Source organism: Impatiens glandulifera, chromosome 7 (genome assembly GCF_907164915.1).
Source record: "Impatiens glandulifera chromosome 7, dImpGla2.1, whole genome shotgun sequence".
Lineage (NCBI taxonomy): Eukaryota > Viridiplantae > Streptophyta > Magnoliopsida > Ericales > Balsaminaceae > Impatiens > Impatiens glandulifera.
Window position 1 is genome coordinate 45,599,467 of NC_061868.1, and position 118,486 is coordinate 45,717,952.

General features: G+C 30.6%; 16 protein-coding genes across 26 annotated transcripts; 7 read left to right on the top strand and 9 right to left on the bottom strand.

The window, feature by feature from the left end:
- Nucleotides 1–1,769: 1,769 nt before the first annotated feature.
- Nucleotides 1,770–7,176, bottom strand: LOC124910047 (UPF0496 protein At1g20180-like; the record flags this gene model as incomplete). Its single annotated transcript, XM_047450672.1, has 2 exons — nt 1,770–2,787; nt 7,136–7,176. Coding segments are annotated over 2 exons (1,059 nt in total), but the record flags the coding sequence as incomplete, so codon positions are not given.
- Nucleotides 7,177–15,054: 7,878 nt separating this feature from the next.
- Nucleotides 15,055–20,195, top strand: LOC124910341 (G-box-binding factor 4-like). Its single transcript, XM_047450975.1, has 4 exons — nt 15,055–16,030; nt 16,121–16,192; nt 18,512–18,541; nt 19,767–20,195. Exons 1-4 carry the CDS (start codon nt 15,320–15,322, stop codon nt 19,845–19,847), a joined length of 894 nt encoding a protein of 297 aa, XP_047306931.1. The 5' UTR covers nt 15,055–15,319; the 3' UTR covers nt 19,848–20,195.
- A 2,368-nt stretch (nt 20,196–22,563) lies between these two features.
- On the top strand, nt 22,564–23,341 carry LOC124910621 (putative uncharacterized protein DDB_G0290521). Its single transcript, XM_047451292.1, has 2 exons — nt 22,564–23,055; nt 23,126–23,341. The coding sequence occupies exons 1-2, from the start codon at nt 22,657–22,659 to the stop codon at nt 23,180–23,182; spliced, it is 456 nt and encodes a 151-aa protein (XP_047307248.1). The 5' UTR covers nt 22,564–22,656; the 3' UTR covers nt 23,183–23,341.
- Nucleotides 23,342–25,105: 1,764 nt separating this feature from the next.
- LOC124910696 lies at nt 25,106–26,015 on the bottom strand. Its single transcript, XM_047451374.1, has 2 exons — nt 25,835–26,015; nt 25,106–25,762 (listed from the first exon to the last, which is right to left on the bottom strand). The coding sequence occupies exons 1-2, from the start codon at nt 25,986–25,988 to the stop codon at nt 25,131–25,133; spliced, it is 786 nt and encodes a 261-aa protein (XP_047307330.1). The 5' UTR covers nt 25,989–26,015; the 3' UTR covers nt 25,106–25,130.
- Nucleotides 26,016–27,564: 1,549 nt separating this feature from the next.
- On the bottom strand, nt 27,565–29,103 carry LOC124945529 (protein ROH1). The gene has a single exon (XM_047485984.1). The coding sequence runs from the start codon at nt 28,913–28,915 to the stop codon at nt 27,755–27,757; it is 1,161 nt and encodes a 386-aa protein (XP_047341940.1). The 5' UTR covers nt 28,916–29,103; the 3' UTR covers nt 27,565–27,754.
- A 3,961-nt stretch (nt 29,104–33,064) lies between these two features.
- LOC124945494 lies at nt 33,065–37,988 on the bottom strand. Of its 2 annotated transcripts, XM_047485939.1 has the most exons (14): nt 37,796–37,988; nt 37,598–37,663; nt 37,438–37,503; nt 37,272–37,347; nt 36,916–36,993; nt 36,475–36,572; nt 35,899–35,972; nt 35,164–35,251; nt 34,900–35,054; nt 34,747–34,789; nt 34,533–34,598; nt 34,263–34,340; nt 34,084–34,179; nt 33,065–33,254 (listed from the first exon to the last, which is right to left on the bottom strand). In XM_047485939.1, exons 1-13 carry the CDS (start codon nt 37,892–37,894, stop codon nt 34,090–34,092), a joined length of 1,077 nt encoding a protein of 358 aa, XP_047341895.1. In that variant the 5' UTR covers nt 37,895–37,988; the 3' UTR covers nt 33,065–33,254; nt 34,084–34,089. The 2 variants fall into 2 exon arrangements, with proteins under 2 accessions (XP_047341895.1, XP_047341894.1); XM_047485938.1 differs by lacking the exon at nt 33,065–33,254 and having other exon boundaries at nt 33,842–34,179.
- Nucleotides 37,989–38,738: 750 nt separating this feature from the next.
- LOC124945307 (tubby-like F-box protein 8) lies at nt 38,739–41,320 on the bottom strand. Of its 4 annotated transcripts, XM_047485717.1 has the most exons (7): nt 41,210–41,296; nt 41,087–41,113; nt 40,944–40,983; nt 40,316–40,792; nt 40,142–40,229; nt 39,914–40,046; nt 38,739–39,609 (listed from the first exon to the last, which is right to left on the bottom strand). In XM_047485717.1, the coding sequence occupies exons 4-7, from the start codon at nt 40,670–40,672 to the stop codon at nt 38,883–38,885; spliced, it is 1,305 nt and encodes a 434-aa protein (XP_047341673.1). In that variant the 5' UTR covers nt 40,673–40,792; nt 40,944–40,983; nt 41,087–41,113; nt 41,210–41,296; the 3' UTR covers nt 38,739–38,882. The 4 variants fall into 4 exon arrangements, with proteins under 4 accessions (XP_047341673.1, XP_047341671.1, XP_047341672.1 ...); XM_047485715.1 differs by having other exon boundaries at nt 40,944–41,113; nt 41,210–41,320; XM_047485716.1 differs by lacking the exon at nt 41,087–41,113 and having other exon boundaries at nt 41,210–41,309.
- Nucleotides 41,321–48,747: 7,427 nt separating this feature from the next.
- LOC124910569 lies at nt 48,748–50,664 on the top strand. Of its 2 annotated transcripts, none has more exons than XM_047451238.1 (2): nt 48,748–48,901; nt 49,087–50,664. In XM_047451238.1, the coding sequence occupies exon 2, from the start codon at nt 49,271–49,273 to the stop codon at nt 50,537–50,539; it is 1,269 nt and encodes a 422-aa protein (XP_047307194.1). In that variant the 5' UTR covers nt 48,748–48,901; nt 49,087–49,270; the 3' UTR covers nt 50,540–50,664. The 2 variants fall into 2 exon arrangements, with proteins under 2 accessions (XP_047307194.1, XP_047307195.1); XM_047451239.1 differs by having other exon boundaries at nt 48,752–48,901; nt 49,091–50,664.
- Nucleotides 50,665–59,713: 9,049 nt separating this feature from the next.
- Nucleotides 59,714–62,266, top strand: LOC124945900 (trihelix transcription factor DF1). Its single transcript, XM_047486422.1, has 2 exons — nt 59,714–60,065; nt 60,406–62,266. The coding sequence occupies exons 1-2, from the start codon at nt 59,797–59,799 to the stop codon at nt 61,919–61,921; spliced, it is 1,785 nt and encodes a 594-aa protein (XP_047342378.1). The 5' UTR covers nt 59,714–59,796; the 3' UTR covers nt 61,922–62,266.
- A 3,008-nt stretch (nt 62,267–65,274) lies between these two features.
- On the top strand, nt 65,275–66,487 carry LOC124946094 (sm-like protein LSM3B). Its single transcript, XM_047486658.1, has 3 exons — nt 65,275–65,488; nt 65,624–65,719; nt 66,171–66,487. Exons 1-3 carry the CDS (start codon nt 65,372–65,374, stop codon nt 66,249–66,251), a joined length of 294 nt encoding a protein of 97 aa, XP_047342614.1. The 5' UTR covers nt 65,275–65,371; the 3' UTR covers nt 66,252–66,487.
- Nucleotides 66,488–67,158: 671 nt separating this feature from the next.
- On the bottom strand, nt 67,159–82,327 carry LOC124910414 (exocyst complex component SEC5A). 2 transcript variants are annotated; one of them, XM_047451051.1, is made up of 21 exons: nt 81,744–82,327; nt 80,124–80,272; nt 79,548–79,633; nt 78,795–78,989; nt 78,500–78,627; nt 78,254–78,412; nt 75,744–75,848; nt 75,020–75,094; nt 74,622–74,759; nt 74,348–74,530; nt 72,000–72,140; nt 70,976–71,102; nt 70,690–70,900; nt 69,794–69,909; nt 69,491–69,719; nt 68,546–68,633; nt 68,292–68,369; nt 68,139–68,195; nt 67,922–68,071; nt 67,626–67,844; nt 67,159–67,544 (listed from the first exon to the last, which is right to left on the bottom strand). In XM_047451051.1, exons 1-21 carry the CDS (start codon nt 82,170–82,172, stop codon nt 67,326–67,328), a joined length of 3,282 nt encoding a protein of 1,093 aa, XP_047307007.1. In that variant the 5' UTR covers nt 82,173–82,327; the 3' UTR covers nt 67,159–67,325. The 2 variants fall into 2 exon arrangements, with proteins under 2 accessions (XP_047307007.1, XP_047307006.1); XM_047451050.1 differs by having other exon boundaries at nt 68,546–68,639.
- A 423-nt stretch (nt 82,328–82,750) lies between these two features.
- Nucleotides 82,751–85,388, bottom strand: LOC124944732 (fructose-1,6-bisphosphatase, cytosolic). The gene is made up of 13 exons (XM_047485071.1): nt 85,137–85,388; nt 84,863–85,041; nt 84,635–84,682; nt 84,462–84,536; nt 84,335–84,396; nt 84,175–84,241; nt 83,975–84,088; nt 83,722–83,808; nt 83,572–83,642; nt 83,435–83,500; nt 83,249–83,335; nt 83,097–83,172; nt 82,751–83,009 (listed from the first exon to the last, which is right to left on the bottom strand). The coding sequence occupies exons 2-13, from the start codon at nt 85,019–85,021 to the stop codon at nt 82,896–82,898; spliced, it is 1,026 nt and encodes a 341-aa protein (XP_047341027.1). The 5' UTR covers nt 85,022–85,041; nt 85,137–85,388; the 3' UTR covers nt 82,751–82,895.
- A 1,140-nt stretch (nt 85,389–86,528) lies between these two features.
- Nucleotides 86,529–87,171, bottom strand: LOC124945967 (histone H3.2). Its single transcript, XM_047486511.1, has one exon. It carries the CDS (start codon nt 87,116–87,118, stop codon nt 86,708–86,710), a length of 411 nt encoding a protein of 136 aa, XP_047342467.1. The 5' UTR covers nt 87,119–87,171; the 3' UTR covers nt 86,529–86,707.
- Nucleotides 87,172–92,683: 5,512 nt separating this feature from the next.
- On the top strand, nt 92,684–96,367 carry LOC124946073 (transcription factor VIP1). The gene is made up of 4 exons (XM_047486633.1): nt 92,684–93,300; nt 93,906–94,038; nt 95,468–95,552; nt 95,731–96,367. The coding sequence occupies exons 1-4, from the start codon at nt 92,747–92,749 to the stop codon at nt 96,015–96,017; spliced, it is 1,059 nt and encodes a 352-aa protein (XP_047342589.1). The 5' UTR covers nt 92,684–92,746; the 3' UTR covers nt 96,018–96,367.
- Nucleotides 96,368–97,780: 1,413 nt separating this feature from the next.
- On the top strand, nt 97,781–104,289 carry LOC124945227 (SKP1-interacting partner 15). Of its 2 annotated transcripts, none has more exons than XM_047485620.1 (2): nt 97,781–98,970; nt 103,920–104,289. In XM_047485620.1, the coding sequence occupies exon 1, from the start codon at nt 97,854–97,856 to the stop codon at nt 98,952–98,954; it is 1,101 nt and encodes a 366-aa protein (XP_047341576.1). In that variant the 5' UTR covers nt 97,781–97,853; the 3' UTR covers nt 98,955–98,970; nt 103,920–104,289. The 2 variants fall into 2 exon arrangements, with proteins under 2 accessions (XP_047341576.1, XP_047341577.1); XM_047485621.1 differs by having other exon boundaries at nt 103,923–104,289.
- A 3,134-nt stretch (nt 104,290–107,423) lies between these two features.
- On the bottom strand, nt 107,424–109,483 carry LOC124945722 (extensin-2-like). Of its 4 annotated transcripts, none has more exons than XM_047486207.1 (3): nt 108,846–109,483; nt 107,769–108,758; nt 107,424–107,687 (listed from the first exon to the last, which is right to left on the bottom strand). In XM_047486207.1, exons 1-2 carry the CDS (start codon nt 109,428–109,430, stop codon nt 107,805–107,807), a joined length of 1,539 nt encoding a protein of 512 aa, XP_047342163.1. In that variant the 5' UTR covers nt 109,431–109,483; the 3' UTR covers nt 107,424–107,687; nt 107,769–107,804. The 4 variants fall into 4 exon arrangements, with proteins under 4 accessions (XP_047342163.1, XP_047342164.1, XP_047342162.1 ...); XM_047486208.1 differs by having other exon boundaries at nt 107,769–108,539; nt 108,792–109,483; XM_047486206.1 differs by having other exon boundaries at nt 108,792–109,483.
- Nucleotides 109,484–118,486: the final 9,003 nt, after the last annotated feature.

Consider the following 118,486-nt stretch of genomic DNA (forward strand, 5'->3'; position numbering starts at 1 on the left):
TGAGTTGTCATCCCTCTACTGGATTTGAAAATGTAATAGAAAAGAAAATTTTAAAATTTTAATCTAATAGATGAATGACACCTTATTTCCTACATATTCCTGTCAAAATTTTCATGTTCTTTATCATTTTCCTTTAAATAATTTAAATTTAACTCAACTTTAGATTGTTTGATTTTTGGGTTTTTATAAAAAAAAAATTATTATTTTATTAATTTAATTATTCTTTTTATTTATTTAAATATTAAAATTATATTTTATTAAATAAAAAAAATAGAGAAAAAAAAATAATATATTATTTTGGTATATTAACCTCACAAAATTGGGTTTATTTTAATTTTCATCAAATAGTTTTTTTTTCTAATAAAACCCAAAAAAAACTTCATCAAACAAACTCTTAGTTAAGTTCTTCTATCATTAGATTACATTTTTTTAATTAAGTAAATCTTTCTCAATGATTTCTAAATAATTTATTATTTATTATTATGATTACTTTTTTAAAGTAAATTTTAAATATATTTGTATTAGTTAGTAATGATTTTTACTAACGAATAAAATTTATTCGTAACGTCCAAACTATCTTTTACATATCAAATAGAAATATCAAATAGAACCGATTAATAATAAATAGTAACGGATGATTTGAGATTTTCTAAGTCAACGTTAATATAGTTAATTATGCATTTTTTAAAATTAAATTCGATCAGACCAAACCATTTAGTCATAATTTGATGTGTATTTACTTTTGAACTTTATTTAAAAAGTAAAATAAAATTAAGAAGAATTTTGTTTCTTTGTAAATTTATAGACAACAAAATATATTTTCATTCAATTTAAGTTTCCTGAGTAGAAATCGATTATAAAACATTTGATCATGAAATATGAAAAAAAAAATTAAAAAACTTGAAATATGTATTTACAGTAAAACCTCAATAAATTAATACTCGATAAATTAATAATCTCGATTAATTAATAAATTTTTGTAATCCTAACTCGGGACCATTAAGATTTCGCTAAAATTACAAGATAATATATTTTTATTAATGCATACAAGTCTCATATAATATATAAATTAATAATTCCATATTACATCAAAATTATAAATATTTATTTTAAGATGTACTTTTATAATAAAACTATAATGTAATTTGCTTCCTTTTTTAAATTGAAGTCATTATATTACTGTATACAACACTATGGATATTATTATATTTTTGGTTTCTACTAATACAATATTATATACAGTAGTACAACTATATACAAGTACATTAATGTGTTTATTTAATTTATATTCATGAACTTAGTTTAAATTCATGAATAAATTATGTTTAGTAATATTCATGAATGTATTTAATTTATTTAAATTCATGCATCTATAATTTAATTACATTCAGGAAATTATTAATTTATCGATTAATTAATAAATTATTAATTTATCGATTAATTAATAATTTTTTTAATTCCAAAAGTGTAAATTTATCGAGATTTTACGGTAGAAAATTAAAGAGAAAAAAAAGAAATAGTAATATTTACAAATATTTACATGGTGAATATATATAATATTTACAATATTTACATGCTGAATATAGAATCCTTGAATAATAGACAACTTTACATAATCCCTATCACCTAGTTGATCTTCAATTGGTGCTGGAAGTTCTTCATTATCTTCAGTTTTTATTTTAAACTTAAATACATAAAAACAAATTATTCATAATTATTCTTGTATGTACATATATACATATGAAGTTCAATTTGAAGTACCCTTATTTTTATACACAAGCTGGTGCAAGTTCCTTCAAGAGCAAAGCCCTAGCCTTGTTTATGGTCACAAGGCACAAATAAACATGTTCCTCAAGCTCCTCCACTTGTTCTTTAAACCCAACATTACCTCTTTTAAGCTCTTTCAACACTTGAAAGGAGTATTTCCCACCATCCTTCCTCTCCAAGCACGTTTTAACCATTGTTCTATTGTGCTCGATCTCATCGTTTATCCTGCCAATGAGTCGACCCATGGTGTCGAAATCTCGATTGAAGATATATGACCCTCTAGTCGCAGCGTCTAGCTGGTTAGCGGTTTTCTTGAGAAACCCTAATCTAAATGATCGTGGCCATGTCATTTTCTTCCTCAAAGGTTTCATGGGTAGGCATAACACGACGGGACCAATAACCAATGCAATAGCTGCTGTATGTGTCGCTAAAATCAAGGTTGCCACGGTTAACAAGCCACATGCAACCGGTAAGATAATCCCATAAGCCTTCTTGAGGCGACTTAATATCTTTATCCTTTTTGCAATCTTTTTCCTCTTGGAGTTGAGGTCACTCAAGATTGACATGTACTCGTCTTGGATCCTTTTGAACTCTTGCTTAGCGACGGAAAAAGTGGGGTCGCTAACAACAAGAAATGATTGTAATTGAGTAGTGAATGTTATGGTTTGATCGCGATGACAATCTTCTTGAATTGAGGAGAATATATTCTCAATTGACCCGTAGCTAGAGTGGATTCGATCAATGCTATTGAGAAGGTGACTACAAATTCTTGATGCCTCGACGCTCATATCAAAGTATTTAACTATAAGTTGCTCGAGGCCTAGTTTCTTGAAAAGCACCGATGATTCAATAACACGTTCTACGGTTTCTTGGTTAGGTTCGAGGAAGAAATCACAAAACTCAGAGTGATGAGAAGGTGATAATCCTCCTTCATTCTTTACAAGTTGTGCTTTCAATAAGAAATCTAAATATGATTCAGTCCTTATTGCGCGACCATACTCTTCATTGACATTCGAGCTCGAACAAATGTTTTCCATAACTTCCTTGTCTACAGAAAATTAATCAATGATCTCAAATTTGAATGAACAATATTGTTAAAAAAGTTAATAAGAAGAAAACATGCATGTTCATTAATAGAAAAGAAGACTATATATATTAATTAATGAACATAAGCTTACAACTATATATGACATATACCATTTAAAGAAAACAAATTGAACTAACCAAATAAATAATCAAAGGATTTCGTGTAAGCGATAACAAAGAAGAAATTTACATATCTCTTCTCATCTATTTTCGCGTAAGCAATCTTTTTTTCTTTCAATCGTTTCGCGTAACACATAAAATATAACCATTCTCACAACAATAAACCAATAATTATGAACAAAAAAATTATATATAAACAATAATTATCCAAAAATGGTTAACATCACTTTACATATTGAATGAAATCAATAGAAACAAACACATAAACATATTGTTTTAATCATTTAAATGAATCGATGTAGTTTACCTTTGTTCACTTTGGAGGTCTTCAACTTGGCCCACATCATGATGAACTTCAATTGGCGCTATAATGATCTACAGGCGATCGAACAAATGTTGTTATACTAAGAATGTAGTTGATGATGATTTTATGTTCGTCGGTATATATATAAGGAAAAAACTTGAGTTTGCTTTCATAGGAATGTTTTAACTGACGATCGAATTGTGGCAACCAAACAAGGCTTTTTGCCATGAAGCATCATAAAAACCTCACTAATAAACACCTATATTGCTTCATAAGTTCTTCTTGGATAAATAAACCTCTTATAAAGCCAACAAAAATGGCCTTTTTTAATAGAGAAAAAAATTGTGCAACATATAACACTAACTTTATCCAGAAAATAAATTATAAATTAAAACAAATAAAATTATAATGATTACTTTGCATGTAAAATAAGAATGTCACTTGATTAATTTTATGCGAGTGATTAATTACCAAACTATTAACATTTTATTCTTTTTTTATACCTTTTAATTACCATAATAAGTATAGTTAGTAACCATGAAATATCTCCATAAATATGACAATGACATGTTGTTAATGATGGCATAAATTTATTTTACTTTATATGAATTACATGTGTGCTCATTATCTTACTATATGTAGGTATATTTGTTATGTCACTTCTTTGTTTTAACCTAAGATGGTGATATGTTTAGATATCAAAACTATTTGAAATGATAAATACTAATTATTAATTTATTTTAGTATGAGAATGTTTTTATGCTTCACAAATCTCAATAAGTGTGGTTATTACAAAACCAAATTTCAAGTTAATTTCTATACACGAAACGTAACCATTTGTTAATACATTATATGTTGAAATGGCGGTTTAGCTTAAAAATAGTTTTTTTTCTTTTTGAATTTATAAATTGTATATATTAAAAATATATAAAATTGTTTATAAAAGATTAAAAAGGAAAAAAAGTAAAAAAGTAGAGTAGGATAAACAAAAACCAGGGGCGCCCCTCGAAGATTCAGTGTGGATTGGTAACGGTTGGAACCCCCTCGAAGATTCAGTGTGGATTGGTAACGGTTGGAAGACCACGCCACCTCCATCCGTTTTTCTTGGCGTTTCTCATATCATCCATTAATTAAAGCGTACAATTATTGTCTTTCCTAGATACTTTGTACCATATACACACTTCTATCCTTTCTTTTTCTATTATTTTAATGGAGGACATGAATTTAGATCAGATTATATGCCGTTTATAACAAATTTATGCTGACAAAAAAAAATAATGTCAAAATTAATTATAATTGATAGAGATTAATCCCATGGTTATTATTGATAAACAATGTTACAATATATACTAGTCAAAAGACTCTTAATAAGGTAAACCACTAATCTAGGAATCTAAACAAGGTAACCCACTAATCGAGGAATCTAAACAAGGTAACAAGATATATACAATATACTAATACACCCCCGCAGTCGAAACGGGAGATTCTCGGACGCTGAGACTGTCTCTGAAATCTTCAAATAGTATGCGCGGAAGTCCTTTGGTGAATATGTCAGCGATTTGAAAACGAGAAGGCATATGAAGAATGCGAACTTTACCTCTATCTACTTTTTCCCTTACAAAGTGTATGTCCATTTCGATGTGTTTGGTACGTTGATGTTGGACCGGATTTTGGGAGAGATAAATCGCACTTATGTTGTCGCAGTAGACCAGTGTGGCTTTGTCCAATGAGATACGAAGTTCTAACAATAAATTGCGAAGCCAACAGGATTCGGAGACAACATTGGCAACTCCTCTATATTCAGCTTCAGCACTAGAACGAGAAAGTGTGGATTGCCGTTTTGACGACCAAGACAGAAGATTATCGCCTAGGAAGACGCAATAGCCAGATGTAGAGCGACGGGTATCTGGACATCCTCCCCAGTCTGCATCAGTATATGAAACGAGTGTAGACAGTGAGGATTTGTAAAGATGAAGGCCATAGTGCTTTGTACCCTGTAAGTATCGAATGATTCTGTGTAAGGCAGCCAAGTGAGCCTCTTTCGGATCATGCATGTGGAGGCAAATTTGCTGGACTGCATATGAAATATCAGGACGTGTGAAAGTAAGATACTGTAGTGCTCCGGCTAAACTTCTGTAATGAGTGGGGTCAGAGACTGGTGGACTAGTTGATTTTCCAAGTTTGCCATTTGTATCGACCGGCGTTTGTGTTGATTTGCAAGTAGACATTCCAGCACGATCAATAATTTCTTCAGCATATTTCTTCTGACTAAGACAAAGTCCATCCTTAGTATACGATACAGCAACTCCCAAGAAATAGCTTAATTTACCTAAATCCTTCATAGCAAATTCTGCGCCTAAGCTTTTCATGAGAGTTTGACGTAACTGATCAGACGAAGCCGTAATGATAATGTCATCAACATACAAGAGTAGATAGGCAATTTCGGACCCATGTTGATAGATAAAAAGCGAATGATCAGTCGTGCTGTGTGTAAAACCGATTGTAGAGACAAAATCTGCAAACCTTTGATACCAAGCACGAGGAGCTTGTTTTAAGCCGTATAAAGATTTGCGCAATAAACAAACATGGTCGGGAAAGATTTTGTCTCTAAAACCGAAAGGCTGATGCATGTAAACTGTTTCGTTGAGATTACCATGTAAAAATGCATTCTTGACGTCCATTTGGTGAATGGACCAAGACTTCGATAAAGCAATGCTCAGAACAGTTCGTATGGTGGCTGGTTTGACAACAGGACTAAAGGTTTCTTCACAATTGATTCCAATCTGCTGAGACCTGCCATCACCAACAAGACGGGCTTTATGCCTCTCAAAAGAGCCGTCAGAGTTAGTTTTATGCTTAAAAATCCACATGCATCGTATAATATCAACACCCTGAGGACGCGGAACCAAGTCCCAAGTCTTATTACTAATTAAAGCGTTAAACTCATCGTCCATGGCGGCTTTCCAATTCGGGTCTGATAAAGCTAACTTTGGGTTTTTGGGAATAGGCGATGGAGATGTGAGTGTGTTTAGATTGAAAATGCGTTTTGGACAGACAATCCCATCCATTGCGCGGGTTCGTATTGTCCGTGTTGGATTGATGATGGTTGGTGAATGATTTGGACGGTTTGGTCTTGTGGACGGGCTGGTCGTGTTTGGGTTTGGGCCTGGTGAAGTGGTGATGGGTGATGGTGGGTTTGGTGGAGTGTGTTGAGTTGATAATGGGCTCGGTAATGGAGTGTTGTTTGGTGGGGAAATGGACTCGGTGATGGGCGGGGTTTGGATGTGTATTGGGATGGTTATTGGTTCGGATTGAGATGGGTGAGTTGAGTTTGGGTTTTGGACAAGAGAAAAGGGAAATTTTGTTTCGTCAAAAATGACGTGACGAGAGATGATAAATCTTTTTGAGGCTGGGTCGTAGCATTTGTAGCCGCGATGATTAGAGGGGTATCCTAAAAAGACACAAGGGGTAGAGCGTTTATGAAGTTTGTGAATAGTGGTTGGAGGAAGAAGAGGATAGCAAAGACAACCGAAAATTTTTAGGTGAGAGTAAGAAGGAGTTCGGTTATATAGAAGTTGAGTGGGTGAGAAATTTCGAATTTGTTTATTTGGAAGAATATTTAGGAGATAAGTGGTCATTTCGAGGGCGTGATGCCAAAAATTTAACGGGAGAGAAGCATGAGTAAGCAATGTTCGAATCATGTTATTTATGGTGCGTATTTTTCTTTCTGCTTTACCATTTTGAGGAGAAGTATAGGGGCAAGAGAGGCGAAATTGTAGACCATTTTTGTCACAAAATGTACGAAATTGACTGTTGTTATATTCAGTTCCGTTGTCACATTGGATTGTTTTAATGGGCTTTTGAAATTGTGTTTGAATTTGATTTTGAAGTGTAGAGAAGACGGAGAATACTTGGGATTTGTTTCCAATTGGAAAAGTCCAAAGGAAATTTGTGTAATCATCAAGAAACAGAATATAGTATTTATGTCCATTTGTACTTAGCACAGGCGACGTCCACAAATCACTATGAATAATATCGAATGGGGAAGTAGTATAAGAGACAGAATTGGTAAATGGTAACTTAACTTGTTTACCAAAGATGCAAGACTCACAGAGTTTAGACCCTAAAACGGGCTTACAAGAAATAGAATTTGATTTATTGAGAGAATGCAAAATATCGACACCGGGGTGTCCTAATCTATTATGCCATAAATTTGACGAAATTGCAGTAAACGAAGAATTAGTTGGGGGTTTTTGGCTTTGGCTCGACAGAGAGAGTGGGTAGAGATCCCCCGAGCTATTGTTCCTCATGATAACCTTCCCCGTCTGGAAATCCTTTACAGAAAAACCAAGTGAGTCAAATTCTACAGAGACGTTGTTATCACGAGTAAACCGACGAATAGATATAAGATTTTTAATGAGTTTGGGAGCATGTAGAACATTGTTCAGAAGTAAGGGTGGTAAGGGTGGTTTTAAGTTAGTTTTACCAATACCGCGAATCGGGATTTCCTGTCCACTCCCAACAATGATATTTTTAACACAATTTAAATTAGAATAAGGCGAGAGACTACCTGAGTTGGGTGTCATGTGTGAAGTTGCTCCCGAATCCATGTACCAAGTATCGTCAGGCGGAGTAAGGGATAAAGTGTGCATCGCCTGATTGATATCGGTTGCAACGTAACTTTGGGGCTGCTGCTGGCTCGTCTCAGCCATGTAGGCCTGCTGTGGCCGAGAACCGAGTACGCCTGCTCCTGCTGTCCGAGTGTGTTGCTGCTGATAGCCAGAACCGCGCCAGGAGGCGCCTTGTTGCTGTTGACCAGATGCGTGCCAGGGGGCGCTTTGCTGCTGCGGCCAGATCTGTTGTGTCGGGTAGGGACAAGGGGGTGCTGTCCAGCCCGCAGGCGCCCACTGTGCCCATTGCTGTTGGCCAGGAGGTGCCCAGAATTGCTGCTGCTGGTGGTATGTGCGGCTGGTGTTGCGACCGCGTCCTCTGCCGCGCTGGCTGCGTCCTCGGCCCTGGCCGGCCTGTTCCTGCGCGCTAGAGGTGCCCTGCTGCTGCTGCTGGCCGGTAGCACGGGCTGATTGGCTAGAGTTGTTTCCGCGGCCTTGGCTACGATCGTCCGAGGCAATAAAAGAGGTGTTTGTGTGGACGAATTCATCCTTCCTTGTTTCAACAAGGAGCAAATCAGATCTAGCATCGTAGAAAGATGGGAGAGGCTTCTTTTGACCTATTATGGTGGCGATTGTTTCGTAGTTTTCATTCAAACCCCCAAGTAGACGCAACACCAGTCGATTTTCAGAAACGGGGCAATCAACATTAGCAAGTTGATCCGCAATCATCTTCAATTCAGTGCAATAAGCACTCATGTTTGGGAAATCATTGAGACGAATTTGAGAAAACCTATTTTCAAGATACATAGCGCGAGAACCTGTGTTATCTTGAAATATATTCGCTAAACGTTCCCAAGCCTGAGCAGCCGTCATACCAGGTTTTTGGATCGTGTTTAGTAGATCCTTGGATATTGTTCCAAATATCCATTGCTTGACAAGGGCGTCAAGGCGTTTCCACAGAAGAGAGTCGGTCTCGGAAGATGTTGAAGGTGTTTCGGAGGCGTTGGGAGTTTTTGGTTTGAGATGTTCGTAAACATTGTGAATCAAGCAGTGGTTTTCGAGAAGGTCTGCCCAAGAGAGATATTCCTCGCTACCCATCTCTAGGGTGATAGGAATTATGGAGCGGAGATTGTTAACAGAGAAAGCAGAGTGGTATTGAGAAACAGACATGGTGGTGGGCGTCTGACTTTGATTGGAGGAGGAGTCTGAATTAGTAGGTGGGACAGACATTAGAAGTTTGTGCGTGAGGCAGCAAGGTGGGAGGAAGAGAAAAAAAAAATTCGATTGATGATCTTGAGAGGATCTTTACTCTGATACCATGATAGAGATTAATCCCATGGTTATTATTGATAAACAATGTTACAATATATACTAGTCAAAAGACTCTTAATAAGGTAAACCACTAATCTAGGAATCTAAACAAGGTAACCCACTAATCGAGGAATCTAAACAAGGTAACAAGATATATACAATATACTAATAATAATGTATAGAGACCATTAATTCCCAATACAAAAAGGCAATAAAATAAAAGATTAAATGTTAACTAACTCAAATTTCTAAACAAAATGTGACATCTACAACATTTATTTTAATCCTTATTCAACTATAATATGAAGTCATGGAACACATTTCATTCCAAGAATAACATTTTGGATGATATTTTATTCCACATAGATGTTGACTTCTACTACCTTGAAATCTATGATATATATAGAATAACGATTTATGTATATTTTAGATTATTTTGAATACATATAATAATTTTATATTATAAATAACAAAAATGTTAATTAACTTAGTCTAGTTAGTTAAATATCATGTTAATATATAATTTGGTTAAAAATTAAAACCTTATCAAATATCAACCCTAATTATAAGTTTTCTTTTATAGTTTTATTGGCTTTGTGATATCTAAACAATTACCACGGTTTTTTTTATTTGGGTACACCCGTTCCTATATGATCTTACATAAGTATTGTTTTTAAATGAAACAATTATTTTTTTTATTCTTATTTTCTAATGTTGTTGATTTTGAATAATTGATGAGTTAGGCTCTTAAAATATAGGTAATATATATATATATATATATATATATATATATATATATATATATATATAAGCTTTTATGATTTGGATTATTAATATTTTATCATTAATTACATTTTCAATTAATCATTTATAATAAAAATAAAATATTTGATTTATTTAAATAATTGATCAAACTAATCGTATATCGTGTTTCACTGTCACTCTTATATATTATCTTAATTAATTAATTAACTAAAATACAAAATATCTTATATTTGTAATTATTAATTTTATTTTATTATTTTAATACCTTATATTTTTAATTAACTAAAATACAAAAAAAAAATGAAATACCTTATATTTTAATTATTAATTATTAAGATGAGACGTATATAATAAGAATTCCTTACACAGTTTGGCAGATAGCGTTCTCATATGGATAGAATATAAACTAGAGAGAGTCGTGGAGAATTGTTTTTCTTCTTTCTTTATATTTAATATGTTTGGATCTGAATTTAATTTATGGATTTTTTAAATGATATACAAATTAAATATATTTAAGCACTAACTATATAAATAATTTTATTAGGTTTGATACTTCAATTCTCAGTAAAAAAAATATTATCATAATTTAAGTAAAAATGATTGCATCCAGAATTTATTAACTTCCTCTAAAAGAAAAGTTATACCAATAAAAAACATAAATAAGAAGATCTTATTGGATGGAGTGGAGTTTGACAAATTAATTGTGTAATGTAATAATACTCATTTAAAGTATTGAAGTAAAAATGTAAGCATCTAATTTTATTTTAAGTTATTTATTAATTACTTAATTTATCAATTAAAATATTTGTAATTTATTTTAATAAAATTATAATTTAATTATAATAGTTAAATTAATTAAATAAATGTATTTTTTTCTCAAAAAATACTTAACAAAAATTATAATAATTTTAAAAAATAATAATAAAGGATGCTAGCTTAATCCCACCGCAAGTACTATAGACTTATTTTCTTCAAATAATAATAATAATAATATTAAAAAATAATTTACAAGGTCAATTAAATTTAATCCAATGTATTTAATTTAGACTAGTTTACATTTGTTTTTCATTGTTATATGAAACTAGTATATGGAGTTTTTGTTTTGTGGGTTTTGACAATATTTGGTGGATTATATCTTTATTGACTTAATTACTTAGATTGATTAAGATTAAATAGGGGTTTCATCTCTATTATATTAATTTTTTTATTATTATTTAAGTGAATTATATGACTTTTCAGAAACAATATAAAATTTTCAATGATAAAAGACACATATATAAATTATCTACCATAGTTATTAGGACTTTTCTGATATAACAATTAACCTTTAGAGTCACCATGATCTTATTATTTTGTTGGAAGACCTCTCAAAAAATTAGTATTTGAGTCCTTGTTTATTTCTTGTTTTATATTTTTAATTTTGGTTTGATCTTTTACTATTTTTTCATTTTGTATGGTTACACTATTCTCATTTAATATATAGACTACTATTTTAAAAAAAATGAGTAATTTTTTTTATAAAATTAAAATTTTATTTTATTACGAAATTATCAATTAAATAATAATATTTTGAGTTTTCATTTAATATTTTATAAATTTTAAATGTAAAAACTCTCAAAATCAATTTTAAAAACATTAAAACAAAACAAATCAATTTTGACTTCAACCTACAAAGTCTTACCAATATATTTGATTTTTTATTTTAGGTGTTTTTGGATCTGCTCAGCTACCTACTCCAAATTTAAATATATATATATATGTCTAGGACCTAATTTATTTGATTACAAGTAGATTTGATTACAAGTAGAGTAGATTAGATTATCATTAATATATTTGTTTATATTGTCAAACTGAATTGTTTAATAAGTTCAAAAACTTAACAAATAATAACATCTTAATTTTACATAACTTTATCAACTGATTATGGCCTTGTTCGTATTTGGGTTTTCAAAATAACTCAACCAAATCAATTGTCACTTCACTCCCCCTCTCATCCTTCAAATCAATCAAGTCATTAATCAAAATACTAAAATACCCTATATTTTAAATTATAATTATTTATTTTATTTATATATATCAATACCTTTTAAGTCGTTTTACCAAAAAAAAACATCATCATTTCCTCAAAATTATCACCAATCATTACCAATAATCATTTTTTTCTCTTTCCAGATTATTTAAATCATATTTTATAAAAAAAATATATTTTATAAAAAAAAATCATAATAGCTCTAACAGAAAGCTCATTATTAGCTTATTTTATCCCAAGTTATTATTTGTTATTTTTAAATCATATTTGTATATTTTTTAAAAATATTATTAATTATTTTTTTATTTGTTGTAAATTTCAATTGTAACTGAAAAATATATTTTAGTAATTTAATTAATTAACTAAAATTTTCAATAATTTAAAAAAAAATCATAATCCATATATATATATTTGAAATAATTAGTTACTGAAGATGCTCTCATTTTTACTATTTACTTGTACTTAATTCAAATATCCTATGAAATATTAATATATGTAACACAAAATATTTCACAAAATAATAAGTTAGCACAAATATATATATATATATATATATATATATATATATATATATATATATATATATATATATTCAAGGAGTCTTTAAACATATTTAACCCAGTGTTGTTAATATTAAGAAAATAAAAAATAGTATAATTATTTTTTTAATTTAAAATGGTTTCATGCAATTAGACACGTCCTCTTCTACTACTTCATTGCCATTTTCCAAAAATCTACACTAACTTGCACAAAATTTATTTATAAAAAAAATCCTATGAAATAGAATATAAAATGTAGACAGTTGCATTCACTTCAACAACAAATGTTGACTTTTTAAACTGGACTTATAATTGAGGTACCTAGTTATCAATTAAACTCATTTTATATATATATATATCATTCCACATTAAATTTGTTTAGTCAATAATTTTCAATAACATAATTATGATAATACAAATGATAAATTATTTAAGAAATAACTTTCAACCGGACAAGGCTTAAAGTGTGTGTTTGAAGGTGTGCAAACACTTATTATTAAATTGAATTGTTTAATAAGTAAAAAAAACTTAGAATTTGGCCTAACTTTAACTATTAATTATATTTTATAAACAAACTCATAATAATAATAATAGCTCAAACATATTGAAATTTGGTCTTAGGTATTTGTACTAAATGGTTTGTCTTAACTTTATCATTATCTTATTTATTTTTAGATTATTTTTTATTTGTAAATAAATTTTATTATTATTTTTTGAACAGTTAAATTATTTAATTTATTAAAGATTTTTTTTTATAAATTTAAATTTTAACACAAAAAATATTTTAATAATTTAATTCTAATAATTAATTTTTTATTAATTAAAATTTTGAATTTATAATCCATATATATATAATCCTTTTTCTAGCCTAGTGACAGCTATAGACTAGGGGTGTAAACGAGTCGAGTCAAGTCGAGTCGAGTCGAGTACTATACTACTCGAACTCGATCGAGTATTAAAATTTATACTCGACTCGATTACAATTCGAGCTACTCGAGTTCGAACTCGAAAACTCAAAAATTAAATTTTATTAATTAAAATTATATTCACCAATAAATAATATCTCAAACATAATATAATATATATTTCACAAATTACACGTATATTAATCACAACATTATTTAAGAATAATAAATATAAATATTATTACATAATTTATAGATAATCATTCGATCATAAATATCTCATTTAAAAATTATAAATAAAATTAAATATTTAAAAGATATTAATCACAAATATTACAAATTTGGCAATATGATGTACTAATCTTATAATGATCTTCAAATTTTACAATATTTAAAATATGAAATAGTGAAAGAAATGAACAATTTGCTTCGTTAATAGTAGAATCCAAAAATATATGTTTTAAAGTCTTTTGATGGAGAAAGATGGACAAAGGACGAAGGAGGAGAAAGAGGGATTAGCCGTTTGAAAATGGAAGCAAAAAAGAGATAAGGGTTTGACCATTTGGAAATGGAAGGAGAAGAAAAAGAGAAATAAGTTTGACTCTTTGTGAATGGAAAAAGTAAGAAACGAGAATGGAATGAGAAGAAAGATATGAGTTTGGTTGTTTAAGAATAAAAGGAAGAGAGAGATTAAGAGTTTAAGAAGGAATGTGGTGGGATAGTGTAAACGTATCACTGTCCTGATCCGCTTATTGCCATCACTCTTTCCTACAATTAGATTAAATTTTTTGAAAAGGTTAAGATGATGAGATGTATGGCCGATAATTTTGGACCCGACACGAAAACACGACCCGGATCGAACACGAAAAAATAATGTTAGGGTCATGTAATTTTTTTATTCGGGCCAAAATCAGGTCGATCTAACCTGATTAATAAACATGTCAAAAACGGATTGACCTAAAATAACTAGACCTGATAACTTGTTTACAAGTTTTTTTTATTGATTTTTTTTTGTTATTCTTTCATATTACTCATTCATTCTTTTTGTAAAAATTTTTATAAGCGAATTTGTGATTTAACTTTATTTTTGTTATATGTTAATATTATTTTAATTTGAAATGGAGATTTGAATTAATTATATCGAGTTTGATTTGAGTTGAGTTGGATAAATCGGACCAAACGGGTTAAGTTTTGGGTCAATCACAAATAAAAGTCAAGTTCGTGTTAGAGATTTTGACCCAAATTACTGAATATGTCAGATTCAGATTAGTATTGATTAACCCATTAACCTACCATCCGAACCTGTAAACCTTGAACTCACTCAAGTTGTCGGCATTGACTTCAATTTAAGTATTTTAAAAGGAAATATCTAATAAAACATGGTTCAAGTTAATTTTTTTTATTATTCATTCTTTACTTCTTAAACAAGATTTATAATTTACTTAATTTTTTTTACAAGAATAATTTAATTCTCATTAAATTTTCAATATATATATATATATATATATATATTATAAAACTAAATTTGTTTAATGAATAATTTCAATAACATGATAATGATGAAAGAAATAACAAAAATATTTAAGTAATATCCTCAAACCAACTGGACAAGGCCGCGTGTTTTGAAGGTGTGCAAACACGCTTATTTCAATCGCTCGTTTGCGATTGGTGGATGAATCAGCTTTTTCTCATCAATCAATCGCAAACTGCACTAAGAAATCATGGATCCGGACTGGTGAAATGAGTAGCAAATCACTCATACGTACAATCCTCCTCCTGCAAAAAGGGAAGATAGACAGAGAGAGTTGCAGTCCAGAATCCAGATTACGTGATTTATACATTTACGGTTGAATAGATTGAAGCCCTAGGAATTCGCAACACAAATGGCTTCGTCAAAGGTGGTGACATCTTCAACTTCGAAAAATCCGGATCGAAGACGAAAGTCATCGAATGCAACAAAATCTTCGTCGATCTCTGATCTTCACACCAATCATATACAGTTCAAAAATGATATTGTCGGTCATAACGATCTATCTACTACCGTAGATGGCCTTCTTAGAAATCTCTATGGCGGCGGTGCAACCACCGCTGTTAGCACCTTATTGGATGCTGAGATCACTTTACTGGATGCCGCCGTCGCCCCCGGAGCGAGTGATAACGAGGGGAGTAGCAGCGGAGGAGGGATGCCGATTATTCGCCGGCAAGAAAGTAGCAATTTCCCTAGGAAGACAGTGCAAGATATTTTGAAGGAGATTGTTGCCGGTCGAAGTGAAAGGAGAGAGTGTAAGCAGGAAGCGCCAGATGAGTTTATGACTTTGGAGGATTTTCTAACCAAGGCTGATGCGTTGGACAATGAGGATGTGAAAATTGAGCCCCGGCCTCTGGCAACTGAGAGGCTGAGCGAAGGACTTTTCACGTTTGATTCGCTGCCGATGAACGCTGATGGTGCTATAGGATTTGGCAGCGGGGAAGTTAATGGAGTAAGGGGGAAGAGGAGAGCTGCTTTTGAGCCATTGGATAAGGCTTCTCAACAAAGGCAACGGAGGATGATTAAGAATAGGGAATCTGCAGCTAGATCGAGGGAGAGAAAGCAGGTAGATTTGTTATGTTTGATGCTATGATAAGTTAGTAATGATGTACTCAGTTCATTAATGTCTAATTCGAATTTGCGCTTTCATTCGAAGGCATACCAAGTTGAGCTGGAATCTATGGCAGTCAAACTCGAAGAGGAAAATGAAAAACTAATGAAAGAGGAGGTAAAAAGCATGAAACTTTCTATTAGTATATTATGAGGTTAATCACAGGATAAGCTTCTATCCACAAGTAGTGGATTTCTTCTGTAGAAGCATGTTCAATAGTTAAACTGGTGATTATCTGGTTGGAGCATGCATATTATTCATATGTTGTCTCCTTATGTTTTCTTAATTTGATATCTCAATGATAATTGAGACAATATTTGCTGATCAGATTCTTTCCGTTAACTTAATTGGTTTATAGCGTGTATGTATAACAGTAGTATACTCATTTGAAGATCTTATTATGTGGCACTTGTCATGGTACAAGAGCTATCCAATTCACTTTCTTGCACTTGTCCACTTATCTGTCTTGGTCCCTGTCAGTTATATGGTGCTGTGATTCATAGACTTCTTCCCATTTTCTTTTCATTTAGCGTACGCTTCTCTTCATGTGAAAATCGGAATTCTTAGTAAAATTAAGGTTTCATGTTTCGCTGAAATGATTGATTACTTGAAATTGGCACAGGGATATTATTCTTATCATTTAATGTATTTTCTGATAGAGAGTCGGTGTTACTGCAATATGTTGCTCAATTGTGTCTGTTTAAAAGTAATCATAAATAGGTGAATGATACTACATAAAACCAGTAAAGAACAAGAAATGTACAATATTGGTAACTAGGGCAGCCTAGTATAAATAATTAATAGATAATTAGTATTGTAAGTGTTAGTAATTAAGTTATCAGCAATTAATTGTAGTTGGAGGTAATTATTGTAGACTTTTAGTAGTTATGTAATTCTTTATTTAGGTAGATCACTTTGGAATGTGTTGATTTGGTATCAATGAACTTGAAGAATTTGGTTTCGCAAGAGCAAGGCGAAATATATGGTCATTTTTCTGACCTCTCACCCCTTCTGTGTTTCTCATTTACTTTCTATTATAATTCTCATCCTATTCTATTCTAATTCATGTTTGGCATGTCACTTTTTATTTTCCTTCTAGGGACAATTTCATTAGAGTAATTAAAATATTTCTTCTTTAAAACTCATCGACAAGACAAAGTGATTTTATAAAATGAAATGGAAGGAGCATTTGTTTTGGATAAGCAGATGATTAGAGTATATTTACATTGGTACTAAATCTCCTTCCATATCAGTACATGACACATGCATAGACTAAAGATTCGGCCCTTTGCCAAAATTGGAATATCCGAAATGATGAAGTCACGGAAACAACGATGTTTAAATCCCGTTAACTCTCTTCTGGATTTTCCTTTTTTCATTTGTGTCAATTTCATTTCAGTCAATAATTCGGTAAAGAAGGTTGTTTTTGACTTTCTTCAAACTCTTGTATTCCTCCCACTTTGGGTATCTTTAATAAATTCGTTATGTTGTTTCCCCAAAAAAAAAGATTCGGCTTTGTTGGTTAACTTGTGATGTAGCAACACAAGATGTTCTTTAAAAAGAAAAACTTGCACCGACTCTTTTGCTTAGGGAAATTTTGGTGATTATATTGATTAGGCATGGGTCCAACTCAGTATACAGTTGCATGCACTGCTCTTGTTTAGGTCCTAAATCCTCAAAGCAAGTCTTGAGCTTTTAAGCAACACTTGCTTTGGTGTCGAGAGAGCGACACTACTTACCTTTTTCTTCTCCAACCTATAGTTTTTTTCACCCAGATTTAGACAAATTGATGAGGACAAATTATTACCCATATTTCCATATACAATAAGAAAACAGCTTGAAGAATACAATAGTAAGTTGTATAAAAAGAATTGGAGAATGTGATAAATTTAAACAGTCAAATTTATCATGTATAAATGGAATAGAGTACAATTGTACAAATCTTGAGTATTGTGGATTAATCTATCATCAAATGATATTTACTCTGTCTGTTAATTACATAGTCAAGAACTTCTTATTTTTTATCCAAACATATGAGTTTAGTACAAAACTGTCAATTGTGTCTCTCTAGAACTTGTTTGAACATCTTCCTGTCAGTTTGTGTAACAAGCTTCTCAGAACCTGCTACAACCTAATAGAGGAGAAAAACTTGAACTCTTATATTATTGTAAAATTTTACTTCGTTTGGTCTTGTTAAAGTTGTGACATAGGTTTTGTAATGTATTTTTTGCTCCTGGGTTTGATATAGGAATTGAAACAACAGGCCTTGATTTCATCTAGAAGTATACAATTTTATTTCTTTCGTTTGAGCATATTAATGTATTTGAGCTCGAGGTGTTGTTTTTTCTTCTTTTCACATGTTGGCTTCATGTCATATTTGTTCTCCCTTCCCTTTTCATCTTTATTCTCCTAACAGAAAGATAAATCTAATTGCAGGGCGAGCAAACCAGGAAAAGACTCAAGCAGGTACACAAATCCACTCTAACGCAAATGCCAATTCATTTTTGTGTAACTTTAGAGCCTATTGATTTTTCGCTGGTGATTCTAAAGTATACTGACAAGTGGCAATGCCACTAAAGGTGATAACTGGACCTAATGAGAGGTTGTATATAGTCTAGCCAGTAGCAACCTCTATTTAAGTGAACTGATTTCCTGCATTATAGTAGAGAAGGTAGCAAATTCTGAATATCTCGAATACTTGAAAGACTTGGAGTCTTACTTGGAAGTTGTTAGTTAGGTATATAAATAGTTATCGACCTTGAATGCAGTTGTGACACATTTTTTTGGCCAAGCATTGGTAATTTAAGAATGATTTAGACTTGCTTGCTAGTTTAAAACCTTGCAACTTGCATAAACTTAAGCCCACTACTAGTGTGGTGGATTGTTTTGAAAGTCCATTTTTTATTAAGGGGGTAATGGTACAGATTCTGGGAAGTCTTCTTGATCAACAATCTAATGTCTGCTCAGAGGTAAAGAAGATTGATTTCTCTAAGAGAAAAGAGTCTTTTCTCCAAGTCAAAGACTTGAATATTTAACTGGGAATTTGGCTAATATAACCCGATTGAGTTTGACATCTTTCAGAATTTCAAGTTTAGGGGGTAAAATATAGGTGTACACATTTAGTAGGTATGTTCTATCATCTATGCAACATCTAATCAGTCAATCCAAATACATAGTGCATTGCCTAAATTTAAGTCCCTACTCCACCAAACAAACTCTAAAAAGAACCTTATATCATTTTTAGGCATGATGGGCACACCACCATTTCCTGGGAAATCAAACGCAATCTTGCAATTAATGAAGAATTTTTTCTAGCTGTTTTACTACTCTAGCTTTTGTTTCACCTGCCAATGAGAACTTTGTAAATGGAAGACACAATCTTTGTGCATTGGGGATAATGATCCTTGTAACATCCATCCTCTTTTCCTACATGTAATTCTCTTTTACACTGCGTAATAAAATAAAATGAAAATCTCTTAAACTGGAACAATAATTATCAGAGTCCCCTTGTCATTAAGTAGATTAACAGATATACTGAATTCTTAGTTGTTGTGGTCTTCAATTTGATATGATAGATTGGGTCTAGTTTTGATTCTTTCTTTGAATAATCTCTTTGTAAGGTGATGTACCCATTCACCTTTTAATGAAGCAATACATCTCTGACATAGCTATTGATTTTTATGTTGATCAGCTAATGGAAAATATAATCCCGGTTGTGGAGAAACGCAAGCCAGCTCGTGTATTGAGGAGAGTTTGCTCCATGGAGTGGTAATTATATTGCTCAGCAACAATCCTTTTTTTTTCTTTTTTTTAGAAGAGAAAAAATATCCTTGAATTATTAGTGGAAGAAGGGGGCATAGGGAAGAAGAAGAAAAAAAAAACCATGGCTTATTGGAGATCACCTAAAAAGTTGAATAAATAATGAATAGTTTGTTCATCTGAATGGATAATTGAAAAAGAATGATATGTATGTGTATAACTTATATAAATGCTGGTGAAATTTGTTTAGAAGCTAAAGATGAGAGGAGGGGAGGTAGAATATGGATGAATTTATTATTATTATTATTATTATTATTAGTTGTAGTAAGATAGTAAATTAAACATTTTCATTATCCTTTTTCATGTGTTTCCTCTAGGATATAATTTAATTATAAGAAAAAACAAGCATAAATGTTATATATATGAGTGTAACTTGAAGTTAGGAACCAAGAAGCCAAATAATTGGTGGTCCAGAAGGTGGCATTCATTTATTTGGTGTAGCTCCAGTTGGTTCTCCATCATATTTGTTGTGTTTACTTTCACTATGGGGTGGGGGTAAAATGTCTTGGACCCAGTTAATTTTGTTGTGTTTTTTACTGTTGTTTGTTTAGTAGTAATAGGTTGTCTTTTAGGTCTCTGTCCCAATATTTTGGTTTCTATTATTTTGTTGCTATATCTATGATCTGTCTGTCGGTTTAAGTTGAGTGGTCCCATTCTCTATCTAGGTCTATACTATAGACATATATAATAGAGAGTGGTCTATTCTCTCTGTGTGTCTTATTCGATGGGCTCATAGCCCATAGGTCTCAAAGGGGTGCCTTCTTCTATGTTCATTTGGGGTTTCCTAGGGGTCATAATTTACTTTAGTTTTAACATATTATAAATTATCATCTTTTTAAGTAGATTTTAAAGGGGATTTACTTTGCATCATTCTCAATAAAGGGTAGCACATTTTGATAATCTAAACAAACAAACAATTTCCACCTAGTTTTCTTTAATTTACAAACAAATTAATACATTTTGATAATCTAAACAAACAAACAATTTCCACCTAGTTTTCTTTAATTTTTTTTAAAAAAAAAACAATTGTTATGCATTCATATTAGACCAATTATACCATGTTATTATTATTTTGGTAGGTAATAAAAGAAATGTTATTAAAAGACCGATACATAAAAGTTTGGTAGATACTAAAAAAAATTAGGGTTGGAACTCTAAAGACTAACTCATTGATGTTCTATTATAGAATTATTATTCTCGATAAATAATGCCATATAAGTTAAAATAATGAGAAACATATTACTTGTAAGACGGTTTAATAGTAGAAAACCAACTTGATATCGTAATTGTTGCGGAGAAACAGACCAAATTGAGAGTATTATTTGGAAGGACAAAAATTGTGACGACAAATCTTTTGCAATTAAACATGGTCGCATTGAACAAATCACCAACAATCAAGATCTTGGTGGTATCGGGAGATACAAGAAACCTTCTTAGGTTAGAGAAATTGAAGATGATTCTTCAAGATTTTGAGCGAGTTTGTTATGTATTACATGTATATTACATCATAAATAAATAAAACTTCAATAATTTATAATCTTGAGGATTGAATAAACAATAAGGTGAATAGTCATGTGGATGGAGATTTATACATATCAGTTTGACTGATTGCAAATACTAAAATTATAACCTTGATAACTCAAAATACATATTATTTCAATTTTAAGGTTCCTTAAAAGTTAGGACACTTTTATTTTAGCAAAAAAAAAAAAAAAAAACACTTTTGAAAGGAAAAACACATTTTGTAGGGATAAATCAAAATTTACCATATTATTTTTAAATCACAGATTTTTTTCTTCTCTCTCATCTGCTCATTAATTCCCTTTTTGTAAAAGAAAAATTGATTGAAGAAAATTAGAGTTATATAAAAAAATAAATTGCAATACAACAAAATATGTTGAAACCGACCCAAGATATTGATACTAAATAAGAAAAGAAAGCAACTACTCGGCATTAATAAATTTAGGTAATGTCTCGTAACCAAACAAGGTCTCAAGCTATTGCATGGAGAATATAAACGGGAGTTACTCTATGACGACTATTGTTTAATCACGGTATATTTATTATTCACATAAATATATAGGTTATTTTTGTATTTTAATGAGAATTCAATTTTAAAATGTTTGTAAATATTTGAAATTAAATATCATATATAGTAATATTAACCATAGAGGAAAACATTCAAATAAATCCTGCATTACAATTTACATCGATTCAATTCGAATAAAAAATAATTTCATTCTCCACATATACATAGTCGAAAATAGAGTCTTAATATGATATCACCGACCGACTTAATATGTCGGATTTCTAATAAAAAGATAATCTTTAAAGTTCCGTTAAGCTTTTGAGAAACCTTTTATAATATATTTCGAAAAAATCATATAATCATTTTATAATTATTAGATAGGATTATCTCCTTCACTCCCCTTCCTTTCATCATCATTTTGAGTAGCACAATGATTCCAACTTTCACTGTATTAAAAACTTAAAAGTAGTACTTTTATTCCTATAATAAGCCTTATTTATATTTATATTTATACTAGATATTATTATTATTATTATTAAAAAGCAAAATAAAAGAAAGAAAGAAAAAGAAAAAAGACCCATATCTCAGTGTCACCCATTAAAATAAAACAAACAAAATTTATGAAAAAACGAGACCAGCCTGACACTCTTTATTTCTCTTTTTCTCTCTCTGTTTCTTGTTTCTGATAAAAGGCTCCTCCATTAACTTTCTCAAGAACAGACCACACAATACCATGAAATCCTTCTTCTTCATCTTCATTTTCATCTTCTTCCTCGCGATTTCTCTCTCTGTAACAGCAGTTACAGACGTCGACGAATCACCATCTCCATCTCCATCTCCATCCCCAGATGTTCATCATCATCATGAACAGATCTCTGCTCCACCGCCGACTCTAGGTGGGACTGTGCCCTCAGCTCCGGCGGCATTTCCATGGCCATTCCGTCCCCGACAATCTCAATCGCCAAGTCCTTCACCCAATACGGCTAGCCCTTATCTTCTGCCGGAGAAAGGCGGTTCTGTTTCTACTGCTATACCCTTTATTAACAGTAATCCGGTTCTGCCATTGCCCACTGGTGAAGTTGACTCTGCTACTATACGCCCTTATCCAACTTCTAATGCTCATGGAACAAAGGTATGTACATATGTACTGTTAATGATTTTTATTTGCGTTTAGCGATTTAACTGGTTTTGCGTTTTTGCAGGTTATTGTGTGGTTTATGTTTGCAGTTCAAGTAGGTTTATGGTGTAAGCTGATGTGATTTTGGGTTTTTGATTTTTGGGTTTTTGTTTTTATGAAATTGAAATTAGGTTTAATTAATGGGTTAATCATTGTACCATGTTGTAATTATATGTTATCCTTTTTGGGCTTTCTACCACTATTATGAATGATTAACACATGCATTTTCTTAATTCCAAAAAGAATGAGTCTCGTTTTATTTGTTTATTGCTTTAAATGAAGTTGGAAGTATATGAAGTTGAAGTCATATAAAGTTGGGTTATGAGTTTCCTTCATTAAAAACAATAATTCCGAATGAAAAAAAAAAAGTAATTAACACTTAAAAATAGATACTTAAAGTGTCGGAATTGTCGGGTTAAGACTAGATAGATACTTGAGTTGGGTCGTAGTTCACCTGCCCGTCCATAAACTTAAAAAGTATGATATATACAAGTTTTAAACTTACACCCTCACAATATAAGTTTAACATTTTCATCCACTAAACTAATAACACATTTATATTTTAAACTCAACTTTAAAATTAATAAATCAACATATCATATTTCTAATAATATATTTTCAACATTTTAAATTAAATATCATTTCACTTTTTTTATCTAAAATATTATTAAATTCATTAACTAAAATATTAAAATATTTTTTATTTAAAATAAATAAAATTTATTTTATCATATATATTAATACTTTTAAAAAAAAAATCTTTAAAAAATCTTTACATCTTCAAAAGCACCACAAATTATTAATTTTTAAATAATTCAAATCCAAATAAACCCTAAGCCTCATCTATCATTGCATACATAAGAACTTCCCAAAGAAAACTAAGATAGAAATTCAAACAAGAAGAAGATATATCACTTAAAAATGAGAAAAAAAATATTATTATTGTAATCCAGAGTTTATATGATAGTCATAAACTTCACCAATTCAACTTATCGAACTCATTTGATCATGGGTATTTACAGAATCAAATTGGGCTTATCCAATAACATGAAAATATAATTTATTTGAGTTTTTTAAGATAAAATATAAAACTATTTTTTTTATTTAAAATAAAAATAAAATAAGAATATTTTGAAATTTTAATTGATAAATTAAATGAGAATGATATGATGTTATAAGAAATAAATTTAAAAAAAAAACCTAAAATAAAAATGAAAGATCAAACATGCTCATAATATTTTTAGTTAGAATCTAGAAAAAAAAACAATAAAGAAAGTCAAGTTTGACAAACAATATATCATAACTTTGAATGTTATAGAAAAAAAGTATAATGGTGTGATAAACAATGTTTGACTTTGATTAGCCATCTAGTTGTCAATAATTTAGCAGATTAATTAACTGCTAGTCTAGTTTTATCAACAATATATAATCTAAAGTTTTAATTAACTTAATTAGTTTTATTTATAAATTGCAACTAGTTTTGCAATGAATATTTATCTTTTATTTTCCTTGGGAAGAGTCCTGTAATTTTTTTTGTTTGAGAAAATCAATGAATATATATAATTTATAACTTGTTAATGCACAATGTTTTGTAAAAAAATATAAACTAAAATCTTGGGAGTTGAAATATATAATATATATTAATATAATTGAAGATAGGTTTAATGGGCTAATAATTATTACTGCAAAAGATTTAATAATTAAAATATATTTATTTAATATTTTAGTTAATAATTCGGATCAATGATATGAAAAATGTTTTAATAAACTTGTTTGTTAATAATTTTGTTTTGAAATAAGCACAAAATAACAAAATAATGTGATATAATCCCTTATTAAGAATTTGGATTAATGTTTATTGAAACTTAAGTTAGAAATGGGCCATTTTGTAATCTCTTATGCAAATATAAATGTTCTTGTAGCTCATAAAAATAAAAGTGATATTTTTTAAGAGTAATTTCCAAATATTATACAAATTTCAAAGAATAATATTTTTAAAATAATGTCATTACACAAATTAATTATTTTATTCAATCATCCCTCTTTTTTGGCTGAGTTTTGGTTTTAATGAAATGAATTACAATTGCTATTAAAGACGCAAACAATGCTGATCCTACTATTAATGAACTATTGCACAACACTGAATCTTTCCCCGACTTTCGATTATCTGCACTTTGAGGATGCCCTTCGCGATCTTCCTCTTGACTCTCACCTTTCATTTTCTCGTCTTTTTGTTCTATACTAGTATTTTCTTGAGCGCTTCTCGTTTCTTCAATTTCTTTTAAGCCCATTTTGTTATTAACTCCATCTCGATTCTCAATTGGGGAATTAGGTTTATCAACATTTGTTGTATCAACCATTTTTTCATTCTTCTCATAATCTCGATCTTCTTCTATCACTTCTTGGATCATCATCCCACGAATTCCGTGGACCGTCTTAGGCATAGTGATCTTTAGGACAGATTCTTCGTCAAAGGTCGCGTTAACATCATTCAAAACAACACCATCTGGAATTCTAAATGCCTTTTTGAATTCAAATGTTTTTATATTTCTTAAGACTTCCCCTCCAACCAAAACCGTTTCTTGAATTGGATATTGACCTTCAATTTTGAGTTGTGTCCCATCTGGACTAATAGACATCCTTATGTTTTCCCTTTTATAACCTGTCACATGATTTTATTTCAAATAATTTAATTTTAATAATCAAACTTTATAATTTAAATCTACTTAATTACCTCTTAGATGGGCAGTAAGAATGAACATTGAGTCAGTTTCTGTAGACATGAAGAGAAGACCACCTCGATCTTTGGATATATGCAGGTCAGTTGAGATCAAATCATCATCATTAACAATAGGTTTTGAAAATTTAAGTCCAAATTCAAGATCCATCTTCTTTATATCACACTTTTAATATACTAATTGCATGATATTGATCTAGAAAATACTTGATATATATATGATCTCTCTAGCTAGTCTTGCTTCATTGCCAATTAATAAGATGATCCATTGGAGAAAGTAAAGTACATGTTCTTTACTTCATCACATCATTTTAAATTATAAGCTTCTTTTCTTTTGCGAAAAAAAATTATCATTATAAAAACCCATTTTTTCAAAATTTATACTAAACAAGGTAATATGTTTCATTTTTTTTTTTGATAACTTAATTAGCTAGGTCTTGTTTAGATCTAATTAATTATGGGCCTCAACATGAAGCTAGTATAGTTTGGGTAGGGTTTGTGTCCCAAGCATAAATTCACAAACCCCACATCAACTCTTACCTAAATTTCGCGAGACACCCCATTATCTGGTTTGGGACATCGGGGTTATTTATACGTAATACGTGGCTTGTAATAGTCGATAAAATATTCTACCAAACAATGTTATTTCATACTATTTTCTCATATGGATTATGGGGACCATGTGTTTGATAATATTTATAACGTTAATTTTGTCTTAAGCCATCTTGAAGAGTCGCATATATTTTGTGGTCGGGATCGAATGATGGGGTTTTGATAGGTTAGCTAAACCCTAGTTCCTAAACCAAATCATAGCTAGGTTAACAATTATTGGCTAGAAAGTTTCATTCACGCTACCCCCATACCATATAATTGATATCTTGTGGAGTGGCGGAGCCCTAATTTACATCTCAATAATTTTACAATAATAATTATAATTAAAAGGTTTAAGATCGGCTAGCTAGAAGGGATATTACTCATCTATTTGAAAGAAATTAATAGATGTGATTTAGTAAAATAAATAAATTAAAACAAGTAAGCCTATAATTACTAGTAAACATTATAAAAGAAAAATACAGAGATTGTGTTTATATCCTCTAAATCTATTTACAATAAATAATTTAGAGAATTTGAATGTTCATTATATTAATTTCCAAAAAAATTATGGGTCTGTCCAATCTTTCTTCAAGATCTCTTTTAATGTTGGTTATTTGAGGATAAAACTTAATTTTTTTATAAAAAAAAATTGTTTGGTGTAAAAATTAAAAAATTAGTTTTTTAAAAGGTTATTTACTTAATTACCTTAAATAATAGTATAATAAATTTGCAAAATATTTAAAGGATATTTTGGTATTTGGAATATTTAAAATAATATTAAATTCGAATATCGCTTTAGTTTTCGAGTTTAAGATGTTTTAAATATTTTTTTTAGTCAATTCAAAAACTGAATCAATAAAATTGAATTAAACGTTTTTTATATATTATATATTAAATTAATATAATTATATATATTATATAATTTAAATAAATAAAAAATTAATTTGTTTTAGGTGATTTGTTTTTTAAGTTTAAAATTCAAGATTCGAAAACCCAAAATTAAAAATCGAATTTAATTCTAAAAAATATTAAATAATGGTATATTAAAGTTGGAGTGTGTTTTAGGTACAATCTCAATAAATAAATAAATAAATAAATAAATAAATAAAATATGCAACATAGTTGCAAATGGATTAGATTCAAATAAAGTTTTATTATCAACTAATATAGCCAGGCGAAGACAAGTCATACATGTCAAAATGACAGATAACCAAATAAATTTACAAGTCCCAAACTAAAAAAACCCAAAACTTTTCCTTTTCTTTTAACCCCCTCACAGTAAATACACAAATTTTACCAAACCATCATCCAGTAAAAACAAATTTACTCGTCAGAATTTCCTCTGACAACAGAATCAAGTCCCTCAGTCCTGCTCCGAACAATCCTATGAAAAACCTGTTTAATTTGCAATTCCAAAGGACCCAATCCATCTCTAACCTCTCCAAAAACCATTCCCAATTCTTCAACCCTTTCTCTAATCTCCATCTCCTTTTCTTTCCTCATCGGAAACTCAACCGATGATTCGATCCATTCATTCATCCCCCGCCCACATTTCTCAATCCTCTCAAGTTCCTTCAATAACCCACAACTGTTTCTCCTTTCCCTCCGCCTTGATTCCTCCAAAATCAAATCATGAAGTGCCATAATCGGACCTCCCCAAACCCATTGCCGTGGAATGTTGAAATTCACCTGAATTCCCCTGTCTTGACAAGGAATTGCCGCCACTAAAGCCCACATCACGAAGAATAAAACATAACTCATTATGTAAACCGCCACCGCAAGTCCGCCGGAGGCAATGATCTCGTTTGTTCTCGGCGGGGTTAAGTTGTTGTTAAGAGCCAGGAGTTGTCTTGCCGCCGACCAGGATCTTGACACACTCCACGACAGTGATCGGAAATGATTCATGGGTTTATTATTGTCTTTCTGATGATGATGACTGTTCCGACCGAATGATCGGTTTCTGTTTGCCGCGGCGGCGGCGGCGGCGGTATCTTTGTTTTCGAACATTCCGATTGTTAAATCAGATAAGGATTTCTTTGCACGACGGATTTGGGCTTCACCAATACTATTCCTTTTACTGTCTAGAGCTGATAATACGATTTCTAATTGACGATTCCATTGACGGATCTGTTCGATTCCGTCTCTGATTGCGTTACAGACATCGAGAGCTTTTACACTTCTTTCGTAATATTCTGAAACTAATCGATCCATTGGAGCTCTGTTCATGAATCCTTTGTGATTAAACATGATCATACGGAATTCTTCTTGGCAACAGAGGAATACATCGAGGAGTTTTGTTATCCATGATAGAGAGAGAAGTTCGTTTGAATCGACGGATAAAAGCTGGTGAAATCGATTGGCGACTTGTTTCTGAAATGCATCTAGTTCGATTTCTTGTTTTGATGATTCCATTGAGTGGATTTGATGATCTCGTCGAGTGCTCATTAAGTTTGAGAATGAAGTCATGTAATCTGTTGACGGCATTTTCTCAACAAAACATGTAAATTGGAATCACCCAATTGGAGAAATCACAGATGAAATCGTAAAGTTGAAGAATTGCTTGAATTGAATGAAAACCCAGAAATTTAAAGAGATGGAATTTGAGAGTGAAGCGTAAACAGGGAGAGAGAGAGAGAGAGAGAGAATGTGATGATGAAAGGTGGGAGAGAGAAAGGGTTCTTCTTTGTTTTTATGAAGATGGATTTGGACCGCGTAAATAATAATAAATTAATAATTACATAATCCAAACCAAGCGAATGAATTAAAAAAAATGAAAAAAAGAAAAGAAAAAGAAAAGAACCGCTGTGAAATCCTTACGCGACACTCACACGTATTGTTGGGATAGATGTACGCGGTTCAATCGGACGGTCCTAATTCAATATCTATTTGGACTTATTCCCATCACCAATTCACCATTCTTCTTTTTGACTTTTACACCCAACAACAAATTACCTTTTAACCATATATTTAATCAATAACAATAAATGAATAAATAAAAGGACAAATAATGAAATAAACCCTTGAATTTATATAAATTCCTACATTTTAAGTATTTTTTTTTTAAATAGTTACGCCATTAATTAAAAAACCCGAAAATAGTAGAAGGAGTACCAAAGTTAAAATTGAACTTACAACAATTTGTTCAAATTCAACACGATGGACATTAAAAATCCACATTTAGCCTAAAAACGCACACGAACATGAAATCAAAGTACAAAAGTGAATAAAGAATAAAACTAGCAATAGAGTTCCGACTTCAAATGTTTGGATGAGCTAAAACACATCTTAAAAAAAAAAAAAATATATATATATATATATATATATATATATATAATTTTTTACAGTAAAAATGTTACCTAATTTTTTGTTTTTAATTTAATTTAATATATATTTATTAACTCATTTTATTTATATTTTTTTTGTTATTTTTTTAAGTTCGTCTAAAAAAAATCAAGTTTACCTCTAATTCTAGATTCAATATTTTATTTTGTTATTCTTGTAATTATTAATTGAATTTATGTTAAATTCGAACATAATTAATAAAAAAAATTACAAATGTAGGTAAGTTTACAAGTAGGTAGTGTGTTATTTACTAAATGAATTGAATGAACTATTAAAAAAAAAAAAAAAGTCATTATCTTGACAGCACAAAAGGGTCATGTTCTTATTGTGTTAGTTATATATGTCATTTATGATAATTGAATTCATTTATTGAATGGATTGAATTTCATAATTCAATTCTATTGTGTAAGATTATTCATAAGGAATTGTCAAATAAATTAATAGTTTTTATTTGAATTGAAAAATGAAAGAAAAAAATAGACTGAATTGAAGATGAAAGCAGATTTGGCGGGCGGATAGAGGTCTTTGATGTCGCGTAATTATAGTTTCTAGATAATAAATAATAAATAATTAATAATTAAGAAAAAGCCAAGTCCTTAAGAGAGAGAGAGTGGTCACTTCAATATGAGACTGACAACCAATGGGAAAATAACATTTTATTTTCAGATTAAATATATTCAAACTAATGCTTCCAAATATAATAATTATATATTATATTTATATAGACTAATTTTTTCTCTATTAATTTTATTAAGGAATAATACCCATGTTTTATAATCTCCAAATTTATTTTTAAAACCAACTCTTCTCTACCGTACAAAAGAGAATATATTATAGAAGAAGATTTCCAAATGAAGAAAACTTTGAAAATTGCATGGAACTATAAGTTAAATTCATTAGAATTATTCCACTTGTTATTCATACTATAAGAGCATACATTTTATTCACATAAAGGTACAAAGCTCTTTGATAAAAAAAAATAATTTAAAAATAAGTGTAATTTATTTGGACAATATTAATAAAAATAGGGGGAAAATAAATTGAGACATGAAATAATTTATTTATTCATTAATCATGAAATTGTTTAAAAATATTTATAAAGTACTTTTCCAAACACTTGTGTCCAATCCACATTGCATCCATTCAAACACGTTCACACACATTTAGACAAATATATATAAGTTCACACACACATATTAAGCACAAAAAGAATCTTATATTTCTTTAATTTGAACTTTTGTCTTTAAAAGCACTTTTGTTTTGCTTAACTTGTTTACTTAGGCTTCTCATGTATTTGTTAATTAGAATAATCATAAACTATTTAAAAAATAATTGAATTAGAATAATCTATGGAATATTTATAAAAAAAAAATTAAATTGATATTGAATATTTGGAAGTGGGTAACAAAAATTTGATTGGTATTAATATATAATTGTTTTTTTTTAAAAAGATACTGAATATATATATATATATATATTTGTTAATGAACTAATTAATTTAATTAATGAGAAAATGAATAAAATATATTTTTTTTAGAGAAGTCTGAATAATTTATTGAATATTTTGAAAAAAAATCTTAGTAAAAAATATTTAATTAAGTAATTAAATTATTGAAAAAAATCGTTGCTTCTTACACCGACTTTACACCCTCATTATTTTTCAATTATTGTAAATTTTGTTTTTATTTTTTAGAAACTTTAATTTTAGATATAAATTTGATATTTTAGTTTAAATTCTTTACATCTGGACGTTTTAATAATTAATTATTATATTTTTTTTTATGATTAATTTTTAAAAAAAGTTTAAAATATATTAGTATATATATATATATATATATATATATATATATATATATATATAAATAATTCACGGATAATCCCAATTAAGACAAATTAATTCAGACATAAAATTATTATGAATAGAATGGAAGATAGATAAAAAGATATTAATATAAGTTAATTATCACTATTGTTAATAATAAATATACACTGCAAATATTAAAATATAATAATATATATTGATTGAATTCGTAGACGTGTGGATCTCTATCCTAAGTTCTATTCATTGGCATGTAATATTATTATTATATAGGTTAAGTTGATTTCGACATTTCAAATTTGTCGTGTTTGGCTACCATACCATAACATAAAATATTAAAATTGTCAACAGAATATCAAATACTTTAATATTCGATTTAATCTTAAATATAATCAGTACAATCATTCTTATAATATGATTAATTAAACTAATCACTTTAAATCAATAGGTATAATTAAAAATAGATGAAGCATTTTAATAAGTCAATTTTGTTTGACTAATAGCTTAATTTAACCACATTCAATAATTATTAATTAAAATGAATTTAATATGTTAATAAATTCATTCAGCTGAAATGCAAATAGTAGATAAATTTTAAGAAATTGAATGTTTAATTTCTTGTCGTATATTTTTATCATACCTTTATCATTATTATTTTTTTACTTAAATATTTTTTTTATAAAATGAACGTGATTAAATTTTGAACAAGGCTATAACTTTGTTGGGTTTTTGAAAAAACCTAATAGAGAAAAAATTAATGATTGGTGATGATTTTGAGGAGGTGATGATTATTTTTGGTAAAAAGACTTAAAATGTATTGATATTTATGAATAATATAAAATAATAATTAAAATAGAGGGTATTTTAGTATTTTAATTAATGAAATGAGTGATGTGATGGTTGAGAAGTGATTGATTAGAAAATTGGTTTTAGATGGATCTTTTAAAAAAAACCCAAAGAGAACAAGTCCTATGACTAGAATAATTCTGTTGAATTTCAATTTTTTTTTTAATTAAAAATCCTCCTTTATCACATTAACTATTATTTTTTAATTCATTTCACTCAAATAATAATTTTTTAAAAGCTCCATCAGATGAAAATAACAAATAAAAAATAAAAAAACAAGAATGATTAACTCTTCTCCATAATAATAATAAGTATGATATATATCTTATATATCAAACATTTCACTCAAATAATTAATTAAAGTAACACCAATTATTGTCACTAATTCACTCACTCAAATAAATAATTGACTAAAATATTATATATATAATTATGAAACTAGCACCAATTATTGTCAATTAAAAGTACTAGGTTAAAATTTAAAATTTAAATACAAATTATTAATTCAACAAATTAAAAATTTTAAATAAGTTATATTGAATTGATTTTTTTTTTCAATTATAAATAAATTGTGAAATTATCCACCCCAAACTATAGTGAATAGGGGTCCCCACATTGTTATTGACCTTCAAGACTTGAAAATTGAATTATTCAAAATTGAAATGTTCAATAGTCAATCGGGCAGAAGAAATAGACCACACTTAATTAAACCTTCTAACTGACCATTCAACTTACATGAGATTGTTACATTGATCCTCAAACTTCAAAATTAGTACAAAAATGAAGATCAACAATTAACCGTAGTTTTTCTTGATGCTGCGTCAATAAAAATTGGTTATTAATCGATTCAGTTATCATGTTTATCCAACTTATTCGCTAAACCCTAATACACAATCGGTACATGTGCATAATAATAACACTAACTCAATTATTGGTTTTACTTTTGTTAGCATCAACTATCGATAATAAATACAAAATGACAACACTTCAATTATATAGAATAAACTGTAATTAAATTCAAAAAAGAAGAAAGAAAATAAAGTGTAATATTAATAAAATTAATTGATGATGTTGTATTTAATAGCAATAACTCTGAGGCAAGATTGTCAATGTTGTGGGACTGGTTCAACCATTTTAATGGATGAAAAATTCAATTGTCTATTCTGACCACAATAATAATTATAATAATAATAGACAAATTTGATCCCTACTTATTTTGGATTCTTGTTTGGGGACATGATTCTTAATTTTAGGTTTTTTCTTTATTTATTTTAAAATATTTCAGGTTAAGAAATAAAAATATATAATTTTGATTAAAAGATTGAAATAATGGAAGAAGCTATATTGGTGCCAATTACCATATTGTCCACAATTTTTGGAAGCTTCTAACTACCTAGGGGGGGTGTTCTGTCAATATGATATAGGTTCGGTTAGTCGGTTAATGAAGAAACATGTATGCCTTATTTTCAATTGAAATCTCACATGGATCCACACCTAGATAAGAAATCAACAGGAATGGTGTTTCAAAAAGAAACTACATTGCTACACATGGGTTCATGTGAAAGCTAATTCTCTGTTTAGGACAAAACAAAAAGCATAAAAGAGACAAGAAGATAGCTGCATAATTAAGGAAGGAAGTATTGACCTTTGTCTATAGAACTTCTTCTTCTGGTTTGGCAATGTCAGCCACAAAGACACTACCCGAATCACACCATCCACCTAAAACGTCTCTGTCTGCACACTGTGCTCAAATATCCATTTGTTAAAAAATGAATCGAACCTTAAAAGACCAGAAATGTTTTAGAAGAATAAGAGAGCCTTTACCTTGCTAAATCCAAGCCAGTTTGAATCGCCTCTAAATGAGACTGTTTTTTCTCCATTCTTCCACTTTCCACCAAACACCTGTGTTCGAAACATAATTCTGATTACTTATTTCAACAAAGAAACGTGTTCTTAACGAGAATTGTACGTTGGTCTCTTCTATCAAAGAGACTTTCTTTTTATTGTTTTTCCTTGAGCCCTTTAGAGAAGATGGCTCAACTATTCTACTTGCGCTTATCATTTCAGGTTTATACATACAAAAAGAGAAATCACCTCATAATCGATGCCTTGCACATAAATATATTCTGGATCAATTGAAGAGAAAAATAGTCCAGTAATCTACAGCAATAAAGATTAAGAAATCATTTATCCATAGAAAATATGAGAGAAAAAAACTTACATTTCATTTTTCTTTAATCCAATAAACTGGGATCTGAGAAATGTAAGGCACGATAATATTTATATGTTACAGAAGACTGTTACAAACCTCGTATTTTGAGCAATGTACCCATCTCGATAACGCCGCCCACCTATAACAACAGAAGAAGTCGATTTTTATTAAGTTAGAAAAAACAAATGTGAAATGCAAATTTGCAACCAGAATTGGACTGGAAGAACAACAGGCCTATCCATAACTGACCTGCGAGGATCATATATGGTCACAGTACGATCTGCTCCACCAATAGCGATCCCAGTTGAAGAATTGCTGATGGCATAAATGGTATCCCCAACTGATCCACATATCCGATTCACACAACCACCGTTCTCTTTCATTCTCAAGTCCCATATGGAGAGCTGCAATAGTCCAAAACCATTAATTAACAGTAATTGTGGAAGTAACAAACTTTTTCAATTCTCAAACAATACATGGATGCAAATGTTTAGTTGCATAAATTTGCTGTACCTGACAACCTTCTGCCACAGCTACTACTGAACTCTCGTCAACATTATCCAAATTCTGCATAAAACTTAATGATGATGGATACAACAATCTGCAAAGAGGCTATATCAACAAGATTATATAGCTCAAGATGTTAATCATGAAAATGACTTAAACATGGATCCAAGCCCTTGTTTGATGAAGGGTTATTTGGATTTCCTCATTCTCATCAACAATCACTTCATTAATCAAAATAACAAATTACCCCAAAAGAGTATTTTAGTCATTTAACCCCAAATAATCCACTTTTTCATCAAACAAGGTTTTCTCCAAAAAAGTTAACTACATCAAACAAGCACAAGACTTGGACCTTGTTTTATGAATGGTTATTAGGATTTAATCAAATAATCTTGTATCCCATCATGAATCAGAACACCAAATTACCCTTACTTTATATTTTCTAACATTTGAAATGTTAAATACAATGGATATTTTATCATCTAACCCAAATAACCCCACATAATCTACTCTCTTTTTCTTTTTATCAAATAAGGTTTATTTTCACAAAAAAAAAACAAAAGACCTACATCAAACAAACTCTTAGCCCAGTGAAGCTTTGTTTTCAAATGAGAGGTTATGATTATCCAAACAAAAGACTTATATGCCCTAAATATGATTAATCAAGTGAAAATAAAATTAAAGAAGACAGCCCTAAAAAGTAAAAAACACAAAACTAAGTACCAGATTCTATTTACTTACGTGTGTAGTGTCCGAAGGTGAGTATCTTCATCATATACATCAATACTCTTACAGAAGCTCCGAGCTACAACAGCCTTGTTGAACACAAACAGAATATTGTTGATGTGAGAATTGATTACAGCGACGATAAAAATCTGTATATGTTGGCTAACAAAAAGATATACTATAATTCTAATTAAACCAAATCAAACTAGTTTTGCAACAATCCCCACTAAAATCCAAGTTTATAAAATCTCAAACAACTTGTATTGGTAACGACAATATCAACCTTCATTACAGACAGCTCTTAAACAGTAACAAGTGGCAACAAATGAGAGAACCCCTATAATTCAGCTAACTCACCTAGGGCTTGTTTGATGTGGATTATTTGGATTAAATCCAACATCATCAATTCATCCAACAAATTACTCAAAGTATCAGTTAAAATACTAAAATACAGTTTTCTTTATACCATTTAAAAATATCAAATATTAAGGGTGTTAACCAAATATTTCCCTTTCCACTCAAACGAAATTATTTTCAAATAACCCTACATCAAACAAGCCCTAAATAAACCATGAGAAAGGGGCAACTTACCCTGGACCAGTGGGTGGGACTGAAACAGAGCCCTGACCAACTGCCCTCTCCAACACCACAATCTCGAGGCAATGCTGAAAATGTAACTCTATCAACATCTGAAATCAATGATCATAATGACTAAGTTATTCATCAAATTATTAATTTTTATTATTATGCTTTTATAATTAAATATGCATAAGATGAAATAGTATGTTGGTGGCATGACCAAGACAATTAATTGGATGCCTAATGGAAAATATCCAAAATGTGAAGCTAACCAGAAACATATGATAGAATTTACATGTGCTTGGGAGAAATTAAAATATGAGATATATAGAATATTATCTAACGAACAAACATAAAGATAGAGATTGTAAGGGGTGAACAAATCAGCAATAGTAGTAACCATTTTCAAATAGATAAGCTACGAAAAGGAGTGATACCAATTGATACTCATACCTTTACCACTCGAATCTAGTTTTGAGACGATAAGGTGACCATAAGAATCTACACTTCCTAATATTAAGCTGTCATTCCCTGCAAATAAAGTCAAGATTTTAAATGGTAGATCAACTTAAACAACATTCTATCGAGGTTGAAGAAATACAGACAGGTGTGGAGTTTTATCATGTTTTGTAACTAGATTCTAAAATAACATCCACATGCTTCAAGTGTTCTATACAACATTTCTGATGCCATATTTCTACAAACATTATGTCAGTGATAAAATGTCTGCATATAGGTTTACTATCTGAACATAGACAATCAAATGGAAAAGAACCATTAAAATACATATGTTTCAATTTTTTTCTTACTATCAGTTCCGGCAAGCGCTATACTCTGAATTTCTGACCTATGAGGACAACGGTTCACTACAGAGGCATCCAACATCTGCAAATAAAAAAATAAAAATAAAAAAAAACTCAGTTGGATCAACATTCTAGGGAAGAATTATCACATAAGACGTGACAGGGAGTTAACCTGAGCGTTTTCAGGAATCAACAGTCCTTCTTTTCCTTGATTTACCAAAGCATCCTCCATGGATATCTGCACATGGAAGAAATGCATTACAAAATCGATATTAAAACAAGTAGGAAACTGAAATTGCTGTGAATTGAACTGACAAAAGCATGGAAGAAACCTCAATTCTGTAAATGCGAGAACCGGAAGCAACATAAATCCAGCATGAGGCACCATCACTGTCAACCTGCAGGACACGAAAGGGAAACCGAATTGAGCAAGGACGTGCATTTTACATTGCAGGAAAGTCGAAAACTCAAGTAATGGTTGATATATAATGATAACGATGTAGGATTCAACAGAGAAGTTTAGGAATTACATGGAGCGCGAGTCGAGTGGATTGAACAGAGCCAGGAGATGGATGTTCAAGAAGAGAGACGGGAATTACTGCCTTCCGCAGGCTCTTTGCTTCAAGCATCTCTCGCTTCTCTAACTCTGCCGGCGGCGGCGGCTAAGTATTCAGAGTAGGCGTTGCGCCGAAGAAGAAGACCGGACTAGTTCCCTCTTGAAAAATAATTTGAGAAATAAAGGTTTTATTTATTATTATCAAGTAAAAGGTTATTAATTTTTTTAAATTGGAATATATATATATTAAAAAATATAATAATATGTTTATACACACGATAAAACATAACATTATAAAATAAAAAAGTCACAAAAACAAGAAAATAAAAAAATAATACAAACGCATGAATTTGTAATCACTTGAGAATAACTATTAACTCTCCGACCTTCTACATCGATTTTCCTAAATGAATCTAAAAAACGTCATAATAATATTTATTATTAATAATATGCATTACAAGACTATAATCATTGAGGGGATGCTTCGTATGTGGTTTGTACTCAGAAATGGGAAAGAAAATAAAATGAATTGTTTGGTTAATGGGTTTTATTCCAGAACATTAATTTAATTCCCGGATATTTAAGAATTATTCATTCATCGGATATTTAAGAATTATTCATTCATCTTTAAATCTGTAGGTCTCTATATTAGTTGTTTCAATACAAAATTTTCGACAATTACCAGGGCATCACCTCGACAATACAAAAGTAAGTTTATTAATATATACAATTTTCCCGCAGTAAGATTCAAATTTTGAGGTATTACAAAAATAAACTAGTACAAAGCAACTTTAGTAGAGTAATTTTAATGGCAGACAAAATAACATCACCTTATTATTTGTCAAATTTTGATCCAAATATAAAAATCCAGATAAAATTACACTTGGTTGAAAAGTGAATTATTGACAGTTTCAAAATAGACCAAACTATGCAATATCTTCTGGTGAGTAAAGAGTGTCTAAAAAACAAACAAACAAAACACAGAATAAAAACATACATAATAATACACAGTACACACACAACATAAACAAAAAGCATAGAGAATATAGTCAGTCAGACAGTCATTCACATGCCAGTTTGGTGTCGAAACTGCTTAAACAGATCGCAAACGCCTGAAACGCAGACAAAGGATACCTATAATCCATGGTAAACATATCCTTCCCAACCTTACCAAACTGCAATATTATCTTGTCATGGTCAGACCTACCACCCGGTGGTACCACAACCGCAGCAGTCGGCTGTGCGGCTGCAGCAATCAGCTGAAAATTCTTAACCGAAGCCACCGTAACCCTCCCTCTAAAATTCAAGCACCAGCACTGCAATTGCTCGTGCCATCTGGGTGGCTTATTCCGTAGGACCAAAGGTCTGCTTTTCGCCTCCACCGGCTCGTGCGAGTGCGAGCCCACGTCGGATGAGAACCGAGAGCTGCTGAATTCGTTGGTCAGCCCTTCCAACGATTTGGAAAACGAGATGCTACGAAACGAATCCTCTAAGGGACGTTGGAGAAGCTCGGGCTGCCCGGGAACAGCGCCTCCGGGATCGAGGGACGAGATAGGGATAGAGTGCATGGTGCAGTTCATTTTGCGGGGCCCTCTCGTTCCCAACACGTTTAGCTCGTAGGTTACGTGGGCTATGTTGTAGCTTCCGGTTGGGACTTTTGGGGAGACCTTTTTCGAGCTGCTGAACCTACGGCTGCTCGTATTGACAGGTACGTGATGATGATTGTCGTTGTTATTGTATGGCGGTTGGGTGTCATATATAATGAACTTCGTCCCCAGGAAATTTGACCTGACAGACAACCAACACAAAGCCCCAATTGGAAACACAGTAAGTTTATGTATGAAAATGCAGGTTATTTGGTAAATGACTAAAATACCCTTTGTAGTAATATTTTAAGATGTTAAGTAAGGGCATTTGAGTCAATAATTTCATTTCATCAAACTAGACCTATTTAGTTTCCAAACATAATCACAATTTCTAAATTCATAAATTATGTATCATTGTAGATTTTCCCTTGCTCAACACCAAAATATACTCATCTTCTAACAACCAACTCGACTTGATTCAGAAGAACATGAACGAAAGCATTTACCTCAGTTTGCCAATGTAAGTATTGGTAGATCTCGATATGTTCTCGATATCCATGGAGATAACATACTCAGTGCAAGTAGTTCGCCTATTTCGTTTAGCAGAAAGAAGGAATTTCCCATTTTCAACCAGCAAAGCTGAAAATCCATTCAACAACAATTAGAAGTTAGAAAAACCCTTACAATCGTATGACAAACGAAGACAAACTCTAAATAAAACAAGAAGCATATACCAGTGCTGAGCGAAAGGTAAAGATGGTAAGTTAATTTAGACTTGTCTCTCTTAATGAAGCATTGAACAGTCCCATCTCTAGGACCAGGCTGCAATCAAAGAAGAAACATCTTAATAAATTCAATTTCATGGCTCTATCAATGACAATTTTCAAATTACATTGAAAAATCTCAACCTGTTTAAGCGAAACAGGGAAGGTAAGCCTCCCAGAGAATTCGGGATTGAGAACAATCTCTTTACACATTTCTCTCCAAGATTTACAGACAGCTGCACAAGCCACAACATGTTTACGAGCAGGCCAGTTGCTTTCACTAGCTTCTAATCTCTTAATTACATCGCGAAGTAGTTCAGGAGGTAAACTTGCCCAACAACAGTTTTGTATAACCGGATTAATTTGATGATCATGTAATTCATGAACAGCACCATGAGATTTTCCTCTATGATGATTACCAGGCAACCTAACCTCGAAACTTCGTCGCGATAAGCTACCAAATCCATCCCTTACATCGCGCATAATGTTTCGAAAAGACATTATATCTTGTTTATATTTTAACCCAATTCAGTTTCTTCTGTACATATACTTGGAAAGATGAATCGATCAAGGAGACCAAGTTAGTTCCATAACTGGAAATGACATTGACATAGTAGTAATCTACAATTTAGAATGAAGCTCTAATTAGAACAAAAAAAGGACATAGAATACAGAACAAAACAAAACAAAACAAGTAAGGAAGATTCCTCAAAAAAGTGAACTTCATATTGACCTAAAAAGCATCGTAATTCATATTAATCAGAAATACTACCTCGGATGAATCCGCTAGTTCACCGCATCTTCGATTTGAGCTGAAAGAAGTCAAATTGAGAAAAGGGTAAGAAGAATAAGCATTAATAGGTGACTTTAAGGATAGAGTAACCCTAATGAAGCCAATATCTGTAAAAACTTGACCATAATCGATGATTCAAAGAACCAAACCTGTATAAAAGAGAGAGTTCAATTAGTAGAGCAGCAATTAAAGAAGATCGAAGGAAGAAGAAGATGAGAAATGGCTTCTCTCTTTCTATCTCTCACCTCAGCTCGATGATTCATTGTTTATCGTAGATCCTCTCCTTTACGTACGCACGCGGTTTCTCTCTCTCCTCCATCTGGATCAACGGCACGGATAAGACTAGAAAAACTCAATCTTTTTTTATTATATGATAAATTGTCTTGAACTTATACAAATTTAAATAAAATATTATTTCTACTTGTAAAAATATTACACGACAAAATTATTATATATTAATTTATTTGTTTTGAAACAGGCTTTTGGATAATATTTTTTTTTTGTAATTTTTTTTTTAAAATTTTTGAGGTAAAATTAGGGTTTATAATGTAATTAATTAGAAAGAAAGAAATATTAATAGTAAATCATTAGAATTGGGCATGCAGCTTGCCAACATGATGTGATGATGAAGAATAAATTAAGATAATTTATTACTCTTTTATTACCTTCTTACTTATATGACATTTAATTTGATAATATATTAAATATATTAATCACTAAATAAGAAGTCACATTGATCTCCTACTTAATTAACTTTTTTTTTATTTATGTGTGTGGACATGGTCTAAGTCTTTAATTAAAACATACAAAAGACATAAACATTAATTTTATTACTCTTTTTTTTCTAAAGGAAACCTATCATATTATCTTAGGATTTGTTTGGTAATAGTTAATTTGGAACTAGAAATAAAATTGGGAGGTCTAATTTCACTTCATAAATTTTGTAAACCATTTAAGTTTAAGAATTAAAATTAAAATTATAATTAAATTTAAACTAAGGTAATTTAATAATTCTTTTCTTTCAGTACAGAAATATAATTTCAGTATTTATTTTTTAATATTTTTTCAAACAAAATATATTATTATATCATTTATAACTTAATGTGTTCAACAAATATTATGATGTTAAAATTTTAATATTTTTTTAATTTAGTAAGTTAATATTTCTCTATATATATAGAGAGAATGATAGAGAGCGCAACTGAGAGAGTCGGGAGAGCGATGGTCTACATGGCAGACAAAAGAAATTAATAAATAAATAAAAATATAATAATAATTAAAACAAGTTTGTAGAATATTCTCTCTCCTCTTATTAATTAATTTCTCTCTCCTCTTATTAAATAATTTTTCTCTCTATCTCTACAAATTAATTTATCTCATTTATCCATATTCTGAAAATTATTATTTTATTCATTTATTTGATATTTATTATCACTCATTTAACCGGTTAAAATAACTCAATAATTTACAAGAATCTCTCACATTAAATATTTTAATAATATGTTTAAATAAATTCTAAACCATAAACCTTAAACCCCAAATTCTAAACCCTAATCTCTAAATTCTAAACTCTAAATCCTAAATACTAAATTCTAAACTCAAAACCCTAAACCCTAATTAATATAACTGATTAGTTGAATTATGAATTTATCTCTTTTATTTTTATTTTATTTTTATGAATTTTCAATTCCTTTATTTATCAAATATTTTTTATTTATTTTTTATGACCTTTTTTTTTATTATTTTTTTTATTGACTTATTAATATTTTTTTTAGTTTTATTACTTATAAATAAATGTTTATCTAATATTTCGATTCTCACGATTAATTATTTTCTCTCCAGGAATTATAAGATAGAAATTATTTGATAAGAGAAGAGAGAAAATAATTAATAAGAGGACCTGTCATAAACTGGATCATTCGCTGTCTCAGCGCTCTCTATCATTTTTCATATATATATATATAATTTAGTTATATCATTTTTCTTAATTAATATTTCATTTTTAAATTTATAAAGTTAACAAATCAATATTTTTTTAACAAGAATTAAACCTTGACACTTAAAATATCTTAATAAGTTATATCAAACAAATATTTTAGTAATACAGATTATAAATATTAAAATTATTTTTATTATATTTTTTTCAAACATAAAAAATTAGAATTAAATTACAATTTTATAGTTTTGTCTAAATATAGTAATTGAATTATAATTAAATTGAATTGAAAATAAATGTCAATTTTAGTATATATAATTGTAATTTAAATAAGAAACAGAAATTATAATTCCTTTCAAACCGTGCTTGTGTCAATGAATTGTTATATAATTTTTAATTTTTAATTTGATAAACATATTAATCACCAACCAAATTTATAAGATCTCATAATTAATTAGATATGGATATGTACTAAGTGGACTTTAGGTATCTGTAAACAAATTTAGGTCACCAAATTTAGAGAGGAGACACATTACTAAAGTCAACTTGCATATATACATTATATATAATATATGTGGTATCATCAAGGGACAAACACACAAATATATTGTTTTCTTATGGTTAAGTTTAAAATTATACTAATAAAATGCTTAAGTTTGCACTGAGAAAATGAAAAATATTAGTGCAAATCCGGTCCTAACTCAAAATTACATGAGTTAAACAAACGTAAAACTTCAAAATATTATCATAATCAATATAAACTACTACCATTTTTCATTAAAAAAGTATTTTTATTTAATTTAAGCTCATTTATATAATTGTAGTGTATTTTATTAATATAATACAATTCTCATGTTTAATTCTCATTATTAACATTTTTAAATTAAAGTTTAAACTACGACCATATTAGCTCGTGTTAACTTTAAAAAAATGTATATATAATTATATTCGGTTTACAATTTTATTACATAATATTAATAATTTCTTAGAATAAAATAGAAACACAAACAAAACCATCAATTTTATCATTGAAGTCTAAATTATTTAAGTTGTAAGCATTAAAATATCTAAAAATTATGCGTTGTCATTATAGTTTATGTTTAAATAATAAACATTTCTAAATAAATTCATTATAGTCACTTCTAAATAAGTTCATTATAGTCACTTATTATCTTTGTAATTCATTAAGGTAATTTAGGTGGAAAAAATCTTGTGTACTAGAATATATATTTGAGTGTTAATTTTAAGTAAAAATGACATAAATTGATAAAAATTAATGATTATTAATATAGATGAAATAAAACTCTAATTTAAAAATAAAATCGATAAATAATAAATACTAATTGTTTTGAACAAATTAAGGACCATATTAAAAAGAATGTCACCTAATTTTAATCGATGAGTTACATAGTGTTAGCTAGATTGAAAAAAAAACAATTAATTTATGAAAGAAGTGTCACAAACTCTATAGTATAATCTTAAATAATTATATTAAAATCATTAATTTAAAAAATAAATTGTTGAAACCTTACTTTAAAGACCAAGAAAAATCTCATAGTAAAAATAATCTATATGGTTGAGAAATTATGACAGCTACGTCATGAAATAAATGAAGACAAAATAAATAAATTATAGAACTAAAAATTCCTTAAAACTAGCTAAGGTTTTATATAAACTTAATTGTTACCTTCCTGTAAAGGAGGTTTAATGAAAATTAACCACCTGATTTATTTATTAAATCTTTATTTTAAGGTACAAATATCACAATATTTAGCATCCCAATTAAAGAATAATAATTATACTCATTTAAGAGATTAACAACAAAATCGATAAAAATTAATTTCAAAAGTCTTCCTATATAATTTTTTTTAATAATTCTACAAATTGACCAGTTGCCCACTAAAAATCAAGGATTTAGGATGATTCCCAAGATAATATTTAAATAAATAAACTGTACAAAATTATATATATATTTCCTTGGTCCTATTTAGAGTCAAAACATATTTTTGTTATAGATTAAAGAAATAATTTATAGTGAGTGGCCTTCATTCAATATTGTATCTTAATAAGTAATTGCACCCACTCGTTGAAATTATCGCAGCTTATATTTATTAAGTAAGATAAGGTTGTTATTAATTAAGGCCTTAAGGGTCAGTGACTCAAATGATTGATTACTAGTCATTCTAATTATGTTATTATTTTGGGTAACTGTCCCACAATTTTATATGATTAAATCTTAATTAGTTATTTAAATAATTTCAATCCCTAATTAAATATTATTTCCCTCTTCTTTTACATTAATTAATTAAAATATTCAATATTTTGAAAAAATAAAATATTTTATTATTATATATTAATATTTTTAATTTTCTTTATAAAAAAAATATAACTTTCTTAAAATCATTATTAATTATCAAGACCAAAATGCATTGTTTTAAGAATATTGGTATGAGTTAGGAGCACATAACTTGTGAAGTATCTAAATTTAGTTGAGTTTTATTTAATTTAATCAAAATGATAATATATATATATAGTTTAAAGTCAAGGCACCACAATAATACATTTTATACTTAACACGAAAGTTCAAGTCCTAAAATATTTAAATTTAGATTTTAAAGAATGCATTTTTAATTATAATTTTTTTTCTTTTCTAATTATTTTCTCTCTCATTAATTATATATATATATATATATATATATATATATATATATATATATATATATATATATATATATATATATATATATATATATATATATATATTCTCACTAATCATATAAAATATATTTTTTTTATCAATAATTTATATATATTAAACGTAATTTACCTTATTTATTAATTATATTATCTTTCATCATTAATTTTATATAAATACATTTTATCTTTTATTATACATTTTTTCTCTCATCATATATATATAATATTTTCTTTATTAGTATAAATAATTTTTTAATTAATATAAAAATTAACTAATTAGTAATAAATATTAAATACAAAATATATATACATACACAAAATAATAAAATTATTTCAACAATTTCAAGTTGTTTAACGGTTAAAGTGTTTACATTTCATGCTTAAGATCAGGGTTTGAATCCCAAAACATTCAAATTTAGATTTTCAAGAATGCATTATTAACTATAATATACGGTGGTGCAACTTTTAAACAAAAGATATGAGGCATCTGAAAGTGTGAGGTCGAAATTAGTGGTTAATTTTACGAGCATTTGAAAGTGTAAGGTCACGAGATGGAGGTCGAGTGGTGGGTGGTTCATCGAGTGTGATGTCAGAATTATTGGTTGGTTTGGCGAGCATCTGAAAGTGTGAGGTCACGAGATGGAGGTCGAGTGGTGAGTGGTTTGTCGAGTGTGAGGTCAGAATTAGTGGTTGGTTTTGCGAGCATTTAAAAATGTGATGTCACGAGATGAAGGTCGGGAGGTCGAGTGTTAGATGGTTTGTCGAGTGTGAGGTTGGGATTAGTGGTTGATTTGACGAGTATTTAAAAATGTGAGCTCACGATATGAAGTTCGGGTAGTGGGTGGTTTGTCGAGTTTGATGTCGGAATTAGTGGTTGGTTTAACGAGCATTTGAAAGTGTGAGGTCACGAGATGGAGGTCGGGTGGTGGGTGATTTGTCAAGTGTGAGGTCGGATTTAGAGGTTGGTTTAGAGAGCATTTAAAAGTGTGAGATCACAAAATGGAGAGGTCGGTTAATAGATAACTTGTCGAGTGTGAGGTCGGAATTAGTGGTTGGTTTAACGAGCATTTGAAAGTGTGAGGTCACGAGATGAAAGTCGGGTGGTGGTTAGTGGTTTGTTTGACATTGGATAAGAGGTCTGTGATCAAAATTGGGATTTGGTTATTGATTTCTTGAAGTGAGAGTAAAATAGAGTTTGACTAAGATTGGTGAGTAGTTTGTCGATTGTGATGTCGAAATTAGTGGTTGGTTTAACGAGCATTTGAAAGTGTGAAGTCACGAGATGAATGTCGGGTGATGTTTAGTGGTTGGTTTAACATTGGATAAGAGGTGTGTGATCAAAATTGGGATTTGGTTATTGATTTATTGAAGTGGGAGTAAAAGAGATGTCGACTAAGATTGATGAGTGGTTTATCGAATGATAAAAATAGGCATATGAAATAGTATGTGTCACAAGATTAGTGTCAGTGAGTGATTTATCGAGTGTGAGGTCAGAATTAATGGTTAGTTTGGTGAACATCTGAAAGTGTGAGGTCACGAGATGGAGGTCGGGTGGTGGGTGGTTTGTCGAGTGTGAGGTTAGAATTAATGGTTGGTTTAACGATCATTTAAAAGTGTGAGGTCACAAGATGGAGGTCGGGTGGTGAGTGATTTGTCGAGTGTGAGGTTGGAATTAGTGGTTGGTTTAACGGACATTTGAAAGTGTGAGATCATGAGATGAAGGTCGGGTGGTGGGTGGTTTGTCAAGTGTGAGGTCGGAATTAGTGGTTGGTTTAACGAACATTTGAAAGTGTGAGATCACGAGATGAAAGTCGGGTGGTGGTTAGTGGTTGGTTTGACGTTGGATAAGAGGTCTGAGATCAATTAGGATTGGTTGTTTATTTATTGAAGTGGAAGTAAAAGAGAGGTCGACTAAAATTGATGAGTGGTTTGTCGATAGATAAATAAACATATGAAAAAGTGTGAGTCACAAGATTAAGGTCAATGGGTGGTTTGTCGAGAGGGAATAAAGATACATATGAAAAAGTGTGAGTCACAAGATAATGGTCAATTGGGGAGTTTATGGTTGAGTTTGACAAGAGATAAGAGATGTTCATATCTATTGAGGTCGACTAAGATTGATGGGTGGTTTATCGAGGGATAAAAAAACATATAAAAAAGTGTGAGTCACAAGATGGTGGTCAATTGATGGATTAAATAGGGTGCTTAGAGAATAAAATATATGTTAACATTAAGTTTAAGATAAACTTAATTTTTACAAATTAAAATCAATTTTAAATTAATTAAATTTATATAATATTAATTTTATCTAAAATATTTATAAATAAATAATATTTTATATATATTCAAATGCATTGGATTCATTAGTTTATTTAAAATATTACTAAAAATATTAGTTATATAATTTATTTGAATAATTTATGAGAAAAAGTTATATCTTAAAGATCAAAAGTCAGAAAACTTTATATATTATATATATATAAAAAAAGTTAAAGTAAAAAAGAAAAAGTTAATAGTTATATAAAATTAATCTAAGAAATAAATAATAATTACAAAATTAATTAGAAGAATTATAGATTTATTTGATATTGACTCAAATCCTTATAGAATTGATTTTTGTTCAAAGATTAATTTATTTGAATTACTAATAACTTATTTTAAGTTTGTAAATTCAATTCACTTTATTTTTAATTATTGTAAGATTTTAAGATTTTATAAATTAATAAACAATATTTTAGAAAATTAACATGATGTTTAAATGGATCATGTCGGGCCTAAGTCGTCGTGATGGGCTATGGTCGGTCGCTAACTGAATCCATGTTATAAGGACTTACATATGAAAAAAACAAATAAATGCAATCTTATTGAATAAGTTTAATATTATTTTTAATTCTTTCCAATAATTAAATTAATTATTAGAAACATAGATTTTTATTAGTATAAGAAATATTTTATTACCCACTTAGTAATTGGTTTTAGATCGTGTTTATTAATAATATTCAAACTTAATTAAGATTAATAATTATAAATAATAAAAATAAAAGAAAAAGTGGGCCCTTCTGATAGTCCATACATTGTATCTGCAAAACCCTCAATTACCTTATTTATTAGTTTCTGAAAATTGAATTAAATTGAACTGAATTGAATTAATTGAATTTGAGGGTTTAAAAAAAGAAAGGATTTTTCAGATGATGTCAAAAGGCACATATGTACGCCTGGTTTCTCTTCTTCTTCATTTTCGATCCATGATTTTCGGCTGATATCAGAAACCTAAGTAACGGTTCGACCGGTTCATCGGATTAAGGTTATTCTTCTCTCTATCTGTTCTGTTCTATTCTTCTATTGGAGAAACCTTTGATTCATTTCTATTGCCGTGATTTTAGAAAGTAGGTCTTTTTTAGGTTGAATTTTGCAATCTGAAGATGATTTTGTCTGCTACTGATTTGGGTTGTTTAAAATTTGTTTCTGATTGAATGTTTGTTGGTTTAGTTAGGTTAAGAATAATGCTTGAGTCTTCGGAATCAGAATTGGTATGCGTATTTGGGAGAAATTGGTTTCATGGAGGTGATTATATGTTGTTGAGTTAGGGTTTTGGACAGGCTGGTACTGAATTCTGAACTGGGAATCTGTATAAGATTGTTTAATCTAGGGTTTACTTATATTGTTTCTGGTAATGGAAGGAAATTTGTCGTCTGGAAATATGATCCAGGGTGGTGTTGGTGGATCTTATGGAAGCCTTGATCTTCAAGCTCCAATTCGAATTCATCACCAAAATCAAAATCAAAATCAAAATCAAAACCAAAACCAGAACCCTCTTAGCCTTCTTCAACATCACTCAATTCCTAGGCAAGGATCATCGTTCACCGATCAGAATCATCATACAGTCGGTTTGGGAGATTTCCCCAAGGGAGAAAGGGGGAAAAACATTTCCTTTAGCGACGAAGACGAACCGAGCTTTGCTGAGGACGATGTTCACAATGATCCTAACAGGGGTAAAAAGGGTATTCAGTGGCATCGAGTGAAATGGACTGATAAGATGGTGAAGCTTCTGATAACTGCTGTCTCTTACATAGGAGAGGATGCGAATTCTGAATTTGCGAGCGGAGGTATCAGGAGAAAATACGCCAACATTCATAAAAAGGGTAAATGGAAATCAGTATCGAAAGTGATGGCAGAAAGAGGGCATTGTGTTTCGCCCCAGCAATGTGAGGACAAATTCAACGATCTTAACAAAAGGTACAAGAGACTGAACGAGATTCTCGGGAGGGGCACTTCTTGTCAAGTTGTGGAAAGGCCTGAACTTCTCGAACGAATGGATCACGTTTCAGATAAGGCAAAAGACGAGGTTAAGAAAATCCTGAGTTCCAAACATCTCTTCTACGAAGAGATGTGTTCTTACCACAATAGTAACAGACTCCACTTACCCCATGATCCTGATTTACAACGCTCTTTACGGAAATACTCTGATATTCGTGATGGAAACGACGACGATGATGTGGAAATGGACGATGATAATGATGACGACGATGATGAAGAAGAGTTTGAAGATGGAGGTGAAGGGGGGAATAAGAGGAAAAAGAAGAAGAAGAAATGCGGTGGTGTAAAGAAGATGAAACCTAATTGCGGGTCTCATCAAGAAACTTTCTTTAGTGCTCATACTAGTCAGACTGTGGATCATCATCAAGTAGGAATGTTGGCTGAAGAAGATGAGATGAAAGGAAAATGGATGAATGAGAGGAGGCTTAGATTGGAAGAACAGAGGCTGGAAATTCAGGCACAGACATTGCAGTTGGAGCAAGAACGACATAAATGGGAGAGATTCTGTAAGAAGAAAGACAGGGAATTGGAAATCATGAAGATGGAAAACGAGAGGATGAAACTTGAGAACGAACACATGGCCTTGGAGTTGAAGAAACGCCAGTTAAATGCCGAGTTTATTTGAAACTGAAAGTGTTATTCTCTTTATAAGTGTAGTAACATGTCCATTCTTTAGGATATAACTATAGAAACTGCAAGTTAAGACCATTTTTTTTCTTCTTTCTTAGCAAGCTTAAAACATAAATTTGAGGTTTATATTTCTTTCATCACCCCCTCTCAAATGAAGTTTGGTGGTAAATGGTTATATGATCAACTCGAGAGTCTAAACGGGTTGGTTGATCTGATCCGGATTCGACCCTGATTTTGGTATAGAACTGCTTATATAGTTGGTATGAAATTGTTGTTTCTAACCTGATTTGTTGTGCTCAAACAGAGATAGTCCAATTGAGGTGAATCTATCCAAACTGTAATATACCCATTTTGAACTTGATTTTTACGTCTTTATTTAATAAGTTTCATATAAATTCTCGATAGAGTATACAATAATCTAAAACATAAAATTAGGGTTTATATTTGAAGACGTCAGATGACATGGGGGAAACAACAATGGCACATGGTGTAAAGGAGCAAAGTATAACGGCTTACCCATATTTCCCTTCATATGTGGCTTTCAGCTTATTTATTAATTTACCACCCAATGGACCACCATTTTTGTAGGCCAATTCAATGAAAATTATTAATTCATCATGTACTCTCTTTCCTTTTAAATAATAACTCTATGCACTAAAGTATCACAATACATACTTTTATTTAATTCAAATTAACTTTAAACATCTGTTTGTAAGTACTAAACAAAAATTAAAGTTACAAATGTGTATCTATAAATTTTAAATTAATATTGTTTAATGTTCAATGAATGATGTTTCTGAGATACTTTGTATTTGAAAATAATGCTATTAATACAAATTTATAATGATTTTGTAGGGTTTGAAGGTTATCTTAATCTATTTCCTTTTAATATTTTATTTTGGAACTGCATTATTTGACAACCAGAGGTAGACATCTCCAATCTTCCTCGGGTCCTGAGCAACTCCGTTCAACTAGTTAATTATTCGTTAAGTATTTTTTACGAACTATATGTTTAACTTGCGGAATCAGTTGCATTCCGAAAAAGAAACAGAACCCAATGTTCTAAATAAAAAAACTTGAAGCTTTAGTCGTGATCCAGTGAAAATAATTGTATTAAAAAATTAAAGGATCACAAACGGTAAAGGGTGCCATACTAGTTCTCCATAATTCAAAGAAATAAAAAAGAAATAAAAGTTATCATAATCTATTTCCTATTAATATTTTGATTTTATTTAATTTTGGAGTTAATTATTATTTATTTTAAAATTTTAAAAAGATAATAAGATCATATATTTCTATAGTTTAATTTACATTTAAAAAAAATAGCTTAGTGACCTATATGAACATTTGGTTGAGAATGACAATTTTTTGAAAATGAATAAAATTAGTAAAATTACTGTCATGATAATAATATTGGCAAGAAAGAGGACCATGGTGGGGCTATGTTCACAAGCATTTAACCCTTCCACATCAACATTATTGCTAAATTATTTATTGACATTTTGTTTATTATTTAAAATAAAATAACTAAAGTTAACATGCATTAATCAATATGCACATGCCTGTAATAACTTGTATTGGACCCAAAAGTTAACTACCACCCTACCCCACTAAACATCAATTTAATTTCTATATTATTTGGTAACTATAGTAATTAAGGTTCTTTAATGTGTTTATGATAAATTCGGCCATTTCGTGCCATTGCTCATTGCTATACATGTCTAGTTTTTTTCCTATTTTGTTTTTCGATTTTTATCATTTTGTTTAAACAACTTATTTGAATAATGAAATGAGCTTCATTAAAAAGAAAAAACTTTAATTTGTCAAGCTATAGTCTTTAAAATTTTAACTAAATACTTAAAATCATATTATAAAATTTTATTTGATTTTTCAAATGTTTTCTTTGTGTTTTTATTTAATTAAAATAGAAAAGAATAAATAAATATTTAAATGGGAGAAATGTGGGATTTGACCAATTATTATTAAATTTGTTAATATAAACATAATTAAAGTATATTTCAAAACATTGTCCCAATAAAATATTTTAAGAATAAATAAATTTCTTTTTATTCAAACCATATCCAATTTCGGATTGAACGTTTTCAAACAGCGAAATTTGTTTAACACTTGTAACATCTCTTTTCATAATTTCTTAACCTACAATTTTTAATTTTTAATTGGGTTTTCAAAATAAAATAAAATATTACTGAAACATAATGTGGTCCATAATGATGATATTATAAAAGATATGTTATTTCATAATTCTCTCAAATAATATGTCTATGTATTAAAAGAAATAAAAATTCATCATTTAAGGACAATCACAAAAAAGTTACATCAAAATAACATTAATCCAAACTAATAGCTATGAGCCCAAAATCCCCAACATCACCTTATAAAGAGTCTCATACATTTTCCAATCATTTAATTACAAACTATTGGTTCTTAACAAAGCTTGCACCTTCTTTAGATTTTTAATGTTGTATTTAAACTCAATGAGTCATTGTTTCATCATAAGGTCCCCTTTTTAATTGAGTCATCTTCTTCATTCTTCCAATTACTTTACCATATCTTATTCCTTAAGGCAAAATAAGAACCTACATCTCATTGGATGTGATATCAAAGTCTTCACCTTTGGGACTCTATGTTCTAGCTACCAATTAACACCAAGAACAAAAAGCTTATTGTAATAAAAATAAAACTCGATCAATACGAGACAAGATAACCGAGATTTGTTTGGAAAAACTCATTTATTAAATGCAATCCACATCACCTCTTTTTAATGAGCAAAATCTTGGACAAATCAAAATGACCAAATAGAAATAAAAGGGTTACAATTTAACCGTTTTCAAAAAAAAAGGAAAAAAAAAAAGTCCAATTTAGTCCTAATTAAATAAAAGGGTTGGAAGGTCACGTAAAAGAGATTTTAATATTATTTTTCTTAAGGTTTGAACTGTTTATCTATAATGACTATATTTATAAATATGATAACTATCCAACTAAAAGTAAAGATACTTTTACTAATTTTAACATTGATCTCCATGTTAAAAATAAGTAAAAAAAAAATAAGACTTTTAAGAAATGAATATATATTGTTCATTATTTTCACTACCAAAACAAATAATTTGATTTCATAAAGTAACATATTTGTATAGCTCTTCACTTGTATAAACTTCCTTTCATCGTGAATTTCAATTAACATACATTTTAGACATAGATGTATTATGTTTATAATACATTAACAAGTAAATTAAGGCATGAAATTTAAATACCTAAAGAAATAAAATAGAAAGAGGTAACTATATTCATCAATAACATATATTTAAATATAATAAAACACGATGTATTCTAATTCCTTAAAAAACTTCACTTATAATAATTGAACCAATATCGGTTTTATTTGTTTAAGCCTAATACAACAATATTAATTATCTGTCACAAATTTATAATAAAAAGATACTCAAAAATTAAAATCTACTTAATTAGACATATAGCACACGGATGACAAAGACAATTTATTAGATTTTAGAAGTGAATTATATATATATATATATAATTGGTTGAAAAAATAAAATATAAATATAAAAAATGAAAAAAAAGTAATTAGCTAGAGATGGTTAATCTTGTCCACATGGATGACACATGATGCATGTTAGAATAGTGTTCACATGTCTACCATGTTCCACTTTTTTTTTGTCTTTTATTTTTATTTATTTTTTGTCTACATTACACATGCATATGTAATGTAGTAGTAACTTTTTTAACATGGGCCAGCAAATTACTTAAAACTTTTTATCAATATTCATACAGCTAGCTATAATTAATTAATTAACCATGCTTAATTATAATTATGTTAATTAATTAATGATCTATCCCAATTTTGTCACAAGCACATTTTTTTTAAATGAGTAGGGTATATTAAATATAAAAAGAATAGTTTAAACATAACAAAGTATGACATGAAAATTAAAAAATAATTAAAAATAAAAAAAGAATATAAATATGGTATCAACCTATCAAGCTCATACATCTTTAAAAATAAAAAACGAATAATTCTCCGATATACTCTACCGACTTTTCATAACAAATATCAGAAAGCGTCGTAATAATATCATTATGAATGATACGCATCAGACGACTACAATTATTGAAAGTTCGATGATTTATCTTCAACTAGATACTAGTTCACCAGAAAATAATCGGGATGATAACTCAAATATGCATTTCTGTCATATTAGTCGACTCAATCCAAACTTTACAGAACTATCCACAAATTTAGGCATCACCAAGTGAATCTCAATCACATTCTACACAAAAAAAAAAAAAAACAAAAAAAAAAACTATATATATTAGTCACCCTTGAGAATGTAAAAATAAGTGAGTATCTTATTTCACATCCTTATGACTAAGCTCGGTCAAATGAGAAAATAAACAAACTATGTAAACATAGAGTCCATTTTTAAGGCCCCAAATTTATTAAAATACTCAAAAATATAGTATTATTAATCAATTAATATATTTTATACAATGAATATTATAATTATATATTAGTTTATGTATATATTTTAATTTATTAAAATTATAATTAGTATTATATACCCTAAATTTCGAATGTACATATTACATGACAATGGCTTACTATAATACATTTTTTTTAATGTATTATAAGTTATATTGTAACAATTAAAAATAAGTATTGATGCATTATAAGTTATAAAAAAAAAAATCTAAATTATAATTTAATCTTATAAATTGAATCAATACCCTTAGCTAAGGTAACACAGACCATGCACAAATTAGGTTAGATGCTATATTGCCATTCTTAGCAGGTCTTTTTTACTTTTAGAAACTTTCTTCATGTGGGTTCATGGGTGGAGAGAGAGAAAGAGAGAGCATCTAATTTAAATATAAATATTATTATTATTATTATTATTTATTAGTATATGGAATTTAATTTTGTATGCTGCTGTAAAAGGGAAGAATGAGATATTAATGGTACCACATTTGAGAATGGGACGAGCATCTCTATCTAATTACAGGGTCAAACCTATCCTATGTACCTATATAGCTGCGATTCAAGAAAATATATATTATTTTATTTTATTAAATTAATAAATTATAATTATTTATAATTAAGTTTCTTAAAAAAAAAAAGTAAAAAAGTTGAGGTAACAATTTAATTTGTTTATGAAATTGATATCTAAAGTCTTATGATGACCTGATCCAGTATATATTGATGATGAAGGAAGTGTATAATTATATATATATATATATATATTATTATTATATATATACTTTCTATTCTTATTTTATTAGTTTCAACTCTTAAATAATATTATATATATTAAAAAATAATTAAATGTAATAAAGAATACATTATATTACAAATGAGTGACGACTGATGATAGAGGTTGAATTAAAATTTGTTTTTTTTTTGGTATGTTTGAAGGGATAAATTAATAAAATGTAAAAGATTTAATTAAAAATAAAAATAAAATAAAAAAGATTGAGTAAAGATGGATGTTGCGTGACATGATTAACGTTTGATTCCCTGTTTAATTTATTTTAACTAATTAATATCTTGAGATTATCTTAATTGTTAGTGCAAACCAACTAATTAATTATTTAAAATTTCTTTAACATGAAATTAATTTAACATAATATTTTAATTATATGTCTATCTGCTGTCTATCCTCTCTCTCTTCATACAATCCCTTTTAAAATAAAATAAAAAAATTAAACCAGTTAAATTATTATTATTTTTAATTAAAAAAAAAGAAGTTAAAGTATTATGAATTATGACCATTTTTTTAATCTAAGATATTTTTTAATATTTTTAATTTTAAAGTGATTAATAATTTAGTTCGGACAAATAATACTCCAAATTAAGTCCAAGCAACTAAGCAAGTATATATATATTTTAAACAAATTTAGGTCACATCTATTATTATTATTAATATTAATATATAAAAATATTTATTATAGGATGGTTCCGGTAGGCCCACACCATCGGTGATTGGTTGAAAAAAATAATAGTCCAATAAAAGCCAACTTTCTACAGACAATGAATACTCTTATAAATAACAGTAATAAAAAAACAATACATCTATTTATAATTTATAATTATAGGGACAAAAGCAAGAAAATCTCCTTAACAAAGATATAAATTAAATTAATTTGTCAATAATTTATTTTTTTTAGATCTTTATTTTATATGTTAAACTTGAACGGTATTACATGCATATTTTCATTTACATGATAAAGTTTAAAACTTATATATATATATATAATAACACTTAAAATAAAACATATATTCGCACCACAACACATAAACGAGTTGAATTGTTGATTTATGAGTTAATCCGTCCTAAAACATAAAAAAAAAAATTACAACCTACAACCTATATATTAATAAGAGAGGGTTTAATTGAATAAAATATATTAAGTTTTTATTCCATAAAAATATTTATATCATAATGGTTATTAATTGAAACCAATCTCTATTAATAAAATCACATCAAAGTAATTATTATACTAAATATATGTATATATCAATTATGACAATTACTGACTTATTTTAAACTTATTCAATCGAATTATGTAAAAAATTAATAATGAAAACCATAATGGAGCTGTGTCAAGTTTCTTTCAAATAACTTTGACAGATTTAATTTTCAATAAAAAAATCATCAAAATTTTTATCAAATTATCAATTAAATATATTATAATTTTAAAATCTAAATTTAGTTTGATAAGAAAAATCTAAAAATTATTTTTTTACAATAAACATTATTTTTTCAAATAAACAAGCTAACCAATAAAATAAATCACATAATTTAAATGTTCTTAGTTCCACCTGAGTTCATTAAATAATTATTAGCATATATATATATATATATTAAAATATGTAGTTAACACAATTTTATTTCACTTAATATAATTTTTTTGTGAATCAAATCCAATTTTTGTAATCTCTTAGATATGACTTATAACTTTAACATAAATATATGTTAATGATTATTATAACTTATATATTTAAAGGTGATTTTATATTTAATTTGAGATAATCCTAATAATATAAAAAGTTTGCTTATTAATCTTTATGGTAAACTACGTTAAATGACATATAATATGTTTTCTAATTAATTATATATATTATGTTTGCTTGTTACTCTTAAATCTATATTTTTATATATAGAATATTCAACAAAAATATTATATAATTTTTTTTTAAAGAGTGATGAAAATTCATAAAATTAATTATAAATTAAAGTTATAAAAAGACTCACAATAAAACATTAAAGCTTAAAAAGTAATATTATATTTAATGACATTATTTATTTAGTCTGTCAAATTGGGAATGCATATTTTTTTTTTAAAGTAACTAAAATTGTTTGTATTTGAATATAATATATATTTTTTTTTTATGAATTACGTTACATCTTGGTTAAGAGAAGTAACTGTGGGACTTGTGCCGCCACGTAGGCAGTTTGGTGGGACCCAACTGTGAATGGAGAGTGACAATTTGCGGTTTAATATATAAGAATATAGATGTCTACATGCCAAAACATGATTGTCTAAAAATGGAAATAATAAATTATAACACCTAAGCCAATATTTAGAATGTTCAATTTTACAATATATTATTAATTTTTCTTATAACAAACACCAATATAGAAAATTCAATTATTATTATAATAATAATAATAAAATTTACTTTTGAATAATAATAATAATATATTATCATGAGAAGTTAGATCAAATTAAGTCCATGTTATTAGGCGAAAGCATTTATTAATAATGCTTGAGTAATGACAAAATCGGTTAGGCTTTGGTCTACCCATTATTTATTATACCATTTTAAAAATCCCAAACCCTATTTTAAATTGGGTAATTATTTTTACCTAGACTTATTACTATTATTATTATAATAATGATTATTACTAGTAATATAGTTCTTAAGCATAAAAATCATTTTTTATCATTTCACCGATTGTCAAATTAGTGCTCTAATAGAGTTCTGACCTAGTTTTTTAAAATCTCATAATTTGAGTTATTTATTGTTAAAATTATAAAAAAACATCGTGATAGATTCAAACGTCGTTAACTTATTATCTACGTGCATTTATAAATAAATAAAAATTAAATTACTTATTTAACTATTGAATTTCAGCGAACTTAAACTAGTAATATAAATATTTTATTTATTTATGAATGCATGTAGATAATAAGGATAAATTTAACAAAAAAAAAATAAATAATAAAATTTTTAAAAAAATTATATAAAATCTCAATTACCCTACTAATGAAATCAAAATTGACAATTTAGGCCAAGTTATATTTTAAATTAAGTTAAAATAATATATAATAACTTATATTTTATTATTAATTTTCTCACCAGAATATTTTTTTATTTAATAAAAATATTCTCATTTCCCAATTTGTTTTTTATTTTTATAAAAATACTAAAGGTAGTAGAATAAAATAAAAGGGTAAAATAGTAATATAATAAACACACCACATCTATCTCCAAGTGCGGGCAACGGCCACTGAAATCCAAAAATGCCCAAAAAGCAAAGGTGGCCTACATATGCTGCCCCCGGCTTTTCTGTTTTAACTATTATATATTATTATATTTTTTAAAATAATTAATTAATTTATTTAAAATTAATATTTAGGTAGACAGACAAAAACCCAACTTATTATTATCATTATCATCCCTCCCTATTTTTCTCTCTCTATATATCATATATTTATCTAATTATTAACCAATAATATAATTATGCAAATAATAATTTGGTAAAAAGAGATAATTTTGTTTATAATTTTATAATGAAAAGAAAGTGAGAGAGAAAGAAAGAGATGGGAATGGGATGAAGATTCCATTTTTTACAGCTAAAAAAAGGTGATAATATTTTTGTTCTTTAAATTTATTTTTTATTTATTTTTTTGTGATGGGGTTGTGGTGAGATTGACAGGCAGATCGGATCCCACCGAAATATATTATTATATTTATTTAATTAATTAATTAATTAATTTATTTATTACTATTATTAATAAATAATAAATTCACCGCAAACACCCAACCATCTTTCATAAAAACTCTTTTGGATTTCACCCACCTTTATTTATTTAATTTTTTTTTTCATATATACTATTTTGTTGCTATTTTATTTTGCGGCTGTAAACTGATATACAGCTTGAAGAACAAGAGAGAGAATACAGAAGAGAGAGAGAAGAGAGAGAACTCCGATGCTGGGAGTTTCAGGCATGATGGGTAGCGCCGGCGACGGAGCTGCGTCGGCGGAGCCGACACAAACCCATGATGGGGAAACCGGGGTTCTGGGGGAAGAAGAGAAGTTGGTGATGAGAATTGACGAAGCTGGCGGTGACCGGAGCTCCGGTGGTGGTAACCGGTGGCCGAGGCAGGAGACGGTGGCTTTGCTTAAGATACGGTCGGAGATGGATGCTGTTTTTAAAGACTCGAGCTTGAAGGGTCCCCTATGGGAAGAAGTTTCCAGGTGAGAGAATAAATCAAATTCAATTTCACACTCCCCATGTTTTCTCCGATCAAATCTTGTCGGAATTCTCTCTCTACATCTATATATCTATATATCTATATATGTATGTATTATAAGAATCATCTCAGATCTTAAAACGCGAAATTCGGGTGAAAATCGGAGTATGTTTGATGGATTTCATCTCAAGAATGATTTTTTCTTTAATTTCACATCATTGACATGAATCATATGATCATGCAGAGAGATCATGGTAGAGTATATTTTATGTTTAACAGAATTGTCAGACAATCTTCATCGTTTTCATTTTATGCTTTAAGATCTGTTAATTCTCTCTCATCAGGAAGCTAGCGGAGATGGGATTTCATCGGAATGCAAAGAAGTGTAAGGAGAAGTTTGAGAATGTATTCAAATACCATAAACGGACTAAAGAAGGCCGAGCTTCTAAACCAGAGAGTAAAACTTATCGATTCTTTGATCAATTAGAAGCTCTCGAAACTCATCCTCCGGTTACCGGTCAGTCTCCGTCGACGACGTTGAACCATCTCCGGCCAACAATGCTGCCGGTGCCGGCTACAAAGGTTAATAATAATAACAATATTGTCATTCCTACACAAGTGAGTAATTCATCGACTTCTACTGTTCCATCATCGTTAAGCCCAATCAATGTAAGCCCTATTAACGCTGTAACGACAATGGCGGCGGCGGCGGCGTCCGCCGCCGCGGCTGGGATGGGGAATTTTGGGTCGGTTTCGACTTCTTCATCGACTTCGTCGGATGAAGATATTGAGAGGAGGAGTAGGAAGAAGAGGAAATGGGAGATGTTTTTTCAGAGATTAATGAAGGATGTGATGGAAAAACAGGAGAATATGCAGAAGAAGTTTCTGGAAACGCTGGAGAAAAGAGAAAGAGATCGCGTTTCTAGAGAAGAAGCTTGGAGAGTTATGGAGATTGCGAGATTGAATCGTGAACATGAAATATTAGTTCAAGAAAGATCCACCGCCGCCGCTAAAGACGCCGCCGTCATTGCCTTTCTCCAGAAAGTTTCAGATCAACAATCGCCGCCGATCCCCAATTCCACTCCGATTCAAATCCCGCCGCAAACGCAAACGCAACCTCCTCCTCCGCCGCAGCCGCAGCCGCAAGAGACAGTTCGATCTCTTCCCCCTGTTTTACCACAACTAACACAACCTCCACCGCCGCCAGCGCCGCCGCAGCCACCAACATTATCGATTGCGTTAGAAATACCGAATTCTGAAAATGGGGTTGAGAATTTTACTCCGGCGAGTTCATCAAGATGGCCGAAGGCGGAGGTTCAAGCTCTGATTGGACTAAGAACAAACATGGATCTGAAATATCAAGATAATGGACCAAAGGGTCCTTTATGGGAAGAGATATCATCAAGCATGAAGAAATTAGGATACAATCGAAACGCAAAAAGATGCAAAGAGAAATGGGAGAACATAAACAAGTACTTTAAGAAAGTAAAAGAAAGCAACAAAAGAAGGCCAGAAGATTCAAAAACCTGCCCATATTTCCATCAACTCGACGCAATTTACAAAGAAAGATCCAAACATGAAATCACTCAACCCAGTTTCATCAACCCATCATCATCAACAAATCTCCCCCCTGAAAATCTAATGGTTCCATTAATGGTCCAACCAGAACAACAATGGCCGCTTCAACCAGTTCAACAGCGACAACAAATCGCCGCCATGGGCGATCACGACAGTGATAACAATGGTGAAGATGACGACGACGACGAGGACGATGAAGATGACGACGATGAAGACGAGGCAGGTGGGTACGAGATTGTAACGAACAAACCGCCGTCATCTTCAGTTGGGACGGTGGAGTGAGGCGGCGGAGAGGAAACAAAATTGTACAACAGACAGATAAAATGCATGTGACAGACATTGCCGGAAATTCAAACGGCGGCGGAGATGACGGCGGTGGACGGCGGAGGTAAAAAGATAAATTTCAAAACATTTTATATATACAACAATTACACATGGGTTTGGGTGGAGGAGGGTAAGTCACAAGTGTAACTTTTGTAAGGATTATACTAGTTTAATTATTTTGTGGTTTTTTTTTTTTTTTTTAATTCACAAATTATTTATTTGTTTGGTTAAATAATCAACAAATTGAGGGGGAGAACTAGAGAGGAGATAAATAAAATATATAATGTATTGTTTTGTTCCTTATTTTGTTTTTTTGGTGTAAATTTCATAATTTGGTCATTAGTGTTTGTTTCATAATTAATTTAAGTTTCATATCATTTGGGTTCTATTCAATATTTATTAAATTATTTTTTAACTTACCCATTAAGTTATCTCAACATAATTGTGAGTTAATTTTTTCAAATTCAAATTAAAAAAAAAATATTAACAAAATATTTTAATTTAATATATATCCGTTGAAATAAATGGTACAAGCATATAAATTTGAGTAGTTAATTAATCAATTAATATTAATTAAAGATAAGAAGGGACACTATTATGTTATCCCATTAGAGAAGAAAATGGGGCCCATATTACCCTTTCCCTATCACAATTAACACAAATATAAATATAAATATATATAATAAATAATATAAATATATTTTTATATATGATATTGATAAGATGAAATAAAACGCTCCACAAAAGGGAGACTCTACCATAATATGGCAAAATTTTCAAATCAAAACTTTATAAAATTCCTATTCTAACCTTGAAAATCTGTTGACTTCCCATTTTAATTAATTAACCACATGTCGTTTTACTCCTTAAATAGTTATTTACTTTAGTCAGGTGAAATTTTAATTTAAGAATTAATTAGTTTTAATATCAAATAAATAATAAATAAAATAATGCGTCACAAAATCTGAAGATGAATTTTGTTCAAAATATTCACCAACATGATGGTCCGTTTGGTTTTGACTTGGGTGCCCTTATCATAAACTGTTCATGTGGTCCCCTTTTTTTTTTTTAATTTATATATATTACTATTTTCAAAATAAAAGTAATATTAATTTGTCTATATATTTAGTATAACAAGTATAAGTTTCTAATGAGTGAATGAATGAATAAATTAAGTAATGTATTCTTCATTAATTAATATCCTGTAACGGCGCCCCATGTGCTCCCATGTGTATATTTTTTTTCATATATATATATATATATAATAAATATTTGTTGTAAACTGTAAATAAAATAATTTACTGAAGTAAAAAACAGAGGAAACCAAACAGGTCATTGTTTTGAGCTGTGGATGAGTTGTGTGTGGGCCTCAAGTTGAGTGGTGAGGATTAGAGATTGGAATAATAAATAATGGATATTTATAATTTATCTTGTTTTCTAGTTATATGCCCTTATTTTTTTTAATATTATTTTTGTTATTATTCATATTAGACATTCACTACCATGGTAACATATTATTATTATTTTTAATTAAAAATAATAGATTAAATGTATTGAATTATATAGTATATAGGATGCCCTATGTGAAATGGCAGTAAGTAAATTAAGGGAATGGACATCTGTTGATGATAATGTACAAGTGGGGACTTGTCAAAAAAAAAAATCAGTATTTGATCCCCACTCATGAATTTACTGCATGCAATATTTAAAAGATGAATAAACAATTACTTATTCTAAATTTGTTACAATAACAACAATAAAAAAAATAAAACGTAATAAATAGGTATTGACAACTGTGTGTATAAATCGTAGGTATTGACAACTGTGATGGGTGTATAATAGTTGTATATTGATGATAACGACATTTACACTATATATACATGTTGTAATATGCATTTACAGTAACTTTTTTTTGTTACTGTTGTATAAAGCTTTCAACCATTTTTGTACAAAATAATAGTTGAGTTTATGTAATAATTAAGAGTAACGTTAATTTGTTTAACGACGATATAAAGTATTTAAAGTTGTAATAGATTTCTTAACCACAGTTTACATGGTTTTGGATGATGATGATTTTGTTGGTGTTATTATTTATAAGCAATTTATTGTTAATATAGGGTGTGACCATAATTTTTTTGATAAATTAAAAAATAATGTTAATTTTGTTTCATTAATTCATTTATTTGGAAAGGGGTTAAATTAATGGTTGAATATCCATGATGACTATAATTATAAATTAATGATTTTTTATTATTATTTTGAAACAAATTAAATAATATGAGTCTATGACTACTTTTATAACAATTAGTTTGTTTTTGAAATAAAATCTATTTAAAACATGATTATTATTAATTACTTTATCATTGTTAAAAAATATTTATAAGAGTTTTAATTAATTATTTTTATTAATGTTATTTTATTAATAAAATTATGATTAATTACCCAAAAAAAATGATAATGAATCTTAAGTCATGTCAAACATTATTAATCTCCAACCCAAACACATTTTTTTCTTTAAAAAGATTATTATTTGAATATTTATTTTTATTCTAAATTTTTAACTTTTCTCAATACTATATATATATATTTATAACTTTGTAAAATTGAACCCAATTTATTTTTTAATAAAATTAATTATAGATTAATAATTTATACATATAAAAATTAAAATATTATTAAATAAATGCAAATTAACTACAAGACATGATTAAATAAATGCAAATATTTTTTTATTTTTTCACTTCTGTATTTTATTTTAATAAAATTGTTTTTATTATTAATGTTGTTCATGATTATAAATTTATTATACATAAAAAAAAATATATATAGGATAAACATAAAATTTTAAACATTTACAAAATTATATAAAAAGTGAAATATAAAAATTACATAATTAATAGTTAGAAGGCCAATTTTTTTTTTTAAAAAAAAGGGTTGTGAATAGTGTAAACATATTGCATTTCTTTTTTCTTACAAGAGGTTAATTATTTCTATAATTCCAATCTTCTGTATCACAATTAATATAAAAATTAAACCATTTAAATATACTGATCAAGTTGAAACTTTATTTATTTATTTATTCTTCAAGTGTGGGAAAAACCTTCATAGTTTTGAAACTTAGTATGCAATTTAAGATTGATAGTAAAAGTTAATGGGCTAGTTTGAATTATCCATTTTTTTATAAGCCCTAAAAATAAATACCAAGGAAGGCTAGAAATACTATTGGATTGAATCGGATCGTGACCGACCCGGACCCGGTTTGATTGGGCGAAGATTCTCTCCTATTCAGTAGTTCAAGGCGTCGTTTGATAAACCCCATTTTAGTAAAAGCTATTGGAGAAGAAAGAGGACCAATCGGGGGGCGGAAGGTGATTTGCTAAAGCGGCTTCGAAGCAGAATCGTTTGATAATGGGTAGCGAAGAAGAAAGCGCAGTGAAAGAACCGTTGGATCTCATCAGACTCAGTCTCGATGAACGTATTTATGTGAAGCTTCGTTCCGACCGTGAACTCCGTGGGAAACTTCATGTGCGATTCTCCTCTCTATTATACCCTTCTTCTTTTATTTGTGTATATTTGCGTTTTTGATATGGGTTTTGAATTTGGAAGATTTTTTCGATTTTTAGGTTAATATTTGGGGGTATTTTCGATTTTATTTTTCAGGCTTATGATCAGCACTTGAATATGATTCTTGGGGACGTGGAAGAAATAGTCACCACTGTTGAAATTGATGATGAAACTTATGAGGAAATTGTCAGGGTGAGCTGTTTCTTCTTAATTAGTTAGTTTGTCTTTCTGAAGCATCATGATATTGGGTTTAGAATTCAGATGCATAACTTGATTTAGCTTTAGATGCTATAGAACATGATAATAATGGTTGCAATTATCTATCTGCATTCTTAGCCTGAACTTGAGAGGAGTTATATTATGGATACCCAATTAGGGCAGCAGCTCATCTTGAACTAAAAGATTGAGATCTAATGTTGGGTTCCTATTAAGAACACCTTGATTCCTCCAGGGATAAACCCTTGTAGTATGTGATGGAATCTTGAATGTTCATAAAGTTGGTTTTGAATAACAAGGATATAACTCAATTGGGTTCTTGATGAATGTTTCTGATAGGATTTTTATAGTTTGTATTCAGTTATGACGAAGACATGTGTTTATGTAATGTAATGTTTTAGTAAAAATTTGATTGTGTTTGTTTCAGACCTCAAGGCGCACAGTTCCATTTCTATTTGTAAGGGGAGATGGTGTCATATTAGTTTCTCCACCCCTGAGAACAGCTTGACTTGAATGAAGGAGGAGGGAGAGCCATTTACAAACCATTCCACCTCTCTAGGTCTAATTTGTGTCGGGTTTTATAACTTTTCAGGATTCCAGTTTCTTGATGTGTTCATTTTGCCAAAAACAAATTAGATTTTCTTATGTTGAAAACTTCTTGAGTTGTCATTTCTTGTAATATGTCTGATGATGAATTTCATTACTTGATAATGCAGTGGATATTATTGTTATTATTATATACCCATAACTTGTCTTCAATATCATATTCTAGTAGCTATGTATATCATCATAATGGTACAGGAATATTAGAAACAACACCCATCAATTATGCCAAAAACCAAGAAACATTTCCTTTAATAACCATGTAACTAATTCATTAACAGCATTGTATGTAAAAAGTAGTCATTCATGGATCCCTTGAAGGATTTATCAAGAAAATGTGTCAAACATCAAAATATGACCTAAATAGATGGTAAACACCTAAATGAAGGATTTATGACAGCTAAATGCAAGATATTGAACTTGATGCTACAACTTTTATCTATGAAAAATGCATTGATTTTTCTATGAAAAGGAACATATCCTTGCCTCATTCCTATTTAGCCTAATCCTATATTTTATTACTTGTTTTATGTGGAGATGATCGGTATTGAGTACCATTTTTTCCTCTTCTATCCCTTGTAGTTTTTTTATTATTTCTTCAATTTCCTCTTATGTTTATTTAATATTTTGATAATAAGCCTAATATTAGACTGTTAGTGCTGCAACAACAATACAATAACATGATGTTCAACCCCAAAATCACACCCTAGTAAGCTTCCAAAGATAATGTAAAATAGAGAGAAGAACCAAACAAAACAATTCCTCATCACATCAGCCGAACAACTAAACCTTGCACGCGAACAAGCCCGGAATAGAAAAACTGCACATATTTTTGTTCATGACAAAATAATAGTAGCGAGTGAATTACAAAGATACAACAGTAAAAAAGATAAGAAAACCCGCAATAAGGAAACAAAATGAATAGGGTTGGTCTTTCAGTGGATAGTGGGTCGGTGGTGGTGGGTGTATCTATCTATATCTATCTACGTCTTTGTCGGGGAGATCCAACAGACTGAGATTGAGAGGCTCTGTAATTTCTGCTCGGAGAATCCATACCCCCTCTGAAAGAGGCATAAGCAGCTTTGGCCGATTCTGGAACTGAATCTAAAGGAATTGACTCCACAAAACATGCCGTGTTAATTCTTGTTCTCTCCAGTTCTGCTTGCAGCAACTCCGTACTGAACTGCTGCGCAAGTGCCTAACAATAAAAACAATAATAAATCATTCATTCATTCATTCTGTCCTTAAGGGTTTTGGTTCTGTTCAGTTTAGTTCTTACAATGAGGTCATCGGGTGAAACGCTCATTCCTTGTTGTCTGTCATCTGAAAGTGCATCCTCATTCCCACGATTTTGTCGTCTGTTATTATGGCTTGGTGTCTCTATTTGCTCCGAAAGACTCTCTGTCGCTTTCTCCAACAGTACCCCTTGCAATGACTTAAGAGACTCTCTTGCATCGGATGAGAAATACGGATTCAATATCGTCTCAAAATATTCCAGCTGCCAAAACATAATAAATTATGACCCTCCTCCTTCATCCATCAAAATACTTATTATAGGACCAACATTTATATTACCTCCAACATCAGTTGACAGAAACCATTAGCATCCACTGTCTTCAGGTCTTGGCTTCTGTTTTCATTGAAAATACTAAGAAATGTATCAATTAACCCCTCTACAAGGATACCCAAAGTCTTGTCTAGCAGTGGTTTACAACCAGCAAAAACCTGCACCAAACAACTTCCATATTATCTATTCAAACTTGCTTCCCATAAACTTCAAATTACAAAGTACCTCAGCATGGACTGCTACAAGTGTATGCAGTAACTCCACAGCTGCGTCTCGGACACCCTGACAAAGTATCATAATCATCATTCATTCATTCGTTCATTTTTCCAACTCAGTCAATGCAACTTTATAAGAAACTAACGATATTTATTAACTCACTTTGACTGCGGGTGCACCTCCCCATTGAACTCCTGAATCCAATAAATAATTTGTGGCAGCTGTCCTAATCATATTTGCCTAACAAAACCCCAAAACCAATCATTTTTAAGACCCTCACAGCTATGATATGCTGCAGTAGGCAGCTAAACCATAAAATTAATATAAGAGGTGAATATTCATGTTAACATTTTTCTGCTCCCATATAAAAAAAGGTTATATATACATCTTAGTATTTGACTGTAATCCATACATACCTTAGCATATGTGTACTGTTCAAGGACTTTCTCTTCAAGCCCAGAGAAGGACATGATCAGATCCCGCAGATCACCGTCCTCGTCATCTCTTTCCCTAACATAACAAAAGACATGACATAGACAGTTAGAATGAGTACTCTTGAATAATATAGAGATGACAATCCTCATGTAAAGGTAGAACTTAGAAGGGTTTCCTTTTCAGAGTAGCGATCTTCCCAACTTGCCTTCTAGGAAATTGTCTGTTTTCCACGACATAACAGAAGGAAGAGTATGCCCCTCATATAGATGTGAGTACTAATGCAAACATAAATGCATGTCTTTGAGAGTGTAAGAGATTAAGCATATAAAAGCAAGAGAGGTAATAGAAGGTAAAAGAAATTCTAGGGAGCATGTTCGAGGCCTGGTTTGATGTGGGTAATAACCCACTATCCAATCGACGATCTACTCATCCATCACATCATTTAAACCATCAACCAAAATACCACCCTCTATTTTAAAAAAAATATTATTATTATTTCATTACACAAAATATGGTACATTGACTATTTTTCTTGAACTTAATTAGCTTGTCTGGTGCGTATTAGATGCAAAATCACTCCAGAGAAATTTAAAAAAAATGTTAATAACCCCTAATGTCTTTTTACACAAATAACCTGCATCAAACGAGCTTATTTGGAAATAACCATTTGGTTATTCAAATAACCCTAAATCAACCAAGGACCCATACTCACAAATGAGGTATATGAATGATTATTAACTCTCATGTTGCCAACTGAACAACAGTAACAGTAACATGAACAACAAATAACATGTTTTAGAATCATAAAATATGGAAAATAAAAACGTCTCAAGAATAAAAATTCAGTTGATAAGCAGCAAAATAAACATACAGTTGATTTAAATATGTGGCTAGCCGCGAAAGAAAAGCTAACGTGAATTATTTACCTAAAATTCAGCCATATGCGTCTGAACTTGTTACATAATTCACGAGAAAGTTCATCTTTGCAATAACCGATGTTGCTCAATACCATTAAAAGCTGTTGATGGGGATCGGTAATGCTCCCAGGGAGAGGTTCATATATTTTTTCATCTTTATCATAGGAATATCCATTTTGCAGATGCTCTTCGTTAGATCTACCTTGAGCGATTTCGCATCCAATACGCTCCAGACAAGCTAATTGAAGAAAGGGAGTCAATGTACCAGTTTTGGGTAATACGAAATAGTAGTAGTTAAAAGTATTTCCCTACCAGCAAAATCAAGCAAACAGTTAAAAAAGGCAAGTCTAATAGATTCTTGAATTTCTTGAAGTTGCACAAACATATCTTCTGATTTTGCAGCATCACTCTTTAAAGACTGAACCAACCTGCAAAGTAAGAACATGAGAAAATTACAGACCTATCAATGGTTATATAAAGCATTCATCGAAACATTTAGGGTTAGAAATCTAGAAGGCTTTCTTAAAGCATTGGCCAAAATACAACCCCAAGACAAAATTAGCAATAAGATAACAATAAGGTTAAGGCTAGACCCTGGCACCTTGCAATGGGTATTGTTTTCCATCTCCAGGTAAACTCCCAACAATAGAATGACAAATGGATAAGAAAAAAAGTTTGACGAAACTATACGGTCCTGTAGTAGTGATTAAACAACTATATATTCATTGGTTAAACTCCATGTCCTCGGTAAGACAGTTCCTATGTTAAATTAGAGAACTCTTTAAAAAGAATTCTAACATATTGTACACATAATTCAAGATGACATTTTTTCTTTTTAAAATGGTGTATCTTCCCTTCAATGTCCCAAAATAATGTAACCAAGTTGTTTAAGCATCAACACCTCTCCCTCCGGAAATCATATCAGACCACCTAATTTCCAAAGTAACCCTCATATTTACAGGTTTTCACAAAATACCCCAACAAAGTCAGATTTACCATTCATTTTCGTGTGCATTAATGAATATACCATCTGGCTATATACAACAATGATTACTTTAGGAGAAATATTAGACCTTCTACTATTACTCTTCTAAGGTGACATTCGAATTTCCAGTAACCACAATCTCGAGGAGAAATATAATGTATTGAAAAGAGCTCAAAAGGACCAAATATCCAAAATATAAATAGTGTGTGGTTCAGCAGCTCACATATTGATCTGATCCATTGAGGAGTCCATAAGAGAACGAAATGCAAGAGGTAATGAGGAAATTGTGTATGGGGACTTGCTCCTCTCCAGGATAGATACAGGGATCCATGATTCTTCTTTAGTTATCTCTTCAGTTGAAGATCGCATCCAAGAACAAAGCCTCAGTATGTAAATTTTTGTGATCTCAAACTGAAGTGTCCGTAAAGCTGAAACTGTTCACAGCAAAAGAGAAAATCACAAAGCCAGCAGATTAGAAAAACAAACATTCTCCAGGAAAAAGGAAATACCAGCCAATGGAGGAGACGATTCTTTGGCTTCAAAAGCTTGGCATGCTTTAGATATTTCTTGTATTGCATCACTCATGTATGGGCGAAGCACATGTGATTCCTCAAGATCACGAAATGTGCTATGGACCTACAAAAAGTAGGAGCACATCTTAAAGCATGCTGCCTTCTCCTAAAGAGTTGTGGAAGAACAATATAAAGAGACAATAATACAAGATGGAGGCATAATAGAGTCATCAAAGAATGTAAAGAAGGGTCATTATAGAAATAGTCTTTTACTCATAAAACGTAACAATCAAGTAACTTTCATTATGTTTCGATCACACATCCAAATAGTTTAGGGGGAAAAGAAGAGTAAAGGAAAAAACCTTGCCAGTACTTTTTCCTTTTTCAGTTGGGTTGCGTTTGATAAAATTGAAAATTAAGTATTGAATGTTGAATACTCAATTCTAAGTAGTTATGTCTGAAAAATAAATGTTGAATAAACCAAATGAAAATATCTAAATTTGAAGTACTTGTATGTAAGTTAATTAGATAAAATGTGGAACAATTTCGGAAAAATACCTATAATGATGTAATTTCGTTTTTATCTTGTTTTTCCTTTCCTTTCTTTAATTGCGACTTGTAATTTGAAAGCTTTTAGCGTTCATCTTTTTCGTTCTCAATGAAAAGTTGACCCCTTTTAAAAAAAATAAGGTTGTCTATTGGATGCTCTTACTAGATTACCAAGTAAAATCATTCCTAATTTTCTAGTTCAGTTTTTTTAGCTTAATTTGAGTTGAATCTAAATAATTAAGTGATTTAAAATAACAATTTTCAAATGAACTTAATTCAAATAGGCACTTAATCATTTAGACTAAGTTATCATATGAACATAAAAATAGGGACTTAATCATTTAAATTAGTGATAACTGATAAGTTGTGGTATCCCTCCATTAAAGTCAAAATCACAAGTTTGATCCCCAAATAGGAAAAACTACCACATCTATTTACTAGTAATTTTTCTCTAAAAAATATGATTAGTTACCTTAGATTCATAGGCAGATATGGTATTGCGTATCATTCCAGCAACTTCATCAAGAGAATGACTGGAGTACTTGCTGTCTCCAACCTTGTCTTCACTTCTATTTACAATATTCACATTTGAATCAGAAGAGACTTGGGACGACTGCACAACAAAAGCAAGACCATATTAAGTTTCAACCTGAAATACAAAAACCAAGGATGATAAGTGTGACAAAAGTAAGTACTCAAAACAGAACCAGGCATAAAAGCAACTTGTTTCTAGTAAAATGATACAAGGGGAAATGATATTAGGTTATGATAAGTGACAGTTATTAATATAGTAGTATAAATAGAACATTAGTTGTTAAGAGTAGTTATGAAATGATTTAGTTGAATTTTTGTTAGAATATATTGAAGAAGACTTGCAAATTACACAATTGAAGTACTTCCAATGATATGCCTGCAAACTTATTTAGTCATGGTGAACAATCTGAACAATTTCTAAAATAGAATTGGTAAGATTAACATTTAGACAATAAATTGTTATGAATGTGTTTCTAGGCTTTATATGCCCTAACCAACAGCCGAGATGACACATAATCAAGGACTCACATCAATAAACCAGGAATCCGGCCTTAGCCTCATCTGTCTATCTCAAGAAAACATACCAAAGAAGCATCTAAAGAATACAAGTTCAGTCAATAGGGATATAAAGTACATATGGTAGGGAATTAACTGCCCAATAACTACCATTAGCTATACATTATTACAACATTGATTAACAAAATTACAGTTCTCTAGTCTCTCATCTCCAATTCTTGATTCTCTTTCGAGTCTCTCTTTGGTTTTCTAAATCTATCCCTCATCTCCCAAGTTGAAGCAAAAATATTCGCAGATGTTGCACTTGGAAGAAGATTCTATTGTTAATAGATTGGTGAGCTAGACAATACTCGATGGCTACTCGAGGAAAGATGGATCAAGACATTTTTGTGCTGAAAACAGCAAAGAATGAAGACTGCAAGACAAGTATCGAGAAAAGTGGTGAAAAAAGAATACATAATCTACGACTACAAGGATTGGGCACTAATTGAGATGATGGAGGCTCAACATCAACTTTGACACCAAACAGAACGTCATCGAGTTACTTTCATATCATCAGGGTGATCATAATCTATAATCTCACATTTATGTAACACAATTACTTAATCTAACCAATTTGGTGTGATAAATCCTCCCTAGTTATATATGTAGCAAGCCGCTTGATCACCACACCCATTCTGGAAATGATAGCACAAACCTAATCTACATGTTCAATGCGCCCAACAAGGAAGCTCACCTTAGTGACACATGCTAAACTCTTGGAAATAATGAGCAAATCCAAGGAACCACTTTAAATTTTAATACCATTTGTGGAGTCCTTAACCTAGGCCCATAACACACGTGAATAGTATAGGCTATAAACGCATGAGGCAAAGCAACTGGCCACTAATACTATAGTCTAAGCCTAACAGATACACAAGAAGGTGGTCATAACTCATATTATACACTGATAAGTGATAAATCATTTAACAATCACTTAATAAGTGGAACTGCAGCTCCCAAGGAAGAAAATTTGGTCAATGTAGTTGGAGGTCTGAGGTGGTTATTTATATATGTTGAACAACATTATTGATTGTTTGTGCGAACTTCATTTCCTTTCAATGCATATGAATAAAAGATTTACCCAAATATGCGCTTCTCCAACCTCTATTCGATATTTCTTATTCGCTTGAAATTTTTAAGAATGACTCTAATATTTGCTTGAATAGTTGAGCAAAACTTTCTCTCCTATTCATATTACATAGAAATTTTGAAAACTCAATATGTATGGCTACCATAGGCTTAGATAGATCAAACTTAAGCAAATAAGCACTTTGACCATCAACAACGGCACATGATGCAATTCTAGACACCATGCACCTGCAAAACTAGTGTTCCTTTCTCCATTTCTCCCAAAAGTAATAATTACCTTGAATTAATATGATGAAATAATCCCCAGCAATCACCAAGAGCAAGAAATGGATGTTATGAATAAGAGTAACTTTTATTTATTAAGTACCAGAAAAATTAACATGAGAAGGATGCAAGCAGGTAACTTTTATAGCATATGCTAACCCAGAGATTGCATTTTCTACTATCCAAAATATTCTACAATAAACTATGGAAAAAATTGGTTTAGTGGTTGAAGATCCAATTCCAAATGGGAGATCAAGAGTTACAAAACTGCCTATAGAATTAAAGATGTGAACTCAAGATTGATTTGTTTCGTATCAGGAAGAAAAAAAAATCCTACTTGCCTAATAAGGGTGTGGACAATAAGAGCAAAGATACCTTAGCAAACTTTCCACTGAATACGGAGAGAGCAACTTTCCAAAAGACTGGCACATGATAGATAAGTACAGAAGTTAACCTGCGGATGTACTTTCCTTTAAGAGAATCTACCACCTCACCAGTCAGGTCAATTTGTTGCAAGTCAGACACCTCGGTAGAAGAAAGAGAATAATCTGAATCTGCCTGATAATGTATTATTTCATGGAAAGCATCAAATAGTATTCACGTATCTAATGTTATACAATAACATGGATAACCTGGCAACTACACTTACATTCTGGCTTAAGTCTTGCTGAATTTGCCTCCACTTTGCATCCAATAAAGCTTTCTCACGAATCTCATTCTGTAACATTTCTAACCTAGCTTCATGGTCTAAGGTGCACTTCTCAAGCAAGCCACGAATTCTTTGATTCTGTTAATAGATTAACTGAAGTCAGTCATGAAGTTGCTGTGCATATGAAAAAAGTCAGCATGCCATATCAAAGTCCATATTTTCTCCTAATAAATGAACACAAAGACTTGTCCAAAGAGAAACAAAAAATGAAGTGAAATTTCTCTATTGAAAATGGAATCTACTGAAATCCTCAAAGATCAACAAATAAATACCCGTTGAGAAGAAGCATCATTAATTGTCTCAAAACACACTACATTAGATTTAAACTTTTTCCTCACCTGTATACTTAAATAATGCCACACGGGATCTGACTCTGGTTCAAGTTCCAGAAGAAGTCTCACGATGTTTTCAAGCTGCATTGAGCAAATAAAAGGGATTGCCAATGGTCAGCAGTTTCTAAACAGAAAAGAAGTATACAATAGACAACTACATTTTTTAGATGCATAGGGGCATCATGATGAGATGTATCAAAGAGCTAACATCAGATATTATCAATTGAAATTAGCTTCAAATGTGAAAGATTACATACACAACTAAATTCTATGTTTTCAAAATTTCAAATTTTCTCGTGAATTAACAAAAGTGGATATCAAAGTACTAACTGAGATAACAGAAACTGGATAAGAATAACTGAGATGTAATTACGTTAACAAAATTTAATCCAGTATGTCTAAAGGCAAACCATCAAAGAACGATTTGAATTTCAAATCCACAAATTTGATTGTACATTATATACCACTTGCTGGAAAGCACATCAAGTACAAAAAGGAACCAACATACTTCGACTCGTCATAAAGGAACCTTAATGCATAAAAATATAGTAGCTAACTATACAAGGGTCCTGCTCACTACACTAAGGACATCCTTTGAAGGAACTAGCATAAACTTGCCTCTTCTTTATTAAAGGCTTTTACAAATGAAAATATAATAAGAAAACATAGAAATGTGATTAACACAAGCCTTAGACTATATATTATGCAATTTTAAAATGTATATACATACATTTGCCAACTCAATTTGTGGATCCTCCATAGACTTGTAAAGCATTCCTTTAAAATCATGCATTACACCTTCAACCTCCTCGATAACACGCTTAAGTATACCAACCTGAAAGAAAATGGCAAGACAAATATGATTTTTAAGAATAGTAACAAAAACATTCAATTACTTGAAAACGGTACAACACAGCAAGAAGATATAGTTGCAGATGCCATAAATAGTAAGTTATTCACTAATAAACTCCATGCCAAGAGTCACTACTCATTTAACATAAATAACAATCTATTGCGCATAAGGAGACCAAGACAATCAGTTAGGGGTAACACTAAATTGTTAAAGTTTCACATGATCAACAGTTATTAAAATCGACCAATATAATGTTTAAACCTACAAATTGCAAAATTAACAAATGAAAACATTAACTTGGAAATCCAATGCATGGTAAAGGATACAAAGATTGAGTTACAGAGTATCTTCTGTTAGTCAATTGAATTCTATCATCTTCAACCTTTGCACTTTCAATATAATTTCAAATTCCCTAAGTGGGTCTGTTGGCTCCACCTGTTATTGTCTTCAACTGAACTCCTTTTTCGTAATTCCTATGATGCAATTGGTGCTTAGCCATGAAAACAAATCCAGTTACATAGTCTTCTATGGATCCCATGACGACTAGATCAACAAATTAATTCTTCAAGAGATGCCCCAATTGAGATTCCCTAAAAGTATTGGGTACTTATTCGGTTCATTTGGAAACTCTGATCACCTGAATTGGGTACGGATCCGGATGGGATCTTGTTTGGAAACTAAGTGTTTCTACAGATTGTCTAGGATCCTGCTTTTATATGAGATCACTAAGTGCACTCTCTCTGACTCTCTATTTGGAACTTAAGTGTGTATTCATCTTTTTTTAGTGTTTTATACTATTAGCCCGTTAGTATATGAAATCCCCAAACAAATTATTATTTTAATAATAAATTAAATAGAATATGTTTACATTATACAAATACTTAAATTTTATAACTTCTCATTTTTTATTTTGCATCCCCTAGGTTTGATATTTAATGATACTAATTATTGTAATTGTATACCCTTAAACTAATAAACTTGAATTATTTAATTATATTTATACCACTGAAGTTGTAGTTGTGGTGACGTAGACAACAAGCACATTGACAACAAATTCCGTTTGTTTAGAGAATTTAAATGTACACAACAACTAATATTATTTATTTATAATTTAAAATCAATAGCAGCCTAAACATTAGAGGAGATATGAAACAAATTAGCATAAGTTCTATAAATCCTCACTCAAGGTAGTTAGACTTGTGTCCAAATAAGGCCAGATCTTGTAAAGAAACTAAAAATATAGTATCCAAGTCTACATTGAAAAGATATTAATGATAGATTCCATATAAGTATCAAGCACAAAGTTTATCATATGAAAACAAAAGGTCAATACTAACAGAAAGAGTAATGGATTCTCATGACAAGTTGATAATCCATGTGTAAAGTAAATGAAACACATGGATGATGATATTGACCAATTAAATACTCACTCTTGAAAAGTGAAAGGAGTTATCATGAAAAATCATTAACAAGATCAAGAGGCATGGTCCAAAAGTATCTATAGCAGTGAAACAACTGAACTATACATCAGATTTCCTTCAAATGAAAAGGTAATATTTAAAATGATTACTTCCTCAAAGTTCATGTTCCTTTGGGTTCTAAAGATATATAAATAACAAGTTTAGCCTAAAAACAGACAAATAAATACACATGTAGCCGAAGGTAGTGATGGTATAAGAAAAACACTCAAATATCTTAATGGGATCATTCCTTGATATTTTCTACTTCTTTCATTAAGGCACACCTAAATATCTAGAATTAGGATAACACGCCAACATTATCCACTTTTGGGTAATATTTAAAATGATTACTTCCTCAAAGTTCATGTCCCTTTGGGTTCGAAAGATATATAAATAACAAGTTTAGCCTAAAAACAGACAAATAAATAGACATGTAGCCAAAGGTAGTGATGGTATAAGAAAAACACTCAAATATCTTAATGGGATCCTTCCTTGATATTATCTACTTCTTGCTTTAAGGCACACCTAAATATCTAGAATTTGGGATAACACCCCAACATTATCCAGTTTTGGATGAAGTGTGGGAGCAAATCCTCATGATAAAACCAGTAGACCAACAACTTTATCATGATAGGTCAAAGCAGATTATAGACATTTATCTCTTTAATGAATCCCCATTCCTAAATTTCTCAACACATTAACCATGAAAGAGAATAAGGCATACTAATAGCTAATTAGTGGTGTGAACCACCTAAAATTATATAACAACTTATTCATGTTATCTAGAGACGAACAGAGTAACTAGCAGAAGCACATCAATAACCATATCGCCAAAAAGACAAATAAACGCTACATGATTCAAGAAGTAATGATTTCATCCAACAGAAATAAAGAGAGAGAGAGAGAGAACTATTGGCATGTTCATACATGTGATGGCAACACAATTGATTTTGCTTTTCTATACTCCCTTACTGCCAGATCATACTCGCCCTTGCTGATGCTCCCACGAATAGCACTCGGTAAGTTGAACAGTGTCCGGAACCTCTGAAGCATTCCTTGAACAGATCTGATCTTCTCAGCTTGAGCCTAATTTATTTATCCATAAATTATAATCTGGAAAAATAATTAATAAGACTTATCTTACCAACTGATAGGAAACTACACCCTACCTACCTGTCTTTCAAATAGCGGACCAAGTGCTCGGTTGGCCTGAGTACTGACTCCTTGTATACAATCAAACAAGTGATTAGTTCCAGAACCTTCTGGATCTTCTTCAATCCTTTTCAATTTTGACTCAATATCTGGAAATCAACAAAGAAATATTTACCAGCTAAGATCAGTATAAAGTTAAGGTCGTGTAAAAGAATAGTGTTGAAATAAAAATACACAGCTTGCCAAGCAAAAAGCAACCCAACCATAAGTAAATAGACAAGATAGAGCTAAGCATGCATAAAGTATGGAAACTCACCATCAATAGTGGTTTTGCAAGAAACGAAGCAATCGAAGTTTTCTTTGACTAATTGTTTTTTCTGCTGAGTACGCCCTTTAAGATCGGTTTTTAGAGCGAGAGCACCAGCCTCCATGTCAGCAGCCGGTGAATCATGGTGTATTCGAGATAGAAAAAACTTGGGATCGAAATTCTCAGAGAAATACATCAATTTCTCTGCAAACTCATATACTCCATTGTCAGTAAAAAGAAATAATACCTAAATTTAACAGCATTAGGCATGTTGATACAGAAATCAGCTGGCAATGATCCCAAAACCCAGCAACCAGTGTCATATATTTTACACTAAATGCAAATTCACAAATATACACCATGCAGTGACACAAACAAGTGTCTCTGTAGAATATCAGTAAATATGTACAAATATGTAGTGGTAGAGTTAGTGGGGTTAGGTGTAACTTGTAAGTAGTGGTAACCACCACATTCTTATTATTTTCTGTATATTGATGCATCATGTAAAGGCCCAAATTCATTCAATAGAATGTCCTAAAAAATCTCTAACTCTCTGATCATTAAAACTCACAGTTTCTAAACCCATAAAGCATCCTTATGCAATGTGACAGTAATTAGGAAAAAAGATTGTGGACTATTCAAATTAAGTCTATGATGCAAATTCAGTAGATTATTTGACCCTTCTACCAGGTACTTTTAATATTAATAGGAATCTTCAGAGATGGAAGTTGCAATCAAGGAAAATTCAGGTTTAAAGCTTACCTCGCATGTTAGAATCTAGGTAGTCCTTTGATGGAGAACTATGAGAATACTCCGTAATCAACCTTAATGTCTTATTATCTATTATCCTGCAACAAATATAACTTGCTTTTAGAATAGACAATAAAGAGATGCATCTTTAGAGACGACATATAACTGTCATCAAAGGGCTTAAACAAGCCTCAGAGCCCACACACATTTATTGAGATGCAAAGTTTCAAAACTACAAGGCATGACCAAATCCTGAACTGAGGAAGTTGATGGGGTATATGGCTCAGACGCTGAGAACTAGCAAACCTCTAAGGGTTTTGGTCTTGATCATGAAGAGAATCTTATTCCTCTGACCATATATATATAGACTAGCTCGTGCCAAATACATTTATCATGTGGTTATTGTGTGCATGATCTATGCGCTATTATTACATGTACCCGGTGATTTACCTTAGGTGTACACTGACTGTATTGGATGAGGAACCCAATGTTGCAAGGAAACTCAAATTAACCAGGTTCATCTTATCACTATAGAAATAAACAGCATCCCTATGATATTGGCTACAGAATAAGATTATACTAGCATACCCAAGTCCTAGTGGATCTATGCATTCCATGCCACGGGGAAATGATTGTAGAGTGGTAAGCTTTGCAACCACTGCTGCAGGCTTCTTCTCAATCGTCTCAATCACTGGAATAGTTCTTGACTCGCGCATCTCACGAACCCTACGAGCAAGCTGCCATAACACAAAATATTTAATATTTCATCCAAATTAGGACTTCAATTATGATTAGAAATGGCTCAAGATTGAAAAAAAAAAGTTCAATTCTATCCTACACTCATCTAGTTCTCGTGTAATTATTAACCAGCATGTGATTGATATTAACATGAACCAGGCGTTCAATTCTATCCTACACTAATGTTATGAATGTTATATGGTAAATTTGTGAATTTTTAGGAAAGCCTAGTTAAATCTAAAACATTCAGCAATAAATGAATCAAACTCTGCACTTTTTTCCCATAGATGCATCCGTTTTTCACCACAAATCGTGAAATTGAGATTAAAACCCTCTATTTGACCTCAACTCAGCTACATGATTAAAAATAAAATAATAGACCTGCATGATATGAATTGTATCCTTCTACCCATAGATAGCACCTACTTTTTGTTGGTTTCATAGCCCACATAGATAAGGAGCATGACACTTCCTTGCCTCAATTAGACACTCAAACACTACAGCTCTCCCCTCCTTCAAGAACACTAGTCATAATCAACCATGGAATTCTTGAAATCCAAATGTTGTAAAGTTTATGGCTCAGTTAACTAAAGGATGATTATGAAAAATCCATCTAATTTGATATGATTAGCCAACACTATCCAGTTGGTTTGGGATGTTTAGGAGGAGTGTCACATATCACGTTTCTGAAGTCCATCTCATCTACATGATAAAAAAAGGGGTTGGCAAGATAATCTTGCAATCAGGAAACCTAGAAGAGGCTGATTGGTATTTGTTAATTCCACATTTTGGTTAATTGCCAGCTACATTGTGTCCTGGTAGTTGATCAGTTACAACAACCTTTTCAGGTTTGATTTCTTAGTTTGGAGAACTTCTCTTACTAAGGGTTGATGAATCAGAGCTGCTTTCCTAAGTCTTAAAAGTGAACCTATGTATCATGCATTTTCTTCATTGGTCTTCTGAATCAAGCTTTGAAACTGGGCAAAGGATTTTTTTTGTTGTTGTTGAACTAGGTTTATCTTAGTGGTGTTCGGAAAATAATTAACTTCTTGAATGATCAGAATAATGTCTAGATGACAAATTACTAGAGAAAAGGGGTATAGAATAAAATATGGAATGTGACATTTTTTACATTAAACTTGATTGAGCATTGAACATCCCATTGAATTGTAAGTCATAGTAAAGATGATATATTTTCCAACTCGGGCTCATGGAAGAGTTTCAGATGTTACTTAGTGTGAAGTCAAAATTCAGTTCTTAGCTCATCAGCACACCTATTTTATATCTCATTCAAGAACACTAAAATTCAAAACACTTGGTTCAAAATTGTAAAATGGATACAGGTGTTCACTTGAAGCACACATTCTCTACAACCAATTGAGTCAAGATGAGAGTTTTCAATTACATAGAGATATCATAAAATATCGATATCCAAAAGCACAAGAAAATGCAAACAGTATTGATACATACCTCAGCCTCATCAACTCTCTTCCAAGCATCAGGCTCCCCACCATCCCACCCATCATCCTCCTTCCCTTTTTTTCCAACAGGCCCTTTTTTGGACTCATATTTGTTATTATTTGGCATTTCCTCATCGCCGGAGGAAATACTCAGCATTTCAACCTCGGAATCATCGTCATCGTCCATCGACTTAGTCTGCGCACGGTTGTGCTGCGACTGTTTCTGAGGAGCGGCCTTCGGCATCTGGTTGGCTGTAGGTTTCAGATTAGCCGGAGGAAGCCTTTGATTGTGGATCGGCGGCGGATTCTTGACGAAATTGGCTACAGGTCGAGAAGGTTTTGAGTATTGATTTGGGTAATTTAGATCCCGTTGTGCTTGGTCCTTTAGCGCGATCTGAAGAAGTTCGTCCTCGTCAATTTCCTCGCTGTCACTTGACATGTCCTGAATTTAATGCTGATAGATATACATACAGAAGCTGTACGTAATTTCGGAACGAAATTAGTTTGACTGTTCCATCTATTTCACCCTAAGAAATCGGATCTAACGCGCCACAGAGAGGGACGATGATGATTACTTCCAACTCATTATACAAGATCAGGAAATTGAAAGGACCCCGATAGATGATGAAAGAGCTACAATCCTCTGTTGTCGGTCACATTTCTTTACTGTTACATCGGATAAGGCTTGTTTGGTTTACCTTAATTCATATTTCAATAACCTATCCAAATAATTGAGTTTTAATGTACAATTCATTTAATTATTTATTGATGATATAACTGATTTTTATTTTTTATTTTTTTTTGTTTGCAAGATTACACAAATATACTGATTATATAAAACTAATTAGTATATTAATATATAAAGTATAACTACTTTAACATTAATCATTTTAATATTAATGGTTATTACTTTTAGACCATTTCTGAATTTGTGCATGTACTGTTATGTAATAAATAATAATATTTTGATATATCTAATTGTAAAATATCTATATGATGCATTTTGTTATGTATGACTCAAGAAGAGAGAATTAACAGTTTTCATAAAGAAGAAACTGATGGAAATAACAAACAATTTCTTAAATTATTTTGAAAAAGTAAGACAATAAATAAAAAACAATTTGATTACAAGGAAATTCTTTAAATTATTATTCTGCATACATCAGTTATTCACTCCTTGAGCTTTATATAGCTCTTTGATCTCCTCCACATCGTCGTAACTGCCCAGAAATATTGGCGACCTTTCGTGTATCTTCTTTGGAACCAAGTCCAGAGCCTACACCAAGAAATAACAAAAGCATTCTAACTAGATTCGAGAAACCGATAATATTTGTTTCCAATTACAGGTTTAACTAACTATTACCCTTTCCTTGCCCGTGAATGCCTGTCCTCCAGCTTGTTCCAATAGGAAGGACATTGGGAAGACTTCATAAAGAACCCTATATTGAAAGAATGAATGAATGGATGAAGATTCAATCACCACACAATGTTCTTGAAAAACAACAGTAACTTTACCTCAACTTCCCATCGGGGCTTTTCTTATCGGATGGGTACAAGAATATACCACCATACAGTAGCGTTCGATGAACATCAGCTACCATGCTGTGATATTGCAACCATCCACAATTCATAAATCATAAATCAAATAGCTTAAGACTTCATTCACCTAAATAAACCTACATTCAAACAAGCTCTTATTACCTTCCAATATATCTTAGAGATTTTGGTGATGAACCGTCGTCTGGGAACTTGCATTTCTCCACATACCTGGGATTCAAAGAAAGTTAGATTTATAAATCTAGAAGTATGCAAAGTCTGCATTGGATATAAAGACGTACTTAGTTGTTGGAGCATCCCAATTCTTGGCATTTCCTTCATTAACTGAATAGATCTTCCCTTTCTTAGGAATCTATGGAAAAAGAAGATATATAGTCATCATCAATACAAAAATCCCATGTTCTTGAAAATAATGTCATTGAAGAACTTGCCTTGATATCTGGGTGAGTTAATATGAACTCCCCAAGTGATGGGTCAAGCGTAAATCCATTGACTCCACTTCCAGTGCTTAACACTAGCTGCAAACCCATCATATCAAGAAACACCCAAAATTGATAAGTTATGGACTTGTGCTTCTCACCTTAAGGCTAAGACAATTCTATTTTATATCTTAATTTTCCCTAAATCCAAAATGGTGCCTAACAGAAGGCTATGAATTGATACGACAGAGTGGAGAGAGTTTACCGTGCAAGAGCTTCCATACATGCAATAACCTGCAGCCACCATATTCTTCCCTGGTTGCAGCACATCATTGACAGTAGGTTCACTTTCTTCATTCAACAAGTAAATCCCAAAGATCTAGAAGAAAGATAAAACAACCAATTGATCACTGCAAAACAAAGATCATCCCAAGAAATATCTTATCTAATGATGAGAAACCATACTGTTCCAATGGAAACTCCACAGTCAATGTTAGAAGATCCATCCAATGGATCAAAAACAACGGAATACCTATTTAAATGTAACCAAAAAGAAAGAAGTAAGCATTGTAAACAGAATAATATACCGTGTGCAAACAAAAACCTGACCCAAATCAATCAATACCTTCCCCGTTTAGATGGTTCAACAATCGTTGCCTCTTCATCTTCTTCAGAGACCAGAATACACTGCCAGAAAAAAAATATATATTCAGGATCATTCATTAATAGAGAGCCACGGAAAAAGAACTTACAGTTCGGCCACTGCTGATCAATGCATTCATAAAGACTTCATTGGAAAGAACATCCAGCTTCTTTTGCTCTTCACCCTTCAAAAGAAACAGAGAAGTAGACTCCACTCAATTCTGAATCAACCAAATCTGATAAAACTTTCAAATTCACTTGTCAAGAAATTCAATTTACTTACCTGCACGTTCGTTTCACCAGCAAGTCCAATAAGCTTAGCAAGACCAGCCTGTACCAAATCACTTGTAAGAACAATTAGATATAAAATAAAAAAAACATCTCTGTTCAGATTGATTTCAAGTTATAAGCTTTCAGCTAAATGAAAACCCTAATCTCTAAATCAGCCAATGCACCAATCTCAAAACAGAGGCAATTTCATCTGAAAACGAAGAAATAGCAAAATTAGGACCTTATTAACGGCGGAGCAAACGAACTTGCAGCCGAGGACGATATTACTGAGAAGGATAGTGAAATCACCGCGTGACTCTGCATGTTTGGTTTGCTCATTAAGAACGAAACGTGTGATTGTCATGAGATCAGTCCGGTAAGCATCGGCTTCATGATCCATCTTCTCCGATCAAAATCAAACTGAAAACAGAAATCAGTAACAAGTTAGGGTTCTTAAAAACACAAGATATATAGATAGACGACAGTGCGCACACCATTCGAGAAACGAATCGAACCTGATTAGGCAATGACTCAGCAGGATAAGTTTACGTAAAGGAGAGATTATATATATATATATATATATATATAAAAGATGGAATACAGGTATAGAGAAGGGGGTGGGGATGGGGCTATCTGATGCCAGTGGAGGTGTCAAATGACACGTGGTTGCACCGCCGTGAGAATTCAGGTTAGTGGCTGGAGCAGACTGATGAAGATAATGCAAAAGCTCGTCGCCATCTTTGCTTCGCTTTCATACGGCAGTTATTTGACAACCTTTGTCTTCTTCATGAAGAAGACGAAAATATAGCTTCCACGATATTTATTACATTGTCCCACGATTTTAGCCTTTTTTTCATATCTCAACTTTTTATTTATTAATTAAAATACAAAAGATCTTCATTTTCAACCAAAACCAAGTTGGATAAATAATAAAATAAAGAACATGATTATGTGGATTATTATAATGTTTTTGATAAATATGGCGAACTAGGTTGGATTAGTCAATGGAACATTTTCCTAATTATATTTTTGTTGAATTATTTGACTGGAAAAGAACAGTATAATATGATTGATTAATAGAGATTTTTTTTGAAAATCGATTAATATAAGTTATTTATCTATTAAAAATAATAAGATTTTGAAAAAGATTAGTAGACTAAGATTAGTGGGTAATATCTTAGTTAATAGTAAATTAATTGCTAGGATGATCCTAAAAAAATTATAATCTCGAATTGAGTTATAAAACTATTTGGCTGAATGAAACCACGTGATATGATTTTCGTTTACAATGTTATTAGGGAAATTGAACTGAATAATCCTAAAGATGTTCTTATTTGATTTTTTAACGAGCACAAAAAATTAAATTTTTTGGCGACATTTTATTTTTTGGACGAACATGCCCTGTTGCGAAAAGTCTATAATCGCGAGACGCAACCAGCAATTGCGAGACGCAATTTTTTATTTTTTATTTTCAAAAATAAATATTAACGTCTCGCGAATGCCGGTTGCGTCTCGCGATTGTCAACTTTTCACATATCCGGTCGCGATATGAACAATTTCGACAAAAAAATATAAAAGTGTCACCATCAGAACCAATATTATACACTGGTCAAAAAATCAAATAAGACAATCTTTAAGACCATTTCATCAAAATCTTGCATATTATTATTCCAATAAAACATGTATTTTCATAATAAAAAATAGAAAATTAGTCAATAAAACCATTAATCTTCTTAAGTATTTTCGAAATCATTAATGCTAAATTTATAATTATTCAACAGGTATTTTCATTGTTATACTCATCTATATTATAATATAAATGTTATCATAAGAATAAAATATTAAACTTTATTAATTTATAACAATAACCTGTGAATTAAATAATAATTTTGATACATAAATAATTAAAATTTTAAGATTCAAATAGATCTTTCATTAATAATCGAAAAGGATCTGAAATTAACAATTTCTTGAGTCGCCATCAATCCTTTAGTAAAAGACGATTCAAATTACAAATCAACAAAAGAAACCCTAGATCTAGGATTGTGAACAAATTGAACCGATCATAACTCCAAAATGAACAAAATCAAGCTCTTTCACCTCTAATCCTCCTGGCAAGCTGAATATCCTTAGGCATAATCGTGACTCTCTTAGCATGAATCGCGCACAAGTTAGTATCCTCAAAGAGTCCAACCAAGTAAGCTTCAGCAGCCTCCTGTAGAGCGGCAACAGCGGAGCTTTGGAAACGAAGATCCGTCTTGAAGTCCTGAGCAATCTCCCTTACTAACCTCTGAAACGGCAGTTTACGGATCAGAAGCTCGGTACTCTTTTGATACTTCCTGATTTCTCTTAGGGCTACAGTTCCTGGACGGAAACGGTGAGGCTTCTTCACTCCTCCGGTTGCCGGAGCCGATTTCCTCGCAGCTTTTGTAGCTAATTGCTTCCTTGGCGCTTTGCCTCCGGTGGATTTTCGGGCGGTTTGCTTAGTTCGGGCCATTGATGAGATGAGATAGACGAGGGTTTCTAACAGAGAGAGAGAGATCTGAGATTTGCGATGAAGAAGATTGATGGAGGAGAGAGTATATATAGGGTACGAAACAATGAGAGGGTTAAGGAGGGAAATTGAAAATTTTTAGAGGTAAACGCGCGCTTAGATATACACCGTTGGATGGTTTGGAATTCAACGGTTGAGATTTTGTTTCGCTATGTCATGCGGATCGATATCCTTGTCATTTTTAGTTCTTCTTTAGATGATATGTCTTATTTTATAAATAAATGTTTTTTTTATAAAATTGCAATTAAATATATAGAACATTATATAATATATAATAACGCTCATACAATTGAACTTATTTATTATAAAAAAATTATATTATCAAAAATAAAATAAAAAACAAATCATGTTTATTATAAAAAAATTGATAAAAGAAAATATTATTGTAGGTAGTTTGATATAAAATATTTTTTTTAATCCATTTTTTACCCGTTTCATCTAATTTAATAATATTTTACTTACTAAATAAAAAAAAAGGTATTCTCATTTATCGTAGTAATGATAATTATAAAAAAAAAAATATTGAATTTTCATGTTTGTAAGTTTATACTAATTTTTTACCTTAAAAAAAATAAATTATTAAGATATTAATTTTTAAATAAAGTAAATATTTAATTCTCATTCTAAATTATATTTTTTATGCATTTATCTCAAAACTTGACTATGAGATCAAAATTAATGATGACTTAAGTTGAAATTTGTCAATAGTGTAGATTCTTGATAATACTTAAAAAAAATTATAAATAAAACAAAATTACCTCAAAACACTAAAAAATACTAAAAGACGATAATAGAATTCTAAACCGATTATATATTTGAAAGAGTAAGTTTATCATTAAAATAAAAAACTTATTGATGATAAAAAAACAAATCAAAACATACAATAGTTAAATAAATGAAAAAAATAATAATAATACACAAATCATCTTCGTAAAATCATAAACAACTTAACTAATAATATCAGCGACAAATTATAAGTATAGAACAATCAATCAAACTTATAAAATATTTTTTTATTAAAAAAGAGACAAACAAATCAACAATATGCGCGCCTAATTTATAGAACTCTTGTGGAAACATGTAACAAAAGTTAAGTGTTAAGTTGATGAATTTTGGTTAATGTACTCAGAGTTGGGTTCACTTATGCTAAAAATATGGGTTTAGATTTACTATGCATGATTATTTGTTGTTATTTTGAAATAAGTTATTCCTCATTAGTCAGATTCACTTGTAAATGACACACAATTGCTAACTATTAGGTACTGTCACTACTTATAGTGAGTTTGTTTGTGATTTTTCAGGGTAACTATAAAATTGGAATTTGTATCCTTTTTTAGCCTAATGGCAAAAAGAGATTGATATTAACCCTAAGTTTATGGGTTCGAGCGCGGGCTACCTTTCTTCAAATTAGCTTATGATATTTCAAGAGTTTCTTGAGCTTCATGTGGATCAATATTACTCTTCTCTGCATCATTTACTAAAACAGTGATTTCATTATTGCCTATTTTAGCAAAACCATCCATTAGCGAATGTGAGCCGTCGACGAGTCGGTAATGATAATGTCATCAACATAGATGAGAATGTAAGTGCTGAGACGGATATAGGAACTACTCCTGTCACCTCTACGTCAACCACTTCTTCCGTCGTTCTTTCATCTTCATTTCGATGTTGAGTTGGAAAATCCTCCTCTCCATTCATCCATTGCTTTCACAGCGCATTCTCTGCTATTGATTCGTTTTTATTTCTGTTACTTCGAAAGTAGCTTCTTCAGTTTTAGTCACTCGAATTTTTTATATTTCTTTTTATTTTTCATCAAACGAATGGCATCTTCTTCTGGATGAAGTCCCATTTTTTATTTCTTATTTTTATTCTTTAAAAAAAATGGAATTCGAATTAATTTCAATTCATATGCTTGATATTGACAAAGTATTTGAAATTTGAATTATAATTCCAATGATAATTTTGAAATTTTCAATTCCATATATTTTACCTCCAAATTGTAATTCCAAATTTTATTTTATTTTTATATTTTTTTAAACAAAATATATTATTATTATTATTTTATAATTTAAAACATGATTAACGTGTTATATTTTTTGTTTTTATTTTTAAAATTTTGGATGTTGAAATATTAAACCGGTATGTATTTATTTTAATGTAAGAAAGTTAACATGTAGAATCAATAATTTGTATTTTGAATTTACGAAGTTAAAAAGTATTATTATTTTTAATTTATAAAGTTAACATGTCCCATTAATATTTTTTTATAATAAAAATTCAAATTTAAACAAAATTCTTATACTTGAGCTATTATAGTTGGATGTCTCAAACTAATATTTTAATAAAATATATAATATATATTATTTTGTAACCATGTTTTAATAAAACACTACTTGTATCTCATTTCGTTATGCTTATTGATGTAATTTTCTCTACTAGATAAAAAAAATTTTACAATTAAAAAATGTTTGTTATCTAGATTATTCTCTAAAGATGTGCATGTGTTGTTATTAAATTTCTCAACGTCATAAAATTAATGCATTTTACAACTAAAAAAAGTTATTTTATTCTGTAAAGAGGATTTCAAACAAATAAATAGACAATTTTAATAAACTCGATATAATTGATATTACACTTCATTATTTTTTTCATTCGATCATCAATTTGTGTCGACGATGAAAAAAAAATACACAACAATTAAATAACCGTTATAATAACTCAATACAAATAGTTTACTTCCCAACACAATGGTTGTCTATGAATCATTTATTTTTTGACATGATAGAATAGTGATTAATATATTTGTCCACACTATTATGGAGTAAATACTTGTAATTTTGTTTGTTAGAATGATCATGATTTGTTTTAACAAAAAAGGCAGTTGCACCTAATTATATAACACAACATTGATATTTAGAAACTTAAATTAATTATATTGGTTCAATTCTACATATTACTAGAAAAGTGACCAGAGGAATCCATATATAATGTATGTCTGCTTCTCCCAATAAATGTATTTCTTTCTCTTGAATTATAGGACCGTTCTTGAGAATTAGGCCGCCAATAAAAATAATATAAAATTTGTGACCTACAAAATTAGGAAAATGATATTAATCATAATTTTAATAATATATATATATATAATATACATATATAAAAAAAATATAATATAATTAAGAAAAAATATATTAATTGATTCATAATATATATTAATTAATTAACTAATAATAATAATACTATTTTCCCGAAAAAATTAGGGAAGTACAATTTGCATAAGATGTCTTATCTATCTAACTATTAGTGTTTAAGTCCATCTCTAATTCACGCACTTATTTTCAAATTAAAAAAATTTAAAATACAATAAATGTCATATCAAATAATAATTTATCTCAAAGCTCAAAAATATATTTATAAACTCAAAAGAATATTAATTTATTACTATTATATATATATATATATATATATCAACTTTAATTTACATATTTAACCCAATATTTTTTCATTCATTTAATAAAACTAGGATAAAATAAATTATATATCAATAATTATATGTACACAACAAAATAATTCAATCATACTTTTAAATAAATTATAAAATAAATTAGATAAAATTTCAAGTATAATATAATTTAATAATTTAATTATACATTTAAAAAATATTATAACCTATTACCTTAAAGGTAAAAAAAATAAGTTGAATGATTAATTTGTATATAGATATCAAAATTATAAAAAAAAATAGTTTAAGGACCATTTAAAAAAATGTCCGAATTACTGGAATGAACGGGGCCAACAACAACGAGAGAAGGATGCAAACGCAAAATGAGTTTGAAAGTGGTGTCAAATTGGAGGAATAAAGACACCTATAATGAGTTTTGCGTAGGGTTGAAGATGATCTAAACATATAACCAAGTTTTATTCCATTAATTATATATGAATATATATGCACTCATTCCTAACTAAATGTCAACATTTGTATAAGAAGAACTAAAAAAAAGGATATTGATGAAATTTGGTTAGGAATTGAGGGTTTGGATTGATCTTCTCCACGAAAACAAATAGAATTTTTTTCAACTTGTTTTTTAATTATATTTGTAATAATAGATATGAGAGAATAAAGAAAGACAAGTCAAACTAAACTTGTGCACAAAAAAATAGGTAGACACTGCATTATTGGACTTGTTGATGAAAATCATTAACAAAGTACCCAAAACATGAACTAAAATTATAAAATATTTGTTCTAATTTAGCTCACAATTTTTAACTTTTGTTATAAAGAATATTAAAAGAAATACTTTTGTTATAAGGGCAATGAAATCAGTCATTTTAATTTGGCCAAGTCCTTCAATTAAGAAATGATTCATCATGTACTATATTAGAACTTTGTTGACTTTTGGTCATTTTCTATCATTTTCAAGACTTCTGATCTAATGGTTTATCTCACCAACTTTTGAAGAGGAAATAAAATGATTTGAATCTCTACCAAAACAAAATAAAAAAATAAATAACATTGTCATTCAATTACCCATAATACATAAATAAATAAATAATATTATCTATAACTTGATTTTTTTTTAATATATATATTTTTTAATTTATAAAATAATAAAATTATAATTTTTTGTGATTTAAAAATTAACTATTGTGGATACTTATAGATTAAACTATAAATTTTAATTTATTTAATGGAATAAAGACTGAATACATATTTTTTTTTTAAAAAAATCACATTTTACTTCATGTTTGAAAAATAAATAAAATATTTGTGTTTTATTTATAGTCAAATTTCGACACAACATACGTTACAGCTTTTAGTCAACCGTTACAACTTTTAGTCAACCGTAATTAAAAAAATACTTCGTCACCAAATTCTTAACGTTTTTGGAAAATAATAAAATAATTTAATTCTCTAAAAATATTTTCATTCATTTTTTTTTATCACAATACATAAATAAATAATATGTATAAATTTATATAATTATGTTTGTAATATTTGATCTTTTAAAGATAGATTATTGTCAAATGTTACTTAAATTACCATAATTGGATAACTATGGATTAAAAATTTTAATTCATTTTAATTTAATTACAAATAATTAAGTTAAGCTAATTTTTAATATAATATTAAAGTGTAATAATGCATTTGAATATCTGATTAATAAAAAAATGATTACAATACATATCTATATAAATAATAGTTAAAGTGAATAGAGTTTGGATTATAGATATTAAAGTATAAATTAAAAGTAAGAGTTATTAATATATAATTAAAAATAATAATAAAATATTAGACAATAATTAATTTTTTATTAATAATAATCTCTCCGGTCAATTGAGACGGCAACGGCAGTCGGCAGCTGCATCCCCTAAAACAGAAACAGCCCAACTGCCACATGGTGGTTGCTTGGTCGCGGGTCCCACCTCTTGTTACGCGTTTTTGACATTTATACCCTTTCTTTTTTCACTCTATTACACTCACAAATAAACTCACAATTTATCCGCCTCCACCCCCACTCTCTCTCTCTTCATTTCTATCTCCTCTCTCTCTATATCTTCACTGTCGGTAAAATTATGGACCCGAATTTCACCGGAAAACATATTCCGGCGCCGTTACTTGCCCGGACGGACATCGATCAGATGCCGGATACTCCAACTCGACGGGGATATCACCGACGATCTCAATCAGAAACCTTCTTACGCTTTGCCAGCGACTTACTATTAGACGACGTCGTTCCAGACTTCAACCTAGCTGCTTTCGATATCCCTTCTCTTTCATCCGATACCGAGAATAACGCTCCCATGGCTGTTGATTCTTCCAAATCGGATGCTGAGAGTTCCATGGCTATCAGGCCTACTGCTCCTATTTCACACTTTAGAAGCTTATCGGTTGGCGCCGAATTTTTCGAGGGTTTAGATTTTACGTCTGCTATTGGCGGCTTTCCGGGTGAATCGGAGAGGACTGGTGGAAAACCGCCGGCTGGGAGTCGTCATAGACATAGTAATTCCATGGATGGATTTTCCTCTTCTTTCGAGGCTGATTCTCCGCTTATGGATAATATGAAGAAAGCGACGGGACCTGATCGTCTAGCTGAGCTAGCTTTGCTCGATCCGAAGAGAGCTAAAAGGTTTGTTTTCCCAAAAATTATTACTTTTTGTTATGTTAATTTACTATTGTCTTGAATTAAGATGTTGATTGAGAACTTGTTTTTTTTTTAACAATACAGTGTAACATAAAAGATGTTTTTTTTTTGGGAATGATACAGCTATCTTTATCGATATAAATAGTTAAAAGGCAATATTGTTGAAAGCACAAGTTTTCTTTGTGTCTGACTAGTCAAGAACACCAAAATCTAAGCTTTATATCTCTTGTTAATGGGAGGGGGATAAAAACCTAACTATCACTAAGTAATGCAAATTCACCAACCTTGCTTTATTGGTCACAAAGGAGACAAGATCAAACACAATCACTCAATTTGAACTATTCACTTCATTTTGCCTAAAGCTTATTGTTATCAAGAGCCAATTGGGGATAGGAATTAAGGAAAGAAATTTACGATGGAAATCGAAAAATCTTCTCAAATTGTCTTTTGTCATCGGCTTTTGGAAAGCCATCCTTAATAATTCATTTCATTATTGAAGTTGCCTTTTTCTAAAGGTGATTGTGAAACAAAGAAACTAAAGATTTGAAATTAATTGATACACTGATTGTTCTTGCCTTCCCCCGTTGCAGAATTCTTGCGAATAGACAATCTGCGGCACGTTCAAAGGAGAGAAAAACTCGTTATACTTGTGAACTAGAGAGAAAAGTACAGACCCTTCAGACAGAAGCAACCACATTATCAGCCCAGGTCACCATGCTTCAGGTATGCTCCAAACATTGTTTTATCAACATGATAATTAAATCTGGATAGTTACTTTTTGTGCTCGATGTTTGCGAAATTGGGTTAGTCGTTTAAAATTGGTGATTGGTAACCTCCCTTTGCCCCCCATCAACTTGTGGCTCTAGTAGGGTTTTAGAGCTTTGTCCTACCATTAAATTTTAATCATGGCTATCATTCACTTTATTATTTAGTGAATTAAGATGTGGAATTATATAAACACGATTGAGGTGATAATGGTGGCTTTTTAGGCCTATTTAATTTAAGAAATCCTTCTTTTTATTATTTTTAATTTCATTGCATTGTTAGGTTCTACAGTTAGTCACTGGCTAATATTTTTCCTTTGAACCTGTTACAATTCACTTCCTCCGCCTCATTTTGTGTGGCAGATATAGCACTTTTGCTGATTTTGAGATAATTAATAGTTGATTTGTTTGGGTAAAATACTCTTTTATTTCAAAGTTCAAGGGTAGTGTAACAGGTTATCAAAAAAGTTTTGTCAATAATTTTTGGCGAAGTGTTGGATTTCTAAGCCAATGATAATGATATTCTTGTCACAAAAAAAGGGATCAAGGCAATATAAGTTTGCTTAGATTTTGTACTGTGTGGAAGTTATGTCTAACACAGGGTAGTTTGGCATCAGAAGTCGTCATTAAATTTCTGACATTTGTTTATTTGTATTTTAACAATGCATTAATACATGTCATTTCTATCTAATATTATACATCTGTTCCTCAACAAAGCATTAAAATCTGAATCCTTGTTTATAATCACGAGGGCTGAATGTTGTAGACTTTCATCTGTGCTATCTAATGTTCAATTCAAAGAAAGAAATATTATCACCAAAACATTTTGAGCAAATTCAACTAATCTAAGGTATTTAGATTTTCTTGAGTTCAAAATAATCAGGCATGTGTATAAGTATCCCTTAAGCCGACTCCTTTACCCACTTTGCATATATGGAGTTTGAACGTTTTAATTCTCCTTGCTGATGTTTACTGTTAAAAGGTGGCGTTTGAATTGAACAACAAATTGTCTGGTGTTGTTATATCTCCAAGGATTGTCCTAATGCTTGTCTTCATCAAATAATATTTTCAAGTTTGCAGAAAAAAAATTGAATGTTGCTTGCTGAAAAATGTAAAAATCTTGTGAAATTCATTAAATTATATATATATTATAACAAAGAGATGCACGGGATTAACTGCTGAGTTATAATTGCTCATTTGGAAATGCGTTTTGAATTTGTTTCTGTATCCGGATCCGTATACAAAATTCCGAATACGTGTCCAACTAATTTTAGTTTCCAAAAGTGTCTGTATCTGGATCCATATTCAATTATTAGAAACAAAAACAATAATCGTTCCCAAGTAGGTCATAATTACACTGATGATGACACACTTTTATGTGATAACAGAGAGATACTACTGGATTGACTTCCGAAAACAAGGAACTTAAAATGCGGTTGCAGGCTGTGGAAGAACAAGCGCATCTTCGAGATGGTATATCATTTATTCAAAGTTGTTTTGTTGCTTATATATGCTGTGGGAATCAAGTATAACTGAATGAGGAAAACCACACACCAAATTTTATTCACATCATATACAGTCTAAGTTCAGTTCAATCTATGGATGTTCATAAATGTTGTGTTTAAATAAATATATTTAAAAATGGTTGCAGCTCTAAATGATGCCCTGAGGGAAGAACTACAACGACTTAAGATAGCAGCAGGTCAAACACCTTCTCCAGTTAATAATGGAAACCAGTTCAATAGAGTTCTCCGTCCCCATTTCTCCCCCCAACAACAACAGCAGAACATGTTTCAAAACTTCTCAAACAACCAAACTCAACTGTCATCCCAACACCAACACCAGCAACAACATATTCACATGGGCCATACTAATAACGGAGGAAATCAGATGAACAATGCGCCCAACTTCATGGACTTCAACCAGAGAGGTCAGTAGTTAGTGTTTGGTTTTAGGGGGGGGTTTATTTCGAAGGCTCCATCCATAGTATATGTATATATAAGAATACATATATAGACATATGGGTACAAAAGGAAACTGCAGGAAAACATCATCTGATGGTCAAAATTCTCAAGTGAAATGGTAAAAAAAAAAAAAAAAAAATCATGTAGAGAGGTTGTAGGCTACAAAAGTACAAACCATGTTGTAGACTAGTTTAATTGATTGTGGTTTATCTTTTGGATTTGTTTCTCTATGCAAGGTTTTTTCCTTTTTACTTTTAATATGGATGTGAAATTGGGATCAAGAATTACTAAAGTGGAAATTGTTAGTTGATGCTATCATTTCAAGTTAAATCTGTCATTCATATTTTTTTACTTTGGCACTTTTTTTACTGCAATGTTAATCTTTTGTATAATATAATAAGTTGCTTTGGCTTGAGAATGTAGTTGGAAGTAAATATTTTGTACATGGAAGTAATTTTTTTTTTGGTGATTGCTTATATGAGAGATTGAGTTTAAACATATTTGTTATTTTTGAAGCCATGCTTAATTTTGTCACAAGTTGGTATAAAAAATGTAATTTAATTTGATGAAATTTTTTTGGTTAATGAGCAATTTTATGATGTAAAATTTTGTTACAGATTGTTGTATTGACTAAAAAAATGTTTTAAGTTTAAATTATGATTTGAATGGTTCTAAATTATGTAAAAGATGAATAAACATAGAAAAATCGGCTAATCGGGATTCGAGGAAATATTAATTGTCTTTCAAAAACATCGATTCTCATTAAGATATTTTTTAGTGTAATTATTATTTTTATTTAAAATAAAATAATTTAGATATTTCTAATAATGGGTCATTTATTTTGTTTGTATGGTGTCAAAGTGGGAATGATAGGAAGATAATAAAAGGTAAAAATAATTGAATTTAGTCAAAGTTGAATTTGGTGTGTCACATGTGCAATGGAGAAAGCTTATCTACCGACATCTTACCAATATTTTATGTCGTTACTATTTTTTTAATCTATGTCAAACTATATAATTAATAAGTTTCAGTTTAGATGAAAATTTTAAATTCATAATAAAATATATATATTGTAATATTCTCATTCATATTATAAATTATTATATCTGGTTTCATACTTACTACTTAGGCATTGTTTGTTTAGATTATTTAAATAAAAAAATTAATTCACTCTCCCTCTATTTTATCACATTATTTAATTTATTATTTTAATTTATTAATTTTTATTTTATTATTATATATTAATACTCTTTAATTTTTTATATAAAAAAAATACACTTTAAAATATAATTCAATTAAATAATATTATTGTACTGTAACAAAATGAATATAAATTTAATAATTTATTGCAATTTATTTTATTTCTTTATTGTCTTTTATCAAATTTAATAAGATTACTATAATATTTTAATGTCAAACAATTTCTCAGAATAATACCATTTATTATTATAAATTAATAAAAAAAATCTAATAATATATTTATTTCCTTATTATTTAAGGTATTTATTTAAACCACATGTAAATTACCCTGTGTTCATAATTTAAGTGGAGACAGCTATTTGATTTTTAAAAAAAATAATCTTTACTCCTAATTTTCTTTATTAATGTTATTTTTTATAAGTAATTAAAAAATTACTTTTTTTATTAATTCCTATTTTAACAATTAAATTAATGTTTTTTCAATAAAAAAAAATAAGAAATGAATTAGGCCTCTCTATCTCTTTATTAGTAGAAAAAGGTTGTCTTCTCTTCCAACCATTGATCTGTTTCTCTCTCTAGATTTTCTCCGCCGCCGGTTAATCGGAGATCTATGGATTCAACTCCGATCTACCATCTGCCGCACGACACTCTACACCAGATCTTTTCACATCTCCCTCTTCGTCAAATCATCGTCTGCCGATCCGTCTGCAAATTCTTCAACGAAACCCTTTCTTCCCCTTCCTTCATCCTCCAAATCTCCGGTCATCAACAGCCACTCAGTCTCCTCGCTCTCCGGCCGCCGCATCACCACCGTCACGCTACATCTCCTCATTCCACCCTTCACGCCTACGATCCAGACCAGAATCAATGGCTCCGATTTCCCCTCTCCTTCCTCCCATTTCACTCTCCACAGCCAGTCGCCGCTTCTCTTGGAATCGTTTATCTCTGGGCTGACTCACTTGACTCCGGCAAAAATTTAGTCGCTTGTAACCCCTTGACTCAGACCTATCGAGTCCTCCCCCAGCTCGGCTCTGCATGGTCGCGTCACGGCTCGGTTCTCGTCGGAGGGCCTGGCCGCGTCCTTGTCCTCACGGAGCTTGCTGCTCTGTATTTCTCATCAGGATCGGCTACCAATTGGCTTAATTTCTCGTCTAATTTACCTTCCAAGCCGCGTAGCCCTATCTTGGTTGGAGACTCGGTTCTTTCTCTCTGCGATGTCGGCTCGCCTTGGCGGAGCCAGTGGAAGCTCTTCTGCTGTAAGCTTTCTACTCTCCAGAGCTCTCAAATTTGGTATAGGTTAGAGAAGCAGGAATGGGGAGATGTGTTTGATATCTTGAGAAGGCCGCGTTTAGTTAGAGGAATTGGGAACACGATTCTCATGATTGGGGGACTGAAATCTTCCTTCTCTCTAAACGCTTCTTGCTCTACGATTCTGATTCTCAAATTGGATTTGGATAGTCTAGAATGGCAAGAGGCAGGCAGGATGCCGTCAGAAATGTTTAGATTTTTCCAGGAATCTAGTAAGTTTAAGGTTTTTGGAGGTGGGAACAAGATTTGCTTCTCTGCTAAGAGGGTAGGAAGGTTGGCTTTGTGGGACTTGTCATCTGAGAATGGGAAGGCAGCCTGGCAGTGGATTGATGGTATGCCTGGTTGCGGGGATGGGTTATCTCGTGGGTTCTTGTTCGAAGCTCAACTCACAGCTTTGCCTTAGAGATGAGCTACCTCAGGTGATATGGTTATGTCCTTTGAGCTACAAATGTTGCTCCTTATGTGTCTAATTTAAATATCCATATCATACTCTAAATTGTTGTGTTTGATTGTTTCTTGCTGCATTGAGTCCATTTGAAAACTATTGTGTCTCAGTCCAATGAGAAAACGCCAAATTTGTTATGTGTTTTCATTTTTGTTTGATAAAAACATTTAGTTGAGGGAGTCTCAACTTCATTCTGCAAATGAAGATATAGCTGGCGAACTAGGTTTGAGTCGAATGAAATCATAAATCAAAATACAATTAACAATAGGGCCCAATAGAAGGCTTGAGAGCATATGACAAATGCTTTGTAGAATAATTCCCATTTGCTTGACATCATCAGGATTCACCTGCTGATGTATTCATATCCATTTAGAACATAGATTTTTGCATAAATGTATTCATTCATGCCCTTGAACATGTTCATCCTGATGACTGCCAGCTAAATAAGAACACTTGTTTGAGAGACATGGCTATGTGATTAGCATCACTGTGTTATTCTGAGATCAGAATTCACCTGCTTCATTCCTTCAATACAAGTCTGGATGATTAATTGAATGTATGCACATGATGAGTTTGAAAACTACATCTTAATGTTTGTTTAGTTATACAGGCTTGCACCATAAATGAAAACATGATTGCATAAATTGTTTTGTTGGTGCTGGAGTGTGCTCACATGATTTATTTGAGGGGGAAAATGATAAGGAATATAGAGAGACATAGTCAGTTGATCATTTAAGTGCTAAAACCTGATTTCATCTGTTCAAGTTACATAATGAATGTTGCTTTGCTTTGATCTATTTTGGTCATATGATGTGCTAATTGGACAGAGTTGAATTCTATGTGCCTTGGGAGGAGTGCTCACAACTTAGGATATTAGAGTGGTGACTCTAACCAATGTTTCTTTTTTGAAGTTTATCTGATATCTAGCATGTTATGATGGCTTTATTCCCCTTTCTACTCTTACCAATTAATATTTTTTGGAAAGGGTATTGCCTTTTTTAAATTTGAAAAAATGTCAACTTTTCATTAAAAAGAAAACGCAGGATGCTTTTAATGAATTGCAGATGGAAAGGAGAAGAGAAACAAAAGCAAAAGAACAAAATGAGAAAAAGAAGGCTAAATGCCAATAAGATAAATAAATTCCCAACCCATACAAAATTCCCTTTTTCGAATAGAAAACACATACTAGATAATGAGGGGTATAGGCTTTGATTATTTCAACTCCAAAACCTTTTCTCTTGGAATGTTCTATTCATTTTTTCCAAATTGTCTACCACATAATGAGGGGTATAGGCTTTTAATCGTCACTGGTGTTATTTTTTGCTCCCTACCTTATTCATTTCCCCCAGAAGTCAGCGATGGTAAGCGACACGTCCCAATGAAAGTTGAGAATATTCTGCAGAAGGACCCACACGTCTCTGACAAGGTCGCAATGGAGAAGAGTGTGATCTATAGTTTCCTACTGCCAAATGCATCCCTTCCTTTTAAGTTTGACAGGAGTTAAAACTCCCCCGTGGATTACTTCCCAGCAAAAAAAAAAAAGAAATCCTAAAAGGGATTTTGGCTTTCCACACTTACTTCCAAGGGAATGAGTTAGCACCCTTTGGATGGTCGCATGGTAATGAAACTATCGTTAGACCGGTTGAATTGTACTTGTATAATGGTCTCCACTAAGCTGGCCAGTCTGTCCTTTTCAACAAGTGAAAGGCGCCGTTGCGATGTGATTCTTCATTCAGTGAGGCCAAAAGTAAATCTATAGTCACTCTAACTTTCATTTTATTAGAGATCTCGTATAAGTTATTGGAAGGAGTCAACCAGTTTCCCCTTAGAATGCCACTTGTCGTTCCAGAAATTAATAGGCTACTACTCTTGTGAGATTTTCCTGAAAGTGACGTCCATTCATTATCGCGAAGTTCATACTTAACAATGACGACATTCTTCCAAAGATTGTCATTCTCATTTTAAACCTCCACCATCATTTGCAAAGGAGAGAAGTGATAAAAAAAGATATCATTGATTCTAGGACAACCTTCAGAGATGCTAGGTCAACACCAGATGAGTGTATGAGTGACTCTTTAAGAGTTAGTGCTACCCAGATAAAATTTCTCATGATGGATTCAATTTTGTTTGCCATAGACACTTAGATAGGGAAAGAGACGTAGTACAAATGGAAATTGTGGCGAGAGAGTTCTTCACGGGAAAGTGCCACTCTTAGAGAGAAGTTTGCTCTTCCAAAGAGCCAATCTAGCCTCCATTTCTCAACAATAGGGTTCGAGATGTCCTTACAACTAGTTTTGGCTCCAAGAAGAAAACCCAAGTACTTAGAAGGAATATGGTCGTTTTGTAATCCAAAATGTTCGTCAATGCTTGTGTGTTTGGGAGTCACCATTGAAAAAAAGCTCTAACTTGTCTCTATTAATTTTGAGCCCTGAACACGCCTCAAAGATGATGAGGATCTTCCTAAGAATATAGAGGTTATCGGAAGTGAGCTCCGCAAGACAAATTGTGTCATCTACAAAAAAAACATGAGTAATGAAACTAGCCTGCCTCGATGTTCCCAAATTTATCCCCGTGAAAAGCCTTGCGGTGACTGCCCTCTCGAAAAGCTTAGATAATTCTTCCATGACGATTGTAAACAAAAGGGGCGAAAGAGGATCCATGTCTAAGACCGAGCGCTTGAAAAACCCGCAAACTTCACCGTTAATAATGATAGAGAGCCTTTAGAGATGCATGTTTTGATTCACTTTCTCCACTTTTCCCCGAAGCCCATCTTTTCGAGGATAAAAAGAAGGAAGCTCCAATTGACATGATTGAAAGCTTTCTCGATGTCTAATTTGCAAAGGAAACCCTCTCCTTTTTCTAACGACGGAGTCAATGCACTCGTTGGCGATAAGTGAGGCATCAGAGATCTATCTACCTTGCACTAAAGCCATCTGATTATGGGAGATAAGGTTCAACAAGACGACTTTGAGCCTATTTGCAATGGTTTTAGCCAGAATCTTGTAGAATATTGAAACAAGGCTAATAGGCTTGAAGTGTTTGAGTTCTCTCGCTCCATAAATCTTCTAACAATGGAACTAAAGTTCCAACTTTTTTCAAATGAGGCCGTCTATTGAAAATGCTTGAACGATCTTAAGTAATCATCTTTGATGATATCACAAAATTCTTTAATGAATGCAATAGTGTAACCATCGGGACAAAGGGTTTTGTCCCCGTCGCAGCCAGAATCGACTTCCAAGATCTCATTGGTAGTGAACTCCCGATCAATGTAAGCCCTTTGATCATTACAAATCTTCTGAAACACAATCCCTTCGAGATTAGGTCTCTCGTTAGCCCGTTCAATAAGGAGATCTTCATAGAAAGAGTGACATATTTGCCGTTTCCAATATATGCAGTCTTGCATTGAGGTGCTTTCATTAATATGGTTTGAGAATAAAAAGTATGTAATGAAGCAAAAAAAAATTCCTTACCATTCCCAATCTTATAATCCACTAATGCCATGGCAGCCTTTCTTAATTTGAAGATTTGATTTCGCTACTTTCTTAATACATGTTCTAATTTTTTTATTTATAAAGTATACCTTTTTACTGTCGTGAAAAATACAGACCCGACCATGGTAGCTCGAGTGGTAAGAGAAGTCTTATGTTTGATTCCCACTAATTAAACATTGATTATAGTAGGGTCACTAATCCGTTTTAAATGTTGGATACTGTGATAGCCTCCTACAAAAAACCCTATTCTAAAAGAAATAGACAATGAAGACAATTCTTACAGGTATCTAGTTTGTAGTCTTCCTTTTTCCACGACATACTAATCTTATGGTTAGTGTAATCTTTTACTTTCTGTGTGCTCAATTAACATTCTTGTAGCCCTTATCTAGGATATGACTAACTAGTTGATAACCATGGAGTTAGCTGAGAAGTTAGTTTGAGTCTTTGAGATGGTATTTTCTTCTCAAATACTAATCTAGGATATGACCAGCTAGTTGATAACCATGGAGTTAGCTGAAAAGTTAGTTTGAGTCTTTGAGATGGTGTTTTCTTTTCAAATACTAATCTAAGCATAAAATCAATTTCCATTTGGAAAAAAGTTAAACTCTAGTTAGGACCAACTTAGGGCTAACTGAATAAAGAAGAATTGAAGACGAAGAGATAGGACGTCTAGAGGTTAACGTCTGACGGTTATGGAGAGGGGTAGACTAGTATAAATAGAGAAAGACTTGTTAGAATTGTTATGCTGAAAATTAGTCTGTAGAGTATATTATCTCTCACATTTCTCTATGTTCTCATCTCAATTTGTATTCTCCCTAACAATTAAGGTTCTATCCTCACCTATCAATACAATTCTATAAAATCAATCTGTATCTCTTCATAATTTTAGATCTATATATTAACTGTGGTCCCACTAACAACTTACTTGCTGCCCTACAATTATACTCAATCCTAAGATGTATCACAATTATCCTATTTAGGTAATTATTTTTCCTACAACAGTCAGATCTGAGAATTATTGATACCAAAAGACTTATTTCCATAACATGGAACATAAGTCACCCATTATGGCTCAGTGGTAAGAGGCTTATTTATCCTGATGTCTTCTTTTCTGATTGAAAACACTAGATGAAGTGAGAGGTGACGGCGATAGGTTGTTGTAAAAAGAAGAAAACACTGAATACAATTCTTAGCCTCAGTTTGTTATTCTATTGCATTTGACTAAGAATGATGGTGTTAAGTAGGGAGTTGCTTCATGTACTTGAATGATGAGTATTGTGTGTCCCCAATGAGATAAAAAGATTAAATTACTTTGATCCTTGAAAGTTCTTACTAATCCCTAGTTTTGATGGGGACTTGATTTAATCTTGGGTTCTATATAAATTGTATATTGAGTTTTTCAAGGAAATAATATTTGGAACCATATGAACAGCAGGGGGGGAGCTTCAACAGCACTAGATGTTGCAAATTGAAGTCAACTCGGGGCTCAAGTATACGACATCTTGTGAATTGATGAAGATCCTCCATGTTTCGAAAGGTAAAAAAAAAATTGATTGTGTGAAGATTTTCAAGTTTGTGATGTTTTTTGAAAGGTGTTATGTTGACCTGCTGCATTGTCTTGTCTGATAACTACTTTAATCTGGAGGCTGTGTGTTGTTTACAGGGCTATTATTATTATTATTATTATTATTTATGAAAAGCATTAGCAGTTTCTTCTTATGATAAATTTGATGTAATTGTTTGATTAAGACTGCTTATCTTAGAAACTCCTTTGTGAGATGAATTGGTTTCTTTTCCAACTATTATTGTTGTGTTAATTTAAACTGAAATTGCTTTCTTTTTCTTCTTCTTTTTTACTCCTTTTGTAGTTTTACTGTAATGTAGTGTTCTTGCAGACTCTTTAAAGAAAACAAACATTTGGAAAAACACTATTTCCATCTAATTCTCATAGGTGGTGTGATTGGTGAATCTAGATAAGGTCGTGTTTGTATCTGAATTTAGTTTGACACACATTTAGATTCGAGAAATATGTAAGATGTCCAAATTTTGTTTTTAGGTGGGGTTTAGATTTGGGGTAGTTGGTAATTTCCACTTTGCAGGAATTTTTAGATTTTCATACTTATTATGAAATAAATTTACGATGATAACTTTTAAAATTAATAAAAATTGTATTTTAAAATAAGATTATATTTTTAAAGAGTAACTTTCATCTTTAACTTAAGACAATTATTATTAATTTTTTTAAAATTCAACTGTTTTTTATAATTTGAGATATCTTCAACTAATATCTTAAACTATATATATATTCTTTGTGGTGCAACTTTGTAAGGCCTAGGAATGATTCAAGGTTATTGCTTATTTTTTTTTAAAAAGATTGAACACATGGGTCGTCGCTAGACAAGAAGAAGGGATGAATGAACCTGGTCTGTATTATGGAAATAAGAGAGGTTAATAAAGAATGAAAAAATATTATAATTCTAATCAGGCATAATATAATTTAAAATTCTAATAGCTCTTAATCTATCTCTCCCGGCTGCTGCAATGTATATATAAAAAAGGGTCATTCTCTAAGGTCCCTGTGAGATTATAATATCAAATAATCATCAACAAAAGTATAATTATAATTATAATAATTATATTTGTTTTTTCTACTTATCTAGAAACTTTGTTCAGAGATGTCAAATCAACCATTTTATTTAGAAAAGTCGTTCAAACAAACTATTTCAAGTGTTTTTTAAAAATAAATTAAAATTAAAAATTTGAGAGATCTAAATACATTGTAAACTTAAGTTAAAGGGTGTTTGTTCAGAAATGTCAAATCATTCTTTCATTGTTATGTGTATACAGTAAGATCTCTTTTGATTACAAGGTTTTTAGTTTTTTATTTAACTTTTTTTTAAAGTGTAAAAGTAATGACTCTCACTTTAATTTAACGCTAATGTATTTTTTATTTCAGTTTACGCGAATAATTTGTTCCTTAAAACTAATTTAGCAATTTACTATGTATTCACGTTTTTAAATGGAATCAAACAATCCCTTAAACAGAGAATATTCTCTGAATAATGTTTGATACTGTGATAATCATTTAATTTTGTTTTCTTCTTTCATTTTTGTTTATTTTATGTTTCAGTGTATTTGTTGATTTGAAATCTATAGAAATGATAAATTAAGCTTGTTATATAATTAACTCCATCTTATTTATTCAACATTCAACTTATGGAGGATCTTAGATGACCTATAATTGTTTTTAACAGTTCAGTTTCATTCAAAACATATATAAAACTAGAATGAAAAACGACAATTCCAGAATAAACTGGCTTGAAACCTAAAACCTACAAAAACGAAAAAAAAAGTCTTCGCAATTAGCTGAACAAACCTCGAGGACCAATTAAAATTGCAAAAAATTCATGACAATAAACTTGCAATAGGCCAACTAAAACAGTGTAACAACTAGACACAAGAGAGACCAACTCAACACGAACAACACAAATTACAAGGTTGTGATGAATATCAACTAAAACAACCAAAATATTACCTTTTTTATAGCTTGATTTTTACAAGAAGATCCACAATGCAACTTACTAAAACAATTACATTTCCCATCCTAATTTCTGCAAATGTGGTAAGAAACAACTCTTCATAATTCTATTTGGTTTACTTTAATTATCAAATATTTCTTATTCTTTTCGAGTCAAATTGTTCATCGAATAATAAATGAAATATGAGTCTACTTATTCTCAAACTCGATGGCCTTACGTTGATCCACACCCATTCAGACCATAAATTCATAATAGTTCTCGGCATTACACAATTAACACAAGAAATGCGCAATAACAAACCCCTAATGAGTTCGAACAACCTTATGCACTTCAACATTTTCTTAATCATCAACATATCCAATACTTTCAAGCTTACTAGATAATGGATTTATTGATGAAATAATTAATTATGTGAAATATTGGATCACTCGACTTTTACTCTCAGATCTATCAATATAAATATAATGACGGGTCAATGGTACTGATAATGACTAGTGATGAATTACTTGTTTCCTTTTCATTACTATTCATGAAAAAGAATCTTTCAATGTGAACACTTGTAATTATTAATTTGTATTTTTTTAAAATTGTGTAAAATAAATAAATAAACAAGCTCCTTATTTTCTGAACTTGTTTCATTGAATTAATAATGTAATATGATATAGCTAGGAGAGACATCATATTAAAAAATAAATTAAAAGAGTAGTGACAATAATGTCGGTAATAATACATTTGAAATCTTAACCTTGTTCAATTTTTTAATATTTTTTTTTTATAGATAACTATAGCATGACTCTATAAAGTCATTACTTCTACTTAAATTAATTGACCATTTTCTACATCACCATAATTACATTTTAGGCATATTTATAATCTTTGTTCATGATTTTGAGGGCTATATATAAATAGTTAGGTGTTTTCGGGTATTTAATTTCTATATATAACTATGAAATAAAAACACTAATCTAAAATAACAGATCATAAGGGTAAATGAAATGAACAAACAACAAATTAACAAAAAATGTATTTATATGATCAATACATAAAGTGTCCCAGTATAATTAATTAATTACAAAAACTAATTATTATGTGGATTTAGAAAATACCTAATCATAACCCACTAATGAAAATAGTTTTACTCAAAAAGATAAAAAAATAAAATCTGATGTTCATGATTTCACTAAAATTCTCTTATTCTATTGAATAGTCTTAATGAATTAATGTGTACTGACTTGTAATATTATCATAAGTTTTGTTTTTTAATTGTTTTCTGAAAAGGGTAGCTAGCTAGGGTGAGATAAAAACTAAATAATGTATACTTTATAATTTGTACCAAGCATATAATATGAAATTAATCACGAGAATGGAAGTAGCATTATTTTATTTTAGGCATGTAGCACTTTTACAAATGTCGATACCTGTTTTTGACAGAAAAATATTATATATAGAGAGATGGATCCGTCTTGCATGCAGACAAAGGCATGCATGGGACAGTACAACAACTATATATCAATCAATTACATATTAATTAAAGAAAAACTACATTTTTTCTTCTCTTCTAGATCTTCTTCTTCTTTTTTCTAGTCTTCCATTTCTTATTCACTCATGCTTTTCCCATTATAGTACTGCTATCTTCCTTTATTTCACCATTCTTTACCTTCCTGCAAGCGTTAATTTGATGTATTATTATAATATATCTTTTGGAAACTTAAACAATTAATTAAGTAATTAAGCTAGCTTACCTTAAAGGCATTGAAGGATGGATGTTTTCCAAATGATTAATAGTGGTAGGGTGGAGGAGGTGAAGTGTACAAGTACGGGTGAGGTGGAGGAGGAGGTGGTGACTTGTAAAAGTATGGAGGTGGTGACTTCTTGGGCGTCGGAGGTGGGTTGTAATGCCTCTTAGGTGGCGGTGGCGGCGGAGACTTGTAAACTGGAGGGGGTGGTGGTGGTGATTTGTAATGGTATGGTGGTGGCTTGTGTGGTACCTTTGGTGGAGGTGGTGGAGGAGATTTGTAAACTGGAGGAGGAGGGGGAGGGGACTTGTAGTGGTATGGTGGTGATTTGTGTGGTACCTTAGGAGGTGGTGGTGGTGATTTGTAATGGTATGGTGGTGGTTTGTGTTCTACTTTGGGTGGTGGAGGTGGTGATTTGTAATGGTATGGTGGTGGTTTGTGTTCAACCTTGGGTGGTGGAGGTGGTGATTTGTAATGGTATAGTGGTGGGGGAGACTTGTAGACCGGAGGAGGAGGTGGAGGTGATTTGTAGTGATATGGTGGTGGTTTGTGTTCTACCTTGGGTGGTGGAGGTGGTGATTTGTAATGGTATGGTGGTGATTTGTGCTCTACCTTTGGTGGTGGAGGTGGTGATTTGTAATGGTATGGTGGTGGAGGAGATTTGTAGACTGGAGGAGGAGGTGGAGGTGATTTGTAGTGATATGGTGGTGGTTTGTGTTCTACCTTGGGTGGTGGAGGTGGTGATTTGTAATGGTATGGTGGTGGTTTGTGTTCTACCTTGGGTGGTGGAGGTGGGGATTTGTAATGGTATGGTGGTGGAGGAGACTTGTAGACCGGAGGAGGAGGTGGAGGTGATTTGTAGTGATATGGTGGGGGTTTGTGTTCTACCTTAGGTGGTGGAGGTGGTGATTTGTAATGGTATGGTGGGGGTTTGTGTTCTACCTTAGGTGGTGGAGGTGGTGATTTGTAATGGTATGGTGGTGATTTGTGTTCTACCTTGGGTGGTGGAGGTGGTGGTTTGTGTTCTACCTTGGGTGGTGGAGGTGGTGATTTGTAATGGTATGGTGGTGGTTTGTGTTCTACCTTGGGTGGTGGAGGTGGTGATTTGTAATGGTATGGTGGTGGTTTGTGTTCTACCTTGGGTGGTGGAGGTGGTGATTTGTAATGGTAAGGTGGTGGTTTGTGTTCTACCTTGGGTGGTGGAGGTGGTGATTTGTAGTGATATGGTGGTGGTTTGTGTTCTACCTTAGGTGGTGGAGGTGGTGATTTGTAATGGTACGGTGGTGGAGGAGACTTGTAGACCGGAGGAGGTGGTGGTGGGGATTTGTAGTGATATGGAGGGTGGATATGCTTCTTAGGTGGAGGTGGTGGTGGAGATTTGTAATGATATGGAGGGTGGTGAGGAGTTTTAGGTGGAGGCGGCGGTGGAGACTTGTACACCGGAGGTGGTGGGGGTGGAGACTTGTACACCGGAGGTGATGGTGGCGGCGGAGACTTGTAAACCGGTGAAGGTGGCGGTGGCGATTTATAGTAATAGGGAGGAGGTGGTGGTGGAGAATAGTAAGGATAATTGGCTAAGGTGTTAGATGGAAAGGAGAGAGCCACTATTGCTACTAGGAGAGTAGCCAAAAGACCAGCCATTTTTGGCCCTTGAGTAATGGTTCCCATTTTCCTTCTTTTCCCAAGAATGAGGTAATGGGTGGATGATCTTTAAGCCATCCATCCACCCCTATATATATAGCTTAGGTTTTAGTTTTTACCCTCATTTATTTAACTCCTAAGTGGTAACAAGATAAATGTAGTTAAAATTCAATCATTGTAAGGTTAAATCATAAAATAATTGGGGCCAAATCTTTTGACTTCGGTTGGCAATTTTGTCTTGTTGGGGAACTTGGGATTTAGGGTTATAAATTAATGGTGTGAATACTATTCCTTCCCCCTTTTTTATGCAATAATTCAACCATAAAGTTTTTCTCTTTGTTTTATAGATTTGTGTTTATTATCTAAATACCCCAACACTTCTTTTATTTTTTCTTTTAGTACCTAAAGCTTTTAAATGAAGCAAACAACATTATTGGAGCCTTTTTCTTCCTTTTTTTTTTTATGAATAAAGTATAATTCTAATTAACCTAACTTTTAATGACTTATTATCCCATGGTATCATGTTTGTTTAGTATTAAAAATATCATATTCAAGTGGAAGGTTAGTTATAACATGTAGTTACAATAAATATTTTGAACTTAAATATACAAGATCGAAAAATACATCAATACACGCGTCTTTGTCAATCGAACAAACTCAATCAACCACACTACTTCCATTTTTTCGAAAATGCCCTTATTGCGATGTGTTCATGTTATGCAAATGATCGTACACTAGATTTCTTTAGTTGTAAAAACGTTAAATAATGAAAATTCAATTCCTTAACAAAAATAAAAATAGAAATTAATATTGAAGATGGTATCTCTCAATTCATTTCAAAACCTAACTAAGCTTGAATCTTTGGGCAGGGTTAGGGGGACCAGGCGGCTTGACTTTAATCATCCTTCCTCACATCTATCTGTCAAATGAAAAAACAAAGTTTCTAATAAATTTTGCATGGTTTTAGGGGCATAGGAAACATAAATAAACAATTAAAAAATATGTTTAAAAAATCGAGTAATATAATTGTAGACATCAAAAAACAACTAAAATGTTATCCACATTGATCAACAAATAAATGATGATATTATGAATTAAATTAAGTAAAGAGAGTATTAAATGTCTCAAATTTCAAATAAAATAAAATATAAAAAAATATATTGCACAATTAATTACTCTTCATTGAAACAACTTTTTCTTTTTTCTTTATCAGCTTTAATTTTACAGTTTGTATGGTGTTAATTTATGACACGTTTGAATGGAAAATGAAAGTCTTTGTTTAAATCAAAGTAGAATTTTCATCCTTAAATATGTGGTTTAGATTACCCACATCATCAAGACATCTAAGTTCTAACTACTAAAATTTTAAGTAAAACTTCAATTTAACTAAGTGGGTATTTAAAGAAATATAAACTTCCGAAGAAACATCAACAAATCATATTTTCTTAGAACAAAACGTTAAAATTCCATTAAAAATTGACTAAACGAGGGTATTGTCTAGATTACGTTATAATAAATAATAAACATAAATAATAGAAACACTCAAAGGAAACTAGCTAATTAGAACAAAAATATCTCTATCAATACAAATGTTATGAATCATTGCATGAAGTTGATGACATTAGTTGTAGTTCAACCATGATATCATTGTAAATTAAAATTTTAATTTATTTTCATCCAAACTAATCAAATATCAAAACGGAAAATATGTTCTCAAGATTATAGTTAGATCGATAAAACATCGATAGCTTCTAACCATTTAACCAGACGCAAACTTGCAGTCTGACGGTCTCGAACCCAATACCTCTTCAGGAGGCTGAAAATATTCCAAAGAAGGGATTAATAAGTCTTATCTACTTAAATAATGAAAATTGTAACAAATTAAAATGCTTAATTAATATTACAAGAGAAACTAAATAAAGAAATTCATTATATGTGTGTACTATATAACATAAATAATAATGATAATTAAGTCCTAATTCATTGCATTTCCTACCCCACGAGCAAGAAGTAGGTGAAGATAATACAAATAATAATAATAATTATTATTATTATTAAAAGAGAAAAATATATAAAAGAACATGTACAATTAAAGTTAAAGGCACCCAATGCACCATGTTGGAAGGAAATGTTTGTCTTTTCCCTTCCCCATATTATTTTTCACGATTTTAAGGATTAAACAATACAAATTTACATTATCACTATTAATTATTAGCTGTATTCATGATTTCCATATTAAAAATTCATCAAATTTCACTTTTGTTTATAACATATAAACATTTTAATCATTAAATCGATTATATAATTTTATAAAAAATTGGCTGGCCATAAACATGCATTGATGAAGAACACATGATGGTTGTTGTCATTTGACAAGAAACTTCGATTATCCCCACAATTTTGTACTAGTACCGACAGTAATATATATGTTATAATAATATGACTGTACAATTATTTAATTAATTATAAAAACAATGTCTCATGATGATTTTATTTATTTAATTATTAATATGGATCCCATCTTAACTAATCCTATTATTTAATTGAGAGTAACACATGTTTGCCCTTGACAAAATTTTGTATGAAAAAGTTGACCGTTCAATTACTAATTTTTTTAATTTAATTTATTTTTATATAGAGAGATGGGATCGAATCTGAATGCTTATAATTATTAATATATTTTGGTCCGGAAATTGAGAAGTAATTATTGATCATTTTCATTAATTTTAATTTGAGCTGGTGTGGAAGAGGGCTTAATTTGACTTTTATCTTTCTGATAATTTTGTTAATTTATTTTTTTACCAGGGAAGGTTAATACATCCAATTAAATTATTAGTTTTTAATACAACACTATTCCCTAGTAAATAAAAAATTATTAGTTATTATTATTGAAGTTTGTTCAATTGAGTCATATCACATGTTAAAAAGTTTATGAATGGAAAATTTGGAACATTTTCTGTATAATTTGTCTAAATTTTTGTAATGTATATGCTAAAATGTACATGAATGGAAAATTTGAAACATTTTCTATATAAAATAATTTGTCTAATTTGTTGTAATATATATATATATATATATATGTAAGTCAGTAAGTCATAGGTTTCATTCTTATTAAGAGACGGCTATTCTGAAGTTTGGGGTCCTAAATGAAAAAAAAAAAAATTATTCTGAACTTTTTTTTTACTTATATATTATAATACAATAATTTTGTGTAATTTAATTGATTAAAATAATTTAACAATATTAATTATTAAAGTTGTGAATTCAAACACTTGTATAAAACAGATTTTTCTTATTAACCTAGAGGAGGGGGAAATTTGAGGAGATGACCTACACATGGGCCTAATTATGGATTGTGCGGGCTCATAATTTTAATAGCGCGGGTGACTCCTTTATTTTTCTGACGACAATGTCCCTATTGCGTCACGCATCCTCAAGTTGCGTGACGCAATTTTTTATTTTTTTATTTTTCAAAAAAATTTAATTATAAAATTTTTTGGACGAAAATGCCCAAGTTGCGTCACGCAACCTCCGTTGCATTACGCAATCGCGTCACGCAACCGCGAGACGCAAAACAAAAAAAACCGCCGCAACTGGAGTTGCGTTACGCAAGGGTATAATTGTCATTAAAAAAAAGGATCACCAGTGCTATTAAAATTATGGGCCTGCACCATCCGTAATTAGACCCATCTGGAGGGTCATTTCCTCAAATTTCCCCAGAGGAGGTGGGTCTGGGATGGCAATGTAAATTTTTTTTTTTGATAAAATTATATAAGTGTTCGAGAGGTAAACTCGGGGACACAAATACTATAACGTTCCAATCCCGGACAAACCGGAAAAAACTACCCTTAACAGGACAATTTAGATCGAATATCGCGGGATGAATTATAATTGTCTTCCCTTGTAAGATTCTTAGGCGATTGTCCTCCCCTCATCCTAAGGCCTAAGGCCTAAGGCCTAAGGCCTAAGGCCTAAGGCCGGTCTTACACTTAAAACGTCTTGAATTGAAATTTCATAACTTCCAACCTCAGTAATAAATTAAAATATATATATATATATGTGAAAATATCTACCATTGCATTTAACTAATAATGTGTTGGCATATTTTGGTTGATAAAATGTCAATTAAACTATGGTATGGATTGACACAACTCTTACTAGTCACATTCAATTTAACTGAGTTAAATTCTTAATTTTTTACAATTTGTAAATCTTAACAAATTACTATATATCTAATGTATAAATTAGTTAGATTTTAATGTTATGTAAATATAAAGTGAATTGAGTTTATAAAATTCAAAATGAGTTATTAGCCTAATTTAGTAATACAATTGTTTCAAAATCTGAATTAATTTGAATATGTTAGAGAAATTGTAATAATCTCAAACATTTAGTTTTTTTTTAATTTTTTTTTGTATTTTATGATTATCATCGGTTAATTATCACAATTACAGTCGTTTAGAAATTATTAAAATAAAAATAAATTTATTTTTATTTGATATAAAAGATCAATCTATATGATTTCTTTTAATTATTTTTTGTTAACAAATAAGATTGTTTTGATTTTTAGTCAAATAAATAACTTGTTGTAATAAATAAAATCTTTTAAAATATGATACCATCTTATCTGATGAAAAAAAAATGTACCCGCGTACAATTATTATCAAAGCTTTTGCATTATGGTCAAAAGTCAAAGTAAGGTAGAGAAGTTTCATACTTAATGTTATTATTTAAAATATTAAAATTTGTATTAATAAGTTATCGTGATAAATACTTCTAATAATATAAATATGTTTATAACAATTTTTAATTGTTAATTGAAAATTTTAATCTCAGAGTGTTTTCATCCAATTTTCAAAATAATTACTGCAAATAATATGGGAAATTATTTAAATTTAAATTTGAGAAATTTAATTTTTTTTATTGTTTGGACTTAATTGCAAAACACATTTGAACAATTTAAAAGAAAAAAAAAAAGAGAGGGTGGAACATAATCTAGCTAGTTTTATATTAAAAAAATTGATGGATTATTTGAAAATTATTATTCTAATAATTGAAATCAAATAAGACATAGTAGTATTTAATAGGCAAGGTTTCTTTAAAGATTATTATTTAATATTGACTAAGATAAGAAATGAGATTTGAATTTCTTAACACATTAGAACATTATTGAGATATAAGTCATTAATATTTAACAATTATTGTGACAGATGATTTAAATGAGTGTAGGTCCACAAAAGCAAGTTCTAGTCCTTTGTTGATAGCAACTTATAATAATCACTGCAAACCGCTTTGGAAGAAAAAGGCTGAATTTTATCATAAATAGCCAAATTCAATTTTCTCTTCTTTTTTTTTTTTTACTATTTTAAAAATATTATTATTTTTATTCTTTTAAATTAGTATGATTCTCGTCACATGATTTAGGGGAGGGAAATGACGTCGTTAGCTAAGAAAAGGAAAAAAATGTGAATAGAGAGATTTTTTTTTATTTGTAATGTCATTCTCTTTAAGGCCCTAAATGATCTTTAGGGTTGCAAATGAGTCAAGTTGCTCTTGAGTCGCTCTTGAGTCGCTCGGTCAAATTTCGACTTAAATTTTACTTAACCAAGTTTGAGTCGAGCTAATATAATATTTGCTTGATGGTTTTTTAACCTTTTCGAGTCTAATAATAAATAATATATTTTAATATTAAATTTTAAAATAAAATATTTTTTTTACAAATATTTGAAAATTTAATTTTAGGTCAAGTTTTCGAGTCGAGCCAATCTTTTAGTTAAGTAATTAAGTCGGTCTCAATCTCAAATTTATAAACTCGTTACGTTCGAGTCGAGCTACTAAATACTTAATCGAGTCGAGCTCAAACTAGCTTATTCTTTCCCTCAAATTTCCTAACTATATCGTTCATAGTCAATGTGCTTAATTTGATTTAACCTTAAATGCTTCCATTTTTTTAAAATTGAAATCTTTTTTAGCTACTTTTTCTTTTATTAATATATGTTATTTTGGAATCAAACTAGGCCATTAGTTGGTGGGATGTCCATGAACAACTTTTCCTTTTAACAGTGCATTATTTACATAAATATGTTACCTTTTTACTGTGAACTATTTACTTTTGGTGAGATAGTTAACAAAGGCTTGACTCTTGACTGGTTAATAGTTGATAAGAATGTGAATTACTAACATGTCATTTTATTAATTAAATTAAACTTGGGTCCATTTGGAAAGTTTGCTTACCTTAGAACAATCTTGGAGAGTCATGTCCTGCCATTTTAAATAATACCTTTTTGTAAAATAGATTTTCAGATTTTTAGTCTCTTAGATAAAAAAAAAAAATCATTTTAACTATTCTTTACAATCAATACAATTTAACGTTATACTTCTACTTAAAACTTTAATAACTTAAAATCTTGTATTGTAAAGAGATCAAATATGTGTGTTTTTGTTATTTTTCCTTTTCTTTTTATTTTGAAAACTCAATTTTATAAAATTTATGAGCCCAATAAGTTTCTTTTGTGATCATTAACAAAAGGCCCAATTAGGTTATTCATTTAGAAATTCAGTCATGAAATGCCCAATAGGCTAGTAGCAATAAAAGAAAAATAAATAATGTACTTACAATTAAGAATAACTATGACAACTGGTTTAAATAATTAGTGTTATTGAACTAGTTGTTTATTAGGTTATTTTGTAGAAATTAAGGCCCAAAAAACTTATAAGATATTTAAAATTGAAACATTATTTACCAACTTCTAAAGGAAAAAGCCCATCATAATCAAACTAAATATTCACTTTCTAAGTCCAAGAAAAGTCTAATTACTATTTGGGGCCTAATTTATGCCATTTTGCTCAAACTTTAATATTTGTAATCATTTGAGACTTGAAAAAAGAAAAAAAAAATCATGTTTATTTTAATTAATAAAGTATCTTACATTAAATAATTAGTCTTAGAAAAAATCTAAAGAGTAACGTTACAGGTGAGAAATTTAGGAGTGAGAATTTTAAAATTTTCGTATAACTCGCGAGACACTATTCCTTACAACAATTTTCGACATATATAATTACTACATCTAAATTAATTAAAAATATTAGATCGAGCATAGGCTACACCATCCATTTCAAATAGAATTTGTCACATGGACACACAAGTAATCCAACTCCTAAGATTTTCATTGATTAATTTCATTGAGTAGGTCTTTTGTCTAAATCTTCTATTTCTTTGGTTTACTTTATTCTTGATTGCTTGCAAAGGCTATAGAAGTAGGAGATGAAAGGCGAAAAAAAAGTGAAATATTAATAAGTATGATAATATACAAATTTGACACATTACACAAAGTTGGATGAGTAAAGTATTGAAATGAAAGCCCATAAATAAATGAAATAGAGATTGTGGACCATGACCTTTTTTAGGGTGAAAATTGCAATGATCCAATTAATAACACAAACTTAGTGGAATGACAAAGAAATAAGGGTAAGAGATCCATGACCCCCACATGCCCCCCTAAAAGCCATTAATATTTTATGCCCCAAAATAATTAAACTTTTAGGTACTATTTTTTCTTATTTAGTGCACACAATGATGATGAGACATAATAATGTCATTTTATGGTACTTCTTGTGTTCCTAAGATATCTTAGGTTTCCTCCCTTTTTTCTATATATTTATTGACAAGGCAATTCAATGTAATCAAACCAAAATAAAAGATAAAAATATAAAGTTTGAAACAAGATGAAATAGTACACATACTCTTATCATACACATGTCATCAATCATTTCTAACAACATTATATATAATGTTGCCTATTATTTTCACTACTCATTCTTTTTAATTTATGTACAAAGTAAGTCCTTAAATTTTTGTTTGTTTGTCCACAATGAACTCTAATACTAATTTTGAGGGTCCCCATTCTTTATTAATAAAAACAATAGACTTTATATAAGTCACACTTTTAGTAAGTTTGATAAGTTTGATAGGAAAGAAAATGGAGTAAATATCATCGTCCCATTCCACATGACATTCACTTTCAACTTAAAACATTTTAACTAAAAATTAAACTCGTAATTTTTAATTTTTCGGAACCATATAAAACATAAGTAAATCAAAACAAAAACACAAACCCATCGCACAACAAGATGATCGACTATAAAAATGTTGAAAAACAAAATTTAAGTCACACTTTTCGTAAGTTTGATAGAGAAGAAAATGAAGTAAATATCATTATCCTTAGTACTCAAGACATTCTCTCTCAATTTAAAACGCTTTAAGTGATAATTAAACTCGTAACTTTTAATTTTTAGAAACCATACAAAAGCATAAATAAATCAAAACAAAAACACAAACACATCGCACAACAAAATGATCTGGTACCATGAAAATGTTGGAAAACAAAATTTCACCATTTGAGGATCATTTCATTGCAGTAATTATGAATATAAGAAATTGACAAATCTGTTCAATGATTCTCCTAGTGGGCAAATGAAGTGATGGAGCTTGATAGTGTAATTATGATGGGATAATTAGAAATTAAGAAAAAATAGTTTTAAAAAAGGGTTATTAGGTCGGGCCCGCCAGCATCAAAGCCTCTTATAAGAGTTTGGTAGTGTAATTATGATATAGCTCTACACTATTATTTCTGTGTAATCTAAACTAAAAGAAGGAATCATTCAATATTATGAAAGTTATCATTTTTATTGTTACTTTTACTACTTGTTTATTTTTAAATGTCTCATTAATTATACTTAAAAATATAAGTATACAAATAAAAATCACAATTAGTTTGGTTACTGGTCCCTCGTCCAAATCAATCAAACGTGCCGGCCAAAATTAACCTTATTTTCCAACATGCCATGTTGCCACTTGTTTATTGTTATAATGTACTGTTTCTTTCATTTCAGTTTATATATATATATATACTTTTATTTTAGAAAAAATCAACATACTTATTTCATGCCATATGGGTTAATTGTATATACAATTATCATTATAAAAATAATGATTATTTTAGTTGTAGTCTTAATTGTTTGTAGGATTTCTAGTGAAAAACAAAATGTATTATAGTTAGTTATTGTCGAATTTATTTTAAAAA

Excerpts from the sequence above, each read along its gene's own strand:
- LOC124910341 (XM_047450975.1), top strand. The coding sequence starts at position 15,320 with ATGGCTTCGTCAAAGGTGGTGACATCTTCAACTTCGAAAAATCCGGAT. Across the intron at positions 16,031-16,120 it reads GATCGAGGGAGAGAAAGCAG|GCATACCAAGTTGAGCTGGA; the intron begins GTAGATTTGTTA and ends TTTCATTCGAAG. Across the intron at positions 18,542-19,766 it reads CCAGGAAAAGACTCAAGCAG|CTAATGGAAAATATAATCCC; the intron begins GTACACAAATCC and ends TATGTTGATCAG.
- LOC124910621 (XM_047451292.1), top strand. The coding sequence starts at position 22,657 with ATGAAATCCTTCTTCTTCATCTTCATTTTCATCTTCTTCCTCGCGATT. Across the intron at positions 23,056-23,125 it reads CTAATGCTCATGGAACAAAG|GTTATTGTGTGGTTTATGTT; the intron begins GTATGTACATAT and ends GCGTTTTTGCAG.
- LOC124910696 (XM_047451374.1), bottom strand. The coding sequence starts at position 25,988 with ATGGATCTTGAATTTGGACTTAAATTTTCAAAACCTATTGTTAATGAT. Across the intron at positions 25,763-25,834 it reads TCTTACTGCCCATCTAAGAG|GTTATAAAAGGGAAAACATA; the intron begins GTAATTAAGTAG and ends ATCATGTGACAG.
- LOC124945529 (XM_047485984.1), bottom strand. The coding sequence starts at position 28,915 with ATGCCGTCAACAGATTACATGACTTCATTCTCAAACTTAATGAGCACT.
- LOC124945494 (XM_047485939.1), bottom strand. The coding sequence starts at position 37,894 with ATGCTTGAAGCAAAGAGCCTGCGGAAGGCAGTAATTCCCGTCTCTCTT. Across the intron at positions 37,348-37,437 it reads TGATTCCTGAAAACGCTCAG|ATGTTGGATGCCTCTGTAGT; the intron begins GTTAACTCCCTG and ends TTTTATTTGCAG. Across the intron at positions 34,180-34,262 it reads ACTGGCTTGGATTTAGCAAG|TGTGCAGACAGAGACGTTTT; the intron begins GTAAAGGCTCTC and ends ATTTGAGCACAG.
- LOC124945307 (XM_047485715.1), bottom strand. The coding sequence starts at position 40,672 with ATGTCTTTTCGAAACATTATGCGCGATGTAAGGGATGGATTTGGTAGC. Across the intron at positions 40,047-40,141 it reads TTACCTTTCGCTCAGCACTG|CTTTGCTGGTTGAAAATGGG; the intron begins GTATATGCTTCT and ends ATGGATTTTCAG. Across the intron at positions 39,610-39,913 it reads ACTTACATTGGCAAACTGAG|GTCAAATTTCCTGGGGACGA; the intron begins GTAAATGCTTTC and ends GTTGTCTGTCAG.
- LOC124910569 (XM_047451238.1), top strand. The coding sequence starts at position 49,271 with ATGGAAGGAAATTTGTCGTCTGGAAATATGATCCAGGGTGGTGTTGGT.
- LOC124945900 (XM_047486422.1), top strand. The coding sequence starts at position 59,797 with ATGCTGGGAGTTTCAGGCATGATGGGTAGCGCCGGCGACGGAGCTGCG. Across the intron at positions 60,066-60,405 it reads CTATGGGAAGAAGTTTCCAG|GAAGCTAGCGGAGATGGGAT; the intron begins GTGAGAGAATAA and ends CTCTCTCATCAG.
- LOC124946094 (XM_047486658.1), top strand. The coding sequence starts at position 65,372 with ATGGGTAGCGAAGAAGAAAGCGCAGTGAAAGAACCGTTGGATCTCATC. Across the intron at positions 65,489-65,623 it reads AACTCCGTGGGAAACTTCAT|GCTTATGATCAGCACTTGAA; the intron begins GTGCGATTCTCC and ends TTTATTTTTCAG. Across the intron at positions 65,720-66,170 it reads CTTATGAGGAAATTGTCAGG|ACCTCAAGGCGCACAGTTCC; the intron begins GTGAGCTGTTTC and ends TGTTTGTTTCAG.
- LOC124910414 (XM_047451050.1), bottom strand. The coding sequence starts at position 82,172 with ATGTCAAGTGACAGCGAGGAAATTGACGAGGACGAACTTCTTCAGATC. Across the intron at positions 75,095-75,743 it reads CACAAATTGAGTTGGCAAAT|CTTGAAAACATCGTGAGACT; the intron begins GTATGTATATAC and ends TGCTCAATGCAG. Across the intron at positions 69,720-69,793 it reads CTGTTTGCTTGATTTTGCTG|CTTGTCTGGAGCGTATTGGA; the intron begins GTAGGGAAATAC and ends TTCTTCAATTAG.
- LOC124944732 (XM_047485071.1), bottom strand. The coding sequence starts at position 85,021 with ATGGATCATGAAGCCGATGCTTACCGGACTGATCTCATGACAATCACA. Across the intron at positions 84,537-84,634 it reads CTGGTGAAACGAACGTGCAG|GGTGAAGAGCAAAAGAAGCT; the intron begins GTAAGTAAATTG and ends TTTCTTTTGAAG. Across the intron at positions 83,336-83,434 it reads TCTCTAAGATATATTGGAAG|CATGGTAGCTGATGTTCATC; the intron begins GTAATAAGAGCT and ends GCAATATCACAG.
- LOC124945967 (XM_047486511.1), bottom strand. The coding sequence starts at position 87,118 with ATGGCCCGAACTAAGCAAACCGCCCGAAAATCCACCGGAGGCAAAGCG.
- LOC124946073 (XM_047486633.1), top strand. The coding sequence starts at position 92,747 with ATGGACCCGAATTTCACCGGAAAACATATTCCGGCGCCGTTACTTGCC. Across the intron at positions 94,039-95,467 it reads CCCAGGTCACCATGCTTCAG|AGAGATACTACTGGATTGAC; the intron begins GTATGCTCCAAA and ends ATGTGATAACAG. Across the intron at positions 95,553-95,730 it reads ACAAGCGCATCTTCGAGATG|CTCTAAATGATGCCCTGAGG; the intron begins GTATATCATTTA and ends AAATGGTTGCAG.
- LOC124945227 (XM_047485620.1), top strand. The coding sequence starts at position 97,854 with ATGGATTCAACTCCGATCTACCATCTGCCGCACGACACTCTACACCAG.
- LOC124945722 (XM_047486205.1), bottom strand. The coding sequence starts at position 109,430 with ATGGGAACCATTACTCAAGGGCCAAAAATGGCTGGTCTTTTGGCTACT.